At 44.7% G+C, this 144179-nt stretch overlaps 2 protein-coding genes across 2 annotated transcripts; both read right to left on the bottom strand.

Moving 5' to 3' along the window:
* Positions 1-7188: 7188 nt before the first annotated feature.
* GPR50 (G protein-coupled receptor 50) lies at positions 7189-75736 on the bottom strand. Its single transcript, XM_030576370.1, has 2 exons — positions 75562-75736; positions 7189-11935 (listed from the first exon to the last, which is right to left on the bottom strand). Exons 1-2 carry the CDS (start codon positions 75734-75736, stop codon positions 11070-11072), a joined length of 1041 nt encoding a protein of 346 aa, XP_030432230.1. The 3' UTR covers positions 7189-11069.
* Positions 75737-127054: 51318 nt separating this feature from the next.
* HMGB3 (high mobility group box 3) lies at positions 127055-132889 on the bottom strand. Its single transcript, XM_030575781.1, has 5 exons — positions 132786-132889; positions 129963-130119; positions 129385-129524; positions 128658-128832; positions 127055-128062 (listed from the first exon to the last, which is right to left on the bottom strand). Exons 2-5 carry the CDS (start codon positions 130110-130112, stop codon positions 127919-127921), a joined length of 609 nt encoding a protein of 202 aa, XP_030431641.1. The 5' UTR covers positions 130113-130119; positions 132786-132889; the 3' UTR covers positions 127055-127918.
* Between the last annotated feature and the right edge of the window lie 11290 nt (positions 132890-144179).

The following is a 144179-nucleotide window of genomic DNA, read 5'->3' on the forward strand; positions in this document are numbered from 1 at the left end:
TGGTGATTTTATCTGTCTTCATTCTCAAGCTCTTAGAGGGTTACATTTTCAAACTTTCTTCTGCAACCACAAGGCCTAGAAGCTTACATTTTATTTTAAAGGAAAGCTGATACAGTCACATAATAACATGACTCCAGGAGTTAGGGCTTTAAGAAAAACAAATACTGTCAAACTAGTGATAAAACTGCAAGAGTGGCAATACCAGGTACAGAACCCTGGTGGTTGCTTTTCCATATTCAGAAAGAAACCTTTTTTTTCTCCCCAATTTTTAAATACATGAAGAAAACCACAAAACAAGTGAGAATAAAAATTAAGCCTCTAGGAGGCTGCACCTTGTGTATATATCCTCTATAACAGGATGCATTTAGCTAAAAATAAAAGGGCTGCCTGTCTCTGTAGACATCGGAGGCCAGACATTGGTGAGGCCTCATCTGGAGTAGTGTGTCCAGTTTTGGGCCCCACACTACAAGAAGGATGTGGAAAAATTGGAAAGAGTCCAGCGGAGGGCAACAAAAATGATTAGGGGGCTGGAGCACATGACTTATGAGGAGAGGCCGAGGGAACTGGGATTGTTTAGTCTACAGAAGAAAAGAATGAGGGGGGGATTTGATAGCTGCTTTCAACTACCTGAAAGGGGGTTCCAAAGAGGATGGATCTAGACTGTTCTCAGTGGTACCTGATGACAGAACAAGGAGTAATGGTCCCAAGTTGCAGTAGGGGAGGTTTAGGTTGGATATTAGGAAAAACTTTTTCACTCAAAGGGTGGTGAAGTACTGGAATGGGTTACCTAGGGAGGTGGTGGAATCCCCTTCCTTAGAGGTTTTTAAGGTCAGGCTAGACAAAACCCTGGCTGGGATGATTTAGTTTGGAATTGGTCCTGCTTTGAGCAGGGGGTTGGACTAGATGACCTCCTGAGGTCCCTCCCAACCCTGATATTCTATCATTCTATGACTCTATAACAATATATAGCGAAACACAAACACTGACCACTCTTTGTAGCAAGTAATGCCAGGATTATTGAGGGCCCTGGTTGTAGCAAGACCAGTGCAGTTCTGCTGCACAAACACAGGATTGCAGGAACCTCAAAGGACTTGTGCACTTCCTGAACACTGTATAGAATAGCTTTCCACTAGCTTCTTGCATCTACTCATGAGGTGAAGACATTGGCTACAGGCCAGGGGAGACTGGTGGTTCCACCCCTACATTGAGCCATGAGCCACAGGGGGTTCTATCACCCTGCGATGCAGCAGCACAAAAGTGTGGCCTGGGAGGAAGAAGTCTCTCCGTTTACTCAGGCTATCTCCTGGAATGAGGATTTGCCTGGTGTCATTACAAATTCTCCACATGACTTTTCACAAGAGTAGGCTCACTAACCTCCATGTGTTGGCCAGATCCCAGCGCGGGTAATTCTATTCTCGCTAAATTTGCCCCTCTCCTTTCAATTGGAGAGGACTCTCTCTAATCCCTTTCCTAAAAAAACTGGTGTGCATTGCTTTGTATTGCAGCACCTCGGGAATGGAGGTTGTTCGTAACTCTAAACAAAATGTTAGGGTGATTCTTTCAAAAGTTTACAACTGAACAGTGACTTAATACAGGTTTAAAACTTTACTATGCAGAAGAAAAATGCTACTTTTAACCATTTTAATTTAAATGAAGCAAGCACAGGAACAGTTTTCTGACCTTGTCAAATCTTTTTTTTTTTAAACTTTCCCTTTATTTTTTTAGTAGTTTACATTTAACACAGCACTACTGTATGTGCTTTTCCTTTTTTTCCTCTGCTGCTGCCTGATTGCATAAATCCAGTTCAAAATGAGGTGTGTGGTTAACTGACCAGTTCATAACTCTGGGGTTCGTAACCCTGAGGTTCTACTGTATTTCTTATTTTAAAAAACAAATGTTAGTTTTTGCTACCTTTTTACTCCTCTTAGCACAGCAGCACTACCACATCTATGGGAGAGAGACTTTGAGTTTATGCTGGCTCCCATGTTAACAACATTGTTAACTAAGTTTCAACTGCAGGACCAAATTTGGCCTGTGTGTGTAACTGAGGTCAACATTTTAATACAATGGGAAAATAATCAGGGTGTAACTCCACTGAAGTCAATGGAATTACACCAGGGATTAATTTATCCTCAGTTGTGCTGCACAGGCATGAAGAGTTGACAGAGGTTAGTCTGCACAATCTTTATTACTGGCAGTCATGCATTTACCAGAGAGTCCAAGCTGGACTCTCAGAGCCCATGTCGAATCTGTAGGGCTGGTAGTTAAACAACAAAACTCCCATATATTTAATCTACCGTCACTGACACCCAGTAAACATGGATTCCCAGACACACAGCACAGCAAATAATGGTCCACAACTATTCATTTGTTCATTACGCAGGTTGTCTGGTCAGGGAATAAAAACAAGGCACCTGATCCACGTAACAAACATGGTGCACATTTCAAATTGTGTATCCAGTCGCAGCAGTCTCTTTTCACTTACTCAAGTCATCCATCCAGTTAGGGAACAGAAACAATACCGAGTGACGTTACCAGCCCAGCACAGACTGACGCTGTGAATATACTGAGTTATCTGCTTGCAAGTGATCTGCAAACCAAGAACCATCGGCTGAAGAAATGTATAAGGCATCTGAGGAAGTGGGTATTCACCCACGAAAGCTCATGCTCCAAAACGTCTGTTAGTCTATAAGGTGCCATAGGATTCTTTGCTGCTTTTACAGATCCAGACTAATACGGCTACCCTCTGATACTTAAGACATTCGAGACTTTCAGGAACTTTTGCAGACAGAAAAGAGTGCAGTTTGCTGGATAAATTATTCATTGTGAATTATTTGCTCAGCTCAACCGAGAGCGCAGTCCTCAAAATGCAGCTTATCCTGCCTCTCACATTTCACCTGTTAGCGACTTCCCGACTCCACTTACTCTAACCAGACCCTCCCTAGCTTAACTTCCCTTATAACTCACATGCCACCTAGTGACTCAGCTGTGAACTGCCAATGTTCATTTATTTAAAATGCTCACCGGAAACTATTTCCTAATAGCAGTGCTTTCTATGAATCAAAGACTCAATTTAATCTGAGAGTGTGCACAGAAGTTAATTTCCCCAACGGCCCACTTGGGAGTCTCAGTACTGCTATATAATTACAACAGTTCGACATTTGGGGCCAAATTTTCAAAGGTAAATGGAGTTGGTGCATCTACACCAATGGTTCCCAAAGTGGGGTTCGCAGAATGTTGCAGGGGGTTCACCAGAAAATTTTCACTAATGGCGGCCAGAGGACTCCGGGCATTGGAGGCAACAGGTGGGACCCGGTTGCAGGGCTGACAGCCCGAGCCCAAGGGAGAGTGGGGCCGGGCAGTTTGGGCTAGCAGCCCGAGCCCTGCCCCTGTCAGCGGGGGAGCCGGCAGCCTGCACCCCAGGGAGAGTGGGGCCGGATGCTGAACCAGACCTGGGATTTTATTTTTCTCCAGTGGTTCTGACCTTCCAAGAGCTATGCAGAGCAAAGCAAGTGCATCCATCACACTGAGGAAATTTAAACTTAAATCCCTGGAAATACTGATTTTTAGGAAGGGGTTCACGGGATTTCACAATTTAGTGAAAGGGGTTTTCAAGCTGTTAAAGTTTGGGAACCACTGATCTACACAAACATAGTGCCCGACTACCACCCCTTTTCCTCCAATTTCACCTACAAAGCCTTCCCTTAGACACAAAGGGCTGGAGTCACAAAAGATTCTAGGTTTCAGAGTAGCAGCCGTGTTAGTCTGTATCCGCAAAAAGAACAGGAGTACTGGTGGCACCTTAGAGATTAACAAATTTATTTCAGCATAAGCTTTCCTGAGCTACAGCTCACTTCTTCGGATGCATAGAACGGAACACACAGACAGGAGATATTATACATAGAGAGAACATGAAAAGGTGGAAGTATGCATACCCACAGGAAGAGTCTAATCAATTGAGATGAGCTATCGTCAGCAAGAGAAAAAAACTTTTGAAGTGATAATTGAGATGACCCATAGAAGGTGTGAGGAAAACTTAACATTAAGATTCTAGGTGGTTAAATCCCAGAATCAGGCCCTACTCAGGGGTCCAAAAGCCTCCCCTCAGCTGCTCCTGAACACTGTAGGCACCTAAAATCACTTTGTGCACCTAAATACTTCCAGTAGAAGATCCCTAGGCAGCCTGTGTCTCTGAGCGTATACACTGCAGCTCCACACCATACGGACACCTACCCCCAGCGCGATGCATGAACCGGGGGAAGATAGGCATCCCTCCAGCTACCTCACCTATGGCGCCTGATCCGGCAGCTGTGCTCAGACCTCATCGAGCAGGTCAGGCCACTATAGAACAGCTTACACCAAATGATGGCAGTGCGGGAAGACTCTTAGCCCTGTACTCACCTGGGATCTGGGAGACTTCCCCCCCACCCAGCTCCAGTCCCCCCTCCACTAAAACAGGAGAAGGATCTGAACTGGGATAATACCTCTCAAGAGAGCACCTGTACTGCTGAGCTATGGGATATTTCAATGGAGGGCACTCTCTGTCTCTCCTGTCACACAGCCAGAGTGGAACAGCTTCCATTTAAAAAAATCATAGGAGCAGGGCAGGAGGACTGGATCCTGGGCTCCCCACCGAGGTGCGCTAACCACCAGGCTACGGGAGAGACAGAGCACAGAAAGACAGGAGGACCCTACGTGACCATGTCCCATAACTCAGTGGTCAGAGCATGCACCTCAGGCAGAGGGGGAGCTTGGACTTAAGGTCTCTCATAGCCCAGGCGAGTACCCCACTGTGCTAAAAGTTATGAGGTAAGTCACCTTCCTCCTCCTTTCTTCCCCGCCCCCATCTTCTTGCAAAAACAGCCTAGACACCTAACACCAAGAGAGGGTGAGAATCCCAAGCAGAGGGAAGCACCTCCCTGCCATCTGGACTTAGGTGCCTAACTCTGAAGGAGGGGTGGGGCTTAGCACCCCCCACCCCCTTGGTATGGCATCCCCCCCTTGGCTAGCTTAGGCAAGAAGCCATCCAGCACACTGGGTTTTGAGAATACTCTCTCCTCCCATTCATTGTACAGAGAGCCTAGAAGCCAAATTAAGGCTTTAAGAATCGCAGCAATTTTCTAGGTGCCTAAAACTTAGGTGCGGTGAGACTGAACGTCGCCATGCCTTAGTTTCTTTGCGACTCTAACCCCCACTTAGCCAACCTGTACGTGCAAGGAATGAGCATGTATTTTTCTATATAAACTACTATCCTCACATTTGAAAGTTCGCCCCTTTGTGTTCCTCAGATACCTTCTTTAGCATGTTTTTCAAAACCTAACCTACGACAGGTGCAGGTAAGAATGATAAGTCCTCACATACAAATACAATCAAACGTGGTAACTTGCCGCTTGCCATTTTTCTGTGCTCGTTTTTAAGCAGGTTTCATTTTACTAGTCCAGATTGCTTCATTTTGCTTGAGGAGATATAGGTAATTATTTAGACCATAATTCATACCTGAAAGTAGGTTAACTGAGTGGTTCTTCAATAAGATGGAAGTATTCCTTGATTTCATTTAGGTTTACATTTGACGCATTTCATGCATATATTTTTAGGATGCACTGAAAGAATGTCCTTTAGTTTTTATTTTACAGAAGAGGAAAACTTAGTTATTCTTAAAGTTCTATTTCCTGAGTTTCAATAATGTCATTCACATTTTAGATTAACCATCAGGAATCCATGTATGCCCAGAGTATGATAGCACAAATACTGATACTCCCATTCATAAAATCTGAATAGTCCGTACATTTCAATTGAATGAACACAGAATCATAAAAACGCAGACCTGGAAGGGACCTCGATAGCTCATCCAGTCCACTCACCTGAACTCAAGCAGAACTAAGTATTATCTAAACCATCCCTGACAGGTGTTTGTCTAACCTGTTCTTAACACACACACCCCATAAGGTAGATTCCACAACTTCCCTAGGTAATTTGTTCCAGTGTTTATCTACCCTTACAGTTAGGAAGTTCTTCCAAATGTCTAACCTAAATCTCCCTTGCTGCAACTTAAGCCCATTACTTCTTGTCCTGTCCTCAGTGGATAATGAGAACAATTTATCATCCCATCTTTTATGTACGTGAAGACTGTTGTGTCCTTCCTGTCAGTCTTCTCTTCTCCAGACTAAAGAAACCCTTCCCCCACCAACCCAATCTTTCCCTGCAGGTCATGTTTTCTAGACCTTTAATCATTTGTGTTGCTCTCCTCTGGACTTTCTCCAATTTGTCCACATCTTTCCCCAAAGCGTGGCGCACAGAACTGGCCACAGTGGAAGAATTACTTCTGGTGTCTTGCCCACACACACTGCTGCTAATACATCCCATACAGAAACCATGAAATAATTTTAATTCAATAAAAGGAACAGCATTATTTTTAGAGATTTTAAGAGAAGTTAACATGCTTACAGACAGAAAAATCAGTTTACACTGATAATTTAATAATCCTGAAGTCCTTAACTATACAGGACTCCTGTGTAAGACCTTACTGGTGATTTAATAACCTAGTGTATGAATGCCTGTTTTCACATCCAGAAGTATCGTGAATATTCATTTACTGCATGGAGAACACACTGGTCTAAATCCCAACTCTGAAAAAATCTGTAAGTAGCACAATTTATAGTCTGCTTTTGCTATTTTAAAAAAGGGTTCCTCTGCACCATTGCAGCCATGTTGATAATTTTATAGAGCATCTCTCAGGAGAGGACAAGAAATGGGTAATAAAGAGATGTAGATGGTATCCCTCAATTGGATGGCTAAGGGACAAACGCACATGGCAAAGGGCCCTGGAGCCATCCCAGTCAATGGTAGTTCTGAGCAAGGGAGTTCTTTTTCCCCCCACTTATCAATGAAGCATTATTGCATAATGACTCCTATTCCCCAACATCCTCCTGTATTGAAGGTGGACTTGGACCATCATCAGGGATCCGAAGACACTCGCCAGATTTTTGGGTGTTCCAATTCCAGATTGGAATTTCACAGCCAAGGCTTATGTACGCCCTGGAAGAATTCAATTCCCACTTTTAACCAGTTGTACCTGCTCATACCGATCTCCTTTCTAGTCATAACCAAAAGCCAAGGAGTCATTTCAGATATTTATTACCAAAAAACGTATTTGCTAAAAAAGAAATACAATAAAACAATCCAATGCTATATTACAGTTTTGATAGATAAAGGGAATAAATAGTTTTCTTAATGAACAGCCAAATGGTGAAATGGAAACACCGTATAGATTTGTATGCAAATACCCCAACTACATTCTTATTAAACAGATTAAACAACATTCATTGGCATCATCAAATAACAAGAGATTCATCTCCCTTCATGGCAATAAATTCTCTCACTCATGGCTACTATGGCGATTTTAAAATTATGGCCCAAATTCAGTATTCAGAGACACCAGGGTTAATCCAGAGTAAATGGTTTATTACTGGTGTAAAGGAGATCCCAATATGACCTTCAAATTCCAAAGGTCAAGGCCAAATCGAACACTGGCATAGCTCCTTTTAAGCTGTGGGATCACTCTCAAAACCCCACTTTGGATTCCAACAGGGAAACAGACTTTTCCTCAGGATCCCCAATTTAAGATCCATTTCCCTTTTTTCCTGTAAACAAATGTTAACAAATAAGCTCCTGGTACCCAGTGAGCAATCTCTTCTAGACTGCCACAACCAGAAACTCAAACAAACAAGGAACTCCTTCTTGGGGCACTCTTAAAAAAATTTAGTATAAGAGTCAATCTATACTTCCAAGCAGCCTCGGCATCATGGCACCAGGTTCTCCCCTCAGAGCTGAACTCTCCATTTTTAACTTGCTTTATGTTGCAGACATCAACTTCAGGGCAGCTTGACTCAAGGTCCCAACCATGGCTGCTACCTCACCGTGGTCATTTACAGGCAGCCCTGACTTACACTGAGACACATAAAGTGCTTCTGAAATGATTGTAATACAGTAAAGTTTACATTTTGTAGGATACACGAAGCTCCTTTAAGGAACCCAATCCCACTCTTATGGGGCAGGATCGGGCCCTGTGTTCATAAGGTGCTGCCCAGGCGATTAAAGGACCTGCTTTTGCAGTGCAGAAGATACCTACCACGTCCCCATATGGCCCTGAGTACCTGCAGCTCTCATTGACCTTTCTGAGAGCGGAGGGTGCTCAAGGGCTGCAGCAAGAATATTGCACTGTCACATTGTCTAGTTCACGTCAGCAGTGATTGTCCTCCATGCCACCTCTAATTCCTGCAGCACAGGCTTGAAGTGCTGTTCCACAGAGGCAGTTCGGGCTCCATAACACAGTCCTGTTGCTACAGGACAAGATCAGATACTCCCAAGATTTGGCTGTTTGGGATGTCTTTGGTGTTACAAAGTTCTATTCTGACTCTGACTGGCTGTTACTTCTGATGCGTTTCAGATAAGACACAGTGCAAAATGCAAGCTTCAGAAGAAAGAAACACATGACCTTCACTGAACAGTCCATTAAAAAGATAAAGAATCCAGGAAATCAAATCTCAGTAGTGGGGCAGGGAGAATGAGAGACATTTGGTAAATTTTAAAGGATTCCATATGATTGTCTTAGTAAACCACATACGCTCCTTTTTAAGGATATTATTTGCAAATGTGATTCTAAACGAACAACTAATTGCAAACCAGTTGAAACTATAATCGCAGAACTTGCTGTACGAATACAACTTGAAGAATACACCCTGTGGTTACAAATTCCTTGGTGCTTTTTGCATCCAAGTTTGACTCAATGTTTTTTGTTTGCACGGAACAATGTAAATCCATTCAGATGGGTATTGTTTGCCACAAAAAGGACCAATTCCCACATCAGATACCCTTATTTGGCCATACTCTGCAGAACCAAAAGGCCAATTTTTAAAAACATGACTCAATTTAGCTCCTATTATGAGATAATTGTATCAAGCATTTAAAACACAATTATCATGTGAAGTTGCTGAGATGTTTGAGTCTGAAAATGTGCAGTAACCAATTGTCATATCCCCCTGTAAACACAATTTGTATTGCAATAAACCATGCCACATTTTTACACTGTATTGCTTATTTAGGAGATGTGCCATGTACATTTTTCGGGCTTAGTCTTTCAATGGACTTCTCCCAGCTCCTCCCTCCCACAGAATTCAGTGGGAGCAACTTTCAGTAACTCTCAGAAAGCATTCAGGGCCAGATATACAGAGGGAGTTAAGCATTTACAGACGCAGATGGGCAGCTAGTGGGATTTTCAGAAGGGCATAAGCAGGTTAAGCTCCATACTCCCATTAACATCAACGAGAATTAGGTGTTTAACCTGCTAAGCGCTTTGGAAATCCCACTAGGCACCCGTCTCCATCAGGTATCTAAATACCTTTGAAAAATCTCAGCCTTTGTGCCTCAGAGGATCAGCCCTGTGGGCCAAATCCTGCTCCCACTGACATTAATGGCAAAAAATACAGATTTCATTAATGCAGAATTGGGTCCTTTCTTTGACAAGAGACAGGGTCACATCCTTCTGTCTTTATTTATGTGACTAGTCCCATTGGGCTAAACTCTGCCACAAGGGACAGATTCTTCCCCCATCAATATCAACAGCGTAGCTCCCGTTGATTTCAACAGGAGCAGGCTCGGTGTCCCTATTACATCCATGTAAACTCAGCCTAATTCTACTAGCTTGAACTGAAGCTCGCCCTATAACTGACAGCAGAGTTTTGCCCTCTGATTTAATGGGACTGCCTGAGAGCAGGAGTAGTTCACTTTTTGTTCTGCTACCAGTTTTTTAAAAGCCCTCTCAAGAAGGAACTCAATTTGGTCTAAGGGTAAAAAAAAAAAGAAATTCACATTTACAGACAAAGCCCTGCACCAATTAAAGCAGCCTTAACTCTGCCCACTGTACAGATATTTTGCCTGTAACACAGACCTACACGATACTGTAGCGCATTGACAGCAACCACAAAGGGGCAGAGCTCAGGCTTTAACTGAGAATGTTCACACTCTTTTTCGGGGCGTGTAAATATTTTGACATAGGTTCCCCATTTACGTATTGTAACTCTGTGCAAGAGTAAAACAAAGAAAAACTCTCCACTTGCCTTTTCAATTGCATTCGTGTAATGCTGCACACGCGATGAAACAGGTTTGGGATGAACATTCCCTTTTCTTTCTGCCTTTGTCTGCAAGTGCAAATATTATTTTCACTGAACTCTCCTTTCTATTTATTTCCTAAAAGTCGGCATCTGAATTAAATGGCTGGGATTCTGCTACACTTTGTTACATTCACATGACAGGACATCGGAGAGATGTTTGGAATGAATGCAGGCCATTAGTGAATATTGTCTAAAATTTGAATTAGGCTCGGAACCTCTTTCTGCAATTAGATTAGGTCGCTTGTTGCATTCGTATTTACAGCCTGGAAAAGAAAGTGCAAGTGTACTCAACATCTATATAGATTCAATCAAAAAGAGTGCTTTTGCCTTGCCTTGCATCTCGTACTAGCTAGTTACTAAACCCTAAAGAGACAGTGGGAGCCATCATGCCCATATTATGTGGCCACTGACTAATCCTACTAACCTAAAAAGGTACAAGTTAGTCATGCAGTTTATAGCTCAGATCTTATATATTTGGTTCAGTGTTACTTAATGCTAAAAAAAGGATGGAATTAGAAAAAAAATTCAAAAAAGAGGGCTATTTTGCCCGGTCTCATAGTTTCAACTACAACTGCATCTACAGGTGCTTTGAATGCTTTGTTCCAACAGATTATTAGTACCTATTTGGCAAGTGCATCAAAGTCACCTAGGCACCTGGTGAAAAATGGCATAGGAAAAATAAAGTTAGTGGGTTCCATCCTGCAAATCTTTACTCAAAGCCTTACTTCTGCGAGTAAGGCACTCAGACGCCATGTGTAGAAACAGACCCAGTTCTTGGATGAGTAAATGCTGGTGGTATTGGGCCCCGTGATATCAGCTTTTAAATGTGCAGATAGAAAAACTTTTGCATACTATAGTATATACACAACTGTACCCCAGAATACATAGCATTGCTCTGATTCATAAGTGTATTTCAGCTTGGTTGTTGTTTGTTACAGCTGGGGAGGGCTTGCTTTTCAGTCCCTCTGTCGCACCTTTCGACACATCGGTGAACAGCAACCTCGGAGTCCACAGAGTCAGTAGTATTCTTTTGTACTCCTTTCGGAAATTCTGATTGAGAAGGCCGTATATCATAGCATTGAGACAGCTGTTAAAATAGGCCATGAAGTAACTCAGGACAAAGAGCCATTCTGGAATTTTTGGCACTACTTCCGAAGGATTAATAGAGACAGCAAGACCAATGAAGTTTAATGGCCCCCAGCACACTGCAAAGAGGACAAAAACCACAAACATGGTCAAAAAATTCCGAACATCAGCTGCTCTGAGCTTCTGCCTGGAGTCTTGTCTTACCCGGTGCTTGACTTGAATCACCAAAATCCAAATCCGTAGGTAACAGAATGACACTATAGACAGGGGGACTATAAAATGAACTACCACCACTGTTAGGGTGTACGATGTACTTACAGTCTGAGCAAAGGTGCAGGAATAAATCCGGGGATCATATCGCAGGGATCCAACAAAAAAGTTTGGCACAATTGCCACCACTGTCAGTATCCAGGTCAGGCAAAGATAGCAGCAGGTGTTCTTCAGGTTGAAGAGTTTATCGTACCAGAGGCTATGGCAGATGTAGCAGTATCTGTTGATTGCTATGACCGTGATGTTAAAAATGGACCCAATGACACTTAAGCCCATGAGGAACCCACTGACTTGGCAGTGAACATTTCCCAGTGTCCAGCCATTATGGAAAATGGCACTCAGGATGAGAGGATAAGGGTACACTGCTACTACCAGGTCTGCTACAGACAGACTGACCACAAAGATGTTACCTACAAAAAAGGAAGAGAGATTGTGACAGGTTAGTGTAGGTTTGTATATGTCTATAGCAAAACTACAAACTCCAGTTTGTTTTGTGAATGCCAGTTTGATTGTAAAATGGTTCTGGGCCTTCACCTTGGCCCTGTACCCTTCCCATCTTGAGCTGAAAACCTCAGGTGGTGTCCGGAGAAGTTTCTGCAGCCAGCGGAGGGCTAACAAAGGAAAGAGATCAAGGGTCATTAATCTGGATGTTCTTCCATTCAAATAGAAGCCCCTTAAGCACACAAGTTAGCCACTTCACAAAAAAACTAATTTTCCCAGATGGGCTTTTAACCAAGCAACAGATCACTTGATAAGACTCTTGATGCAGATAGGGGTGATCACCTGACAAAGGGGATTGCAACATTACAAAAAGAAGTCACTCCAGCATAGAGGGTGAGGAGCACACCAGGACCAGAGGCAGACAAGGAGGAATACTGGACCACTTGGAAAAGACATTGGCCAAAGGGCTCGTGGATTAGTGATGAAACAGACGGGGACTTGTGGGCAGGTTTTGTTGTTTTTTCTGGCTCTGTATAGCCCTTGTGCTAAGAGTAAAGTGTGCGTGTGTTTACCAATTCCTGGGCAGAGTCTGTGTGTCCCTTGCTTTCACTGCCACGGAGTCTGCAAAAGGGACAAACTACACCAGAGGGTCCACGGTTTCAGTGGAACTCTGGGAGAGTTCAATAGCTACTGGGGAGGCTTGGGAGAGCTGGTGTTTGTTTCACTCCCGGAGCTGGTGCTTGTACTGTGGGGTCCCCACTACCAAGAGGGCTATCAGACATGCCGTCTGCACCTGGAGTATGCCTGCTGGCCCAGAGCCAGAAACTAAAATCTGCCCAGCCCTAGCAAACCAAGAGTATATGGGACCCAAGGTCTGGGGCCAGTACATTAGCTTGGAGAAAGTTCACCAGGGAGAATTCTTTAGGATCGTAACAGAGACAACAGAGTTAGCATTGCATGCACGTAATGGGTGTCTTCAACAGAGCAGCTACGAATAAAAAAAGTAATAATCATAAATCACTAAACTCCTCCCTTTACAGTCAATAGTGAGAGAGATACGCTTCTGATCCTGAGAATTTTCCCATCAATATTCTCATCAGAAGGTTAATATTTTGTTTGTACAGAACCTAGCATAGTGGGGCCTCAGAGCTACTGTTCTACAAAGAATAATGAAAACAGACAGGCCATTCTCTCAGCTACCCCGGTGTAAATCCAGAGTAACTCCACTGAAGTTAATGGGGTTACACTGGATTTCCACTGAAAATAGAACTAATTAGCCCTACAATACATTGTTATTTGCCATTCATTCTGAACCCTCGGTATGATAAAAGAGCTCACTTTTCTGAGTTACAGGGAAATCTTCAAGCTCCCTCTATTTTCCTCCCCAGATAAAGGTTTCTAAGCCCACACAAGGGCTCTCCAATTCTAATCTCAAAAGATGTAACATACATCCCTGACAGCAGAGAACTTGGGAAGATATTAAATGCTAAGGTTAATGCTGTGCCAATCCCTGTCCCTCGTCTTCTGTGAATCTCTTGCAGCTGTAATGGGAAATGTTGTGAAAACTCACAAGAATCTAATCTTAGAAATTAAAAAAAAAAAGTGAATGCATGTTGGTTTACCTGCATGTTGGTTTTAAGTGACAAGGTGAAACCTACACCTGCTTATAGATTGAATTTTCCTCTTAAGAAGGGATCTTGCTTGGTTAAAAATATTTCCCTTTTTTATGCTTACTCTGGGGTGGAATCCAACAATTGCTTAGATACAGTATTTTCTTATGATCCCGGATTGCCGTTGCAATAACCTCCACTATGGGACATCAGCAGTGTTTGAAGCCAGGACCTTCAGAACAGACCTCTGCTGCTTGAGCAAGCATGCCACCAGCTTATGTGAACTAGAAACTACGGGGGGATGTGACCTACATTCTACAGGTCTGTTAGACAGTATTACATACGGTAAGGTACAAGTGAATTGAGATGAACCCTTCGTGTCATCTTCACATAGCTTGCTTGCCAGTTCAGAGTTCTTGAGGTTCAACTGGACTATTTTACTCAAGCTTCTCTCTGCCACGGTCTGGGTTGTACCTTCCTCCTGACTGAAACGTTATCCCTCTTTCTTCTGAAAATACTATGGTTCCAATTAATTCTTTGTCTTGCCGACATTGCTATCTATGCATTCTGTGAGAGTTGTAGAACCTATTCTGCAGAGCAGCCACTATAATGCAGCAGAGAGAGGAAGTTACTCTTAGCAACTGGTAGCACCTGTCCTGTGTGAAAGGTCTGCCTGCTGCCTTGACAATGGAAGCATTAACCACAAAGTAAATATACTGGTTTCTGGAAAAGGTTTGAAAAGAAAAGGCAGCAGAGGAGAGGTTGGAAGGCCTGAAGATAGGAACAAGAGCTCCAAAAAAAGGAGCTGCTTTTGGAGACTACCCCCTTTGGGTTTGATATGGGTTTGTCTAGACATGGGATTCTTCTGGAATAATTATTGCACTTTAAATCTGAATTACCTTTCAGGTGTAGACAATTCCTTAGACTCCAACACCAGTCGTCTTCTTCCTTTCAAAACAGGAGCACCTCCAGTGCCAGACTGGGTAGAGCGCAAAGCAGTGGTTAGTCAAGAATATGACCAAGTACAGGCTGAGTTCAGCAAGGGGACAAGAGGATGAAATGTCACATTAGGGCAAGGAGGAGGAAGAGGTGGGATTCACACTTTATCATGTGCTACAAGTTTAGGGGAAAATTGTAAGATGTAGAAGCAACAAAGGAAAGAAATAATTCCGTGAAGATAGAAAATGAGCAGAGAGTCAAAAATGCCAAACTTTTTGCAAGAAACTTTTCAAAATTATTTTTGACATTTCCCAAGAAATAAAGTTTCCCACTAAAATTGTTATAAAAACCCTCTGAGAAATTCTACCTTTGCTATTTAGTAAAAAAAATTAATTTCCAAGGAAACAAAATATTTGTAATAATTGAAAAGCCATTTTTCATTTTAAAAGTTGTGAGAATAGAAACAGTGAAAACACATTAAACCAAAAATAACTGGAAAATTACAGGGGTTCTTCTGTCTCCTCCATCCCCCCTCCCCCTTTTAAATTCCTCCTTAAAATCCACTTCTCCTACCAAGTCTCCCTGTATGCATCTCTCCTCGCTGACAAGGACCCCATGTTTTCTTAGATTTGAACCGTTTCCAATGTGGTGTATAAGTTGGACTGTAAACTCTTTGGGGCAAGCCCTCCTTTTTTGCTAAAGATGTAAAGCACTGTGTACACTTAGCATGAGGAAGAGGAGGAAAATGAAAACCCAGAATAAAATCCCATCATCGAGATCCCATCTCAGTCCACACTGCGGCTCAGACAGCAGCACATATTGTTCACTTTTCCAAATCTGGTACATTTTGAGATGGGGAAACCTCTGCTACCCAGCTTGTCACTCAAACTAGAGCAGTGTATTGCTACTTTGCATAACTCGCAAGAAACTGAGCTCGTGGCATCTGTGGATATTACATCTCAGATACGCAAGTTTGCTGTATATTCCATAGGGTAGGCTGGTGTTTGGCTTACTTCTCAAAATAGACTGGACTTGATGTCTTGGACAGACCTGTAGGAAAACGTGGGGCAGAGGGGCTAGGAAACTCTGACTTTCCAAGTGAACATCCCTTTGGTTCAGAGGGGTGAGCTATCTAAGGTTGTAGCCTCCCAACCTGGCAGATTGTTGATTCCAAAGATAACTTCTCAATGCTGGTTCTCCTGCCTTTGGCAGCAGGGATATGTTCAATCAGCAGCCAGTGTCACTGGTAGAGTTCTACAGAGGAGCAACCACAGAGGTGCCCACGGGGAGAGCCATGAAAAGGAGTTGATAATGTTGTTTAATCCTAGCTACCAATCAAATAGCTACTCATATAGCCAGACTGTGGAGTCAGCTAGGGACAGTGCACTTGGAAAAGCTACCTCCATGCTTCTACCTGTAAAACACAGGGAAGAACGCCAGCAGAGGGCATGCTTGACTATCATGGTCTGCACTTGCTACAGGCAGCATCTCAACCCATTGATTAGTTTCATAAATTCAAGTCCCACGGTCAATGTGACTATCAGAGTCTCTCAAGAAGTTTCAAGATAATTGAGCAAACTCTACGAAGATCTCTCTGTGCAGCGATGTGACATCCATCACCAGGCTTCCAGAGATCTACATTCAACTACAATCATTGGCTACAGTGTTGCTGCAAATGCTATAGGCTAACCCAAAATCATGCTACAGTTAGATGGCTGGCTTGGCTCATTTCTACTTTTAGTCCTAAGTCACCAGGACTGGCCAACAGTTCGTGTTAGGATGAAAGGGCAGCTCGATCCCACCCCACATCCTCATCTGAAAACAAGAACCCAGACTCAAGAATGGCTCATGGTGACTCAGAATCTGGAGTTTGGCTGTCAATACGGGTAATTTTTAAAGAAAAGTTATTAAAAGCCCATGTGAAGTGCTAACATCTTTGACCCATTATGCATAGGGCCTGCAAAGCCTCAACCTGTTCCTGCATCAAAATGAATGTTCCTGATAAACCTTTTCCAATTCCTGCTAATAATCACTTCTTGACTTCAAGATGCTGTGGAGTTCCTTGTGATTTAAAGTGACAATATTATTTCTCTGACCCCAAAACACCGAAACCTGGTTGTTGCCCAGAATCCTTATCTTTAAGCTCTCTAATCACAGCACCTGAGTGCAATGCCAAGTGCTTCAATGCTATCTACATTCCCTCTTGCTTGGTCAGTTTTTCTAACATAACGTATGACCCCCTACTACAATGTCCTTTTAAAACCATGTGCGTATTTTAGGTTCATCTAAGGATATTATTTACTTCTGCTTCTGTTGAGCTTCAGTGCAGTTTTTCTGCTGATTTCACACTTCATTTAGAGCCTTCTAAAATGAAGTCACCGATCCTGGCCCTCTGGTAGAATTAATTCTGTCATGTGCAGAAACATTCATGCTCTGGCTAACTCTCCATTGCATGGAAGCGGATGGTAGCCCTTCCCAGGACAGCCCTATTCAGTCTTGCTCTGCACCACCATATTGCCTCTTCTATGCTCTCCTGCATTGAGGAATTCCTCTTATCAGTTTACCATGAAAGTCAAGCTTTCATTTTCAATTGCTTTTCTGGCCTGGATGGCTGTAAATATTGCCTTCCAATTGTGCATTGAAGTAGCAGTGTTTTACTGAGTCTGCAGACAGATGGAAAACACCAGGCACCACCTGGAACCACCAGAACTGCGGGGGTTCTTCTGCATTGTTCAGGAGGGTGCTGGTGGGGAGGATGGCCCAGACAGGCCCCATCTTACCTCCTCCCCCCAGTACAGAAGTGTCTGGTTTGGCTGCCTCTGCACCTCTACACTAGGTATTGGAGTAGGTCATCAACTCCTTTCACATAGCACACCAAATCACCACCACCAATTAGTACCTTTTGCTCATTACCCAGGCAGTATACTGTACACCAGATAAATACAATAAAACTTAAGTTTATGAAATGTACGACATAAGAGACATGGCCCCTGCCCTGAAGAACTTAAAATATTTACATACAACACACAAGAGGTAACTGACAAGAGGAGGGGAAAAGGAGATCATAATAAAATCATGTGATTGCTGTGCATTCCAAAGCATCAGCTTCACTGCACAATGGGTATGTCACATCCTGTTTCATACCTTTAGCATCACTTAAGTAAACATAGAAGTAACAGAGATATTAGAAGCCAGGGAGAGACAAGTCACACTACCAGTGATCCTGCCAAAGAATTCGTGGCTGGGCTAGTACAGTCTGATCCAGACAGGGTGTCATGGCAGTTGGGATAACCCTCAGTCTAGATATCCCCTAGCTGAGATGGCATGTCAGCAGGCTTAACGCAAACCCACCAAAAGTCAAGAGAAAGACTTCCATTGACATCAGTGGGCTTTGAATCAGGCACCAAATCATTTTGCAGCCCCTGGAGAAGTGGTGGTACCAGGTTCTGAATTTTGCTTGTATCTGTTCACAAAATTGGGGTGGTTGAGTAAAAGGGGAATGAAATCAGAGAAAAAATTAGATGAAGATATGAAGTTCCTGGAAAGGGAGAAGGGTGAGTTATTTGATTGTGGTATATATTGGAATATACAAGAATGTTTGTTATTCAGATAGTGTTTTCTTTGTGCGTCACTATGAGCACCTGGGTGAGGAGAAGGAGAGATGGCTTTATTAGAAATAAGGTTTAAAATAATAAAGATATCCCATTTGTACTGAGCTAAAACCAGTCTTTCTCCTGCTTGCTCTTGCTCTCCGAAATCTCTGCTTTCATGCCTGCTGGAAAGCCCAGTGCCAAGAGGATGGATGTCAGAATCCTGAAAACAAGGTCAGACATTTTAACCCAAGCACCATTTCAGAAAAAGCAGCAAAGAGTCCTGTGGCACCTTATAGACTAACAGACGTTTTGGAGCATGAGCTTTTGTGGGTGAATACCCACTTCGTCAGATGCATCTGACGAAGTGGGTATTCACCCACAAAAGCTCATGCTCCAAAACGTCTGTTAGTCTATAAGGTGCCACAGGACTCTTTGCTGCTTTTACAGATCCAGACTAACACGGCTACCCCTCTGATATTTCAGAAAAACTAACCCTGAATTTATTTTTGGTGGGAAGTTGACAAGCTTAAATAGTTCTCACTGACTTTATGGAGGGTGTGAACTGGAAGTCCATTTCTAGTAGCAAAAAGGCCTTGAAATTTACTAATTATCAAAGGCAGAGTACTAGAAACTCCAGTAGCGTTACACAGACTTTAGAATCAGATTGATATTGTAGGATGGTTTTCTTAATAAATATAAGCAAAGGTTTTAAACCTGGGGCCTACATTTATGCTTTTTATATAAAAGTGGCTTGATTTTCAGAAGTGGTGAGCACCCACAAATTGAAGTCAGCTAAAAATCAGGACAATTAAGCTTAAAACATGCATTTAAAAATCTAGCTTTAGGCCACAGGCTTTGAAAGTTTGGGTCATCTTTTAAGTCATTAATATTTCTTCCATCAAGAAGAATGTATCTTGTACCTCCCAATGCACTGACAGCTTGGGGCTTTTCTACACACAAACTGGTACCAAAAACAACTAAACAGGTTGTTATTTTGGTGTAAGGCTGCATGTGGAACCTTATTTCAAGTTAAGGGTATCTTAGGATTTTTAGGCACTCTATGGGGGTGAGATTTCTAAAGTGCATTAATGTGCTGCACGCTAATTGGTCCATGCAAATCCTCTTGGTGTGTTTTTACAGTACTATGTTAAAATTCACTACGTAACCTTAAGTGCACACCAGCAGGGTCTACACAGACCAATTAATGTACTACATGTTAGCGCGCCTGAGAAATCCCACCCCCCCCAAGAGTGCATTACCTTACCATATAGACAAACTCTTATTTTGATTTAGTCTAAATATGATTCCTAATTCATTTGTAGTCAAAGATGCTCTTAATCTGAACTAAGTGTTCACACAGATTTGCAATAAAATAACAAAAGTGTGAATTAAACTTGGTGTAGTTATTTCAGTGCCTGTTTGATTATACTGAACAAGTAAGTCTGTACACACAGCACCTCCTCACCCCTACTCCCCATGCATCCTTGATGATTAAATTCCTTATTTTCCAAAAGGCTTCTCACATCTGCATTTTGTTAAGGACCCAGTCCTGCAACCCTTACTCAACCAAGTAGCCCCGGTGAAGTTAAGCCTTCCACCCTAATTTCTAAAGGAGCACTAATGATGTGAATGTAATTTTGCAGAAGCAAAAGGTAGAACCTCAGCTGGTGGAAATGGCTGTTGCTCCATTTGCGTCGACACCGCTACACCAGTTTACACCAGCTGAGGATCTGGGCCTTAAAATGCTTGTCACAAAGAGCTCTACAACACTTATGCAAGCAGCCCTACTGAGTCCAACAGGATTGCTCACATGAATAAGAACTTTTCATGCAAGAAGAAGGGGCCTTAAGCAGGATGGGGCCTCATGTGGTCAGGCACTCACTGAAGTCAATGGGCAGGATGCTGATTTCTTCCTTTCCCTATAGTAAATGAGATCAGAATCTAGCTCTATGAGGCTGCTCAGGAAAGCACAGGTGTGTAGGATGGGGCTGCCAGTCTGTACCGACTTCTGATTTATAAAGCTCCATTTAATATTAAAGGTAGCCTAGAGCTAACTATCACTCAGTTGTCAGTACAGAATCCTTTTACATTCCCCGCCACCCCCTTAAGCACTTTAGAATCCTGCCTGCAAATAATACATTTATACTTTCCTAGCAGGAACTTCTCACAAGTCACCATTACCTGCTGTTTCCCTCAAATTAGCCTCAGATGTATTTTGATCTCATGTAAGAGAAAGCACATATATGCGCATGCACAATCAAACACAATGGGAATGGAAATGCAAGTTTTAGGGTACAGACAGCATACCAGTAATTCATAGTTATATATTGGTTTTGATTGTCATCTAATATAAACAGAAGTTATTGCATTTCTTTATGCTAGAAATCCAAACAGCTATTAAAATTAGGGATAATACGAGGAGGGTAAAATACAAGCCACACTTCAGTTCTTTTAAAAGTTGCATGTTCTGCACATTGCAGTTTGGGTCCAGAGGCCCAATATGTGAAAGTCTTCTTCAGCAATCTGTCAGAATTCCTAAGGCTGCACCCGACTTCCGGACAAACATGCATCATTATCATCAGAGAATAAATGACCATCAAAATACAAATGAGCACTGTGTTTTCACGGTTCGTGATGGATTAATAGAAAATACTCGATGTTTGAGTTCTAACTGAGGAGCTTTCTCTTTTCCTTACAGTTACAGAGGCAGAAGTCATTGGCCACGAGTCCACATTTGGCCCTCTGGCTGCGTTTTAGCAATCCCTGATTTAAATGCTGGATGGGAAAAAAACTCACACCCACCCACTTAGGAGGAACTGCCATTCTCTAAACTGGCATTGTTTGATACACCTGAACAAGTCAGATGAAAGGCAAGTAATACTTTGTCCTTTTTTGTCCATACAAAGCTCTGCTTACACACACACAGACAGACAGAGCCTCCACATTCCTTCATCAAGGAAACTGAAATATAAAATTATGTTAGACTGAGTATAAAAACAAAAGAAAAAAAGATACAGATGTTGCAGAGATTCAAAAGGCAGAAGGGACCATTGTGATCAGTCTGACCTGACAGGCCAGAGAACTTTCCCAAAATAATTCCTAGAGCACATCTTTTAGAAAAACATCCAATCCTGATTTTAAAATGCTACCTGATGGAGAATCCACCACAACCCTTGGTAAATTGTTCCAATGATTAATAACTCTCACCGTTAAATTTGTGCCTTATTTCAAATCCAAATGGATCTAGCTACTTGCAGCCACTGGATCGTGTTATACCTTTTCTTGCTAGATTGAAGGCCCATTATTAGATATTTGTTCCCTAATCAAGTCATCCTTTAGCCTTCTCTTTGCTAAGCTAAACAGACTGAGCTCCTTGGGTCTGTAGATATAAGGCCTGCTTTTTCTAATCTAATTTTTTGTGGTTCTTCTTTGAACTCCCTCCAATTTATCAACACCTTTCTTGAATTCCGGGCACCAGAACTGGACACAGGATTCCCGCAGCAGCTGTACTGGTAATAACTACAGCGGTATAATAACCTCTCTAGTCCTTGTCCTGATTCCCATTCATGTGTCCCAGGATCACATTAGCTCTTTTGGACGAAGCAGCACACTGGGAGCTCATGTTTAGCTGATTATCCGCCGCAACCCCCAAAACTTTCGCAGTGTCGCTGCTTCCCAAGATAGAGTCTCCATCCTGTAAGTATGATCAACAGTCTTTGTACTCAAATGTATACATTTAGCCATACTAAAATGCATATTATCTCCATCTTGAAAGAAATGGTGGTGTTATCTACCAACAATTATATTCTTTCCACACACAGACCTGGCAGCAAACCTTGAAGCGTCCTACCTGATAGCTCTTATCACAGAAGTAGAAAAAGAAAAACACTGATAAACTACTGGCAACTTGTTAGACTGAGATCAAAATCATTTTTTTATTTCATTTTTTATCATAACCAGAACAACTAAAGATATCTCCCAGCAGGCACAAAAGTCTATGCTAGTAAAAACACACCAAGACACACAATGACAAAGCTAAAAGGTTTTGGGGGTGATTGATTTGACAAATCTCCTACTAATATCACATAATCAAAAGCATTTTAAACAATAAGCTTCCACTCTCAGATTTTACAGAAAAATAGAAACATGTTTGGAAGAACTATAAATTAGAGTTAAGGCTAAAAGAAAGAGGGAAATCTAAGGCTCAGCAAACAATTTCACCAGCCATCACTGTGAAGGAGGCTTATTATAACCTAATGCAAGGTTTTTAGCCTACCAAAGCATGTATAAGCTGCAAAAAGGAAACAAATTAAATATTTTCCCCAAGCAAACTATAAGGTCATAAAAGTTTTGTGCAGCACATGACAACAATCTCTTCATTAGCTTTGATATTCCCCCTCCCCCAATGTTTTTAACTGCCATTTGATGCATGTTCACTTGTATGTCACTGACCTCCATTCTACTGACATAACAGATCAGTTCTCTAAAGTAAAGGAAAAATCTTACAAATAGCTTCCAGAAAGCTACATTAGCTCTCCTCTTTCACATTCTACAGACACCACAGAGCACTAATACTCGGTGGTAGTAACTGTCAGCTACGATGTGCTGGGCTACTAAATACTAGTAAATACTATAGTATTATTTGGACCTCACCCTGCAAGCCCTTACTGTAATTAGGGCTGCCAGCCGGCCAGTTTTCAACTGGAATGCCTGGTCGAAAAAAAGGGATCCTGGCAGCTCCGGTCGGCATCACCGACTGGGCTACTAAAAGTCTGATTGGTGGCGCAGCAGGGGCCCGGGGCTAAGGCAGGCTCCCTGCCTGCCCTAGTTTGCCGGGCTCCCGGAAGCGGCTGCCAGGGCCTGGCAGCCCCTAGGCACATGGGCAGCCAGAGCAGGCTCCGCAGGTCCCATTGGCCAGGAACCACAGCCAAAGGGAGCTGTGGAGGCAACATCTGCAGGTGCGAGGCAGCGCACAGAGCCTCCCTGGCCACCCATGCACCTAGGGATTGCACTGCAGGTACCCGGTGGCTGCTTCCTGGGAGCCCTAATCCCTTCCGATACACCAACCTCCTGACCCCACCACAGATCCTGAACCCCAGACAGAGTCCTCACCTCCTTCCCCATACCCCAACCCCCTGCCCCAGTACGGAGCCCTCTCCTACACCCTGAACCCCTCATTTGTGGCCTGCACCCCCAGCCCAGAGACATATCCCCTACACCCCAATCCCCTGCCCCAGCTCAGAGCCCTCTTCTGCACCCCAAACTCCTCATCCATAGCCCTACCCCAGAGCCTGCACCCCAGAGTCCTCACCTCCCCCCGAACCCTAGCCCCCTGCCCCAGCCTGGATAAAGTGAGTGAGGGTGGAGGAGAGCGAGCGATGGAGGGAGGGGGGATGGAGTGAGCGGAGCAGGGCCTCGGAGAAGGGGTGGGGCAAGGGGCAGGGCAGGAGTATTCAGTTTTGTGCCATTAGAAAGTTGGCAACCCTAACTGTAGTATGTAGGGCTTGCATTATTGCCTCAGGCCTGGTCTACACTGAAAACTTCTACTGTCATAGCTATGTTGGTCATGATTTGAAAACAAAACAAACACACACACACACTCCCTCAGTGACAGAGCTCTAACCACAAAACCCCCAGAAGAGTGCTTCTATGTCGTTCAGGGACGTTGTGTTCCTACACTGGTAGAAAAACTCTATCAGTATACACTGCATCTACCATAGGGGGCTCCAGGGCCGGCTTTAGGCCAATTTCCCCAAATCGGGCCCTGTGCCTAAGAGGGCCTCGCGCCCCAAAGAAGAGCACCTAACTTTTTAATTTTTACTCACCCGGCAGCGGTCCAGCTCTTTGGCAGTGGGTCCTTCAGTGCAGCGGAAGACCCGCGGAGCAAGTGAAGGACCTGCCACCGAAGTGCCACCGAAAACCCGGACTGCCGCCGGGTATTTGAATTAGGCCCCGCACTTCCTAAAGCTGGCCCTGGGGGGCTCTGCCACATAGCTATGTCGACATAGGCTCCACAGTGTAGCTATTGCCTCAGTGGGGCTAACGATTCATTTGAACAACGATCACATGCTTGAGTAAGGGGGTTTTAGGAACAGTCCTTCCATAAAGGGACTAGGATCAATTTCATTATCACATACAAATAGAGTATTTTAAGGACACTGCTATAACATACGTGGTGCAACACCAAGCAAATTAAATAGAAGCAAGTGAAAAGCCTATGTAAGGCAGGTTAATTCCATATTCCACAAAAGCTCGTTCAGTACTCTAGCTGTGCATTTAAGAACTCAATTAAAAAAAAATCAATTCTCTGAGGTTATTTTTACATCAGGATTTAGGTTAGGATAAAGTGTAGTTTCACGTAGGCAATGTAAATGACCTGCCAAATGTTCCAGAATTCTGACTGTGCAGCGTAAAATGATATAGAGGTAATGAACGGACAGTAAAGAGGAGATCTCATAATGGTGTATGCATCTGTGGGAAGTAAGGTTAAAGGAAATGGAACTATCTGAATTCAAGGACACAGTGAAGGTCCTTCCAAATATGAAAGCTTAATGCTGATATTCCAGATTAATTCAACTTTTTCCTTTCCTGCAGTGAAGGGTCTTTGAGATATGTTGGAATAATTCAAAAGTCATTGAATGGCTGGGGTCAATAGGTGTTCTTCTATGGGTATGCTTTGAGATACCTACTGCTTCAGAGCTTTTCCCTCACTTTAATGACTATTCCTTAAAGACAGAGCTATCAATGCTGCTTCCTGCACCAAATGAATGCAGGCTTGGTCCCTGTCTAACTGAGCATGCCACTTCTGGAATGAAGTTGTACCATCAGAAAGCCTGCCATGCTAAGTCTGAATTTCTACCTGGGCTTTTGGGATGGCCATACATGTTGTCGCTTTTTCATGGTGACTGTTGTCATTATTAACTGTTCTCTCCAATATGTCAGAAACGGACTGGTTGCCAGACTGTTATTTAATACTAAATGTAATGATAAGGATTCAAGTAGTCTGGGTTTCTTATTTTCATGTTAAGGCCAGAAGGACCATTAGATCATGCAGGTTGACCTCCTACACGTACACAGAATTACTCCTGTGCTGAGCCCAATGACTCGTACTGAGGTAAAGTGTATCTTGCAGAAAGGCATCCAGTCTGGATCTGAACTCTCAAAAGTGAAAAACCCACCACTTTCGGTCAGAACAGTGTTTCTCAAACTGGGGTTCCTACTGGCCACGGTTCGCCGCTGCAGGCCAATGGGGGCTGCTGGAAGTGGCGGACAGTAAGTCCCTCAGCCTGCGCCGCTTCCAGCATCTCCCATTGGTCTAGACCAGCGAACCGCGGCAAGTGGGAGCCGCGATTGGCCGTACCTGCGGATGGGGCAAGTAAACAAACCAGCCTGGCCCACCAGGGGCCTTCCCTACACAACTGGAGACATTAGTTTGAGAAAAACTGGGTTAGTAGTTCACATTTTTATATTCACCCATCACTGATAATTATCCTTTTTGCATTTAAGGTTTAGACTTTTTTTTAATTTAAAATTTGCTAGTTTTCCTTTCAGTTGGCCAATTTTGTTTTACCCTCCATTCCCAGACAAGACTCTGACCAGTGCATTTTCCTTTCACGTGTTTTAGAATTTCTGGGCCTTAGCGTCTTCCATTCTCTGTACCGGGAAGTTCCCAATACTTCTATTTCTCTGGATTTCTGAGCTTATCCCTTGTTGCTGTGAAGTTTTTCCCTGATGCATTTATTGAAGTTGGATCTGCTAATGACTGAGGAAGAAGAAGAGGAGATTCTAATCTGGCTATCAGCATATTGTCCCGATCTGGCTGTTTTCTATATGTAAAGAAGTGCGAAGAGGCAGCTCTAGCCACATACCCTAGACACCTTGATTTAATTTCAAAATACATCAAGGACAACAATACAGTTTAAGATAAGCCATTACTACTAAGCCAGTCAATTTAACTCCAGTCCGCCTACATTGCCATTTTCCAATACCGGTGGGAAAAAGATGAGCTTGGCAACATATCCTGAATCTGATGGGCATTTCAGGGCATTTCAGAACAAGGATGGGAAAGAGCAAATTACTAAGCCAAGAAGCCCTCATGGCAGCCCTCTAACTTATATCTTGGGAGCTCCAGCCTGAGCATCTTTGCTGATCCCACTTGCAGTAGTAGGACAGAATTTGTAGTGTTCGAAAGCTGAAAAGATTCAACACAGATACCGTGCCTGAGATTGCTAGCTATGTTCTATGGGAATTTATCATGGGAGATCATCATAGAAGCAGGGAAGTTAACCTAGGTGCCCTGGCCAACTCAGATAGTTACGTGACCCACCTCTACTTCCCTGTAGTTTCAGCTGAATAGAGAGCTGAAAACCATTGTAGAGTGTTGCTGAGCACTTTTTAAACAGATGTCACGTTCCACCCTGGACCTTTCAGGGATGGGAGAGTGAAGCGATCATGCTTATATAGCTATAGACACACACTCAAATCCTACATTCATGCACTCCCATGCAACTCCAGGCACACTGATTACAGTTTGGTTTGTAAATTGCTTTGAAAGCCTTCTCAGTGAAAACGTGTGTATATAATAACTTACACTGATATTTGTCCGCATTCATTGTGCCCGCCTGCTATCACTATTTTCCACCTGGTATTATTCCGAAGTAATGTCTGAACTCAATTTAAGAGATGTAATAGTGCTCTTCTGCTATTGCTGCTGGTTAAAGTGCGTTTCTAGTCTGAAAAGTGACCATGTGCTGGTATCAGCTTCCTGCTGAACAGGTCTTTAACCAGTGTGAATTCAGAAACAGAGCTGAATTTGTAGGCAACTTTAGGGACAAAGATAATGCTTAACTGTTCCCGTTAGCTCAGCAGAGCAAACTAAAATAGGAAGCTGAATTCTCTCCCTTCTTGTGCATCTTTAAGAAACTTGTATCATAAAATTCCAGTGACAAGCCCAATCAACTACAGTCATAGAAATCCTCTGTAGGCAATGACTGTTGCAGTTGTAACCAAAGGCTTGATTTAACCTGCTGGGCCTATAATATTAGTGATGATTCTCTCCAGTCTAAGTTGTTTGCAGGGCTGGCAGTCAGAGATGGTGGGGTATCATTAACTTTACAAACCCCACACAGAACCTAAGTAGAAGAGAGCAAGAGAGAGGGAGGGAGAGCACCTTCCCCGCCCATAAGAAGCCAGGCTGATCACACTGCAGCACAGCTGCCAGAACTCCCAGCCACGGACACAAGCCCCCACAGCTGGGACCGATAAGGAAAACAAGCCCAGCTATAAAGGACAGAGAGCAGGAGAGAAGGGAAGGCAGAAGGGCCTAGGACAGCAGAGGTCCTATCCCAGGTTGTTTTCAAGTAACCAAATGGGAGACAAGACAGACTGTAAGCCCAGAGCTTATAGGCAGAATAATTATTTTATGTTACATAGATGGACTGGGCTACTCTGAGTTAAACAGAGGAGAGCCAGTTTGGCAAAAGTAGGCCACCCAAAAGGGACTGTGCACGGAACCCTCAACAAGGGGAAATATCTTTTTGCTTGTAAACTGAGCAGATTTTATATGGAAATCCTAGATACAAAAAAACAGAACCTCAGATGTCTTTATTACAGAGCTCCTTTGAATAGCGCAGCCATACTGTCATTGATTCTACACAGACTTTTATTGGTCCAAGAGAGATCATTGCAGAAAATAAATTTTTTGAGCAGAGCAACTAGTAATTTTGAGTTTGAGGCATTGTTCTGACTCTGATCTTAAAGACAGCTGGCTGGTAGGAGGAGCATTCGAAGTCCATAATTGGTGATCATTCATGGTTCCCAGCCTGAATGATAGACAATGGAAGCTTCAGCTGGATGTGAGAACAGGCAACTCTCTCACAAAGTTAGTATACATTTATCAGAATACTTTGTGTAGCATGCACTTCAAGCATTCATCCAAGCCTGCTTCTTTGCCATCATGTAACACATTAGTTGCTTTTGTCTTCCAATTGATACTATACTAATCAGATTCAACTTTCCTATTAACATACTTCGCAAGACACGAGTTTATTACTCTCACTCTTGAAGATACAAAGTAGTATTGGACAAGAGCAAATCTGTGGGAGGGTTGTGCTTTGGTCATAAGATTTAGAGGCCCCAGTTTAGGACAATACTGAAGAACACGTATTTAAGGGCTGTTCTGAATTGGGTCTTCAGTTATTAATGTGGCCTCAGGAAAGATATTTGCATTTGTCACCTTATAATGTCTGCATAAAATATGTCATGGTTGTATCTGACACTATGTCCAACAAGCACAAAGGGTTTGGTACCAAAACAAGACAGCCACCACATTTAAGCAGAATTTCTCTTTTAGATTAAAAGAAGTTAACATGTGAAATAAAATTACCAAGAGCTACAATGGGGGGAGATGGAGAGAAACAACAATTTCAGTGGAATTAGTTGAAAGAGAAAAAAAAGAGAGTGAGTTTTGTAGGATACTACTCCTGAGTCCAAGTATAGATGGTCGTGTACATCCCTGTCTGGCCTCTCTCCATGCTAAGAAGTTCCCGTGTTCCTATCATTCATGGCCATTATAAATAGAGCACACTGGACTTCTAGAACTCAGCTCACTGGTACCGGGAACTTCAGGAATTCCAGTTCTTCTAAAGCTAGTCTTAGAAATTGTTGGCTGTGGAGTGGGCATACATGTGCATTTTAGAGAGGATAACGTAACTGTAGTAGTGGTACAGACTGTTAACTATCTACTAGAAAAGGTTTTAGATAGAAGTCTTGCTTTATTCATTTTGAATATTGCAAATAAAGTCTATTCCTTGAGAGTTAGATTCTAATCTCAAGTATACTACTGTAAATCAGTAATAAACTCACTTCAGGATTTACTCTTGACACTAGAAAAATCAAGGTCTGCCCCATAAAACTGACAGGAAAATAGTGTTCAAGGGCTTGACCCTGCAAACATCTCATTCATTACAGTATTCCTTAATCATGCTTTTAAGCACAATTTACATGAGTGCCAAGTATCAGAGGGGTAGCCGTGTTAGTCTGGATCTGTAAAAGCAGCAAAGAATCCTGTGGCACCTTATATGCTCCAAAACGTCTGTTAGTCTATAAGGTGCCACAGGATTCTTTGCTGAATTTACATGAGTGACAGTGTCATGATCAGGCCCTGCAGAGAAGAATGTTGGCACAATATACATTGGAAATGAAGAAAGCCATCATGAAGAATGTTACCACACCTATTCACACAGTAACTCCTCTGGAATTGGACTCAATTCACATTCCACAAGCACATGAACATTTACCATTGCATTATATCTGAGTCACACTGCGTTTGTCTTGAATGTTAATCTAATTCAGAAATGTTAACATAAAAAAATCCTTCTTCATTTTAGCCACTTTAACACAACAGCATAATTTATGACTTCAAACACTGCATTGGGTAAGTGTTGTATAAAATAACTGGAAAGGAGGGGCCAGCAAGGGATCCTTGTCCTTCCTAGCCATATACCTCACCCCATCCCTCAGATTTTCTTCAGGGCTACTACTCTGGAGTTGTGCACTCAGGCTTCACGTTTGGCAGAGGAAGTGTGTACCACAGTCTCACGAGGTTTCTGCTCATTCAGATCCTACACCTGCGCCACCATGTCAAGGGTGCTATTCAGATGTCACTCAAACAGTCTGGGTTTTGACTGATCTATTTGGTGGCCACGTGAAGGCAACATTCTTCATGGCTTGGGAGCAGTTAGCCAGGCTGGGGCCAAAACATACCACATCCCAGTAAGCAGGTGCCTGAAGGAGGACTGCATAATAATTCCTTGGTGGAAATCTCAAAAGTCCTTGTGCCCCACCATTCTGGCTCCATTTTGGCATCTAACTTCTCTATAGACTGTAAAATATTCTAAACTCTGGAAGCTCATGCTTCTCTCCAGGCAAGGCAGAAACTGAGATACAGCTTCATGACCCTTAGCACTTCAAAAATGTTGAAATACACCTCTACCCTGATATAACGTGACCCGATATAAGGCGGGTCAACATACAAGGTGGTAAAGCTCTGACATGCTGCTCTGAGCAGCGTGTTAAGGGTGCCAGGCCAGGCTAGGGTGCCAAGGGGTTCGATAAGGGGCAGAGGGTCTTGGGGGCAGTCAGGGGTTCACACCCCCCCAGGGTCTGGGGGGCAGGAGCTGCGAGAGGGCACTTTTGGGGACCCCGCAGTCCCAGAGTGGGCTGGGGGATTAACATAACGCGGTCTCACCTACAATGCGGTGAGATTTTTTGTCTCCCAAGGACCGCGTTATATCAGGGTAGAGGTATAGTTTTGAAGTTACTGGTTTTTGGACCTCAGTTAGGGTCTCTCTCCCCCATAAATGTGCACATAGCTCCCCATTGATGTGACTGGGGAATAGGTTTACAACAAACAGATCAGTGTGTGTCACAATATTTATTTACTATGTTCTCTGTATCTATATTCCACATAATGGACATCTTGTCTGGCCAAAAGTGTACAACCTTGTGAGAGAAACAGTTCTGGCCCCAGTCACTAAGCAATGGAAGAGAAGGGTGTGGAAGACAGCATTAAAGAGAGAGAAAAGAAACCAAGTACTCATAAGGAAGTGGGGGTGGAGAAAGGACGCTAAGGCCCCATTTGACCACAAAGCCATCCTGAGCATGTAAAGGAGGGTCTGATTCTATGCAGAGCTCAGAAGAGTGGGTCTAAAATCACCCCAGCAACACTGGAGAACCCGAGGTGCTCAAGAGAATAATATTGCAACCCCATCTGCTGATGGTGCGACCCCATTTGGGGTGGCAATTCAGAGCTTGAGAACCATTGCTCTATTGCAGCATTTTTCAACCTTTTCTCATTTGTTGATCCCTAGAAAATTTCGAATTCAGGTGCAGAGCTCTTTGGAAATCTTAGACATAGTCCAGGTCCGTGGACCACAGATTGAAAACAACTGCTCTATTGTCACAGTAATAGAAAAAAAAACCACACATTCCATCTCAAACAAAACCAAAAACGGACAAAATCTTGAAGGAAAGCCCATTGATGCAGACCAAAGAAATGCAAATAACTTTGGATTGGCAGCCTATATTTGGAAAGCTTACCCAACTCTCACTTCTGGGGTTTTTAAGGTTGGGACAGGACTATTTTTTTTTTTTTTAAGTTTTATAATTACCACCAGGCGATGGCACTTTCAAGTGTTTTCTCAAACTTTTTCCACTATTTCCCTTTGTACTGTCATTAAACTTCCATCATCCAGGAAAAAAAAAATCAGAGATTTTTCTCCTCTTTTACACTTAAGCTACTTAACTTCTATACTTAAATACTTCAAAGTGTATCGTGCAGCTTTAGCCATGTGCCTCATCACAGACCATGCAGGCATGGAGCAAGTCTTCGAATACTAACCATTTGTTGATTTTAAGACCCAAATCCAGTGGGTGCTGTGTATGGAGGACTTTGCTTCCTCCTTCAGTGCATCTCAGATAGCACCATTTAGAGCTGGACCAGGAATAAAAGGGAATATTTCTAGATCATGAATTTTTGTTACTTACAACCCTAAATAATCTAACAACCCTTCTGTCCCACACCCCCCAAAAAAGTTTTACAAAACCATATTAATCCTAAACACGTTGATAGACCAGCTGAGTGAGCTAGAAGGTGAAGGTATGAATCCTCGTGTTATTTGTGTGTGAATTCTCCCCAGCCAGACAGAATGATGGGAGGGATATAAGATTAAATGAGTACTGCATTTTTATATTGTAGTGATTTTAGTGCTGTAAACTTTTGGGGATGTGCCTTCGTTTCCACTTCTCTCCAACAATAAGAGACAAGTAATGCTTCGTAAGGTTTTGATAAAAATCTCAGATTCTGCGTGAATGCTGAACGGCTACCTTCTTCTCCATCCTCCGTCCCTCTCCTCTACTCCCCATTTATGGAAAAGATAAACAGTCACACAAATAGTTTTGAGAAAGCCTTAAAAGTTTCTGAAAAAACTTTGGAATTTGTGTGAAGTTTTCAAATGCCTCTGGGCTGTCCGTCTCCAATCCGGTGATTAGTGGGGAGGAAGAGAGAGAATCGGTCTTGAATTTCTGATGCTGTTTCCTCCGTTTTTTGGGGTCCAAATCATAATTTGCATCTGTAGTTATCTGCACCCACAAAAAGAGGTTTCAGTTAGGCCATGCTGAAAATTTAGCCCTTTCTGAACTAAATTTAGTTTCTTTAATGCAGCAATTTCCTGTTTGTAAAAGAGATATTACTCAAGAGGCATCATAAAAATATTTTAGCTCCTTATTTCAGCCTCTCCCCAATTTATTCTTCCCTCCAACCCCCGGGTTCCCCCTTCAATTCCTTCTCTCAGATTAAAATTTACTGCAAGAGTGGTTGTTGGTTTATCAAAACTCCACATTTTAGTTTGTCAATGAAGTATTTCTGTTTCAGGGGACTAAAGTAACAGGAGTTTAATAATCTATCTTCCGTTGAGATGTTGTGGTGCCCAAGAAAACTGCAAAAGCAAACACAAAATGCTATATAGCAACTTCACCCTGAATCCTTAAGGATACTTTACAAATCACATACCATTGAAAAGAGGTGACAAAAGATGGGTTTGTTACTATAGGTTTTGAAAGACATTGGATTTCCAGCTTCGGCAAAGATCAAATCTGCATGCTATCAGTGCAGATAAAAAAAGCTCACACTTTGTAAAAGGCTCCAGGAGCAACCCACAAAGTGAGCAGCTAGGATCAGAGTGACAGGACATCTAAGACACAGGCTTAGCCTGACTTAAAGAGCTTTGCAGAAATAATGTCAGAAAAATCAACTTGGTGCAGTATCAGAAGCCAGTGAGAATGCTGATAAAAGCAGAATAGAGCCCAGCAAACATGCTTGGTGGGACCCTAAAGAAGGGCAATTAAACTAAGGGGTGTCGCCCTGAGCGGCAAGGCAGACACTGCTTTCCTGCAGAACACAGACATGTCAGCAATTGCGCCTGTTTATTCTGCCCAAGAAACAGCCCTGATGAGCTGGAGTACAGTGGGAAGGAACGGCATCTGAGTCAGATAGCGTCACCTACACAAAACCGCATGATGTTCTCCAATGACAACGGAGCATAACCGACCTAAGAACCTCGAAAAAAGTCATTGACTGGTGAAAAAGGTCAACTGGTTGCAGAACAGCTCTCACCCTGCCTCTGATGAGAGCTCCCCAGAGATAATACAATGTGAAACTCAGCAGGCGTGGCTACACGATGGGCACTGCAGCAGCACAGGTGCAGCACTGCCAGGAGCCCCGATGCTCTGGTAGCATCCATAGCACAGACGCTTCCTACATCAACAGAAGGGTTCCCCCCCCCCAATCAGTTTAGGCAATTCCCCTCCCTGAGAGGTGGTAATTAGGTCGGTGAAAGAATCCTTCCGTCGACTTAGCTGCATCTGCACCAGGAATTAGGTTGCCTTAACTACAGCCCTCGGGGGTGTGAATTTTTCACCACCATGAGGAATGTCACTCAGTCAATTTAAATTTTAAGCGTAGACCAGGGTGCAATCAGTGTGGCACCCAGGAGAAGCATGTTTGGCTGGGTGCATTACTTACTCCACCTTTGACTCTAGCTGATGTCAAAGCCGGGGATCTGAGTATAACAAGAACAGGGCACGTAACTTAATTGCTAATTAAGACTGCACCACAGAAGCACCTGAAGTAGGGTTGCTGTCCGAACCAAGAAATTCCAAGTCCTTCCTGAATCCAGCAACAAAACATTCTTCCCAATAAGAGCAATTACTTCTTCAATGCTAGTGATAAAGTGGAAACTCATGCCAAGCGCTGCCTTTTGATACTTAAGGTCCTTATTATGTATTCGGTAACAAACTGTGATGAGGCAGATTTATACTAACGACAAAGATCAGCTGTGAAAAAAAAATGTTGCACTTCATTAAAGCTCCATATGACTGTGACAAATTAAACAGGCCACTAAGACAGCAACACTAGCCAAAAAACCAAAATGCTAAACCAGAGGAAACCCATTAAAATGATGGGCCTGTTTTCCCTCCTTTCATATTTAGTTTCAAAATATCATGCAATCAAAGTGTGAAAAGAATCCAATTTCTTGTAAAAACAGACAAAGCTTTTAGTGCTGCAGTAATAAGAGCAACTCAAGAACCTTGTAAAGATTTAGATATAAAAAGGTAACCAGAAATACTCCGGAGTGTTTCCTAAAACTCTACAGATGTTCATCTTGGTATTAACTAGAGCACTCCAATATCAAAGTCGTAAATCTTATCAGATTGGGTTTCCCCTTCAGTTGGGGGGGAGGGGTAACGATGTGTTTAGAATTTGTACAGTAAGTATTGTCACTCTTGACTCCTCTATAGAGAAGACGAATAAGACTGTTATATATTAATGGAGGGTGAATCACATTTTATCAACATTGGAATTCCTGAAAGAAAAAGAACCATGTTCTTCCACACTGGTGAAGAATGGCCATTTCCATGGGGGGGGGGGTTAAGTGTAGTGTAAAGTAAGAGTATAAGTTACTGGCTATTGTGTCTTCCAGAAGTGCGCAGGATCACACGGTATGTCATTTTGAATTCTGTATCCCTTTGGAAATAAAGCACTGCAAGCCACCTTCACACTCAGCTGATCGGAGGCGGGTTCCACCCCTGCTCTGAGCACAGAGTATAAAGAGGCACATTCAACCTCTCTGTTGTGTGTGGGAGGAAGTACAGATGGTCATTAGCGCAAGAGACTAGAGGGAACAGGAGTTCTGGTTTCCAGTGAGGACTTTCACACTGGCTTGCTGCATGTCCTGGACCAAGTCACTTCCTCTCTGTACCGTTTCCCCTCTGGACAGTGTAGATAACACTTCCCTGCAGTTACTGACATTTGAAATCACTAGTATTAGTTGAAAGGTGGCACAGAAATACAATACAGCAGGAAATAGTCATTGCAGTCCCCAACCTGCCAATACTTATGCATGTGCTCACCTTTAGGCACACAAGTTGTTCCACTGAACTGAACCCTTGACACTGGAGAGTCAGTGCCAATGTCGAAGAGTTACTATCAACCTTAGGACACCATATAATTTGAGTAAAGGGAGCAATTTAACATAAATTTGCTTAACCATACTGTCCTGTGCTGGGATCCTTTCTAATACCCTGAATTAAGCAGGGTTTCGATGGAAGCCCTCCAAGGAGAGCAGAGATGTTGGTGTTGCAGGACCTAGTGCTGGAGAGTCAGTAGGCAGCGCTCTTCCCTTTTAGGATCGAACCAATATCCCCATCCAGGTGTCAGAGGCCATTTGTGCTGTGTTTTAAATGAGATGTAAAACGGAGTTCCTGACCACTTGGGGTCATTAGATACCCTTAGAGTGCTGCGGAGTGTGTCTACACTGCCACCAGGAGGTGTGCTGCAGCATATCTAGGTATACCTCAGCTAGCTTTGATCTAACTCACTCAGGTGCCAATAGCAGTCAAATTGCAGTAGCACAGGCTAGGCACCCAAGTAATTTTCTCAGGGTCCCAAACAGTCTTGTACAGCCCATGCTGCCACAACTTGACTGCTCTTGGTACTCCTGCTAGCTAGCTCAGGTATGTCTACACATGCTGCAATTACGCACCCTGACTGCAGTACAGACACACCTCAAGAGTAGAATTCTTAACCTTGGCACCAGGGCTAAGTCCGAACTTGCATAATTACATTCAGCATGCTTCTGTAGTTTTAAATGGATACAGAATTCTTCACTTCCTGTCCTAAACTCTTCTTCAGCTGTATGCTGTTGAGTAATGCCACATTTTACCCCCGAGGTGTCTGCATTTCTGCACTAGAAGAAAGGGATTCCTGTCTTCAGTTTGCAAAGTGCTTAGAGATCTTGCCATAAGAAACCATGCTATATGCATTTAAAAGTCAATTATTAGTCAAGCTACACAAGTGCATACTATTACCCTCGGCGAAGCGATAGCAGATATCCAAAGCTTTGAAGGTCAGCTTCTCAGAGGAGGAGGAATCAGTGATGTGGAGTTTGGGTATAGTCTAAGTGTTACGTGTTTAATTTATGCCAATCATGGAACAGAGACGATCACAAGCAGCATGCAGGGGATCCCCTCTTTAGGAATCTAAAATAAATGCTTGGTTCCCAGGGAGCAACTCTGCCTCAGGAACAGACTTTGCTATGTCTTGGTTTCCTGTTAAATTCTCCTGTTGCTCACACAACTCTAAGTGGATCTCACATAAGACCACACACACACAGCTTGTCTTACAATCATAGAACTGGAAGAGACCTCAAGAGGTCATTTTTAGTCCAGTCCCTGCACTCATGGCAGGACTGAGTACTTTCTAGACCATCCCTGACTGGTGTTTGTCTAACCTGCTCTTAAAAATCTCCAACAATGGAGATTCCACAAACTCCCTAAGTAATTTATTCCAGTACTTAACCACCATGACAGTTAGGAAGTTTTTCCTAATATCCAACCTAAACTGCCTTTCCTGCAATTTAAGCCCATTGCTTCTTTTCCTATCCTCAGAGGTTAATGAGAACAATTTACCTCCCTCCTCCTTGTACCAACCTTCTATGTACTTTAAAACTGTTACGTCCCCCCTCTCTCAGTCTTCTCTTCTCCAGACTAAACAAACCCAGTTTTTTCAATCTTCCCTCATAGCTCATGTTTTCTAGAACTTTAATAATTTCTGTTGCTCTTTTCTGGACTTTCTCCAGTTCATCCACATGTTTCCTGAAACGTAGTGCCCAGAACTGGACACAATACTCCAGTTGAGGCCTAATCAGTTTCGAGCAGAGCAGAAGAATATACTTCTGCTAATACATCCCAGAATGATGTTTGCTTTTTTTGCAACAATGCCACACTGTTGACTCATATTTAGCTTGTGATCCACTACGACTCCCAGATCCCTTTATGCGGTACTCCTTCCTAGGCAGTCATTTCCCATTTTGTATATGTGCAACTGATTGTGTTCCTTCTGAAGTGGAGTACTTTGCATTTGTCCTTATTGAATTTCATCCTATTTACTTAAAATTGATTTGGACAAACTGGAGAACTGGCCTGAATTTTAATCCTATCTTCCAAACCACTCGGAACTGCTCCCATCTCGGAATCATCCGCAAACTTTATAAGTGTGATCTCTATGCCATTATCTGAGGTTTCTGGGAATAAGCCTTTATGCTCTATGGCTGGAGCAACACCAAGGACCTTGAAGTGTTTTCTGACACAAATATACTGATTCTGCTTGTTCCACTTATTGGGCCTTTAATCAGTACTTTCCAGGCAATTCCCAGATTGCTTGGTCATCACGGGAGATAAGGTTTGCATGTTGTTACAGTAAATCCTACTTATTTCACAGCCTCACAGCCTGAAAGGCAACAACGTGGTGTGTATTGGCTGCTTCTGGATATTGGCATCATTTCAAACCATGCTGGTCTCCAAGAGGCCAATTCCAATAGTGTAGCCTCCTGAACCAGACCCCACTTTTGTTGATGCTGCAGCTTTGAAGAAGGATGGCAGTGCCTCCAGTTTCAGCATTGGGGTGTCGCTGCGCTAAATTTTCAGTGACTCTGCACCACTAAAACTGGCCGCTTGAGATTGCAAAGACTGAGCCCTGGGGCTCAGATGAGGTGGCACCTGCCAAAAAACAATGCACTGAGGACATGGCATAGAAAACTTGCCCGCCAAAGCATTTCCAAAGCAGCACACCTGGGTGCAAGCGGGAATTACTGCACCACAAACTTGCAGGAGAAACTGTGCCCAGCAGTGTCTTTACCAGGAGACCAGCCCACACTAGCTACTCTGCACTGACTCAGACCAGCCACATCACACACAGCACACCCATGGACAGACAGGAATTTGTGTTTGCTTGGAATTGTGGTTACCTCATGTGCCCAGTTTACACTGGAGAATGCTGAAGCTCTCAGGGAAGATGGAGTAAGGGGAGGAGGCAGAGACCCACATAGCTTGGGGACCCCAAAGCCCAACCAGATGCCCACATTTGGCTTCCTGGACAGGACTGATTCCTACTCCAGTTGCCAGAGGAGCAAGTCTGGCAATGTTAAAGATGAAATACGGATGTACCCTGAACCCTCACAAGGAGCTGTGAGGTCTCTGAAGAGGTAGATATCCAGGGGAGATGCAGACTCTAGGTTACAGCTATTCCCAGCAGATATCAGTCCAGGTGAATTTTGAAATAAAAGGGCATTTCAGAATTAATCCCAGCCCAACAAATCACTGGTACTCATCTGCTGTGTGCCTCCTGTTATAACGTTATTGAGATGGCATTAGAGAACAGGAAAACCAGTGGTAATATATGGCATTGCCGAGAGGTTCCTGTTGGCATCAAAGTCAGAGGTATTTTTCTTCACTAGCTCAGCTAATCCCTTGCCCTGGCATAGATCCTGCAAACACTTATTATCTATCCAACATAGTGCCTATTCCCCTCAGCAGTCCTGTTGAAGACAATGGGATTACTGAGGGTAGCAAGTACTATCCTTGGCAGTGTTTGCAGGATCCAGCCCTAAGTAAGTACCATTAACATAAAATGAGACTGAAAAAAGCAAGAAAGCGAACTGCAAGCCAGCCTGCCATGCAAACTGTAGAATCAGAATTCCTCCTGAATGAGAATTCAAGCTGATGCCAAGAAACAGGGTTCTCTCAATTACATGCACAGTAACAGCAGCACTTGGTTACAGGCATGAGATGTGGTAATTGACAATTATGACTGTATTCCCAGAAATACAGTCCCATGTGTTTTCACAGAGCAGACTGTTGCCAAAACAATAATTAAAACATGGATTTTAAGAGCATTTGAGGACAATATATCTAGTTTTGAAAGCAACAACCATTATACAGTTTTCAATTTGAGCAAAGGTGCCATAGAAAGCTGGCTGGATTACGTAAATCACTACCTTTGGGGGGAAAAGAGGCCAACGGCACTTGCTGGCATTCAAGATGAACAAGGCTTTGGCTGATTTGAATGACTGTGCTCGACTTAGTTTTATGAGTTGACAGTGCCCTGACAAACCCATTCTAACTCCCTCTCTCTAATAGAAATGAAATTCACCGATTCCAGAAGATGAACAGTGGCATGCCGTGACATTTTTAGGCAGGCATGCAATTCTACACATTCAAAATGGTGCCCTACTTGAGGCATGATTATGCACATACAGTGCCTGTGAAGTCACAATGTGTGAAGGGTGCCATTATGTTCTACAAAATAACATCTTACATGAGGATGTGGGGATCCGATGGAATTGTCCTGTGGGCACAGCCAATCCTGGGGCACACAATGCATGTCTTGTCTATACAGACAGCACGACGCTAACACTGAAGGCAAATTGCTCTCTAGATTTGCATTTTTATTAGCTCATCTAGCAAACAAGCAAGACATGAAAAACCAGTGATTTTAAAACTTAAATTGGGATGAATGGCAGAGTCTAGCATCTTGAGTCTTACCACCATCTTTCCATAGCCTCTTTTAAAAAGAGGTTGTTTGGTGCATTCCAGAGGCCAGTGTCAAAGATGTACCAAGAAAACAGTTGACGTGGACAAGGTCATTTGACCTGGTATAGCAACATATGCAATTCTTCTAGTCATGGTCTAACATGTGGCCCAAGAGCCTACCAGAATAAGAAGCCATGTTCCCCTGCAGAGCGGGGCCCTCAGTCAGCAGCTGCTGCTCTCCAGCCACCCAGCTCTGAAGGCAGCAGCACAGAAGTAAGGGTGGCAATACCGCGATCCCCCTAAATTAACCTTGTGCCCCCCTGCAACTCCCTTTTGGGTCAGGACCCCCAATTTGAGAAACACTGGCCTCTCCCATGAAATCTGTATAGTATAGGGTAAAAGCACACAAAAGACCAGATTCCACGGAGGGGAGAGACCAGATTTTCCAGTCCGTGATGCTTTTTTCATGGCCGTCTATTTGGTAGGGCCCTATTCATAATACTGCCCTTTAAGAGAGAGCCTATCAATTGTAATCTTTCAAAAAACTCTCTCTAAAACTTCAGGTGGCCAAAGACACCAACACCCTTTCCCTGACTGTGAGGAAAACGGCCCCAGATTAAAACTACTCACCTCCAGCTCCACCCATGCTAGCCAGAGATGGCGCTAGTGAGCAGAAGGAAGCATTCTGAAGGTAGAGCTCATGCTGTGGCCTTAATCTCCATTAGTCAAGATAGTGGGTAATCTTATTATTAGACTCAGCAGATATGCCTTTCCTCCCCTCCCCTCCTCACCCCCGTTCCCATCCCCTCATCCTCAACTGAAAGGAGACTCTTACCACCTCTCATGTGTGGACCCAGGTGTAGCAGCTGCCTACTTTTCTCCCCTCCAGGTTAGATTTTTGCAACCCACTCAACCTTGGACTGACCATCAAGCCCATCCAGAGACTGCAGCATGTCCAGTATTTACAGTGACCTGAGGCCAGGTAAGACTGACTGGCAAGAGCATGTCACACCAGTGCAGTGTGCACTGGCTGCTGATCCAGTTCTGAATCCATTTGATGGACTCGCGCCTTACCTTTAAAGCCCTCAGAGGGTTAGGGCCTAGTTATCTCAGGCACAGTCACTGTACCCATGGTTGCTGGGCTATATGCATTCCCATATATGGGGATGCTCTAGTGGTGGGATACGGGTTTGAATGGGCAGGGAGACAGGGTACTCACTGGAAGGCCCTTGGATGTAAAATTCACTACCATGCGAGGCCCAGCCTTGCCACCTTCAAGATCATGTAAGACTCGTGTCCCCATCAGACCAAGGCCCGATCCTGCTGTCACTGAAATGTGTGTCAAAAGTCCTACTGATTTCAGTGGGAGCAGGACTGGGCCCTCTGTAGTTCAGATTACTGATCTGAGCCAGACTTAATGGATATTAGCTACTCAGGTGCGAACTGCTCCCTCATAGGAGGCCCAAAGCTGTTCCCATTTTAGTCAATGTGCACTCTTCAAGGTGCAGTACATTTAGTTCCACAATGGGCAGCTTCGGGAGTCGGCACACACTGTAGTGTGCTTTGTCCACAAAGCGCTGCCATGAACCCAAACAGCAGGAATTTTGGAATAGGCCTTCCAGAATTAACACAGAGGCTGCAGGCTCTTGAAAACATCAGGTTTTGTGTCTTTGGGTACACGATACACAACATTTACCCCACAATAACTAGTTGTAGGAGACCCCGCCAAGCTGCCTCCCTTCACATCACCTTTCCTAGCCCTCGATGCCAGCAGCAATGCCACTGCAAACTGCAGAATCCTCGCCCCTTACACCTGGTTCAGCTGGCTCGCAGAATGAACCATCTACCCCTTCAACCAGGAGCAGCATGCTAGGCCCAGAGCTGACTCGGTGCCAGGTCAATTTCAGTTTTCCCACAGCAGAAACGACAAGCCTGGAACCATTTTAGTACCGGATGTGATCACATCAGTTAATTCAAATTCCCTTTGGAATGGGCTCCCGCTGCAACATGTCGGTGAGGAAGTCAGCTCAACTACTGACTGACTGGAGCCTACTCAGATGGTTTAAATAATGCTTATCATCAGGGAGCCTTGTCTTGGGTGAATAATCTTCCTATAAAGAATACCCAACTTTGACTGTCTATTCTCACTTGTGCTGTGGCATAATAAAATCCACGGAGCCTGTAATTTATCATGCTCAGGCACTACTGCCAGCAGCTCTATAAAATGGCATTACTCACTATAATTATAGGACTGTCTCTTCAGCTAAAAGGTTATTAAATTATCATTGTTATTGTCAGGATGAACAGGCCCCCCTTCAGTTGAAGAGCATCATATTCCCAATCTCATAGTTTAAGGGTCGCGTTGAGGTTTCCTTACGAACTCAGTAGTTTCAAATTGCATCAGCCTCAGAAATTGGTACGTTTTCATTTCTAGAGATTTATCCTAATTCAGTTGCATTATTTCTTCCAATAGGTAAGTGATAAAGAGGAATCACACTGGAATGGTGAAGGATCTTGCTATGAATGCTTTGAAGGCATTTCCTCTTCATTCTGAACTGAAGCCTTCATTTTAAATGGAAAAATTATTTGGAAAACACTGGTTCTGTTGCCATTATTTCAGGTCCAATGAAACATAGCTATGATTCAGTGTCAGTGGAAGATATTTTTTGTTTTATTTAAATTTTTTTCACTGGATGTGGCTCTTTTGCTTACATCAACATTTTAACAGCTCCAGCATCCATGTAAATAATGCTAGAATATCAAGTCAAGGCTTTGTTTTTGAACAAAGTTGTTCTTACATAGTTATGATTTATATTGGTCATGAAAGCATCCAACCCATTTGTCAACCCCTGGTCCAGAACTAAGAACTCAACAGCTCTCTGAGGGATACAAAGTAATGTGGCACAACACAAACCACACTCCAGCATCACCCAGATGACATTTAACCTAAAACAAAATATCAAAACAAATCTACTGAACACCAGTTGACCACAGGCCATGAGCCTTGTAGATTCTGCAGTTCACTGGACATACCATTGCTCACATACTCACTAGTATGTATATTTTGCTATTGACACTTGATAACTACGCATGCCCATACCTCAGAGAGGTACGCTATCACCTTGGTCTTGATGGGGGTGATACATCCTGCCTAGGGAAAAGAAACTTATCTTCTATAACAGAGTTTTACTGTGACACAGAAGAGCAGGAAATATGGAACTAGCATCCATGCTTATCATGTAAACCATCATCCCCTCAAAAAGAGATAAGCTAGACCAATTCTCTCCATTCTGGGGGATGCTGCGGAACATTCATAACATAAGAGCCCTTTCAAGAGCACAATCTAGAAACTCTTCACTGATATCTTCCCTCCCTCTCTTCTTCTTTCTTTCTTGTCCCTTGATCTCTTCTTCTCCCTTTACCTCTTATTCTTCCACCTTCTGCTCAGTTTTTTGTCTCATGCAAATCAATAAGATCTCATTCAACCAATCACTGCCTGATGTTCCAGTGAGCGGATGCTCACATTATTCTACAGTTTACCTAACTACTGCACATTTTGGTCCCCAATGAAACTCATTTGTTCCTTTCTGGCTCCCATCCATTGTTGCATGCACACATACTGAGTGAATTCTTCTTCAGTGGACATTGTCCAAGTGTATCTGTAAGATTACACATTGTTAAAGACTTTCCAAGTACTACTACGTATAATAAAATATTGAAATCTGAGAGCAGCCAAGTTTCATTACCATAAATATTTACCAAATGGCTTCATATAGTTGGGACACCTATTCTGTCCTTAGCTTACCTTATTATTAATTATTATTATTATTATTATTGTAAGTGTTGTAGCATACATTATAGTCACTCTCCTTTTTCTAGAGTCAACACCAGGAGAAAAGGTTGGGTGGGAGTTTTAGCCCCAAATTTCTTTGGTAAATGCTATGAGTTTTGCAGATTCTAAACTCCCTCTCCCCATTTTTATTTTGCAAGGTCATTTTATTTCTGTAGCTGACCATAGGACAAGCTGTTGGCAAACAAATTCACGTGAGGCCTGATCTGCACCACTGAGGTCAATGTGAGTTTTGTCATTGACTCAGCAGGTAGACGATCAGGCCCATTACTTTGATGTCTGAAAACCAGCTTCAAAGTATATATTTAATGTACTTCAGTAGTAGAATGTTTTTATGCAAAAAAAGTTTTATAATGAAAAGGGATAAAGAGCCCCAAATGTTGGACGATACTAAGAAACTGGAATCAGGTTACTTGTAGGGTTGCCAAGCGTCCGGTTTTCGACCAAAATGCTGAAGTCCACTAAAAGTCCAGCTGGTGGCACAGTAGAGCTAAGGCGGGCTCCCTGCCTGCCCTACCTCCACGTGGCTCCCAAAAGTGACCAACACGTTCAGGTCCTAAATGCATGGGTGGCATGCTATCCCTGTCCCATGCGCTGGCTCTGCAGCACCCATTAGCCAGGAACTGCAGCCAATGGGAGCTGCAGGGACAATGCTTGTGGGCGTGCACAGAGATCCCTGGCCCCTCCGCCTAGGAGCCCAATATGCTGGCTGCTTCCGGGAGTCGCCCAGAGCCAGGGCAGGCAGGGAGCCTGCCTTAGCCCTGTGGGACTGGGAGCTGCCTGAGGTAAGCACTGCCCAGAGTCCACACCCTGCACGTCTCCTGCACCCCAACCCCCTGCCCCAGCCTCCCCAACCCCCTGCCCCAGCCCAGTGTCCCCTCCCACACCCTGAACCCCTCATCTGTGACCACACTCAGGACCCAGACCCCCAACTGGAGCCCTCACCCCCTCCCACACCCCAAACTGCCCCATCCTGGTGAAAGTGAGGGTACAGGAAAGCGATCGATGGAGGAAGGGAAGATGGAGTGAGTGGGGGGCAGGGCCTTGGAGAAGGGGAGGGCAGGAGGCAGGACAAGGATGTTCAGTTTTGTGCGATTAGAAAGCTGGCAACCCTAGTCACTTGTGATATAGCTTTCAGATGTTTCCACTAGCTCTTAGGTAAGAATTCACTTGTATAACTTCCGCAATTTGTGAATTCAAACTGACATTTCTTTGAAAGATGTTACAGTAGGTCACAGCAAAGATCCAGAACCCTAAAGCAAAATTACTGCAACCTGTAACGTCTTGGACTAACTGCAGCAGTTGTACTAACTCCTGTAGTTGTGGGATTTTTTTTGTCAGCAACCGACGGTACATTTCAGGTTCCAGCTGGCTTGGCAAAAGGTCTTTGGAAAAGCAGGTAAACAGCGTCAGCATTTACTACATTTAGAAATAGTTTAAGAGGCTTGTTATATGCAGTACCTTAAAGAGACTATAAGGTGAATATAAATTGGGTCAGCCTGGGAGTAGCCATACCAGATGAGACCACTGGTCATCTAGACCTGTATCTCATCTCTAACTGTAGTCAGTACCACTTGCTTCAAAGGAAGACACAAGAGAACCAATAACATGCAACAGTGGAATAATCTGCCATACTGGAACATTTCTTCCAAACGTTAGGGTTGGTTTATGCCCTGAACAAAGATATATATAAAAAATACTATACTATACTTACAGTATATCCCTTATATTAAAATAAACACATTTAAAATAGCATCTGAAGGTGCATGAAAGCATATTGCTGATAAAGCAGACATATGTAACATGAATAAAGTACAGATAATATGTAGATAAGTTATTCTAGTAAGTGAAGTCATTTCTGAGCACCATTATATAGTGAACGTCTATAACCAGATAATCTCGTTAGAGGACTGATACAGGAAGCACACCCTTAACAGATGCTTTGTATCTAACTGGAAAGATAGCCTATGTCAAGAAAACAAATTATGGGAGTGCACAGTGGGCAAAATTTGATAAAGAAGAGATACTGCAGCTATTCTGAGCCTATGTTCTAAGAACCTAGTTTCCAGAGACAACTAGAAAAGAGTCATTAACTCATAAACCCTAAACTGTTGGTGAAAAATGCAACATTGGAGTACACAGGAATTATAAGCAGGGGCCTATCCCTCTCCAGAGATAAGTGTGCAACAGTAATGCACTATTAACTCAAAGATCCCCACGACAGAGTCCAGAATTACGCTTCACAGACAAGCTCCGCATGGGCTACAAGGCTCAATGGCCAAGAGCAGTAAAAGAGGGAGGGAGGACAACCATGTTAACCAGCTCAGATGCAGCTTTAGTCCTAATTCCATGAAATAATCATTTCTAGGCCATTCCAAATGTCTCTACTAGAAAGACTTTCTGTATCTTTTATACACAGACATGCCATTTGTTCAGTGTTGCCTACTTAATCCCAGTCCTGTAGTCATCTTACATGTAGGACTTCCAGCCATTTGACACACAACCACCTATGGGTTGGAGAAACTGTGGTCTAGTGAACAATACAAGGTGCCAAGTACCTGGAGACCTAGCTTCCTTCCAACCAGCCCTACGTAATACAGAAGAGATTTTGATGGAACAGTTTTCTGTCGAAAAAGGCAGCTTAGTTGAACTAGCAACATTTCACAGGAACATGTTGATTTCAACAACATTTTTGAAGGGTCTAAATGAATGGTTTTGACAAGGTAAAAATTTTGGATTTTTTTTCAACTTTGTATTATACTATTAATTTTCACATTTAATAATTAACCTACAGTCATTCAACGTTAACAAAACGATTTGACAGAACCTTTTGATCATTACAAATCACACACTTTTTTAAATTTTCATTTTGTGAGAAATGTCAGCATTTTGTTCGGATTCAGAATAAAAACTAATTCTGAAGCATTAGAACTTCCTATGGAATGGTTCCCACCCACCTTTACTCCTGACACCTAGGGCAAACTGTTTAACGTTTCTTTGCCTAAGGCTATGTCTAGACTGTGATAAAAAGCTCCAAGCACTGAGTGTCAGAGCCCAGGGCAGCTGTGGGATGGTCCAAAATATAGATGTTCGGGCTTGGGCTGGAGCCCAGCTCTGAGACCTCCCCCTGCCCTTTGCAGGATGTCAGAGCCCAGGGTCCAGCCCAAGCCCAAACATCTACACTGCAATCTTATAGCCTCTGAGTCTGAGTCAGCTGACGCAGGCCAGCCATGGCCATCCCATGAGTCCTTTACTGCAGTGTAGACAGTTTCCCCCTTTTACAGATGGAGAAGTACTAGAGTGATCCGACCTGTGTGACCTGTTTGGTCACTATGAAGAGATGAGGGGCCAAATGCCGCTTTCATTAGCAGGGTTCTGAATCCTGAGTGACTATGGATTTACACCCTTGTAAATGGAAGCAGCATTTGCCTCCTGGTGATTAACAGAGTAATTACTATTATTAGTTCTGAAACAGACTGAATTATAGGGCCTTAACAAAAAGAACAAGATCGTGGCTGCAGGCTGATTTGAACTGATGGATTTCTTCATGGCTTGACAGTTCCTTGCTTGTTTGGTATGCCCATCTCATTCATGTAGTATTGTATTGCTGGCTGATAGCTAAAACACTCAGTTTCATTGTAGACTGAAGCTTTTTGAAACATTTGTATGCAGAATGTGCACATGAATTATGCTAACTATCAATCAGTGCTTATTGATTTCTTTCTAAACTCTTAAGATAGATATTTGTGCATTATGGTGTTTGAAGAGTGTCTTTCTTTTTTACACAAGGTGCTGATTTAGACTCAGTAAGTGTGCCAAGCATTAGTAGCATGACTTTAGATGAGCTTGTCAATAAAGTATCCAGCCACATTATTTTAAACTACAATACATTTATTGGTCCAAATCCTACTGTCTTCTCAGTTTTTACTCAGCCAAAAACTCCCATTAGGCCCAATTCAGATCTCACTTGTATCACTGTAAAACTTCACTAAAGCTAATGCAATTATTCCAGTGTAAGACCCTTGCAAGGGGGATCAGGATCAGAATCAGAACCAGGGCCATTGTCCCTTCCCCTCCTCCACCCCAATAGTGGCACCTGAAAAAGGACCTCCACACTGCCCCACTGTCTTTTGCCTATTTCATGACAACACTGTCTTTGTTTTCTTGGTCTATGAAAAGTGAAATTCTCTCACTTTATTAGGTTTACTGCAGATTGAGTCTTAAAGAACCATGCAAGGTGGGGGGAGGAGGGGTCTTGAAAAATTTCCTGGGTACATCTCTGTCTAGAAGTGACTGCATCCAGTTTAACTACTGGCAATTCCAATAGTTTTCGCCATGGGACTCCCCATTGAAACCAATGAAAGTTTTGCTTACAGATGGGCAGAAGGATTGGGATGTGAGAAATGCACCACAACATTTATGCTCTGTATGTAGCTATGAAACAGACTGCATTTGATTTACCGGAGCTGCACATTTCTAAGAATTTCCCCAGCACACACACGCAGAGAATGCACTTCTCAATATTTGCTGCAGTCCTATACAGGTAGGCTTGGCCGAATTAAGTTGATGAGATCGACATATATTTTTAAGCATTTTTTTTCAATTTTATATCAATTTAAATGTTCACACAGTTGCCAGAAAAAAAGGACAATTATTTCATGACAGCAGATGTTGAGATTCAAAAAAATTTAAGCTTTATAACTAGTGCCCTACCAATTTCACAGCTGCAAAAAACATGTCACAGACCATGAAAGAAGCCCTTCCTCGTGAAATCTGACCTCTCCAAAATCAGCTGGGCTGGGGAGGGATAGGCCCCTTCCCCTGCACGGCTGTTATGGGGGGATATCAGACCCTCCTCCACAGGCAGCGCAGAAGGGAGGGTGGTACTCTGGGCTGCTCCTCCCTCCACCCCCCGCAGCCCTTGCCGGGGCTCAGGGCGCCCGAGGTTGGGGCTGCCGCTCCCTGCAGCTCCTGCACAGGATTGGGGCACCCTAGTGACAGGGCTTCCACTTGCTTGCTCTGGGAGCCCAGGCTCCAGCTGCTATCGCACCCCCCATGGCTCCTGCCAGGGCTAGGGGCACCAAGGCTCCAGGGTTTCCCCCCACCCACAGCTCCTGCCTGAGCCCCACCGCCACCCCCCATGGCTCCTGCCAGGGCTGGGAGCACCCAGGCTCCAGGGCTTCCCTGCCCCCCACAGCCACCCCCCATGGCTCCTGCCAAGGCTCAGGGCTCCTGCCCCAATAGCTCCTGGCCGGGCTCTGGGTTGCCTGGGCTCAGGGCTTCAGCACCCAAATTGGGGCACCCATTTTTCAAATTGTCCAGGGCCCCAGGGCACGGGCCCTATGCCCATGAGTTAATCCACCACTGGCCCTGACTAGCAGCTAAGAGCCCCCAGCTGGGGCACTCCCAGCAGCACTGGGGAGATTGGATCTATCTCCAACTGCAGGAAGCTCCGCAGCTGCTGCTGCCTTGGCTCTGAAGGCAGCATAGGAGTGAATATGGGAATCCTGCAACCCCCCTACAACAGCTTTGGGACAGACAGACACACACACACACACACACCCCGATCCCCTTCTGGAGTAGGACCCCCACGGTTACAACACCATGAAATTTCAAATGCAAACATCTGAAATTGTGAAATTGACCTATTCTGAGATCCTGTGGCCATGAAATTGATCAAAGTGAACCATGAATTTGGTAGGGCCCTTTTTATAACCATTAAAAACACAAATTCTCAACATCACATATCAGAAATATACAACGTAAATATCCTTAAATCAAACTCTAAGACGTTCTCAAGCAGCGTTTTTCTTACTTCTCTTATCTGTACATTTCAGTTATTAGCTGATGGAAATATTTTTTCAATGGGTTTGCGTGCTTATGATGAAATCGACTTTTCCTATATTTACTAATAGAAATGTAATCCTTCTGAGCCTATTTACTATGCTCTTTCTGGGAGATTTATGTTTTCACAATGATGTTGGTTTTCTTAATGTATTTTACAGTGACAGTCTGTATTTGGCTTTTTGTATAGAGACATTTCTAAAAGAAAGGTCATACTGATAACGTTTACATTACTTCCCTCACCACATGTCTGTCACCACACGCCACTGAAACCAAATGATTAACATGCATCTAAGTGAGAGCAGATGTTCTCTCAAATAGGGTCCTATTCTGTACACAAAAGTCTGCAAGGCAACAGAGTTGCTTCTGAGCCAACGGCATGCAAAATACTGATCTCTTAGCTTTTTACTTTGTACAGGAGGAAGCAACAGCACAAGACAATAGAGAATCAGGCCACTAGAGTTCAAATAGAGATTTATGGTTTTTCATTATTTTTCCTGTCCAAGGAAACTTTCTAAATTAGAACCTGGTTCAATAAATTACATAACTACATAAGAAATCATGGTGTGGATATACTCCTACAGACAGCAACAAAGTGTTACCCCCTATTTGTCAACATTACATGACTGATTAGCATCAAGGTATTAAACAGTGTGCAAGAGACAGTGAAATCAGGCATCCTAGCAGACAGACACCATCCTTATGATCCAGGTCACTGGCACATTTCCACTCCCTCAGAACAGCTGCATTCTGAGTGATACCTTTAACTTTTATGGAAACAGTTGGTACAACTCACCGGGCATCCAGACACTGTCCACCTGATTTTTAGTGAAGTTGCAGCTTTTGGAAGGATTTTAAAGATTCTGATTCACAGTTTGTTTTTTTTCAATCTATCATGTTTATTATGATTGCACTTGGATGCCAGCCAAGAATCGTGCCACCTCGTGCTAGGTGCTGTACAAACATATGAGACAGTCCCTGCCTTGAAGAGCTTAGAATCTAAATAGACAAGACAGAGACAGGACAGGGATACGTTCTGCTTGTATCCCGCTGTACATCCCTAATCTGTTCACCAATGCTTTCCAACTCAAGTTTTGTAGAACACAAAAGCCCTTAACTGGACACCATGGGCATGTCTACACTTCTCACTAAGCCCAAACCCTGCTTCCATCCATACACAAATAAGTCTGACTTGGATCAGCAAACCCTCGGGACCTGGGTCCTAGGACTCTGCTGGGGTAAGGGAGGATCAGAGCCCAAGTCCTGTGGCAACTCATGTCCAAGCCCTGTCATTTTGCAGTGTAGGGGCAGGTCAAGCCACTGTTCTAAATCAGAAGTTCTGCATAGTGCAGTATGGACTCGTTAGCACAGGCGTGAGACCCAGGTCCAGCAATTGTAAGCCCAGGTTTACAATGCAGTGTGGACATTCAAGCACACACTTGGAAACACCAAGCCCATGAGCCCAGGTCCCGCAGACCCGAGCTGAGAGAATAGTGTAGACATACTCCCAGGTTAGATTTGGTTTTCATGTCTCTTCTCAAGGCTAACTGAAGTGGAGTTCCAGAGAACATTATAAAACATTGAAGTCAATTTTTAGCATTTGCTTGAGGGATTTAAAGAAAAAAAAAGTAGTTTCAATTTTTTTTTGAAACCCTTTAAAGGAATTCTTGAGTGCAACCACTGCTAACATACCTGACGGATGAAGAAGATCATGTAAATTAACCAGTAACAGATACGAACGTAACAGAGAAAGCCATTACATATCCACCAGTTATTACAATTATGGTGTGGGTTACTTAAATGGATACCTAAAGTTTACAGAAAAGAAATAGAAAGGAGAAGACTAGAAGAGGAACAAATTAAAAAAAAGAAGAGTGGATTTTACATGCTGTTTAACCCTGACCATTGGCTTCACATTGCTCTCCAGACTGGAGTCACCTTGGTCCACCTGCCCCAGAGAGTGTCAGAGGAACCGGCGGTGGATTGGAAGGGTGACAATGGAGGCCATTCACAAGAGAATAATTAAGTGCAAGAACTCCTCACTTAGGAGATGCCAATCTTATAGCCAAGAGCAGGACATCTGCTTGAGATGTATTAAAAAACAGCCAAGCTTTTTAGGTAGAGATTTAATTAACCAATCCTTCCCTTAAATTATGACTGAAAGATTTACCAGTGAACAGATGTGAAAGCCAAAATCCACTCCCCACATGCTTAGAGAACACTGAAAATAGTGTACAGTCTTGTTAAAGAGATGGATCCTTGTTCCATTACCCAGCCTTTCTGAAGAGCCACTGGTCATCCCAAAACACCCACAAGTCCCCCACGCAATCCAGTCCACCAGGTACCTGTAAAGGATGAGCTGGGTTGTTAGATTGCCATTTTCTGGGATATTTTATAATGGCCACTTAAGATGGGGGGGGGGGGAAACAGATTTAGCTTAAGCTGGTGCAAGTCCAATGATTTAAGTTGCACCACCTCACACCAGCACTGAATACGCATTAGAGCCACTACTGAAACTGGTCACCAGCACAGTTTCATTGTACTTTATCCAGGTGCAATCCTGACCCTGTTGAAATCGACAGAGGGATCCTAAATGCATAATAAAAATTTCACTCTGTGCTCACACTCTTCACACTTTAAATCAAGTGCATTGCAAGGTTTGGTTAGTACATGTGGTCACATACTCACTTCTGGCAATACAGGTTGTAAGATGACCTCCTTGAAGAAGATGCACAATGAATATGTTGGATTAATCAGCAAAGCCCGTATATAAATAACTACATGCCAAGAGTTGTCTGTCTTTTAAAAATTTTATTCTTCTCAAAGTGACATTAATAATCAGTTTTCCTACATAATTACTCTGACAGAACCTGGATTTTCACTCGTAATGCCAAAAGTTTTTTTAAAATTCATTTTAGCTAGGTACATTTTTGTTTTCTATTTCTATAACTTTTTGCTATTTAACATAGATACATTTTAATAAAGGGCTCAGCTGCTTTAAAGTAGGCCATTTACTATTCAAGGACAGAACAGATGACAGAAGAGCTTTTGAAACCAACAACTTCTATGTCTTTGTTAAGTACATTTTACAACACCTTTAAGTTCTTTGCCAGGGATGCCTCACAGGTACTTTGAGCTTCAGGTTGTTTCTTACTTCTCAAGACACCGCCAACAGAGCCTTGTAGAGATATTATCAAATCAATGAAGTAGTTAAAGCATCACAGGCATTAGGAAGACACAGAATAAACGCAGTCTAAAAGACTTGACCTAAAGAATTGAAATAGGCTCTTCCTCGGAGGGTGCCCATTACTGAAATCAGAGAGTTAACATTTAGGCTGCCCTACCATATTTAAGTGGGTATTTCAGAAGTGGGAAGTTACTGGAATGATGCCTGATGAATTGTAAAATACTTGGTGTTACAAACAACGTAGGGAGAGTTAAGAAAGCCTGTGCTGAACTAAGAGGAGTTCTGTAATTCAGCCAGACCTCCAAAGCTTGGGGAATCATTTAATAAACAATTCTAACAGAGAGGACAATTTTTAAGAAATTAATACCATTTGAAATGGAAGTTACAGCAGCATGGATTGCCAACCTATCCTGTTCATACATCCTGCCACCAAAAATACACCAACGTCAGAGTATTAATACCCTTGTTATTAAAACAGTTCTGCACTACAGTACATTTGTGGCATCTGGACTCAACAGCAAACAAATACCTTGGCTGGCCTTTCTCTAGATGGTTGAGATATTTGAATCACTCAGATCTCTTTTACAACTGGCTATTTTTTCTTTACACCACCAATTAATTTAATACTCATGAAGGATGCCACCTGCATATTGCTGGAGAATGATGTCCTGTTTATCAGCAAATCCGGGGTAGCATAGTCAACAGCAGAGCAAATTACTGCACATTGCCTTGCAACAGTGTGCCTGTATTATCCACAGAGACCATCGCTAGAAGTTCAGGATACCAGGCCTACTCAGTCCTTCTGCTGGGACTGCCAACAGTGCCAGTTAGTGCCCACCATCATGGTGTTTTCCTTTGGCACGGACACCACATATTGAGGCTAGGGGTAATACCTGCTGTATTATTTGCCTGTATGTGAATGGCCAGACAAGTTCTGGTCTCAGCTATTATTAATATTGAGAGCCCATGGTCAGCGTCACTCCTGTGCAGAGAGCCAACACAAGGCACAATACAGACTGCCCCTAAAACATTCATGGCTTAGGTAGCGAGTAAGCCGCAGTGTAAGCATTGCGCTAGCCCTCTCTCCCAATACTATGCTTAACAGAAAGGACACCACAAGGTCTGAGCGGCAGAGCTTCCTACTCATCTTTCTATCTGCCTGACACCCAGCATGTCCCGCAGTAGGGACAGAAGGAGAGGTTGACCCAGCATGCACACAGTCAAAGAACCCAAGTGATCTCCAGAGAGCCATACAGATTGCGGGATTGCTGGGGAAAGCTCTATGATCACCTGCTTCTCACCCTCCCCTGGCAGAGACAAATCAGTGGGGTTGCTGGGGACCATACTGAAGAGGTGAAAACTTCCATCCTCTGGTTATTCTTTTACCCCAGCCAAAAGTCATTTGCACCACCAGAGGGGAGAACATTACCCAGAATTTGGCCTTTGGTCTTCAGGAATCACTGTAGCAAAACAAGTTGTTCTACCAGAGCATAAGTAACATGGTGCTGTAGAATCTGTACCTCTTCTTTCTGTTTGATGGATATTCCTCCCTCCCAACTACCCATATCAGAACCATAATGAAGATTATAAATTAACCATTATAGAACACAGCCACCCTGTAAGAACCGTATCAGAAAAATTAGTCACCTTCACAACAAGCCTTCTACAAATCATAAAGGTGAGGTATTGAATTTCTAATATAGGTGTGTTCTGGTTGGAAGATGTATTCCTGGCCTGTATTTCAGGATTATCCAGGCTCCCACATCATTGGCGCTGAAGATACAGACATCACATAACTAGACAGAGCAACTTGGCTCTCCTTCCAAGATACCCAGCACAGAATTTCAGAACAGTAATTTCACTGATTTATTATCACAAGTATGACTACCTACACAACTAAAGACATCAGCAATTTAAGAATCACTTTTGTCCAACAAAGTTTCACCTACTATTGTTACTGGAAAGACCATAATTTACAGAGAAAAATATACGTTTGTTTGGTGCATAGTCTGTGTTACACTTTTTTCTCCCACAGAGCAAGTTTCTAAATTCTTTCCATGCAGCAACAGAGCAATGAAGAACCTTATGGCAGATAGACGTACACATTCAAAAGCACAAAATTGTTTGGGGCTTCAAGGGCTAGGTTTTGGGCCTGAAACTACTTTAAACGTGTATAATTCACCTAGATTTCAACTTCCTGGCATCGACTTGCACTGAATTTTCACTCCCGATTGTTAACCTGTTGTTCTTCTTTTGCCATCTTAAATACCTCTCAGAAGACAGCTAGATGGCTGTGAAGTGGGTCATTTACCACTCCAAGGAAGGACAAAAAGCTTTGAATCAGATGTGTTTTGTGCTGCCTCTTTTCAAGACTAGCATGAGGCACCTATGATTCCATTAGAGCAGAGGCTCTCAAGCACTTTGAGCTCTTGGGGATATCTATGAGAGACAGTCATGCTGGCTCATTCCATTACATTTTCTTCCCTTTCCTTTCAGTTTTCATCATTCTCCAAGGGCCCATGTACAGCTTCTCTCATGTGAGACATACAAACCCATACGTACGCTAGACACCTGGCATTCACATGTTACACGGCCTTTTGTTTCATATGGGTATTTGCCAATCAGTGTGGCAGCTCGGTACTCCCATCGCACATTAAAAATACGAAACTAGGAGATAATCCAGTTCTGAATAGAATAAGGGAGCTGCGCACCATGCCTGAGTAGTCACTAGACCCTGCATATGTCAGCCTGCTATAGTAAATAATTTCCAAAGATGGGGATCATAGAATCATAGGATTGGAAGAGACCTGAGGAGGTCATCTAGTCCAATCACCTGCTCAAAGCAGGACCAACACCAACTAAATCATCCCAGCCAGGACTTTGTAAAGAGGGGCCTTAACAACCTCTAAGGATGGAGATTCCACCACCTCTCTAGGTAACCCATTCTAGTGCTTCACCACCCTCCTAGTGAAAAAGTGTTTCCTAATAGCCAACCTAGACCTCCCCCACTGCAACTTGAGAACGTTGCTTCTTTCTCTGTCATCTGCCACCATTGAAAACAGCCCAGCTCCATCCTCTTTGGAACCCCTCTTCAGGTAGTTGAAGGCTGCTATCAAATCCCTCCTTGCTCTTCTCTCCTGCAGACTAAATAACCCCAGTTCCCTCAGCCTCTCTCGTAAGTCATGCTCCCTCGTAAGGGATGCTCATCCGAGACCCTGGTATAAGTCCTGGAATGTTAAAATTGGGAGGTTCTTGAATCCTGGAATTTAAGTGTCATGACAGGATATCAGGCAAGTGACAGTGTCACAGAACATTCAGGGATTAAAGATCACCTCCGGCTGGAACTACACCCAGAAGTGAACAGTTGTGTATCCACCACACTGGCCCAGGAAGTGCGCAGGTCCACTCTGAACTGGTTGAAGCTTTCAGGTGGACTTCAGGCTAACCCTAAGCAGAATACACAAAGTCTGGAGATGGCAAGGGTGAGGATGATAGCTTCCAGGATCACATTAGATAGGAGCACCCTGACCAGCAGTAGATGGTGAAGGCGTCCTGGGCCAAGGAAATTTATTTGAGAAGCCAGGAGCAGCAATGGATGCAATAGAACATTCAAGGCTGCAAACCATTTTGATGAAAGGCAGGTTGAGTCAATTTATGTAAATTACCTCCACCCACTCCTTTAGTGAATCCCACCGCCTTACCCAGGTGGTGTCACAGCCCATTTATTTTCATCCAGATCTTTACCTAAACCAGGTACAAGGACAACAAAGAGACCAAAGTACCTGGATTAAAGATACAGCACTAGGTATGCAGAGCATATTGACAAAACTGCAACCCAACACATTCCTCAGTTTCCCTTGGAGCATCACAGCTCCAATGAATGAGATGAATGACAAAGCAGGACACCTGAAGGATGCCACATACAAGAACCTGCAGGGATGATGAGCAGTGACCTAGCACTGCCTTGCAAGCCCTAATAGACGGGAAGGCAGAAATCAGCCAACGAACCAATTCGCCACCTCACTGGCATCCATGCCGTGCATGGAGAGGGAGTCAAACACGGAAGCTGAGCTCTGCATTGCACAGCCGAGGGGAGAATCTTGCTTTGCGCATGTGGTCTCAGACAGAGAACACAGCAAGATTTAAGTAGGAACTTGGCTGTTGAGGGAAATTGCCCAGGAGAACTAGAATGTAGGCTGGTATAGCTATTACTCCACGTGGACGCTATTCGGGATAAAAGTGACCATTTCAGAGGGGTTACTCTGAAATAAAGTCACTTGTATTCTTAACTGAAGTGCCCAAATGGGGAGTTAGAGCTATGCTGGCACAGCTATGGTAGTATAAATTATACTGCTGTCGTTCTGCTGCTCACTTTCCCCACATACATAAACCTTGATTTAGAAGTTGCTGTGGATGTGCTTCTATTTACTGATTTAACAGAATAAGCCATTCCTACAATCCTTCCCTTACACAAGTCGCACCTACTGTAAACCACAGAAGCAGAGGAGACAGGGGCATGAGTAAGTACTATTCAGATGAGGGAGGTTTCACGAGATCAGATGGTAAACATGTTAAATGACACAGCTAAGAACCAAAGGGAGACCATCCAGCCTTGTGACAGAAACATCATTCAGAGCTCAGTGCTGGCTTTTGGACCGTTTTCAGATGCCGATTCCAGAACGTGCTGATTAGGGCACTGTGACCTACAGGAAATCTTCTTTTCCTCTGCTGTAAACGGGAGCAGATTAACGTTCTTGCTGCAGGGTTGTATCCAGACTGCCAGAACGGGAGCAGCTCTGCCACTGAATTACTTAACGTTTAGCATCCTGCCAATTCAGATCACACCCAATTACTTTAAAAGGAGTCAGCACATGATTAAAACCTTCCTTTGGGAAGCAAAGAGGCCAGGAATTGGAACAGGCTGATCAGAAACCCATAAAACAAAAAAAGGCGGCTCAGGGCTTCCAAATATAGAACTGCAAGATACTGCCAACTGTCTCCCCTCACTGGCACCTTTTCTTGGATCTGCTGAATCAACTGCTGTCCAGCTACATTTAGCAGCTCTGGAAATGGCACTTATCCGCCATCCTATCCTGCCTCGTTTCACTAGCTCAGTATCCTGTCTTCCAACAGTGGCCAGTGCCAGGTGCCCCAGAAGGAATGAACAGAACAGGCAATCATCAAGTGATCCAATCCCTGTTGCCCATTCCTAGCTTCTGGCAAATTATGACATTCAAATCATCACAATCCAGGTACCATCAAAGTACACCAATATTTGGAAATATTTGCTGGATGGTCTCTGAAATGGGAGGGAACTCTTCACCGCAGCGTTAACTCGAGTGTTTCTCCTAACCACTCTTCCCATGCAATCCATATAGAAAACCGTCTCACTCAATTTTTGTGGTGCATGCAAACTGGGCTACCTGGGTGAGTGAGTCAGAGCCCAGGTTCTGCTTCAGTGGCAAAGTGGGCTGGTTACTATCTTTAGTGAAGATACAGACTACGTCACTTGAGTGCTGCAAATCACTTTATCTTTGTGCCTCAGTTTCCTCATATGTAAAACTGAGACAATGATACTGACCTCCTTTGTAAAGTGCTTAGAGAACTACTGATGGAAAGTGCTATTTAAAGAACTAGATATTAATTATTATTATTATTATTATGAAGAACATTATTGAAATAGCCTGGGGAGAGGTGTCAAACCACCACCGAAGTCAGTTCTATTTGCTGCCCAGTTTTGTTGGTTCCTGGGACTCCAAACTCTTCACAAAAAGAAAAAGCTGCAATTGCCCTTGGTTATGTTAACAGATTGAGCCTTCGAAGGGAGGAAACACTCCCAGTTTCAAGAGACAGGTAAGGCTGAAGAGGTAGAAATGGCTACACACAAACAATCCATAAGATTAATGGTCTACCCTAAGAATTCCATGTGCTTTGGGAGGAATGTGTCTCTTGGTATATCAAGGAAGGCAGATATGTACAAAGGACAAGAGACTACTTGGGAGGTGGTGATCTGTACAAGGGAGGGTGGAGAGGACTGGAACTTTGTAAAGGGCTTGTTCGTTGCTTGTCTATTCCGGTTGGTTTTATGTATCAGTTTCAAACTTTTTAGAGATTATGTCCTCCAGGATCTCCTCTGCTTCACTCCCTTTACTTACAACCCCCACACTACTCTCAAAGGCCTTGTTCAGCCTAGGATTCAGGCTGATCTAGGTAGCCCCATATAATATCATCTGTGTTCCCTCTAAACTGTGTGGTCAGGCACCCGCCCAGGAGTTTCAAGTGCCGCACACTGGATTAGCAGAGCCACACACATCTGGCAGCATGTGTTCAGGTGCACCTCCCCACTGCTGTTTTGCAGCCATGTTGCTCCGCTGCAGCTGTTCCCGGGAGCCTCGTGCTGGCTGTGCAGAGTGGGGCGGTGGGAGGAAGTGCTGATGTCATAGTGCACCGGAACCCCATCTTCACAGAGCAAGGGAGAGGGGACAGGGCTCAGGACTCAGACCAAGAGAGAACCACTGAGGTCTGAACCAGCCTCCGGGAGGTGAGTGAGTGCTTTAAAGTGATAGCACACAGTCTCTCAGAAACTTCCCCAGTAGCCAGCACTCACACACAGTCTCTGTGCGTCACACACACTCAGTCTTTCACACTCACCTCCCAATACATACTTGTGTTATTTTTGTTACTTCTTGGTACTTTCTGTAATACACATTTATTCTCTGTAATTTCATTCTTTCAAAGCGTGTTATTTTAGTTTGTTGACTGGTCTGTGCATTTTATCAAATTTATTTCTCACTTACACTTAAATTTAATTCTTTGAGTAGTGAGTTCTAAAATGCCCAACCTGTCCTGGCTTGGAGTAATTATCCTGATAGGAACTTTTAAAAACTATATATTCTATCCAGGTTTTTTGTTTCTACTGGTGGCACACAGCCGCACATTACCTTGGTGCACATAACAAAATTTATTCTGTACATGGATGGAAAAAATTAGAGGGAACACTGAACATCACATCTCTAATTAAGGCCCATATCTCCTCCACTAGGAAAACCAAGATATTTTACAACATGTGAACTCCCAGTGTAGACAAGGCAAACTGTAGTGTGACCACCATGTAGCTGACAAAGATGCATCTAGGCTCTTAATTCAGTTTAGCACAATTGCTTTGTCTTGACTAGACTGTGATTGTGTTACCACATAAATCCTAGTTCAGACGAGGCCAGAGGGCGTTGTTCCCAGCAACCCTCCATCTGAGAGCACAACTCTCTCAGCAACCCATCTGAGCTGCTTCAGACACTGCCTTCTGGATCTCAGTGAAGAAAAGCAGATGGTGTTCTACCCCCTCCTATACCAGGGGTTACTTGCATGCTCTTTTCTCTTGGGGACCTCCCCTGCCAGCCAATGGAGAGAGAGAGGAGCTAAGAAATCAGGCTCAGACCCCTTCATGGCAGAGGGATGCGCAGACATTAAGGGACAGTGTATCAGTTCTCCCCCAAACTCAGCAGGCCATGCCTCACTTTCCTTAATCCCCCCACCTCATCAGAGTGGGCGTCCATCCACCCGTGATAGTATTTCCTTCCCTTTTCCAACAGATGCATTTATTGTTCAGACACAATATGCAGGTCAGCCAGATCCTGGACAGCAGGTATCCCCCGGCAGGTCTTTCACCTAGTTGGCGCAGCAAGCCCCACTTCTGTCAAGTCCTTTTCCCAACCCAGGGTCTACTGCAGGAGCCTCCCTACAGCTCTGACTTTTAAGTGAGCTGTTCGTTGGCCTTGTACGTCAAAAGCCAGGAGATATCCCAGTAGTCACGGCTGGGGCTAAAACCAATTTCTTTCAAGGATATCCCAGCCTATGAAGCACATGTTCCTGTAATCACTGTAACAGGCACATGGGCAAGTGACCACTTACCAATGGCCAGTAACAAGACAGCTATGTGTAACAGCAGCAAAGTGCACAAGTCACAGTAACTGCATCCCCAATTTGCAGGCATTCAAGTTGGCTAATATGGGATTTCAGAAATCTGGTTCTGTACCTCCACGCATGCACCAAGTTGTGAGAAACGTCACCGCCTCCTGCTTTAAAGCAGGCGACAATAGCTCAAGACAACCATCGTCACTTTATTTTCAAACAGAGATCACTGTTACTACCATCTCTCCAAAATGAAGAGAGTCCTTCCGCCCGAATCACTTGTCTATACATTCTCCTTTACAGCTATTCAATTCCCTTATAATCTACTTCCACCCTCACAATGTAAACTCCATTAATCCAAACTGAGAAGGGCACAGCTTGGAATTAGTCATTTTAATAGTACTCAAAAAAGGATTCCGGTTTCATTCATTTCAATAACCATCAGCTATATTATATATATATATATACACACACACACACACACATATAAAATAGAGCTTGGACAGTAATGTCTTTAGCCCAGATGATTCAACCTTGATTAGCCAAGACACTTAATTATTGAGAAGATATAAACATGTCTACCTAGGGATATATTTGCTAGACTTGCAGCTGGTCTATTCTCACATTAGAAGTTAGAGGGGAAGGTTTCTCATCTCTCTTGCTAGGCCAGATCGTAATCCCTGGTTACAAGATGTAGGTATATATGGATGCAGTATACTTTATATTAGTTTATATGCTCATTGTACAACAGAGCACTGAGCAGCTTAGAGGTAAAGGTTACCATGAAGGGAGATCTGAACCATGAATGAATGAACCAAAAACTGTTAGCTTCCCCACCTCCCATCTACCCTTCTTGAGTTTTCCTGATGATGTTCACCTCGAGATCACCCTGCTCATTTATTTAAGTTAAGATGTATTCATTCTCAAAGGCTTGTGTTCATCTGTGTTTAGCTCAACAATAATGGATTCTGTTAGCATGAGAATCATCTGCCCTCTAGCAAAAGGCAGAGCAGGAGATGTGGAAGGGGAGGGAATGCAATGAGGAAGACAGAGCCCAGACTTTCCAGCCACACCTGCCTAGGCTAAACACTATTGAATGCATTTTGTTTTCATGTTTCCCTTAAGCCACTGTAGCAGATCCCAGGAACTGGGCTCTGAAAAAGGAAACTGACTTAATTTGAAGTAAAACAATTAAATTTAGATATTAGCCACTGAGAAATTCAGTTGGAAAATGGAAGATTGGCTGACGGGTCTCAAGGTCCTGCCCAACCTCAACTTGTAACGTAGGCAGTGGAAGTAGAGGGCTCTGTGCAGCTTGGAGGCTGAGCCCTGACCACTGCATGTTGGCTTTAGGATACATGCTTGGCAATACCAGCAGATAAATAACTGGTATTTTCATGAAACATCGGCGGGTTCTCAAAAAAATTGTATTTACATTATTGCAACAACATTATTCAAATCCAAGAATGAATATTTTGAATGTTGTCTAATCTATTTTCCTTTAGACCAGCCAAGATCAACACCGGACTTTACTTGGAAAGTATTTCACCAGCCAGGGTGAAGTGCCACTGCTCCACAATCCCAGCCTCTCTCAACCCATGGGACCCTGAGAAGGAACCTTTCTGCTTTCTGCATTCTGCAGCGCCCCTTCCCCCTCACAAGGCCCTGCCATCTGGAGCCCCCCCACCCCTACCCCTTCCATCATTTTTCCTCCAGAGACTCACTGGCCACCTTGGCAGTTCCTCCTTACCAGCGCATAGTGGGCAGAGAGCCTCGTACTCCATGGCCTCATCCTTCTGCCATTGCCTGGCCTTGCTTATGGAACCACCCCCATCTCAAGGCCAGCAACCCTCCATCCCAGGGCTCTGGTGCTAACTGATGCTACCAGCTTCACTGCTGCTTCTTGGCCTGAGAGAGCCCAGAAGTGAAAGGTTGAGGGCCAGGTTGGGAGGTTAAACTCCTGGCAGAAAAGAAGTGAGGCCAGGAATGGTTCCGCGACTTGGGGGAAAGCTCAGATCCTCAGGGTGGAGACTGGAAGCTTTCAATAGCTCCCTAGCAGAGCTGCTGGAAGAATATGATGCAACAGTTTTCCCATCAGAAAATGCTGCTTAGTCAAACCTGAAGTGTTTTGCTGGAACATGTCAATTTTGATGAAATGTAATGGAAAAGTTCCAAAACAATTTGAGATGGAGAATTTTATTTTCCTTACTCATTTTGTTCTGACATATTCCGTCTAGATATTTCATATTTTAGAGCATCATGAAAACAAAATGGTTCAATAAGGCCATTTCAACGTTTTCCAAAATAGAAACATTGGGTTTTCCAATTCGGACCCCACAGCCTGAGTGTAAAGGTTATGTTCTACAGAACTAGGAAGAGATTTTTAAAGGATAGGAATTACCATACTAGCTCAGACCTGAAGCCTAACAGTGTCCAGAAGATGCTTCAGAAGAACGTGCAAGAATGGCACAGTAAGCAGACGTGTGATGATCTGATTTCCCCCCTACACATTCCCACAACTCTAATCTTTATCTCCAATAGTTAGAGATAGGCTTAAACTTTGAAAAAGAAGCTTTAGAGTAATGCCGTTTGCCTCTCTCTTCCCCTTTCTGCATAGTTCCCTATGCTTTTCCCCAGAGTGCATCTCCCTCAGGCAGCAACAAAAACTCTTCAAAATGCCATTTGTGCAATAGACTCAAGCAACATGCCCAAGCAGGGTGAATAATGCCAACATCCAGGTGACCCTGCAACAGAGGCCCCTTACATTTAGAAGCAGAGTTGCTTTCATTCTTGGAGGTTGTTCTGTAACCTCTCTTGGATCTATACTTAAGTAATATTTCCCACAGCAAATGTCACTCCCACCATTTTCCCTCCCACTCTGTGAAATACATTGAAAAAAAACCTCAAATAACATAGAACTGAAAGTCAATATAGCAGGAGAAATAGCTTCGCTTTATGGTTTGTTTCCTCCTAATTACTTTACCCAAGGATTACTCGGCTTGGATTCGCTAGAGTTAATTGGACTGAATGCACTACAAACCAAATACTAGATAACTCTGAGGTCAGAATTACTTAATCTGACTAACCCAGAGAAGCACATCTGCTTGACAGATCTGAACGTATGTCATTCGGTTAAGGCTCTGAAACTGAGCAGGCACTAGCCAATGCGTCCTTGTTATACACGCTTCTGGCCTTTTTCAGAGCCATTTAACACAGCTTGTTGGAAACCAGATTTGCCTGATTATGTTGTATCCAAGAGCAGGTATTGGCCCTGTTTTAGTAAACAAATCAAGAGCTCAAATAAAGATTTAAAGTGACAACTGTCTCAGTCTTCCTTCCCATGGCCCTTTTTGTGTCTGCGCACTGTCTCGGGCAAGGCGCAAATCGGCAAGGAACTCAGGACATCCTCTCAATGACTTCATTGGGAGCGGAGGGCAGCCAGCCAGCACCTATTGTGAGGTATCTTTGTAGGATCAGGGCCATAGACTGCAAGGTCTTGGGAGGAGAGGCTGTTCCTTCTTAGGTATCCATCAAGTACCCTGTCCACTGTGTATGCACTTAATGTAACTCTAGCTAAGATTTTAAACTTACCCCATTAAGATTAAATTTGTCATTCTTTCCATGACAATATCTTCAGAAATAAAATCCTCAAGGAAGCATTCAGGGACAAATACAGAGGCAATGAGCAAGGTGATATAAATTAGACTCCAAGAGTCTCCTATACAGTCTCCTACTAATGTTGGACAGCACCTAACACAAAGGTCTAGAGCTCAGAGTTGCCAACTTTCACCATTGGATTGTGAGTCTTGCAATATTTGGCATTTTTCTTAAAGCTCCAGCTGGTGGAATCATGTGATTCATAAGACTCCCAGCTCCCATAATAAAAGGGTTCCTAGTCATCATGGTTACAAAGAAAAACTTGAAAACATGAACCCTACAGGCTCAGAAACCAAAAGGCAACCTAAAAAAACCTCAATATTTCATGATTTTTAGACAGTCTCTTGATATTTGAGCATTTGGGGTCAGCGATACTACTTATCAAGTGATTCAATGAGCTGGAAAAGGAGCAGCCCCATCCTACTTTGATATATCCCTTCTTTCAGGTCCCACTCTGTGTGGTAGTTACATCCTCTGAGGCTCCTTTATAATTGATAGCAGGGCTGTAAGAAGGTCTCAAGGAGAATAAGTAAAACTAAACTAACCCAAGTTCAGGATCTATTTGAACTTTATCCTCCCCGCACCGTTATATGGCTGCGAAACATGGACACTACACCTTTCAGAGTGGGCAAAGCTGGAGGCTTTCCACACAAAATGCCAGCATCATATATTGGGCAGAAAGTGGAATGACTTCATCTATAACGCAGATGTTTATGGTCACTCCGGTCTACAGACAGCTGGGGCCATTGTCCACAGATGGTGCCTTATGCTTTTCGGACATGTCGTGAGAATGCCACAAGACGTTCTGGCGAACGCTGTTCTCCGGGTGCCTTGTAACATCTGGGATAAAATTCCACCAAGGGGTGGAGGTGGCCCAGAGGCAGAACCCCTATTACGTGGGTTTCTCAAGTCTGTTCCGATGTTGGACTCTCAGGCCGTCAAGCCCTTGCAACCACACAGGAATGAATCAAATGGCGAATGACTGCTACGGCTGACTGTTCGGCTAAGCTTTGAAGAAGAGAAACTCATCCTTACGCATCACCCCTAAGCCCAAGCTCTCCTTTCACATGTGGAACTTCATAATAAAACCCCAGCAGGCTAAGAGGAGAGATCATTTGCCAAAAAGGCTCTGCCTTCCTTAGGGGGACCATAAATGAAGTTGACACAGCGGAGGCGTGGATCTGGGATTCAGCACAAAGTTCATTCATGCGACAAACAGGATTTCAATTTGAAATGTTCAGTCCAAGCCCCTCAGAAGACAGCGCCTCAGTCATTCAAAACCAGATCAGCAGCTTTAAGGAGCTTTACTCTTGTATTTATACAAGATGAATTTATTTTCAGCCCATTGGACTCACTTTGCACCCTCCACAGAGAAACATGTGCATCACTAACAGGCCAGTTAATGGAATGGAACAGTTCATGGCTTTGCCGGGGCAGCCACCAAGTACTCATTCCCTCTCCAACAAGCCTAAAGCGTAGCCCAGCCCTCACTAGTAGCCCTTCATTGCCACAGCCCTGGGAAGGGACTAGCCATCACTGCTAGAATACAGAGAGACTAGGTTTGTTAAGAGAGGGTTTGCAGAGTAAGAGCTCTTGAGTGGGAAGGCCATCAGAATCCCTGGGGAGGAATCCAGAGAACAAAACTTTCCCAAGAGGTGTGAGTGGCCGGGTCATGGAAACAACAGCAGCACCTGTATTATGTTAGGGTGAAAAGAGCATGAAGTAATGACAAGTGGGAAGGAAAGGTCCATCAGTGGCCATTAGCCAACATGCTCAGGGATGCAACCCTATGCTCCGGGCATCCCTAAGCCTCTGAGTGCTGGAAACTGGGACTGGACGACAGGGGATGGATCACTCAGTTATTGCCTTGTTCTGTTCATTCCCTCTGACACACATGGAAGTGGCCATTGTCGGAGGACAGGACACTGGGCTAGATGGACCGCTGGTCTGACTCAGCATGGACAGTCTTCGGGAGAACAGTTCAGACAACAGGCACTTTTATAAATCAGGGACTCACTAACAGCACCCCATTTTATTGGCCCAGCCCCACAATTAGGAGGGAACACATTTCGAAAGACCCAAAACAAAAATGCCTTCAATTAGGTGTCACTGCAAGTCTGCAAGCTCAGGGGCCCTGTTTCAACACATGGGACATTCCCATGAAGAATTCTGGGATTTAACATATTAAAGGAAACTCTCTAGACACTGGAAGTAAATATCCAGACTGGGCAGCACCTGATGTCTGTTCAGAGGCCAACACGGGGACTCTCAAATCCCTCTTGTGGCTCGGAGGATTGGAGCAGTAATGCTCTACATAGGTTAGGTGGAAAGATGGGAAGCCCTGTTGCATTGCTGCAGGCAGGCAGGAAGAGGGAAACAAGATACGTTGGAAGGTTATGAAGAGTGACAAAGGTGAACAAGTCACGTGGAGGAAGAGGAGTCAAATCCAGAGTGAGAGAGAGGCAAGTTCCTTTATTCCACAAGGATCTGAACCCAGCGCAACACTGGAAATCATTTCAGTTTGGGAACAGACAGAGGACTAGGCTGGTTTGGCTATCCCTAGGGCATGATGTTTCACTCCTATGCACAATTTAGCAGCTGGCAAAGGGAAGCATTGTGGAGACAGGCAACCCTCTCAGACACACATTTTGTGTTGCTTTACTTGTTTAAAGAAACGTCCATTGTGATTTGTATTATGAATATTAGCCTCAAAAATTGAGAAGAATGCTTTGAGGAAAGGCATGTCCAAGCACCAAAGATAGCTAGGCATTGCTGAGTGCCTGGGATGAATACTTGGCATCTAACAGAAAACCAGAGCTCTCAGAAGGTGGGCTCAGCATACTAGGTTCTGTCTGCACACAAGTTGCACCACTTTATGCTGGCATAGTAATGCTCAGCTATATTGGAAAAAAAGCACTCTAGACCAGTATATATGAGGGGGAACAAGCTACATCAGTATAAAGCTGCCTTATACCAGTATTACTGCATATACAGTAAGGTTTGTTCCAGTGTAACTATCTAAAAATAGAACTCACACAATCCCATCCAAAATAATTATAATGATACAAAAGCTGAGTGCAAGCCAGGCCTTGGTAGGGCTGGGCTCAAGCCACAAAAGGTCAACAGGAACGGCCTCAGTGCTCCTGTTCAGACCTCGCTCTAGCAAAGGAAAGAGGACAAAGCAAAACAAGAATGATGGTGACCAACTTCTGGAAAGGATACGGAATCCAATTCTGCGTCTGCCCCTGGTAACCCAGGAAACGATCGGCTCACGGATCACACACAAAGTCATGGAAAGGCTGATATGGGATGCAGTTATTAATGAAGAAAAAGGTTTTATGGAAAATGGGTCTTGTCAAACAATTTTTTTTTTAAATGAGATTATAAGTTTGGTTGATTAAAAGGCAACTGTACTGACAAATATTTTTAGATTTCGGTAAAGCATTTGACTTAATCTTGCATGACATTCTGATAATGAAAAACTAGCACTACACAAAAGTCACCATGGCCCATATTAAATGGATTAAAAACTGGTTGAACTAGTTCACTTAACACCAATGATAATTTGACCCAATGAGGTTTTATTGACATTAAGACAGGCAGCCTCTTTTCATTCGGATGATGGTATGTGAGCCAGAATGAACAGCTTCACTCTCAGAGCATGGTGAGTTAGAAAAAATTAACCCTTAAGCACCTTTTTACCAGGAAACTAAGAGAATGCGATCTAGCATCACTGAGACACAGTAAAATGGAATCTCGTCGCCACTGTTATGGTCAATTTTCGTGCCAATGGATTTTTGTGCCATTCCCTTTTCTGGTAGGACAGAGAGGAATTATTGTGCCCAGATTAGAAAGTGAAAGTTCAAATACACATTTAGCCAAACATCATTCAGATGTCAGTGGGAGGGCATGTACTTTTGAGGAGGGTGGGTTTTTTTGTGCCAGATACTGCATAACTAAGGCATTCAGCTTCCCACCACACAAGGGGAAGATAACTAAGTGCAGAGAGAATGAAAGCCAGGGTGAAATGGACCAGTGCTTGACATTTCTTCTTATACCTTCATTTCAAACAAACATTCTGTAGTAAAGCATGAGCGATACATGTGAGGGGAAAAATCACATTTGCAATGGCCTGTAGCATTAGTGAGAGCTACAAACATAAATCATGGGGCGACGGCAGATGGCAATAGCACTAGACACAGAGTCCAACAAAGTTTCCCAAGAGTCTTCAGCTCCCTTCTAAAAATTTGCCTTCTGCCTCAGCAGATGCAAAGGGCGAGTGAGAATTACTCAGTAACCATGAAATTAAGCAAATTAAGATGCTGAATTAAAAAGAAATCCACCTACCAAAAAAGAAAAAACAGATTAATTGCTGTGTATAATAGCGATTTTTGTAACTATAAATACAGAAGAGGGGAGGGAGAATAAAACATGAATTTTCTAAAAAAGAGTCATAGGATAAACTATATTGATCAGCTCTTTGATGAGGTCACTAGTGTGTCAGGGGTCATGGTGAGCAGGTACAACGCTTAGAGTCAGCTCCTTTCATTGTCACACATGTATCTTTCAAACACCACTGGAAGAGGGCTCGATTGTCAGACTTCACTCCCCTGCATAGCGAAGCAGGTCCCTCTTTACTGCACAGACTGGGCAACTGCTGTTGGTACAAAAGCAGGAACTTCTCATCGACTGTACCTCACTGTGAGTGAGAACATAAGAACGGCCATACTGGGCCAGACCAGAAGTCCATCTGGCCCAGCATCCTGTCTTCCGACGGTGGCCAATGCCAGGTGCCCCAGAGGGAATGAACAGAACAGTAATCATCAAGTGATCCATCCCCCGTCGCCCATTCCCAGCTTCTGGCTAACAGAGGCTAGGGACACCATCCCTGCCCGTCCTGGCTACTAGCCATTGATGGACCTATCCTCCATGAACTTACCTAGTTAGTGGGCGGGCTGGAGCAGAGAGGGGCAGGCAGTGGGAAGCTGCCTCCCTAACTTGCTGTCCAGAGGAGCTGGCCAGGTGAAAAGGCAGGGAGTAAGCAGCTTCAGGAAATGGATGGAATATTTAACTAGGGGGAGGAATTGGGAATGAGTGACAGTTTGCCTCTGGTCTGCTCCTGGGGTGGTGCAGCTACACACTAGAACAAACTCAGAGCAGAGTGTAAATTATAATCTAGCTCATAGTGTGTTGGTCCAGTATAGGCTGGGTGTCAGCAACCTGAATATGAGTAGTCTGACCTAGTGGTTAGAGCCAGGGCCAGGAATCAGGAGACAGAGGCCAGGGTCAGAGCCTGAATCAGAAGTCAGACAAGGGAACAAAGCTGGGAGTAAGTCAGGCACAGAAGCAATTGCTGCAAGAGGCATAAGCATTGGTCAGCAAGCAACAACCTGCTGCTGCTGTGCTTACGGGTACGCCTGCTGGTTCCCCTCAGCCAATCAGGCAGTTCTGCTGGAGCTCACCTGTGTTCATTGGTCTGGCTGGAGTCTGAGCTAGCTAGTCCCTTCCTGACACTGGGTTATACGCTAGGATATCCCTAGGAGCTCCCCGATTGAGTGGTACTTCTTAGACCCAGTGCTCCCATCACCACATACAAGCAACTTCAGTGGAGACCTTGCTACTGAACTTACACCTACCAGAGCTTTTCAACAAATTCATAAATGTTCTGAGCAAAGCGGTCATCAGTGAGGTGGCAAAAGTTGGAACACAATACAAAACTACTCAAAATAGTTAAGTCCAAAGTAAACTGCGAACAGTTACAAAGGGATTTCATAAAACTGGGCAACAAAATAGCAGCTGAAATTCAATGTTGATAAATGTAAAGTAATGCACGTTGGAAAATCTAATCCCAGCTACGCACACAAAATGATGGATCTAAATTAGCTGTTACCACTCAAGGAAGATCTTGGAGTCATCATGATAATTCCAACATCTACTCAAAGTGCAGCAGCAGACTCATAGACTTTAAGGTCAGAAGGGACCATTATGATCATCTAGTCTGACCTCCTGCACAATGCAGGCCACAGAATCTCACCCATCCACTTCAATAACAAACCCCTAACCTATGTCTGAGTTACTGAAGTCCTCAAATTGTGGAAAGGGATAGATAATAAAACAGTAAATATCATAATGCCTCTATATAAACCCATAGCACACCCACATCTTGAATACTGCATGCAGATCTGGTCACCCCATCTCAAAAAAATACATTAGAACAGTACAGAGAAGGGCAAAAGTACAGAGAAGGGCAACAAAAATGATTAGGGCAAGGGAACAGCTTCCATATGAGGAGAGATTAAAAAGACTAGGACTGTTCATCTTGGAAAAGATGATGAAGGGGAGATACGATAGAGGTCTATAAAATCAAGAATGGTCTGGAGAAAGTGAATTAGGATAGTGTGATTTACCCCTTCACATAACACACAAACCAGGGTCACCCAATGAAATTAATGGGCAGCAAGTTTGAAACAAACAGAAGGAAGTATTTCTTGACACAACACACAGTCAAGTATGGTACTCCGTTGCCAAGGGATGTTGCAAAGGCCAAAAGTACAACTAGGGTTCAAAAAAGAATTAGATAAGTTCATGGAGGATAGGTCCATCCACAGCGGTTAGCCAAGATGGTCAGGGACGCAACCCCAAGCTGGGTGTCCCTAAATCTCTGACTGCTAGAAGCTGGGGCTGGATGACATCTGATGAATCACTCGAGAAATTGCCCTGGTCTATTCACTCCCTCTGAAGCATCTGGATGTTGGCCACTGTTGGAAGACAGGACATTGGGCTAGTGGGACCATTGGTCTGACCCATTAGGGCCACTCTTATGTTCTAATAATATATCTGGCATCCACCAAATTCAGTTCATAAGCCCTCTACCCTTAAGCCTAGCTCATTTGAACCCTACTCTTTCAATTAAACCCCAACTTTGAACATAAGTGAATACATTTGGGGGGGGTGGATCAGAGACCTGATCTTCCAGCCCCTAGTTAGGGCCAGATCCTACAAAACCCTAAATAAGTAAGGCTTATCCATACAAGTCTTTGCAGGATCAGGTTCTCAGTCCTTGCCAGGAACAACGGCTATTTAAATTGATGGGGAGGCTGTAAGAGTAAGGACTAAGTTAGGACTGCAGGACAGTGTCCCTGGTAACAAAGAAAATTGCTTATTGGCAATAAAATAGGAAAACATGCTCAGAAACTAAGACAGTGCGAATCCTGCATTAACAAAGATTCTGGCAGGGCAACAGTTAACAGGCTAACCACATTTTTGAGAACGCCTGGGAGATAAAGCAAGAAAAACAGATCTACAGTGCCTACCAGAAACTCATACCTTGTTCCTAGACAGCCAGAACTGTGTTTTCAAACCCCCACCACTCTTTTCGGCCCTCTCGCCATGTCGCAGTACTAAAGTGACATGCATTATTATATTTCTTCCTGCTTCTCGTTGCTAATAGAAACAATGGTTCAGCTATTTACAGTCTTGGGCCTGATTCTGCATTCTTATACATGCAAAGCTCCTAGGGATGCCACTGGAAGGTTTGGGTTTTCAAGGAACCCAGAATTAGGTCTATGCCCTGTTATTTTTTAGCAGTTCAAGAAAGGTGGAGATGTGTATTGCTGGAGCTTCAGCCTGGAGAACATGCTCCAATCGCAAAAGTTTTCGTCCACATTCAGCTCCAATGTTATTAAGCCAACATGATGTGCAAGAGAAATGTTTACAGAAACATGCCAGAGGCTGGTGTAACCATGTGTCACATTCTAAATATTCAGTTCATAACGATTAGAGGTCTCTGTTGTAGCTACAATGGGATCATCACCATGGAAATGACCACCCCGCACCTTAATGGGGCAGGGACGCTGACGTTGTCTGGATTTGCTGGAGGAAGGTAGCAGTGCTTTTGGGGCGTGGGGTGAGAAGGGAAGGTTGTCACAAGCTGCTGCAGAAAAGTGGGCGGGGGGTCAGCATGATGATGCTGACTCATCCCCTGGGAATGTAAGTGCAGAAGGCCGTAAGAGGGGCAAGCCCAGGCATTAGAAGGCTTTCTCCATGCAGCAGGCAAAGCAGCACCCACCCTCCCTCCCCTTAAGGTTTGCTTAGGACATGCTGTGGGCACCTGCTCCTTTCTAGGGGGGCTGGGAAGTAATTTTTCCCTCATCACCAGATTGTCCTAGGCGGAGTGAGGGGTTTTCACCTTCCCCACGAGTTTTCCGGGAGGACTTATTATGGTGAGGAGGGTAGGTTGCGTCACAACTTATTTTAAGTGTGGGGCGGGTGTCCAGTGCAGGTACTTCATAGGTAAAGCATCCAGCGGCTGGATAAATGGCTTGGAAAAGGACTTAAAAAGGTGTGGGTTAAAGAAACAGAACCGGTGGGGTGGTTCGGGGTCCTACGATTGGCACAGCAGGGAGCCAAGCCCCCTTTCTTATAGCCACTTTAACCCTCCAACGAGGCGGAGTGGATGGTAAGGTCCCAGCAATGGGACCTGGATGGGAAATGAAGGGGGGCTGGTGGAAGCCCCCATGTAATCACTGAATGAATATGGAGTTGCCTGCGCTGTACACTTATCTGTTGGGTACCCCCAGACATCTAATAATAAAGTTGTGGCCTGATTAAACCCATACGAAGTATCTCTTGTTCTTCTTACGAAATAGCCAGACAAAGTAGGGGCCAGGTTCTCCACTTATTCATACTGTGCTTATACCTGTTTGACTTCAAAGTTACTCCAGATTTATGCCACTCATTGCAAATGGGAGGAAGATCAGGCCCACTGACTACAACGGCAATAGTACCCATGAGGGAGTGCAGAACTTGTCCCCTGCAATCAGCTGCTGCTCCAAAGTTACATCCGTTGAGTCTATACTAGCCATATTCTGATTTCAGTTTATAAAAACAATTTAATAAAAACTTGAGAAGTTTAACGAAGATGTCATTTTCTTGGGATTTATTAAAGGTAGATCCCTCTGTCTTATTTTTAAGGCAGAGAATGAGCTACTGGGAATCATTAAGGTTTGGAAATATTCCCCATTATCATTTAGAATGTAAATATGAAGAAATAGGAGTTTTTTCACTGTTTTACCTCCATTTTCCTGAAAAGCACCACTTAAAATCTGAAATGCAATCAAGCAATTGAATTTCACATCATTCTAGTCAGAACACACAAGTTACTGATTATCAGGTTTTTATAAAAAGCATTCTCTATTGCTCCTTCCATGAACACGAATCAGAAGACCTAATTTTGAGATTTTGAAACCAAATTTAAGTCAACTGAATATTTAAACTCACATAAGCCTGGTGCAATGTTTTCATATAGACTGGATATCATTGGCCAGATGTTGTTTGCCGTTAAACTATTTTAATTCCAGAGTAACTTCACTGATTTGCATTCAGTTTCTACATATTTACACAGAGATCATGAGGGTAAAAAGTGTCCCCATGTTATGAATGACTTTGTTGAATACATTGCAAGTAGTGGAGACTTGATATCTAAAATATTTTACTAGCTGCAGATGGAGAGGTTGTTTCACTCCCTCTACAGAAACAGACCCAATGGCGCCCTCCATATCAAGATGTAGCTCAACAAATTTTATCATTTTTAAGAGCCCACTTCTACCCCAATATAACACTGTCCTCGGAAGCCAAAAGTTACCTAGTTATAGGGTAAAACCATATTATATCAAATTTGCTTTGATCCGCCGGAGTGCGCAGCCCCACTGTTTCGGAGCACTGCTTTACCGCGTTATATCTGAATTCGTGTTATATTGGGTCGCGTTATATCAGGGTAGAGGTGTACCGTGCTTAGAAATTACTAGATTGATAGTTTTCTTGTCATTTAAAAAAAGATAAAAAATGGTTTCAGTCACATAGCCTGAAAGCAGACATGTGTCAAGGAAGTAACATTTTAAAACCACTAGTACAGCTTTCAAATTATACATGGACAAGCAACTGAAAAAATCTTTACTCCCCATTTATCTGGTTATTACCAAATGCAGCAAAGATCAAGTTTGCTAAATGCACGTAAAGCAGGATCCGACCAGCAAGTGTTTACAATTGTCATGGGATCTCTTTCTTTTTCCTGATCCCTCTTGATTCTTTTGCACCCCAGCCTCCCGGATTGCATATGTTCATGCTCATGTGGAGACCAATCTTGCAGTTCTCTCTCAGGCAAGACTCCCATCCAAGTTAACGAGTGTTTTACCAAAATTACGGCTGCAGGACTGGGTCCTTTATTTGCAGCTATCCCTGGGAAACAGAAGGAAAAAACAGTTCCCAGACGTTTGAAGACAAAAAGTAACATGAGAAAGAAAAGCAAGTTTGTAACTCAGATGCAGCGCCGTTTCTTGCAAAGGGCACAGAACAGAGTCAGGCCTCCTGATTTTTCATTTCCCCCTCTGTCACAGACTAGCTGGGTTATATTGATCCCCCTGTCTCCTTTTCATCAGCTAGAAGCCTGAGATAGTTACAGGCAAACTCTTTGCAAGGCATCTTACAGAATACAGGTGAAAAATACTACCAGTGGCAAGTATTAGTATTAGGGCTCAATCCTGCTTCTTTTCCTCCTTCTGACTTTACTAGAAGCAGGATCAGGTCCTCATGTTAAAGACTAGAAACTTCAAGCTTGGCACATCAGAAGTCAGGGAAAGTAACCCATTGAGCTATGCCAACTTGGGAAATGCCCTGAAAGTTTGGTGAGATTGTATCTTAGTGAAATAATGTGGTTCTCAGGGACCTTAAGAGACTGCAGATGCAGAGTATTAATTAGAATAAAGAATCTGGACTAGTTTCGCTCCCCAATTAAAACCATAATCCCAAGGAAGAAGTTGATTATACCCTTCATTGTCATATTTTAGTTCTGCAGTTCCTCTAATTGCAGATAATCACCCTGCGGCTGGATGACAATGGGGCACAATTGCTGCTTTGTTTTGCTTTCCATTTTATTTTTAAATCCTAAGTGCCCCTCGCTGTGCAGCACCGAGGAATCCCGGAGCTGGTGGAGGGCTCTGGAGCAGAAGCCCGGTGGCGGTAACAGCTGGGAGCCGTCAGCCCCACGAATACAGCCCCAGTAAAAGCAAAGGGGAAAGAACTTGCAGCGCGAAGGGGCCTCTGGTAGCCAAACTCCTACCAGTTGCAAAGCGGAGCAGCCTCGGGCTTGGCGTGTGACGATTTCTCTTGCCCTTGGGACTCTCCTGCTGCCTGGGGGACGCAGGGTGGATCTGCAAGACGGGCAGCTCCCTTCGGCCAAGTGACCCCCTGGCCGAGTCCCGGCTCTGTCCGTGCAGGGGCGCAAATCACACTCCGGGCTCGGCACGGCTGAAGAGTTTGCAAAGTTGCAGTGCGCGTCTCCCGGGCTCCCCGCAGCTCCAGACTCTAAGCCGCCCGGCCGATGGCCAAGGGGCTCCGGGAGTATGCTTCCGACGCTTAGCCGGGGGAGAGGGGCCCGAGTGCCTTCTCCTGAGGCCCCATGACTGGAGGGGCAGCCCGGGGCGGAGATCGGAGTCGCCCCGGCCCCAGGCTAACCTGGCACCCAAAGGCGCAGCGCCGTGCGCCCCCAGCCCAGCCCCCGAGGAGGGAGCGACGCGGAACTCACCGGCGTTGCGGAGTTTTTTGTTCCTCAGCACGGACAGGATCACCAGCGCGTTGCCTACCAGGTCCCCCACGATGGTGAAGATGATCACCGCGGCCAGGGCGGTGGTGGCCCCGGCGGACGGGCGAGCCCCCGGGCTGCAGTCCGGGCAGCTCCCGTTGCCGTCCTGCAGCTCCATGCGCAGCGCTCCCAGGGGCGCCTGCCTCCTTCCCTAGCCCCCCAACTCAGGCTCCTCTCCCGGGAGCGGCGCTGCCTCTGACACCGCTCTCCATGCTGCCGGAGCCTCTCTGGCTGCCAGCCCCAGTCCCACCCCATCAGCCAGGAGCCATCACTCCCCGACATACACCCCCTGGCCCGCTCCCTGCGTGTCAGCCCCCCCCCCCGCCCCGAGGACAGAGATCCGGCGGCAGAGCGCTCAGCCAAATAAGGCGCCCCCCCCCCACCTCTCCAGAGCGCAGGGCGCGCCCCGCCTCGCCTCGGGCACCTGTTCCGCTCCGGGGCAGCGCTGAGCGGCCAGACCCCGCTCCCTGCTGGCCCCACTCCGCCCGGGGCGCTCGCACACCCACCTTTGTCAAGCCAAGCCAAGCCCGGCCCGTCTCCAGCCCAGCCCCGCCGCTCGGGGATCCTGCTGCGCCGTGTCCGCGCCCCTAGGGGAGTCGCCACTCTCCCCGTGCGCAACGGCGGGGCTCCCTGGCCATGCCCGGGGCTGACACCTGCCCCAGTGCCCGGGAGGGGGAGCGCTCACCGGCCACTCCCCCGTGCGCCTCCTCTGGGAATGGTGCGCTCCCAGCGGTGCGCGCTGGCCCTGCCCCGAGGCCCTACCCGGCCTGGGAAGGTGGGACACCCGGCTGGCCTCAAGCGGATTCAGAGCGCCCCGATTCTCCGCGTCCGCCCCCCCCCCAACAAGCCGGGGGGGGGGGATCCAAGAGCACCCATCAGCCTAGGACCGCTCACACGTGGGCCAGCCCGCAAAGAGCCGGAGAGACCTCAAGCGCGGGCCAGACGCTCCCAGGGCTGACGCCGCGGTGGGAGGAACGAGCTGGACTTTAAAACACCCACAGCCTTCGGGATCGGCCTGGACACCGAGGGAGCTCGCTTGTGCGTTCCCAGGCCTGGGGGGGAGGACCTAGCCGTCACCCCCGGCCGGAAATGAATTCGCAGCAAAGCAGAGAAGTGAATGGAGCCACTTTAGCTCCAAGCTGAGAACAGCTCAGCTTCCAAGCACTGTACAGCCGAGATCCCCAAACCATGCCCCGCCAAACTATTCCCGGTCACCTGCCCCAGGCTTTTCTCCTGGCTTCCAGCTGACAATTCTCATTAAAATCAGCGGGAAATATCTCTCTTCCAGGCAGGGACTCGGTGAGAGGCGAGTTCGCTTGTGCTCAGGCTTGGCTCTAGGGCGACCTTATCTTAACATGAACTTAATATAAAATCCATTACCATTGCTGGGGAGTGCCCCTAGGGACGTTGTGGGCTTGTGAACAGATGGGGAGATAACCCCGGGTAAGTGCGAATGGGAGGAGAGGCCGCCAAGACACGTGGTCTGCGAGGAAGTTGGAGGTCTCGGGTGTAGGACGCGCTGCTGGAACTTGGAAGTCGCAGAAAACTCCGCTATTCCGTGGGAACCTCCGCTGAAAAAAGGAAGTGTGGACAGTCGCAGCGTGTGGGAAAGCTGTCAGATGGCGCCACCATGCGGTCTCCTTTCGCAAGCGCAGTTCCATAAGGGCATCCTCTCGAGGACTGCGAAAGGGCATTTCCCATTTCTCTCTCAACTTTTTAATGCTGGTTCCAGACCTGGGTTGTGCCTTCTTTTGTTAGGCCTCGATCCTGAAATGAGCTGCACGTGGGCAGACCTTTGTGCTCGCAGGGCGCAACCCTGAAGTCAGCAGCAGCTCATTGTAGGACTGAGGTCCCTTACATGTGTTTACTTTGTCTTTCTAGTATAGGGCCACAGAATAAACTATAACCCCTAATGAAGTACCTCTCCATCATTTAAAGGAAATCATGGGTGATTTTTCAGAATCTCAGGTTCCTACAGTGACTTAATTTAAATTAACAGTGTAATTAACAAAAGAAGGTAAAATGTGCTCATTCCACAAAGGTTCCCCATTTCTCCACCCAGACTATGTGTTTGATTCACCAAGATGGAAAAGATTATATCCCATTGAGTCCACAGCCAGGGGGTGTGGGGGAGACACTTGACTCTGCAGACTGTTTGGGGGTGAGATTTTAAAACAAGAGGGCAATGGAGAGTAGTGCTTTTGTTTGCTATACAGACTGTAGCATTTGTACCTGAAATGCTAGTTGAAGATATTCCCCCACTCGTACCCAGGCACCGACCCAGCATCCAGGAGGCCTTTATTGGAATCTCCTGCTTGTTGCTAGAGCAGAGGTGCAGCAGCACTGCAGGTTCCAGATGTTGAGGAAACTTTAGCATACAGCAGCTACCATTATCTTCAGCGCAGTCTTGGGTAACCCAGCAGGTCCACATGTCTTACTGGCAGCCAGTTTACCCGGGTGCTCCAACTGGCTAGAAGCAGTTCAGTGGCACTCTCCCAGAATCCACAGTGCAAACAAAGCCCCAGTGTAATTTACCCACCTGCTTGTTCTCTCGCCAGGGACTGGGGGAGGAAAGCTGCCAGCTAGCTCCTCTCTCTTTAGCCATGTCTGCATCAGGAGATTCAGGCCCAGGGCTAGATTAAGGCATAGGCTCCATCAATAGGTTTGTGCCTAGGGCCCCAGTTTCTGGAGTCCTCTGAGACCATCAGTCTCTCAGTTTTCCCTTTTAAAAATAGATCTCTAGGCTTTAGAGTTGTGGCGATAACCTCAAAAACGGGACCTGAGTGTACACATCTGCCTGAGACTGCAGAGGGCCTGAAACAATTGCCCTGGGAAGGGTTAACTCTCTCATTCATCTCAATGGACTGCGAACACTGAATTCTGCTTACTTGGGTGCACTTCACACAGCACTTTTCATGGCTTTGCTGGGATGGTGTCAGAAAGAGCCCACCTGACAAAAGCGGCATGTGAGGACTGAGTCTTCCCTCCTGGGGGAGGAACCCCATCCTCCCTGAAGATAGGAGATGATGGCATGGGGCTGGATTTACTCTCCCCCCATAGGAATGAGGATGAGGCCCCTTACCAGTCCAGCAGAGACTGCCCAGACAAGAACTACCACTGCTTCCCATCCCCCAAGAGTCATTGAGTCATAGTGCATGACCACGGCATGGAGTAGTGAGAACAGAGCTAACAAGAGCTCTCATTTGGGGGTAGGGCTAGGTCCCAGATTACCTTAATCCAGACCTGCTCCAACTCCCTCTTTTTAACATAAGAACTGCCATACCGGGTCAGACCAAAGGTCCATCTAGCCCAGTATCCATCTACCGACAATGGCCAATGCCAGGTGCCCCAGAGGGAGTGAAGCTAACAGGCAATGATCAAGTGATCTCTCTCCTGCCATCCATCTCCATCCTCTGATGAACAGAGGCTAGGGACACCATTCCTTACCCATCCTGGCTAATAGCCATTTATGGACTTAGCCACCATGAATTTATCCAGTTCTCTTTTAAACATTGTTATAGTCCCAGCCTTCACAACCTCCTCAGATAAGGAGTTCTACAAGTTGACTGTGCGCTGTGTGAAGAAAACCCTTTCAAACAGTTTTTGGCTCTAATTAACTCATGAATTTATAGGAATTCAGCCCTTCCCTGGGTTTAGTCCTCAGTAAGATCAAGCATCTTGGACATGGTGGTAGAAAGGTGGTTTAAAAATAACGGTGTTGGTGTTTGATTGGCAGGGGAGGGAGGGAAAGACACTTCACTGAACAGGGGAGAGGAGCTTGGAGTCTTTCCAAACACCACCACCTCTCTCTTACAGAGCACTTTCATCCCTACATCTCACAGCACTTTACAGAGGAGGCCGGTATGATTACCTCACTTTACAGGCAGGGAAAATGAAGCAGAGGGAAATAGTGACTTGCCCGAGGTCACCCACCTAGGGGAGTTGGGGCTTGAAACCAGCCCTTCTGAATGCCAGACTAGTGGCTTATCTATTAGGCCACAGCACCTGGGGAAGAGCTCTTGTTTTTAAACCTATTTTACATGCTGATGTATGAAGAACTGGCACCAACAAGGGGGGGGGAGAAACTTATTCTACATGCCGTTGGGGAGACGTGTACATGAGCCCCACCTTACTTTCTATGCTGAGTTTCTTTCCACAGCACAAGTATAACTAAATGCACCTCCCCTTGAAGGTTCGGCCCCTGCTGGCATGGATCACTGCTTAGAGAGGGAGATACAATGGACAGCTGCGCAGAAAGCCAGCTTTTGCACACTGTCAAACCTTGAATACGGGGTAATCTGCTCTGAGTGCAAATCTGCAATTTCCATTTGTTACCGAAATATCGAGCTGCCTAGCTGAGAGCCAATAACAGCCTGACAGGGATAAGGAAAAATGCTTTATTCTGCAGAAGAAATGAGAGCCTTGTACCTTGGTACAAAAAACTCTGTTCCATACAAATTTCACAAGCCTTTTATGCACTTTTAGACAAAGACCCTTGCGTGTTACCAATCAAGTGTTAAGTGTCAAACCCGGCACTCTGTTTGAAGCAAGTTTTCTCTGCTTTGAGGCAGAAGAGAAAAGATAGTTCAAAAGTTCAGAGTACTGTGTACATGAGGCTTCTGCTTCCCCCGAATGGCCAAACAGTTAGTTGTTAGGAGGGTTACCAGTAACTTTCACACACTGAGATCCTGATTTCCACTGGTTAGTGTGCAGATGGCCTGTGATATACAGTAGATCAGACTAGATAATCAGGGTTCCTTCTGACCCTAAATGCCATGAGTCAGAGAAGAGGCACGTTTAGGCCTATTTACACTCATTTATATACATACCAAGCATATGAAAGCGCTCTGAGTCTCCACTGCCTCGGTCAGTCATTTACACCTGTGCAAGCCCCTGCTCCCACAGCTTCAACCTAGCTGAAGAGTCAATTGGATTGGCTGCTTGGGAATTCTCTCTCGGCAGCGGGATTCCCTGGATGGCAGAAGGCCAGCAGAGCATCTCTGAACTCCAACTGTTCCTGCTTGCTGGAGTGGTCCCTAGGGGCGTGGGACTCTATCAGAGCAGCCCAGGCCCCAGCCAATGCGAGTCACAAAGGTAGAAGGCAGAGAGACACTTTTGCTCACAGCATGGACTCAGCTCAGACATTGGGCCTTGAGTACTGCAGGCATGCAACACAGCACCAGAATGGAAAGGTAGCATTTTACAGCCCTATTGCACACAAGTTTGTACCCACACAAGCTGCAAGGCAGGAGAGAATCAGGCCCAAGGTCACTGCTCCCATTCCTGGGGCTGGTTCAGCACCTAGTCTTTATTCAGGTGAGTGATCCCTTTAAGTCAATGGGACTAGCAGTGTGAGTACAGCAAGCAAGATGTCAAAATCATAGCAGTGAGGCTTTCTAGTCCTTGAAACTGGTCCAGACCCCTGTCTGGAAGCTGCAGCTCCTTTACCCTACCTTGTGTTTAAACATGTCTTTCAAGTTAATGAACAACTGAACTGTCATAAACGGATAGTTAAGAGTTAATAGAACAGAAGTACTTCATATCTCTTTTGCCTGTAAAGGGTTAACAAGATCAGTGAGCCTGGCTGTCACCTGACCAGAGGACCAATCACCGGACAGGATACTTTCAAATCTTGAGGGAGGGAAGTTTTGCGTGTGCTGTTAGTTTTTGGTTATTGTTCACTCTGGGGGCTCAGAAGGACCCGACATGCAACCAGGTTTCTCTCCAATCTCTCTAATACAGGCTCTTATAAGTTCAGAATAGTGAGTACTAGGTAGGTAAGGCGAGTTAGGCCTATGTTTGTTTTCTTTATTTGCAAATGTGTATTTGGCTGAAAGGATTTTAATTTGTACTTGTATACTTAGGCTGGGAGGGTATTCCCAGCGTCTGTAGCTGAAAGACCCTGTACCTATTCCATTTTAAATTTACAAAGATAATTTTTACTGTTTCTCTCTCTTTAATTAAAAAAAGTTTCTTGTTTAAGAACCTGATTGTTTTTTTATTCTGGTGTGAGACCACAGGGGACAGGGTCTGGATTCACCAGGGAATTGGTGGGGAAGAAAGGAGGGAAGGGGGAGAGAGAGAGGCTAGTTTCTCTCTGTGTTAGAATTACTGTCTCTCTCAGGGAGAGTCTGGGAGGGGGAGAGAGAAGGAGCAGGGGGGAAGGTGCATTCTCGTCTCTGTTTAAGATTCAAGGAGTTTGAATCACAGTGATCTTCCAGGGTAACCCAGGGAGGGGAAGCCTGGGAGAGGCAACGGTGGGGGAAAGGGTTTAAACTTTCCTTGTGGTAAGATCCAGCGGGTCTGGGTCTTGGGGGTCCCTGGGCAAGGTTTGGGGGGGGACCAGAGTGTACCAGGCACTGCAAGTCCTGGTTGCTGGCAGCACTACAAGATCTAAGCTGGCAATTAAGCTTAGGGGGATTCATGCTGGTACCCCATCTTTTGGACGCTAAGGTTCAGAGTGGGGGATTATACCATGACATGAACAAAGCAAGATCGCTTCATAATTTAGACAGGCCTGACCTAAGTATCATCAGGGGATGGGAGGAAATGCAAGCAATGTTAGACAGCTTCTGTAATCATCAGCAGTTCATGCAGTCAGGCACAGAGTATGGGCTAGCGTATCAGAGCCTGAGAGGGAAAAAAGGATTCTATTCTGTTAGTGAAAGAGGACTGTTGGCTAGGGAGCTGGGGGCAAGAGAAGCTAAGGAAAGATAAAGATAATCAGATAAGTTTGCAAGAAGGGCACGCAGAGAACCAAATATGAAATGAAGCAAGGACAATCATCTTAACCAGGGCTACAAAAGAGCTGTTTTCATTAGCACTGAAATGAGCATTTTGCCGCCTTCTGCCACACAGGTTCAGATCCTGGATTGATGTGTATGGTCTATTACACTGGAACACTTTGAATTAAGGAATCTGGACAGGGCTTGCCTACATGAGGAAACTGACCAGCATAGAAAGGAATAATTTATTCTGAAATAAACCATTTTTATTCTACATGCTGTTGGAGAGATGGGTACACAAGCCATCCAGGAGAATCTGAAGAAATGAGGTTTTTTTCCCCCCACTAAAGTTTATGCCCAAATAAATGTTAGTCTTTAAAGGTGCCACCGCACTCCTTGTTTTTGTGGATACAGACTAACACGGCTACCTCCTGATACTGGACACCCAGGAGAGTTACACCAGCATAACCAGGGCAGAATAATTATGCCACTATAGCTATGCTGGTGAATTTCCCCAGGGAGACAAACCCTTAATTAAGATGTTTCCCATGGAACCAGTTTGTCCTAAGAACAACAAATGTCAGTTGATTGCTGCTTAATTAGGAGAGTATTAGTATGAATTCTACTTAACTAGACCGAGCTTCACCAGTTCCAAAGTAGCAAAGAGCGTTATACAGGTGTGAAGTTCTGGTCTGCTTAGTACAGAAGTTGCCATATAAAATATAAAGAAGAAATTCTGATAAAGTACAATGGACAGCATTTTTCTTCAGTAGACTATTTCACATAATTTTCAGACTCTTTTCTCCATTTCTTCACTGGACTAGTTAAGACAAGACAACTCTACTATACCAGGAAACAAAGGTGAAAAAAGAATTAGAGAGAGGCTTCAATCACTCCATTTAACATATGCTTTAGTGCAGAGGGAGAGTCACCGTGCATTTTAATTTATGTCACAGAATTTAGCCTTTCTGGTTACGGAAAACGAACATGGGAAACGTGTCAAGCTGCAGAGCTGCGTTGTGAGTCAATATGGACTGATATTGGCTTAATCTCCTCAGGCAGCTTCACAGAAACTTTCCATTTCCCTCACTCATCCTAGGGCTAAGGCAGGGGCTGCTCTAAATTATGCCAGCTGTGGAAACAACCTGCTCTAGGTTGTTACTCTGATTCTGGATCCCCAGAATACAAGGCACTCCAGTCACACCCCTGCCTGCCCTGGGATGCACCCCTCTGCTGAGAGGGGATGCTTGCAGGCAGGGCCAGCTCTGGCTTTTTTGCCGCCCCAAGCAAAAAAAAGGGAGGGGGGCACCGGAGCAGCAAAGCAGGGGGTGGGGGAAAATGGTACGGCTGGAGCGGCAAAGCTGGGGGCGGTGCAGCAGGCAAAGCAGGGGAACAAAATAAAACAAAAAACCTAAAGGGCAGCCAAAGCCAGGGGACTCCCTGTGCTGCAGGGTGTGCGCCCAGTCTAATGGGGGGGAAGGGGAGGGAGCAGGGGGGAGAGAGAGAAGGGGGGTGGCCAGCACTTCAGTGGAGTGCTCACCTCATGGCCCCGACCGTTGCGCCGCCTGCCGGGAGGGCTCCGCGCTGCTCCGGTCGGCTGGGAGGGAAGGATGCAGGCTGCCCTGCCGAGTTTTCTGCAGGATGCTCCTCTCCTCTGTGCCGCCGCCTCCTACAGGGTGGCCGGAGCAGCGAACAAAAAAAAAAAAAAAAAGCAGCCCTGCCGCCCTAGGATTGGCCAGAATGTCACCCGGCAGAATCTGACGCCTCCAAGCATGAGCTTGCTCAGCTAGTGCCTGGAGCCGGCCCTGCTTGCAGGGGTGGTATAGACTCCACAGTTTGGAACCACCTCAAGACAGCTCTAGGGAGGATGCGCTAAATTAGAGCTTCCCTGAAACTGCTCTAATTTAATCAACAGGGTATTTTGACCCCCAGAGCAGCCAGGAACCCCAAGACATAAAGAGAGTGTCCTCTGCCTCCGGGACCACACGTGTCCATGACAACATCTAAGCTAGAATCAGAATTCAGGAGCTCCTGCATACATAGACCAGGATGAGACAATGCTTCTCAGAAGTAACAAGCCAATTTGACTCTTGGAAGGGTAAATCAGTCCGATCTGAACTGTTAAAATTCTTGGCAAGAATTAACAAAAAAGTGTATATTAAAAAGGAAAAAAAACAATGAATATAATTCATTTAAACATCCAGACAGCTCTTGGAACAGTCCTTCAGAAGAGGCTGCTTAGGAAACTTCGGTTAAAAAAGGGTGAAGGAGAGACTGTTTCCACATAAAGGGACCAATGGGAGATTTCTAGCATAGCCACTAGCATGCAGCCAGTGGAGTTTTTAAACCATAGTGGCCATAATTTTCAAAAGTGACTAGTGATTTTGAACTCTTGACTCGGGGTGCCTTAAAGGGGCCCAATTTTCAGAGGGGGGTTGTTCAGCACTTTCTGAAAGATCAGAACCTTTTATAGGTTGTCAGGTTGGTCCGGCTAGTGAAGACAGGGGGCTGGACTCGATGACCTTTCGAGGTTCCTTCCAGTTCTAGGAGATAGGTATAATTATTTAAGTTGCGCTCCTAAGAATAGAGGCCCTCAAAAATCACTTTTGAGAACTTGGGTTAAGAGCAGGTCTAAACAACATGGAGTTCAAACGCCTGATGATTGTCCATTCCTGAGTGGTAAGTGCAGAATTGTTTAATCACATCCATACAGGACATAAAACTTAGCTGTCATTTCTGACAAGTTTACTGTTCTGAGAGCTGCTTCTTTTTAGCCTGGTGGATAAATTCAAGGCTAGTGTCAGTTGAATATCTAACATCAGGGTCTTTATCGGAACTGTAGTCTGGCATTACAGAGAAAAAGGTGAAGGATTTGGTCCCTAGTATTCATTGCTTTCCATCATGCGTCATCACCCTGTGCAAAGGTAAGCAGAGTGGGTGTAAGATGCTTCCATTCTGATCTGGAGGGGTTTTCCCAATCCCTTTGCACAAGTGCTCCCCCAGGAGCAAAGCAGAGGGCAGTCAAGCTTTATCAGTGTTGGATTTAACGTCTGGGAAAGATGCTGCTGGAGTTGTGCAGTTTGCACTGATGGCTAGACTGTGCAGGTCAGAAGTGAGTTAACCCTTTCCCTGCTGCTGCGTGGCACATGTGCATCTCAGCAACAATGTGCCACTAATTTCTCAGGCACTGGCTGGCAAGGCTGGAAATGTCCCCATTTCCCATCCATGCCCAGCACATCACTTAACTCAGCAAGGGTTAAGCCAGGTACACTGTAACAACTGAAATCCCTCATAAGTGAAAAATAGCTGAGGGGTTAATCAGCTGTCTCTCTGCCCGAGTCCTCCTTAAAATAGATTATTTTGTCTTTAGAGAGGCTTTAATACTTCTTAATGAATCACTTATAAAATGATGGATTTTTCTTCTTTACAGAGACAGGCTGATTACATTGACTCAGTTGAGGTAGACAAGACAATTAATTTTTGTCAAATATACAAAGATAATGATTGCTCTCCACAAACACCACCACACTTAATTCATCAGCTTTCAGGCCAATTTATTTTTTCCCTATAGCCAAGCCAGTTCAGTGAAAAATGACATCTATTTCCTTTAGTCTAATCTGGGGAGCTATTGGTGCTTGCCAAAATAATTAACGTTATCTTAAAGGCAAGAGGAGCAGATATTTCAGCACCTGATGATTGCGCTGGGGGCAAGGCCGGGGGGGGGGGGGGGGGGGGAAGAGAAATCAGTCTAAATTAGAGTCTAAGGCCATGGCTACACTTACAGCTGTACAGTGCTGGGAGTTACAGCTGCCTTCGTACAGCTGTGTAGGGAAAGCGCTGCAGTGTAGCCACATTTGCAGTGCTGTTGGGAGTGGTGCATTATGGGCAGCTATCTCAGCATTCAGTGTCAAACTAATCGGATATCGTTCTTTGATAGGATAACGAGCCTTGTGGATAAGGGAGAAGCGGTGGATGTGATATACCTAGACTTTAGTAAGGCATTTGATACAGTTTCGCATGATATTCTTATAGATAAGCTAGGAAAGTACAATTTAGATGGGGCTACTATAAGGTGGGTGCATAACTGGCTGGATAACCGTACTCAGAGAGTAGTTGTTAATGGCTCCCAATCCTGCTGGAAAGGTATAACAAGTGGGGTTCCGCAGGGGTCTGTTTTGGGACCGGTTCTGTTCAATATCTTCATCAACAATTTAGATGTTGGCATAGAAAGTACGCTTATTAAGTTTGCGGACAATACCAAACTGGGAGGGATTGCAACTGCTCTGGAGGACAGGGTCAAAATTCAAAATGATCTGGACAAATTGGAGAAATGGTCTGAGGTAAACAGGATGAAGTTCAATAAAGATAAATGCAAAGTGCTCCACTTAGGAAGGAACAATCAGTTTCACACATACAGAATGGGAAGAGACTGTCTAGGAAGGAGTATGGCAGAAAGAGATCTAGCGGTCATAGTGGACCACAAGCTTAATATGAGTCAACAGTGTGATACTGTTGCAAAAAAAGCAAACATGATTCTGGGATGCATTAACAGGTGTGTTGTAAACAAGACACGAGAAGTCATTCTTCCGCTTTACTCTGCGCTGGTTAGGCCTCAACTGGAGTATTGTGTCCAGTTCTGGGCACCGCATTTCAAGAAAGATGTGGAGAAATTGGAGAGGGTCCAGAGAAGAGCAACAAGAATGATTAAAGGTCTTGAGAACATGACCTATGAAGGAAGGCTGAAGGAATTGGGTTTGTTTAGTTTGGAAAAGAGAAGACTGAGAGGGGACATGATAGCAGTTTTCAGGTATCTAAAAGGGTGTCATCAGGAGGAGGGAGAAAACTTGTTCACCTTAGCCTCCAATGACAGAACAAGAAGCAATGGGCTTAAACTGCAGCAAGGGAGATTTAGGTTGGACATTAGGAAAAAGTTCCTGTCAGGGTAGTTAAACACTGGAATAGATTGCCTAGGGAAGTTGTGGAATCTCCATCGCTGGAGATATTTAAGAGTAGGTTAGATAAATGTCTATCAGGGATGGTCTAGACAGTATTTGGTCCTGCCATGAGGGCAGGGGACTGGACTCGATGACCTCTCGAGGTCCCTTCCAGTCCTAGAGTCTATGAGTCCCATGGGATCTTGCCCAGCTCTCCACTGTGTCTGGTGACCTAGCACACAGGGTCATGGAGCCCTGCAATGAGCCATGTTGCAATGCCACTCACTCAAATTTGGCCCAACTGCCCTACTGCCAGGTTGCAACACTGAACGGGGGAGGTGGGCCCAGCCTAGCAGAACAGGAGCCTCCACCGCCAGTTGAGTGCAGGGCAGGCTCGCTCTCCAGCCCACCACCAAGGATCCATTGTCTCCTCCACTGTGGCACTGTCTCCCTTTCCCCAGGGTCCCACAGTAGTCTCTGCTCTAACTTTGCATAGGAGCTCCCCTGGGCTTCAGGGGTGGAACAGGGAGGGTGGGACTCTACTGATGACATGATGTCACAAGGGAGCTAAGAACCCAGAACCAGCACAGAGGCTAAAGGCCTCACATGGATGGTGCAGGACTTCCTGTGGACATGAGGGGGAATCTGTCTATGGCTTCTGGGGACTGAAGAGCTACCCCACTCCATGAGTGGGCAACTCTTCCATAGTGAGGAGAAAGGAGGAGTTGGGGGCACCTCCAGAAAGGGGTGCTCACAAGCTATCCTGCCCCAAAAAACCCTTCCCTTGGGGGCTTTCATGGGAGGTGCAAGAAGGTCCATCTTTGCCAGGTGCCTGTGAGATAAACACCCTGTTGGAGACATGGGTGCCACCATAGTATTGACTAGCCACAGTTCTGGGGTAAGGTGACTCTAGGGAGTATAGAACTCTTGCTGATGGCCCAAAATACTACGGCCAACATCCTTGTATATGCAGCAATTCCTAGGCATCACCATGGGACTTTGCTGCCGCTTTATCTACATTTATTAGTGTTTGCCTTGATCAAACTGCAAAAGGAGATTCACCACCACCACCCGCCCAAAATTAAACTTCTCGGAATAGCAAGTAACCCACACAAAAACACCACACTAAATGTTTTATGAGACCGCAGCAAAGCAAACCTGCTCTTTGTCACACAGTACCACTGTTACAGCCCTGGCTGAGCTCCCCAGCTGGCCAGACTCCAGTCTGCTGTACTGGGCCCAAAAGGGCACTGTAATGGGGTCACACTTGCCTTTTACGAGTGCCTCCTGTCCGAGTGCCTGCACACACACACTCTGTTTGCGGTGGGTCTTCAGTGACTCAGCCCTCTGGCCTAGTCACACATTCTGTATGTAAAATAGAAACACCTTCCAAGGAAACAGTCCAACAGGAGCCTATCTCAGTACCCCTCAGTTGGCCCCTCTTTCCCTGTAGCCCTCCCTGGGCTCAGCCCCTTAATTAGTCCAGCAGTCCTTAAAACAGCCTCAGCCCTGGCATTGAGCCATAATCCAGGACTCCCTCCCTGGAGGCAATGTCCTCACCCTCTCTAGGCCTTTCAGGCCCCAGCTCTCCTCCTGGGCCACTCAAAGAGTTCAGTTCCCCTTTTGGGTGCATTAAAGTCCAGGCCAATTTTCCAGTTGGGGGAGGTAGGACGGGACACTCAGGCCCTCTAATCCAGCTCGCAGCACAGAGACCCTAAAAATAGCAGCCATCGGCCATATCCCTTTAACCAAAATTCATTGCTGCTATGATTCCCTGCAGCACAAACATGTTCTTCAACCTTACCTCAGGGCCTTGTCCTGGTTGAGCAAGAGCCACTAGCCCAGAGCTCCTTCTTACTGCCACTGCTCTGTCCAAGGCCCTGTATCTCAGCCAGCCAGCCACACTCCACCAATTCCTGCAAGGAACTGATCTCACACTAGCCCTGGGGCTCTTCTTATAATAGCCAGCTGGGACCTGATTGGCTGCTCCCTGCAGCCCCTTTCTGATTGGCTGTGCCACTCTAGGCAGCTTGGAAGACCCTCTCCACACCCATTTCTGGGGCAGGGTGTGACAAGGCCATGAGGCCTCCAGCAGAGGGCCTCAGGGCCTGGTCCACCTGCCAAAGGCATTCAGAAAACAGAGTAAAGTTTGCAGATCAATCTAGACATATCCAGCCTATCACAGACACACTGTGGAGATTTCCATAGCTGTTTAGGTGGTGTTTATTTCACTGAGAATACCCAGTTCCTTGCCATTATTCCAGTGGCCTCAGTCAGAGCAGATTGGAGCCAATCTCAATAGCCATTTCTACAAGACCCCAATCCATTTGCTAAAATGAAAGGGTTAATTAGTTTGTTCATTTTTAACCTGGCCTGTTGCTGACTTCCCTTGCCCGGTGTCAGGGCAGGTCCACTTGTCTCACAGTCTGGAATTAGAAAGTGACAGAGAGCTCATCTAAAAACATGGTTTTGCATGGCAAAACCAACCAACCCACAGTCAGGGAGGGGAAGGCTAGAGGTGTCGTTCTGTTTCATTTCTATCCCCCATTAAACATTGTGAAGGGCAGAATAGGTCTCACCTGGCCCTGGATAAGAGGGAGGGTCAGGATGTGGAGATGTCTCATCTGTTTGGATTGGATGCTGGGACTGTCTCTCACCAGGTGTTTCACAGGACCAAGCACAATGCAGCCGCCCATCTGAGGGAGGGCCACTAGTTGCTACTGTAAGACAAATCATTTTTAAAATGCACACCGAGATGAATGGCCCAGCACTAATGCCCTCGAAGAGAGCTCAGCAAGAAACAAGCAAAACCCACCGAACGCTTTCATACCCAGAAGCGCAGTACCATCAGACCAACCAGAGTCCTCATGTCTTGCCACCTCCCTTTTTCTATTTCCAGAGCATCAGCCTCATGTAGGGCTTTCAGTGACTGTCCAGAGAACAAATAACCAGAGGTGACTAGACACCAGCCAGTTCATTCAACTCAACATATTAATGCAGAAATCTTAAAAACAACACCCACTTTGTGTTTCTCATACTTTGAATATTAAATGACTGTAAACGTTGCCTAAGGAAGAAACATCAAACCACTTCCTTTGCTCAGAAGCTCCAAGATGTGTATGATTTTAAAAGATTTACTTTGATGCTGATTTACTGCCTTGAATCTTGGATTTTCTCATCTCAAGCTTGGGCAAATAACATGAATGAGATCTGAATTAGCCATCTTAAAAACAAATACACAGGATGACCTAGATTTACTTCACATCTTAAAAAGGAAGTGACAGCAGCTCTAATCCAAAAGTTACAAACTGACACTTGGGAATCTCAGCTCTGGCACATTTAGGGCAAAGTTGATTGCGATCAAATTTTTCTTTCCAAAAAAGCTTTTACTAATTGAAGGGTTTGTAAGATGATGACTGAATTATGCATATTATTTCTATGGGCCCATCTCAAAAAAGACAACTCTTTTAGTACATGGAGAGAGAGGGCCAAATTTTCTCCTGACATAGCTCCACTGACTTCATAGGCACTGTATTCACCCCTCCCTGGTCATATAAGTGGGGGAACAACTCACAATATTAATTAAACATGGTGTCTGGTCCATTGTTTGCAACTCAGAGTGCACACTACAAGCTGTACATACAAATCACACTATGAGCACAGAAGCAATGTAACAAAAATTCAAACAGAATCTTAAACATCAGGCCAAATCCTGATCCTATAAAAGTCAAAAGCAAAAATGCATCAACTTCGGTGGTTCCAAAGTCTGCTCCACTGTCCTCACACTTAATTAGTGCCTGATTCTGCTCTCCAAGTAGTTCCACTGAATTCAAGCAGAAGATGGAAACTTATATACACAGACCACCAAAGCTACTATACATATCAACATGCAAGGGAATCCTGTGAAGTTAAAATGCTGGCACCTTCACTCCAGGGAATAGGACATATGTATTTTTTCTATTGCCCCTCTGACAGGGTATGTCAAGTAGATGATTTTAGAGATCTGATTTTAGTGTGCTCATTTTGGAGCCCAAAATCCTTTTGGGGAGAGGGAGAGAGGACGCGCACACATGCACGCACATAAACCAGTCACATCAAGAGTGACCTGCATTGTGACAATTAAAAATAAGTGAAATTGTAAATCTCTTCCAAGGTCATGAAATACTTTAAAAATGGCCTTCTGTGACAAGTTCTCTGTCACACCCCTCTTCCAGAGCCCGCTGGCTGTCCCAATAAAGTGCAGAGAGGCTTTCAGTAATGCAGCACCCATGGCTTTATTTACACATACACAGTTCTCCCACCAACAGTGCTGCGCTATATACAAGGCTTACAGGGTTCATTCCTTCTTTTTCCTGCAATCAGCCCACAGCTCAGAATCTGACCTTTCCCTGGCTGACTTGTCCTCTGGCTCCCAGCCCTTATAACTGCTGGCTTGCCAGGCCCACAGGTGGAGCCAATCCCCAGGCCAGGCACCAGGTCTGTTTCACCAGCCCCAATCTATTTCCCTTGACTGGAACTGGCTGAAAAGGGGTAATTAGATGCTTTTGCATCAGCACCCTGCTACACCTTCCAATGAATCCCAAATGAGAGACCCTCCTCTTCCCTGAATGAGACTTGAAATCTCTGTACAATTGCCTAGAATATTTCTTGTATAGATTATCAATATAAACAAGCCAGGCTCACACTGAAGGAAAAAGACACAAATAATCAAGCTGGTGGGTTTTGTTGCTGAGTGCTTGGAATTCTCAGCTGCACAGGCAGCGCTCACTGAGGAAATGTTGCCATGTGTCAAGGCCTTTGAAACAGCCTGTTTACGTGTAGAAGAGGAGGGGGTAGCGGAAGGCACTTTAAACCAACTTCTGTAATCACTTAACCCAGTATGATTGCTGACAACAGAATAAAGTAGCTGTGTTTGCATGGAAGGTCTTCTGTCCACTTTGAAATGCTTGACACATCTGGTGACTAGTCTGAATCCTAGAAAAGTTTTAAGTGGTTTAATTATTTAGCAAAGAGGAACTTTCCCCTTACATTTCCTAATAACAGAGGAGTTACTTACAGCTCTGCTTGTTCAGCAGATGTTAACCGTACAATTCAGAGGCCTACTAAATAAAATAGTTGCTCACATGACAGGCTGCCTCCTTGGGGAGGAAGGCCCTCTTTGGCTTCAAGCTCTGCTTTTAATTAAAGCAAAAGAGGAAACTTTCTCAGCTGCATCACGAGACATCACCAGAGAATGTGCTGAAAAGCAGAATGTGAATTAAAGGGGCCACACACCAAACGTAAGAGTGTGATGACTGAGGGTACAGTCAATGCCTGTCCCTTTAAGGCTGAAACCTCCTAGGGGACATTTACAAAAAGAAGAGCACTTAGGGCTTGTCTACCCTTCAAATGTGACAGTGGCATAGGTGCGCTGCTGTAGCACTTCAGTGTACATACTACTTATGCGAACGGAAAGGATTCGCCCCATTGGTATAGGTAATCCACCTCCCCAATACTAGGGATTAGCTCAGTTTAACTATGTTGCAGTTATGCCAACTTAATTTTCTAGTCTAACCCAGGCCTTAATAGCTTTTCCAGTGGGATTTCTAATGTAGCTCCTTAGCCCCCAAACAATGCTTTCCACTCCTTTTCTTCAACTCTACTATTCACCTCACTCGTTCACTCTGTTCCTTGTGCCTTTCAACACATCATCTCCGAAGGAGACTCTAGGCCCAGTGTCAGCACTAACGTCACTTTCTAGCGAGTCAGTGCAAATTAGGCTGTGCTATTTTTCCAGATGCACCACTCACATGGACTCAACTTCCTCCTCCTTTTCGCTTGGTCCCATCATCCACTCACAACAGATCCAATCCTGCTTGAAGCCAGTGGGAGTTTTGCCACTGGAGTAGGATCTGAGCTATTGTTTCTGAGGTGATGGAATTGAGGGTGACATGCTGAGGCCCTAACTCTATTTCCGCTGTCTGTGCGTATGGTAGGGTTGCCAGCTTTCTTGTCTCACAAAACCGAACACCCCTGCCCCATACCCTGCCCTCCCCCTTCTCTGAGGCCCCGCCCCTGCCCCACCCCTTCTGAGGCGACACTCGCTGCATCCCCCCTCCCTCTGTCGCTCACTCACTTTCACCAGGCTAGGGCAGGGGTTGGGTTGTGGGAGGGGGGTGAGGGCTCCGGCTGGGGGTGTGAGCTCTGCGGTAGAGCCTGGCATGAGGGGTTTGGGGTGCAGCAAGGGGCTCAGAGCTGGGGCAGGGGGTTGAGGTGTGGGGAGGTGTAGGGCGCAGGCTCCAGGAGGAAGTTTGGGTGTGAGAGGGGACTCCGGCTGGGGCAGAGGGTTGGAGTGTGGGGGGGCAAGGGCTCTGGGTGGGGGTGTGGGCTCTGGGGGGGAGCCTGGCATGAGGGGCTTGGGGTGCAGGAGGGTGCTCAGGGCTGGGGCAGGGGATTGGAGTGTGGGTGGGGTGCAGGCTATTGGAGGGAGTTTGGGTACAGGACGGAACTCTGGGCTAGGGCCAGGGTGCGGGGGGGGGTTCAGGATGCGTGGTTCCAGTGGCTTTTACTGCAGCTCCCAGGAAGCATCTGCCAGGATCCTGCAGCCCCTAGGCGCATGAGCAGCCAGGAGGCTCTGCATGCTGCCCTCACGCCTGCAAGTGACACCTCCATAGCTCCCATTGGTCATGGTTCCCGGTCAACGGGAGCTACGGAGCTACAGAGCCAACCGGGCTTCCCTGGCTGCCCATGCGCGTAGGGGCCACAGGGAGCTGGTGGTCACTTCCAGGAGCTGCCCAGGGCCAGGGCAAGTAGGAAGCCTGCCTTAACCCCGGGGCCCCACTGTGCCGCCCACCAGACTTTTAGTGGCCCAGTCGGCAGTGCCGACTGGAGCAATCAGGGTCCCTTTTCGACCGAGCATTCCGGTCGAAAACCAGACACTTGGCAACTCTAGCTCCTGGAAGTCTCTTGACCCAGTGAGTGGGAGTACAGATTGAGGCCTACATTGCCCCAAGAGACCCTCCTTGGGGATACACCTCCACTGGGCAACACAGAGAACCGCTCTGTGGACTTTCTGAGGCAGAGAAAGGGCAGTAGAGAGAAGCAGGGTGAAGAGGGGTTTGCCTGTGGAAACGGGGGCAGGAAGGGATAACACTCAGAGGTGTATACCATATTTCTGGGTCTCCTTAGAGCCTAGCCCATGACAATGCAGGAACTATGTTGCCACGCTTGTAACAAGGTTTGGGTGTGACGAGGTTTGCCTGAGGAGTGGCTCTAAATCCACTGATTTTGGGTGAGGGGTATGCGGGCCCCAAAATGTGCAGGCTTCTAACTCCTCCCACCAGAGGAGCCCCTGTCTCTCCACAAACCTCTTCCATGAGGTTGGAAGTTCTAGGCCTGAGTTTGGCTCTCATAATTTGGCCCTAAATACTCTTACAGGGTTTGATCCTGAAGTTCAAACTCAGGTTAAACTCTTCCTGGAGTCAATGGGAGTTTTGCCTAAAGACTGCAGGATCGGGCCCAAACCTCTTGCGTTCCACAAGAGTTTCACCTTCTGCAGCCATAAAATCTGTCTTCTGTTCAGGATCTTTAAGCAATTTAGAGGGGGCTCATAGAATACATTAATACCATCTAACAGCTTAATTAATCCCCCAGAAGTTTTCCATCTGGATTTTATCTCTGACTGCCACAGCAGCACCAACAGGACTTGCCGGACAAAGATTTACATTCAGGATGTCCTTTATGCCCAATGTAGTCACTCATTTGCGTGCCAGTGAGGGATTTAGAGTTTCAGGTGGAAACGCTGGGGTTTCACATGGTTCTGAGCCAAAACTGGTGGATCCTGTCCCATCCAGCCTTGAGAGTTTGCGTTTCTTCAAAGTGAAATGTACATGGTGTAAATTTATGAGATGCAGAATTAAGGGTTTCATATGAATCCCCCATGACTCAAACCCACCCAGATTTGCACGGCTCTAATTAAATCTCCCTGTTGGGGACTCTCTACCTATACCTTTTAAAAGCTCAAATCCTAATCCCTCCCTTTTTTCTTTCTGTCCCTTGGTCTTTCTGATGGTGAAGGTTAAAACATTGCTCCAGACAGCGCTCTATAGGGGGGACCCTCCTCCTATTTCTGCTTTCCCTTGCCTCCCCTCTCTTCCTTTCCTCACAGAACAAAAATAAAACCACCAAAAAACAAAACAAAAACCCATGACTCTAGAATGAGCTCGTGACACCCAAGAGGTGGACTCTAACTCACTAGGAAATGTTTTGGCAGCCCAGGGGCTGATTTGTGACTCTTTTTTTGCAAACTTTACAAGCGCTTGGCAGTAAACATCTTGTTGTGAGCCCCCATGGCTCAGACAACACTGAAAGGACAGAGGGATTACACGTCTATTCAGAACATTGATCTCTTAATTAAGTAGCCCAGCTCAAGCAACGCCACTGCACTTGCATTAATGGAATCCCACTAGCTAGATTACATTTTATTTTCTTCTTATTATTGGAAATAGCACGAGAGCAGCCGGCAACTATTGGAGATGTTTCATCGTATAAAATGTATTGCTTTTGCCTGTCAATTATGAGAGAAGAGCTTTACAACCCTGAGCTCAGTAGGACTGAAAGCGTAATAGGTGTACATGAGAAGCGATTATGTTCCTAGTAGCAGACTTGCTTAAAAACCACTGATGGAAATGGATAGGTCAAGAGAGATAAATGATGACAAGGATGATGATCATCATGAATGGTACAGTCCTTCTAAACGCCGGAGATGCTGAGTACCTCCCGCGGTGGCCTTCCTTAACAAAATACAGCTCTCTGTAGCAACATTCAAAAGCTTTGTGCGGCACTTAAAGGAATGTAAGAATGTTAACAAAGGGGATCTAGCAAGTTTGCTTTTAAGCCGGGACTCTCTCCCTCCCCTCCCTCTGAACAATAGGACTGAAAAGGCTATGATATTATTAACCAGCAGTAACCCATGAAGTACTCACACTGGCGTTGTAATGTTAGCACTGCTTTCCTCTGGAAGCTACATATGCTAGAGGGCCACTAGAAACCAGCAGCTTGTCTGTTCGCCGACCAAGAACGCATCACCCCAATTTGGTGCTCCCTGCGCTGGCTCTAATACACTAAGTCCAAATCAAGGTCGCGGTACAGATTTTCCCAGCCCTGCATGATTTTGGGCCCAGCCTCTCTCTTCGTCACGACGACTTCACACAACAGCTTCACTCATCTGGGAAAATAAAGCTGTGGAGAGTGAGGGGAAGATTCACAGCTGCAGGAGACAGGACTTTCATAAGCACTAGAGCAAGCCTATGGCCAGATGAAATAAAAATGACCTCCATTCTCAGTGCATTCATAATTAAGACCCTGATTCAGCAAGGTACTTGAGCATATGCCCAGCTTTAAGCATGGAAGGGTCAGTGGGTAACATTTTCCAAAATGCTTAAGTGATTTGGGAGCCTAAGTCTCAGTTTCAAAAGCACCTAAAGCCCACTGAAAACTGAGGTGATTTAGGCTCCTTTATTACTTAGGTGCTTTTGAAAATTCTCCCTGATGTGCTTAAAGTTAGGCACATGTTCCAATAACTTGCTGATCCAGAGGCTAAATGCAAAACCCACCTCTTCCACTTAGAGGTCCTGCTATGAACCTCTCCTATCTCACAGAGGTGGAAGGGACCCTGAAAGGTCATTGAGTCCAGCCCCCTGCCTTCACTAGTGGGACCATGTGCTGATATTTGTCCCAGATCTCTAAGTAGCCCCCTCAGGGAATGAACTCATAATGCTGGGCTTAGTAGGCCAATGCTCAAACCACTGAGCTATCCCTCTCCCCCCCTCCCCATCAAACAGGTTGGCGTCACAACACACACTATATATACACATACACATATAATCTCAACTGGAATTTTAAATTTGCTCCTGCTCTCAAGGCTGGAAAAGAGTTTACTTTTCACTGAAGATGCTCCAATACCATGGTGATGGGTGATCTTACAAAAATCTAAATAGATTATACAGATAATTATTAGTAGTGATATGAGTATTTAACAGTAGTATTACGGAAGTTCCCTGTCAGGTTTACGGCTGCACTTGGGGTTGTGCTAGGAGCTGTCCAAAGAGAAAGAGGAACCCAAGGAGTTTAGTGACTTTCCCAGTAGGATCTTGGTAAGTAGAATGGTAAGTTGCGAATCATTCATAACTGCACCATAAAAGCAAGTCCCTATGATGATGCTGAGAGAAGAGAGAAGCTCTTGCAATACACTTGGTTTGGCTGGGATCCCCTCTGTGCCCAGCCCAGGGATTTATCTCCCAGGTTTTATCAAATATAATTTTATGTTTCCAGAATTTCTATCTGGCAGAAACTGAACCATTGGCTCACTCCTCCTGGCCTTAATCAGATTCATCAGAACCCCCTTGAGTAATTATTCCCCAGAGGAAAGGCTTTTCTCCTCTGTTTTGAAATGTCTGGTATCTCCGTTCATTATCCAAATGAGACAGAAAGTCAATGTCCACTTTTTCAAGTCTTCTGAGAACAATACAATCTTTTGTCTCACAAAAGGTGATTTTCATTTCTACTTTACCAGAATCAAGGAACGGATCTCAGGGATCGTTACAAGAGCACCCTTTTCTCTAGCTGATTGTTTTGTTGTTTTAAAGGTGCTTAGATGAAATATTCAAGCAGAGAGTATTTTTAATCCATGGCTCTTACTTTAAAGAAGCGGAGGACAATTAGAGCATCTGAACGGTTCTCTCGGGGCTTGTCTACACTACCGCTTAAGTTAATGTAACTTACGTCTTTCAAGGGTGTGAAAAAGCCACCCTCCTGAGAGACACAAGTTACATTAACCTGTCTACACCACAAAGTTGCAGCGCTGGTGAGGGGGTTACAGCGCTGCAACTTAGGAGGTGTACACACCTGCAGGGCACCACCAGCGCTGCAACTCCCTGTTTGCAGCGCTGGCCGTACACCCAGTTGAACCTCGGGTGTAGAGCTGGATCACCAGCACTGGTCATCAGGTGTAGACACTCACCAGCGTTTTTGTTGACCTCCGTGGAATAAGCAGGTATCCCAGCATACCTGAGGAAGCCTCTCTGGTAATCAAGCAAACTCCACTGCCCTGTGCTCACCTGACCCCTCCTTTAAATAACCCGGGAAATTTAAAAATCCCCTTCCTATTTGCTCAGCCAGGTGTGGAGTGCAATTAATCTATCAATCACTCAGCGACCATGCCTCCACGCACCAAATGAGCCCCAGCATGGACCAATGCAGAGCTGCAGGACCTCGTTAGTGTGTGGGGAGAAGAGGCTGTGCAAACACAGCTGCGCTCCAGAAGGAGAAATTATGATACGTATGGTCAGATATCGCAGTCCTTGATGAGAAGGGGCCATGAACGGGACGCCTTGCAGTGCAGAGTAAAAATTAAGGAGCTGAGGAGTGCGTACTGCAAAGCCCGTGAGGGAAATCGCCGCTCAGGAGCTGCCCCCACAACCTGCAGGTTTTACCAGGAGCTGGATGCCATACTTGGGTGTGACCCCACCGCGAATCCTAGGAGCACGATGGAGAGTTCAGAGCAGGGAGAAGTGGGGGATGGTGTAGAGGACGGAGACAGTGAGGCTACTGGCGTGGAGGGAGACACCCCGGAGTCCCAGGACACATGCAGCCAGGATCTCTTCTCCAGCCCGGAGGAGGCTAGTCAGTCGCAGCAGCTGGAAGCTGACGGTGAGGAGGAAGATGAGGATCGTGCTCGTGGTAAGTAGATTTCAGTGTTTTGGGAGAGGAGGATTTTGGTTATGGCTGCCTGCATGCATGCCTAAACGTGGAATAGCCCATTGATTTGATCTATCCTTCCCCGCGGTTTGCTCTGGTGTCCCCCGAACCCCCTCTCCAAGCAGGTATCCTTCCCCGCAGTTTGCTCTGGTGTTCCCCACCCCCCCTCCAAGCAGGCATCCAGCCCCGCGGTGTGCTGCCGTGTTCCCCAGCCACCCTCCAAGCAGGCATCCAGCCCCGCGGTTTGCTCTGGTGTCCCCCGAACCCCCTCTCCAAGCAGGTATCCTTCCCCGCGGTTTGCTCTGGTGTTCCCCACCCCCCCTCCAAGCAGGCATCCAGCCCCGCGGTGTGCTGCCGTGTTCCCCACCCCCCTCCAAGCAGGTATCCTTCCCCGCGGTTTGCTCTGGTGTCCCCCGAACCCCCTCTCCAAGCAGGTATCCTTCCCCGCAGTTTGCTCTGGTTTTCCCCACCCCCTCTCCAAGCAGGCATCCATCCCCGCGGTGTGCTGCCGTGTTCCCCACCCCCCCTCCAAGCAGGCATCCAGCCCCGCGGTGTGCTGCCGTGTTCCCCACCCCCCTCCAAGCAGGTATCCTTCCCCGCGGTTTGCTCTGGTGTCCCCCGAACCCCCTCTCCAAGCAGGTATCCTTCCCCGCGGTTTGCTCTGGTGTCCCCCGAACCCCCTCTCCAAGCAGGCATCCATCCCCGCGGTGTGCTGCCGTGTTCCCCACCCCCCCTCCAAGCAGGCATCCAGCCCCGCGGTTTGCTCTGGTGTCCCCCGAAGCCCCCTCCAAGCAGGTATCCTTCTTCACGGTGTGCTCCGGTGTTCCCCGAACCCCCTCTCCAAGCAGGTATCCTTCCCCGCGGTTTGCTCTGGTGTTCCCCCCCTAAGCAGGCATCCAGCCCCGCGGTGTGCTGCCGTGTTCCCCAGCCACCCTCCCAGCACGGAGGCAGCCACGTGGTGTGCAGGCATCCAGCACCGCGTTTCCAACCCCCCCCCCCCAGTATCAGGACGGGTTGAAAGCGGACCAAAAAAAAACCCCAACCCCCCAAGCACCTAGCTCACCACCTTCCTGTTCACTACTGTCCCTTCTTCAGGACACCAGCTACCCCCTGTACCCACTGCTGATAAACCCCAGCGACCCAGTGGTCAATTCCCACTCCCAAGGGGTAATTTTTGCTAAAAACACTCACCCCATTGCTCGCCATGACTTAGCTTGCTTGCCCTCTCTGTGTTATGTGAGGTATGTGAGAAGGATGCTACCTAAAGTCTCAAAAGTCCTTCAAAATTTGATAATAAACAATGATGCCTCTGTGTATTACATGTTTCTATCTCTCTGTTTTCTAGGGACCTTGACTACTGCAGCTGTATCACCGCCCTCACGTAGGTTGCAGAACTTGAGACGCAATCCTAGGAAATCAAAAGAGGAATTGATCAAGTCTGTTCTGAGCCACTACAACAGGGAAAGTAGGAAGACAGAGGAATGGAGAAGAAGTGTACAGGAGTGGAGAAAGACTGTACATGAATGGAGGCAAACAGAAAGCAGGAGAAAGGAATTGTGTAGGCAAACAGAAAGCAAGAGAAAGGAATTGTCTGCCAAAAAAACAACAAAGCAGCTGATAAGCCTCCTGTCTCGCCAAACTGAGTCTTTCGAGTCTCTTGTAGCCATGCAGACAAATATGTACCGTGCTAACCCACAGCCCTCCCAAAGCCCTCTTCCTTGTCACCCTGTATATTCACAAAACAACTTTCTCGAGCAGCCAATTCCTTATTATCCCCAGCTGCCCCCAACACCTATAAGATCACCTACTAGCCCTGATAACTATAATTCTTACCCTGTTCACTCCACCCCCATCATTCTGCAGCATAGTAATGCTGAAGTGCAACAGACAGTGAATATTGATCAAAATAGGACATAGTAAAACCTGTAAATGTACTGTCAACCACCCCTACCCCCTTGCATGTTTTGTACTGTATGTTGAATAAAGTTTTTTTTTTCTATTTCTTTCACTACATTTTATTGCTGCTGGAAGTGGTAAATAATACACAATGAGGTAGAGCAAAGCACATCAAATGCATCAAACATTACTACTGGCTCTCAGCATCAAATTGCTCCCTTAAAGCATCCCTAATCCTTGAAGCCCTTTCCTGGGCCTCCCTATTAGCCCTGCTCTCTGGCTGAGCAAACTCATTCTCCAGGCGTCTAACCTCGGAGGTCCATTCCTCACTGAATCTTTCACCCTTCCCTTCACAAATATTATGGAGGGTGCAGCACGCGGATATAACAGCGGTGATGCTGCTTTCCATCAAATCTAGCTTCCCATAAAGACACCTCCAGCGAGCTTTCAAACGGCCAAAAGCACACTCCACAGTCATTCTGCACCGGCTCAGCCTGTAGTTGAACCGGTCCTTGCTCCTGTCAAGCTTCCCTGTGTATGGTTTCATGAGCCATGGCATTAAGGGGTAAGCGGGGTCTCCAAGGATCACAGTGGGCATTTCCACGTCCCCTACTGTGATCTTGCGGTCTGGGAAAAAAGTCCCGGCCCTCAGCCTCCTGAACAGGGCACTGTTCCGAAATATGCGTGCATCATGCACCTTTCCAGGCCATCCTGAGTAAATGTCAGTGAAACGCCCACGGTGATCCACAAGCCCTTGCAGAACCACGGAGAAATACCCCTTGCGATTAACATACTCTGATGCCAGGTGGGGTGGTGACAGAATAGGAATATGAGTCCCATCTATTGCCCCTCCACAGTTAGGGAACCCCATTTCTGCAAAGCCATCTACAATGTCCTGCACGTTCCCAAGACACACGGTTCTTCTTAGCAGGGTGCGATTAATGGCCCTGCAAACTTGCATCAGCACCATTCCAACGGTGGACTTCCCCACTCCAAACTGGTTCGCCACCGATCGGAAACAGTCTGGAGTTGCCAGCTTCCAGATTGCAATAGCCACCTGCTTCTCCACTGGCAGGGCAGCTCTAAATCTCGTGTCCCTGCGCCGCAGGGTAGGGGCGAGCTCAGCACACAGTGCCATGAAAGTGGCTTTTCTCATCCGAAAGTTCTGCAGCCACTGCTCGTCATCCCAGGATTGCAGGACGATTTGATCCCACCACTGAGTGCTGGTTTCCTGAGCCCAAACGCGCCGGTCCAGGGAGCTGAGCACGTCTGTTACTGCCACAAGCAATTTACTGTCCTCACAGTGAGGCGATTCAATATCATCGTCTGACTCCTCACTGTCACTCTCACTCTCACTCACTTTTTGCAGGTGAAGGAATAGCTCCACTGCCAAGCGCGATATGCTGGCAACATTCATCAATAAGGTCGTCAGCTGCTCAGGATCCATTTTTAAAAAAATTCGCAGAAAAAGCGCTGTACAGTCACAATGCTGCCACACTGCTCCGCATGTGTAACAAAGCACCGCTGGGCGTTGGAACAGGAACAGGAAGCGGAAAGACACTCACACTTCCTTCCCCTTCCCACAAGCCACAGCGCCGATATGGGACGAGGTGCTCTGTGGGATAGCCGCCCACAATGCACCACTCCCAACAGCGCTGCAGCGTGGCCACATCTAACATCACTTGCAGCGCTGGTTGCTGTGAGTGTGGCCACTCTGCAGCACTGGCCCTATACAGCTGTACTAACACAGCTGTAACAACCAGCGCTGCAAAATTGCAGATGTAGACATACCCTAAGTGCTGTCCACACCACTGCTAAGTTGCCAGGAGACACACTCCTGCTGACTTAGCTTCTGCCTCTCGTTGAGGTGGAGTACTTATGCTGATGAGAGTGTGTCTCTTCACCAGACGCGCGTCAGCTGCACTGATGTTCACAATAGTGTAGACTAACCCTCAGTGTCCATTTTCCTAAAAGCCAACTAAGAAAGTAAATTTGGAGCTTTTAGGCCAGTTGATGTGACAAGTCAAGTTAAGAACATTTTTTAAAGGGAACAGGTAAATTTTAAAATCACCATGCAATTAAAAATCCTTTTGTGATTTTGACCAGCTTTCTCAGAAAAACTCTACTCTGGCATGAGATGTGAAATTTCAGGAGGATCATTTTTTGAGGGAGGAAGATAGCGGGGAAGTTAAAAATCAGGCTTACAATAGGAAGTTAGGTTCAAGTCTTAATTATGGAGCTGTGCGTTAATCCATAGAGAGAGATACAGTGAACGTTAAATTAAATGTAAATTCAACAGTAAGAGAATGAGAGAGTTGCTGACCATATCTTGGTATATATTTTATATAACAACTAGCAATCTATGAGCGATATGGGCGAGATGAGGTCACTATGAGAACCTTAACTTTGTATCCTTCAATATTTAACCTATATTAACTAGCAGACTGTAAGATCTTTGGGGCAGGGGCTGTCTCTGTTATATGCATGTGCTGTGCTTAGCACAGGGAGGCACTGATTGGTGCCTGCAGGAGCTACTGAAATAGAAAAAACTAAGAATACTGATAACATCACCATTGTTGTAGGCCTTGAATTCAATTTCCTTTTTAAAAAATAGAGACTGAAAAAGAAATGGTTACACTGACATTGGCTTTGATGTTGGCACATCACTGAGATGAATAAGGTTCTGGATAGTAGAGTTCACATGCAGTGAAATAAATGGAGTGAATGAGGAGTGAAGTCATGCCCTTGGACCTGTTTTTCTCTGGCTGGAGGCCTTTTCTGTAAGGGTGGATTAACAATTCTGCAGCACATCAACAGATGTGAGCACCAACCATAGAAAAAGGAGCCAGGCCTGATTGTTATCTCACCTGTCACAGGTGTAAAAATCATGAGTAACTCCACTGATGTCAATGGAGTTACAGTGGTGTAAAACTGGAGTGCAGCAGATGAGAATCAGGCCTGGCACTTTATTTTCATTTTCTGGAGGCTTTTGCTGCCTGTGTTTCAGTGAGGTCTTGCTCCAAAGAGTCTACAATCCAAACAGACTGGATGTGAGAGGAAGGAAGGATTATTATCCCCATTTTACAGATGAGGAATCGAGGCATAGAAAGAGTATGTCATTTTCCCAGTGACACACAGGAATTCTGCAGCAGAGCTAGGAAGTGAACTTAAATCCCCTAAGTCCCAGTCCAGTGTTTTATCCACCAACCCATCCTCCCTCTGGTACATGTATAGCATGACCTACTGCATAGGGTGCTGGGACTTTTACTGACCACTGTTGGGAAACACTCTGAGATCTATGTATAAGTGGTGCTACATTGGAGGGAAGTATTATTACGATTAGAATGAACTGGGAACTGTTCTATTTGAAAGCATGAATTTTTCAAAGAATACAGAGTTTAGGGAGACATCTCTGACCTGGCATTTTAATCAGCAGGACAAGGGCCTTGCCACTTTAGAGATAGTGATGCATCAATTAACACACAAAGGCTAATATGCCAGATAGCAAAGCTCCAAGCTTTAAAGTGGCATGCAAAAACAGTGACAACAAAGAGCCCTTTCTGATTGCAGAGGAGGAGTGGAATATATGTGCAGACTCAAAACAAGGATCAATGAACACATTCAAACAAGATATCTGAAAACAGCTCCTTCTCCTGTAACTGACTCGTCAGAGTTCAGAGTTCCATGTTTCCCCTACAATAGTGGATGGTGTCACAAAGATATAGAAAATTCCAGCAGAAAAAATACTTAAGTTAATAAAATTCAATAGCACAGAACACACAGCTCCAGAAAGGAACATTTTAAAGATCAAGTGTCTCTTGATTCTTGTACAGCCAGGAAAGCAAAGACAGACATTGTGCTCCCTGGAGCTCTTCCAATCACTACAGCATAACATATACCTGTTATTATCTCTGCCGCGAGATAGGGCCTAAGGGGTGCTCACCATGGTGTATCAAACCCCAGAATGGGGCATTTTTGTTTCAAGACAAAGACTATTAGAACTCTGAGCTCCATCACCGACGGTGTGTGACCGTATTTTGTTTTCAGAGCCTTCAAAAAACAGGGCTGCACCTAGGCCAGCACACTTCTAGCCTGTCTTTGAGCCCTTGATAGAGCTGAGATGTGTCTAAAGCATTAGGTCTATGAGATTAGTGAGCATTTAATAAACTCTACAGAGGGACATTATCCCTTTATTCCTCCGCTCACATTACTTACTTGACATTCGATTTTATTTTGTTTGCTTGATTTTCTGCAGATTGATGGCGCTGACTACTCAAGGCTTCTCTTTGTTCATTTATGATCTCTGACCAGGAGTGGGTCTCCTTGGGCTGTTCCTTGACAAGCGCGGTTACGGTGCCAGGGAGAAGGCACTTTTGTGCTTCTCTTGTGGCAGGCAAATCACTGTGCAAATTTTAAACAGCAAAATTATGAGTCATCTGGAGCTAAATTACATTATATTTCCTCTTCCTAGGCTGTACTGGAGGTGATTGTCAGGGGGTGTGTTGTATGTCCGACTTCAAAATGCAAAAATGGGGCTGTTTACCAATGATAAAAGCAACTGGATAGAGATTAGGCAGCTGTCCCAAGTGTAAACTCCAAGTGAAAGCTCCAGGTTATGACTCAGTTGAGATATGAAGTTGACAAATTACATAGAGCATAAGCTGAGTTTGCTCTATTTTGACTTACACAATAGTTTGGGGAATCATGGGAGAAAACAGGTGAGTTATTGTCTTCTCCAGTCTTAAACAAATGGAGACTTCAAACAAAATTGCATTGCTTAGAGATTCAGCGGGGAAAATATTTACCTCTCACACAGAGATAAATGTTATATTTTACAAGTCCTATAAAACCTTTTATGCTGAAAATCCCTCTCTGAATGATGAGGAGTTTTTCCCCTTGTGATCTTGAGCTATCCAATTTATTTATGGGGCAATGTGATCAGTTAGTGCCCCATTCTCTATAAAGGCAGGCGATGAAAAAAATCTTAAAGGGGCAAAGCTTCTAGGACTGATGGATGGATTCCTATGAGTATTTGCCCATGTCAGGCACCCTCACCTTCATTACCACTAAACGTTCTTAGATCTCAGTCAAGTGCACTCACCCTTTGGAAAAGTCTACGTGACATCTATTCAAAAGCAAAGACAATGTCCAGATGGCCGTAGTAGCCATTCTACCATGTCATTAATTAATGGGGACTGTAAACTTCTTGCTGAGCTACCAGCTAACTTTGTTGGAGGAGGGTCCCTTTCCTCCACGCTGCTTTTTCACATCAAGTTTATTTTGATGCACAGCATACAGAGGTGTAGTAACGATGTTTTGTAAGGTATCCCCCTGCATGATGGCAGGAAAGTGTCCTGGAAAAAATAGATTGAAGGTACTGGTTTGGTCCTTTAGAGAAATGGCTGGTCCTCTGGGTTATTCAGGGATGTAAGTGGCACATGATGCTGAAACATCAGAAATGGTTTCACCCCAAAAGCATTTCATTTAGAGCCTGATTCCACCACCCTTACCTATATTGAGTAGTACCTTCCAGCCTAAGGAAGAGCTAGCTCCTACACAGAGTTTTCCTTCCAGAGATCTCAAAGCGATTTACAAAGGAGATCATTATTGCGGCTTTCTGTAGATCTTTATACCCTCTTGGGTTACATGAAGGTGTTGCAAAGGGTATATTGGACAAAGGACGAGTGATTATTACTGGCATGTGAAATAATTTGCAAGAAAGGATGGTCTGTAGTTAAGGCGCTGGGCAGGGACTCAGGTGATCGGGGGTTCACTTTCCACCTCTGCCACAGACTCTGCATGGCCTTGGGCAAGTGTCTTTCTATGCTTCAGTTCCCTTGTCTGTAAAATGGGCCTACTGATGCTCGGCCTGTAGTGCGGATAAAGTCACTAGTGTTCCCGAGGTACAGAGATACCACTGTGATGGGCCCACAGAAGTACCTAGATTGAGAGGCTCAGCTGTATAAAACAAGAAAGATTCCATCCTTTGGAAAATAAGTTATTGCATCAGCCTCATTCTGGACAGAAGAACAGCAATCCCAGCCATTCCTTAAAGAGTTAGTCTGCAAGAGGCTTTATTTAGAGCCAGTCAAATCAGAAGCCTAGGATAAGTTATTGTATGGAGTAACCTTGAAGAGTAAGAAATTCAGTGAGTGCAAATGGAAGTCTTCTCTGGCTCCTTCTATAGAGGATTAAGCTGGGGAGGGATATGCAATGGCAGCAATGAATAGAGTGGTTCTTACAAAACGAATTGCTCCCTCCCATGAAACACACTCATGTCTACATTTTTAACCAACAAATAATACCATCTCTTTATTCTACTTTTTCCTACTGAGTGCAGCTTATGCCGCTGTTCTCCACAGCCTCTTCATTTTCTTACAGTGCCAGTTGTCTTCCAGTTAAGCAGTGGCTACACAACTGAAAGATAGCAGGCTAACAACACTCAGTCCCAGAGTCCTCTGCTGCAGTCTGTTAGAGTCACAGAGTTTAAGGCCAGAAGGGACCACTGGATGTACCATAAGATCCCTCCTGCCTGTCATTCCACCACCATCACCCAGTGCCTGCCAACTCATCCCAACGACAGGAATGAGACTGAAGTCAATGAAACCCTCAGGAGATTAGAGGATTATGGGCCACAGGCAGAGAAAAGGAAGGACCGAGGTGCACCAGCGCTCAGCGCCCCTGCAGTGGTATGGAATGGATTAAATGAGATGTACTAAGATGATGAAAGAGGCCCCGCCATCCTTTCATGCTAGGTGTAGGGCTATACTCCCCTCTCTGCTCACAGGAAGACAAGGGGCTGTCAGACCCTGCCAAAGGAGCACTGAGCCAGGAAGTGCCAGCTTCACAGCATGGTTCCCTGGATCCTTGATGAAGCCCTTCAGTGTGAGCTCTGCGGGGCCTGGGCTCTGTGGTTAAAGGGGAGAGAGCATGGAGACAGGATCAGAGGGAAGCAGCAGGCAGCCACTTTCCACAGCGTCATCCCCTCCAAACTCTAAGCAGCATTAACTATCACTTGGTCCCCCTTGGCTGTGCACAGCAGAGGTGGGAGGCAGACAATGGCTGCATGGCATGTGGGGTCTGAAGTCAGGCAAAACGGTGGGGAGCACAGCTCTGCCTCCTCTTCTCATCCAAGAGGGGGAGTTCCTCCTGCTCGCCCTGGCTTGGCGCTCACCCTCAGCTCTCCCTTCTTCTTGGCTGGAGCAGGGAGAGCTCTCCTCTTGTTGGAGTCTACTTTAGCTATTGGGGATTGCCCTGGAGGAAGGCAGCCCAGAGACATGAAGCCTCCATGGGTGTCCCAAGAGCCTCTAGTTCAGGGAGAAAATCCTCTGCCTGTTCCGCAAGGGAATCTCCCCCCTAAGCTGGAATGATGAGAAGAAAACTCTCCAAGAACTCCTGTACCGATTTTAAATCAAGCATTCATCTCAATGGGGGAACCTAGTGTGTGCAGTTCCAGGGTCCAGGTTTACTCTAATGCCATTTGCAAGAGCCGCAATGTAAACTACCTGAAAGGAAAGACAACCAGCAGAGACAGAGGAGGAGGCTGACAGCAACTAACGGAAACCCACACCATTTAGTTTATGTATTCCCCAAGAGAGAGGTTAAAACAGAAGTGACACTAATGCATCATGCTGCACTGTAACAGAACAGATCTGTGGCCCCCAATGTTGTTAAAGAATCAGCGATGACCTGCAGTACACACCAGCTACCTGAAGATGGCAAGAGAACACTGTGATTTATAATGCATGCAACTAACCATGTCTGAAAAATAAGGTACTCCCTACAAATAAGAGCAAGACTATATTTTCTTTGCAGCCTATGTAATGCCAGAGCAGAATTTAAATTGCAGTGTTTATGAAATGGGTCTGGGATTTTTTAGAATGCTGTCTGTCTCAAAGATTTTTTTTTTTTGGTCATATTACTGTACTGCAGCAGCCTTTGAACCCAAATGCAAAGACGGAGGAAGAAATTGCACTGCATCCAATGGCACCAGGGAGCCGTATAGCTAGTGTGTGCCTGTAATAATTTATCCTAAGCCTTCTAGTGGCATTTTATGTCTTTTTGCTGTAGAGCTATTACAGCTTTGATTACTCCATTTTTATATTTGTCAGCACAGCATATGGGCAAGATAATTTGTATTCAAAGTATTAAACTGGTAATGTAAATTATTAAAGACTCAATTCATAAAAGCATTACACACCATATGCAGATTCCTCCTCCAGAACCCTTCCATTTTTTGCAGATGTGGCTTTGTGCACTTTTTAAAGCAAAATTGGGACTTTCTGCAGTCCAACCACCCTTCACTTTATTCTCTATACCTAAATACCCACCCCTCTGCTACGCACAGTCACCTATATAGGTACCCAAGAATGAAAGACAGTTGTGTCAGATGATGATCTAGTGTGTCCCTCTCCCAACTCACTCCATGTACCACAGCGTTTTAACTACCATCTGTCCAAAACATTTATCCAAAATACCAGTACACCTGTAATCTGTCAGCTCAGCTCATGTTTAAGATTTTTAACAGATCAAAACCAAACATTTTCCACTTCTCCTGCACCTTGCTTGTTCATCTGTTTATCAATCTCTGAAGTCTAAATCTTTAACCACATCTGTAAAAGAAGGTATTAACACTAGAGTGGGGAGGAGTAGGAAGGAGGAATGCCAGGAGTTGCTGGGGGGTAGTGTATCCATTGTGGCATTTCTTTCTTGTCTTGCATTTTACACTTTGCACACACACAAAGATGGCAGCTAGTTGTTAGTTTAGTGATTAAGGCTGCATGTAAATTTGAGCTGTAAGTACCAGGCCAAAGCCTCTACTGACAAAGGACTGTGTGTATATTAGAATTTGCAGCAACTCTGAAAAAAACAATGTGGCGTCTGCTACTTACGTAGGGAAATTTGGCTTTTCGGATGAACCCCATGTAATAACAGGCAGATAATTCCAGTTGCTGTTTACCATATACACTATTGTTGTGTTGAGCAGATGCTGTCTTCTGTTTTTCTCATTACCAAGATTTACTGTCTTCTAAGCTTATTATTGACAGAGGCTTTAGCCTTTCTTTTGAGGATGAAGGCTAAGGGGAGCATGCAAGCTTCAACAGCTCATTTTCAAAGGTAACCCACAAAAGGCCTTTGGACTAACTAGATGCTCTGGGCTGTCATCTCCAAACCTGCATCTCATCTTCCTCAGACTAAAGGCTGCTCTGTCCTGAGCCTGAGCACACAGCACAACTCAGGGAGAGGGACAAAGTTGGCTGGCACATGCCACATCGGTCCTCCAGTGTGACCTGGAGCAGCCAAAGGGATGCTCGAGCTTGGGCCAAGAGTGGCCGTGGCCGAGGTTGCAGCCAGGGATCAGCTGTCTGTAGGGATCCTGGAACTACACCCCTTTCCCTAGCCAGGCCTTGGTGCTTGTGGTGTAGGAGGTATTAATGCCAGCTCTACACCACAGGGGCTTGCTGGCTATGCTACTTTCTCTGCCAGAGGTGCGTCTTAAAGTGGCCTCAGCACAGATGAGGATCAGGGCCCTAATGTTTAACATTATTGAGTCTGCTTAAAATTGTTTGAGTCCAGTAATCTTGACTCTTTTCATCATGTACAATAGCTTTGCTAGCTCCCATCGCAGCTCTCTGATAGGAGCGGTTATTAAAAGTATTGTCCTTTCACATCCTTACAACAGGCATTGTAAATAGGGGCCTGTGGTCCTGCCATGCACCTTTCCAGCATCTATCGTCTCAGGGATTTTTAAAAATCCATTACCAGGGCATTTATTGTGCGTTTTTAATACTCTTCCACTGCACATGACAATCAGAGCAGGAGAGATCTGGAACAGCTTCAGAAAAGATCTCCTTTCATAACCCATGCTTCGGTCCTTTGCCTCTTAGTAATACTAAGGTGGTCAGCTTTGCTGGAGTCCATTTCACAGAGGGGCAGGGATGGGGTGAGAAAAGACCCCAGCCTGTCTCCAACCTGAAGCAGGTAAAGTGAAGCAAGTGATGTATTCCCTCACCTGTGTGCAGAGGCTGAGGCAGTTCACCTCTCTGAATCCACAGTAATGAACTCAGGCCTCTGCAACTGCAGATAGTATCCACTCTCCCAAAGCCTAGCCCAAGATACGCACATCTGAACCTGGAGCCAGAACTGCCTTCCCCATTCCCCGTCCATGGAGCTGTCTAACTCAATCTCAAGGGAGGAGACTGGCAAAATGAGTTCCCCGTTTCCCTTCTCCCACTGAAATGCTATTGGTCAGCCCCACCTCGTGACCTCCCCATGGCACCTCACACAAATAAAAGGGCTGAGGTTGCCTCTTTGTGTCAGGAGAGCTGGGAAGGGTGCATTGGGTAAATAGAGATTGGAGAGAAAGAGTGACAGGCAGGAGGGAGTGGGTAGTTACTGTGTTATCTTGCATGGGACCCCAGTTAACTAAGAGCAGCATTGCTCTACCGTAAATCCTAGACTGCATATTTGGGGTCCCACCTATGGCCATCTTATCAAAAGCTCAGCTACTTCACTTTCGCTCACTTCTGTTTGTTGACAGAACCACTGTCTTCAGAGCCCAACATCTGAGCAACTACACGTGAGGTCTTTGGAGTTTAGTATCTACCTTCCTCGGTGCACACGTACATTTGGAGGAACAATATAGCACTCGAGGAAAAGCAAAGTGCAGAAAAACTGCAACATTTCGGTTCAGCTTTCTATTATTTTATTGTTGCAATATGCTTTTAACTCTGCATTTCTGAATAAAATGTCCCAGCCTTTAGACCTTAATAGTGTAAGTCTGCAGACACGAAAAGTACCAATTTTGTAATCCTGGAATATAGGCAGGATTTTACACTACCTACAAGGTTTCCCAAGTGTTATTTATTAACTGCTTTACATTCCTCTGCGTAAAATGTGTCCATCACTATATCCAACCCCTTGTATAGGCAATACAATGACCTCTAGATTAACCCTAGCATTGGGATAGAAGATCAGCCCTGCCCTGCCCCTTCAGGTGGTGAACAGATTCCATTGCACCAATAAGGAAAACAAAATGTCAGCATCCATTGAGAATGCCCCGTCTCCAGCCCCAACGTGTAGGGACAGCTGCGGACATCCCAGCCGATCACAACTACCAGGCAGGAGTATGAAGACAGAAGTCATCTCCTTCAGATAGTAAGACCCCAGACCATATGGGCTTAATAGATTAAAACCAACACCTTGAATGCACTCTAAGCCAGTGCAAGCAAGCTAAGGAGCACCGATGTAAAACACTGTCTCTGAGAGCAACCACAAGGCAAGCACTCAGCCACAGAACATTATGCGCTGAATTTCTGAATGGCCTTCGAGCGCAGCCCCCAAGCACAGCATGTTGCACTAATCCACTGCGGAGGTGACAGAGGCATGGAGACCTGATGAGATACACACCTGAATAGAATAAGTTCACAACCTTCTTGCTAAGCCAAGATTTAAGCAAAACTTACTGCTGCTACCCGGAACTCCAAAAGGAGCTGATGATCCAACAGAAACCTCCGACTGTGCTTGTTATTAACAAAGGGCAGTCAAATAAGCAGCTATCACTTTTTTTTCCCTTTCTTTCTTTTTTTGTGGCTTCAAACTTACTCCAGTTCTTTTCCTTTTAACATAAAGTGATTTTAATTTTCTCTTGCTCTGACGTCAGACTAGCTCCTGATTTCCTGACCCAATCAGCTGACAGCAGCTGTGTCAGGAAGCATGAAGAATACAATCCACTTTTGAAAAAAAAAATTATGCAAAATATTTTTTTAAAAATACATTTGGCTAAACTTTGTTAAGAATCCGGTATGATTTCTTACACTCCTTCAGACTTTAATAACTTGAAGATAATATTTCCATGCAAAAAAAAATATCCTGAGGGGAAAATGTGCATCTCCATCTGTATTACAGCAACTTCCCTGAGAAAACGAGCAGCACAGTTTGAAAACAAATGACAAAATAAAGCAATACAACAGCAACTGCTACTGTTGAAGACAGGATGCTAGACTAGATGGACCACTGGTCTTGTCCAGGATGGCCATATTTACATTTCTAATGGCAACTAATAGGTAGAACAGCAGCAACGAGGAATATTCAGACAAGTCAGGGTAACAAGGGCATCTTAGGAAGACGTACTGATGGCATAATTAAGTCACCCCCAAAGTAAACCATGTGGTGTGAATGGGTGGTCAACACCTCTCAAGTTTGGGTCCTGGGACTGCAGCTTCCACCTCAACTACTTATGGTCCTTCTACCCCAGTTACACCAATACCAGGCCACCAGGAAAGCACACAAACAAAACAATTTAAATCAAGGAAGCCAAAGATACAACTAAGCCATCCACAAACAAAACTATTGAAGTTTGATAATACTTATTTTGCTATAATGATAAAGGTTGAGGGGTGGAAATCATGCTGCTTTATCTTCGGGTGTACCTGACTTCATCCTAAATCAGTCATACTCAGATCTCAGTGGTTCAGGGGCCAAACTAGCAATCAACATTACCCAAAAGAGAGACAGTAGTGTGAATTCATTGTTTCATTTCCACTCTCTCTCTATATTATTCCCACAGCAAAATGACTGACCCAGTATTTGTTGATAACATGGTCAAAGCATCCTGACTGGTTAATAATTAAATCACACAGTGTTTTAATATAATGTGCTGCAAAGAGCCGCAGGAGACACAGTAAAGAGGCACTTGCAGCTCGCAAGCCTCAGTCTTTGTATAACTGTCCTAAGTCATATTGGAAATCATTCCACTTTCTACTGGAGCTGATTCCGGGGCAGCATACATATGTACTCCTGTACGGACTAGGTTGATTCAGAGACAGGAAACACACACAGCCCTACCTTTCTCTCTCAATGCTTGTAAGAGCCAATTCTTTTACTCCTTACTCTGCCATAGCTCCCAGAGAATCACTGAGAGGTTTGCGTAAGCAATGCCTGCCGGGTTTGGGCTGCAGCCACACATCTCCATTGCTACCTACAAACACTGGAGGGTGGAGAGCAAACACCCAGATGTACAAGATGCTTCTGCTCTAGCAATTCCTGAAAAAATGACCACACACGGTTCAATGGTGCCGGCTGCCAGGACCTTTTTGGCCCACAGATTTCTATCGACTATCTGCTTCAAACAATGTAGTGTGTTGCCGCTTGGAACATAGTGCAGGTACCTCACAAAGTCCTGTGCCAAGAGGACACCGCCGAGTGAGACTGGAAATTAGGAACGGGAATCAGCAGCGCATGAAGCGAGTGACAGTGCATGTGGCTGTGATGCAATGGGGAAGTTTTACTGCCGAAGGAGCAAGGATCTGAATGGGCTCTGGCAGGTGTGCATCATGTAACTGGTATGGAAGGCCCACAAATAGCTGAGGAAAGCGCTTCTGTCTCAGGATCCAAACCTGAAAGGTGCTGAGCACTCTGAACACCCAGCACCAGTGGGAATATAAACTGTGGTGGTGGGGTAGACGTTCGGCCTAGTGAGAGAGGGGGCTGGGAGCTGGAAAATGCCTGGATTCAACTCCATGGACTCAGTGGTTGAACAGCCCTGGGACCCAGCAAGTGAGGTGGAACATCAGATTGCAAGTGGCAACTGCAAGATGTTTTGCTGTAACATTTAGGAAGTGGTGTCAGTGGGTGATCCATGTGAGCAATGGCTCGTAGAAGTTCCAGCAATGAAATCTGCATATGGGAGCACTGCTGTATGATGTTAATGGCGAGATAGAAGGCTCCACATTGGTTATCCAGGCAGATGTTGGAGCTATGTGAGTGGTGTAAAGGAGATAGAGATGCCTCAGAAGGATAACTGATGAATGGAGCATAAACAGGGTGTGACATTAAGTCAATCAAAAATTTTCATTCCTTCCCCTTTTTTTTAAATTATTTTTTGCAGCAAAATAACCTCGGCCCTGCCCAAAAAAAATGAAAAAATGTTTCTTTCTAAATTTTCTGGGTTTTCCAGTGAAAAAACAAAAACCTGATTTTTGTTTGTTTGTTTTCAAAAACTGACAATAACAGAAACATTTTCAGTTTTCATTCTTGACTTGTTTTAATCAAAAAAAGTGGGGGAAATGAAACACTTCTTTCCAGTTTTTTCACAAAAAATAATATTGACCATTTTAATTCTACTGCTTATTTCCTCACATCTGACGGCTTGTGGAGGAGAGCTACACAGTCTAGCACTCTTAATTCAGTGGTAACAGGTTTTCTGAGGGGAAATTTCCCATAGTGTGTGACAAGGTGGGTGAGGTAATATCTTTTATTGGGTCAACTTCTGTTGGTGAGAGAGTGAAGCTTTCGAGCCACCCCCAGCTCTTCTTTGGCAGGGTTGTTTATTCACACAGAAGGTTCTCAGTACCAATTGTATTATCCCCGTATGCTCCCCTACAGGCACCTGTAACCTCCTTTGACCCCACCCCAGCTCCAGTCCTCCTCTAGTGCCCTACACTGCTCCATTGCTCCCAGGGTGCCTCTGTTCTGAAGCAAGGGCGCATTGTGGGCTCCCTACAGCACTGCTGATTTAGCACAAACAGTCTTAGCTCCCACACTCAGCTCACCCCAATTCCCCTCTCCACTGCCCAGCCACATACATCTCCGCCTAGGCCCCTCTGTGCAACAAGCCTCTTTCCCATCAGGCCACCTGCAGATGCCGTTCACTTCCTCCTATTTCCCCCGCCCCACTGTTCGACAGCTCCACTCAGCTGTGTCAGTTCATGTTTCATTAAAAAAAATTACATCAGAAGTTCAATTCTTTTTCTGACAGACCATTGTGCCGCAGTTCTGCCTCTGTAAAATGACAGTAATTGCACTAACTTTCTCCCACTCTTTGTCTGTACGGTCTATTTAGACTGTCAACTACTTGGGGTCCGGATTGCCTATTATGTGTATGCACAGCACCTAGCACAACAGGGCCCTACTGTTAGCTGGAGCCTCTAGGCATTACTGTAATATACATAAATAATGATAATTAAAGCATAACAAAGGGACTTTAATCCTGCTTTAAGAGAAAATCTCAACACAACCTTAATTATAGGGTCACCACCACGCTACAGTATAAATACCAGAGCACAGCAGGCAGGGTGAGGTGCTTTTGCAAATGTTACCCTAAGGGTACATCTGCACAGCAACAAAACAACAACAACAAAAAGCTGCAAGTCCCAGAGCTCAGGGCAACTGACTTGGGCTCACGCTACAGGGCTAAAAATAGCAGCGTATACGTTCCTGCTCAGGCTCTGTAACCTGGCGGCAGCGGATGAGTCTCAGAGCCCAAGCGGGAACATCTACACTGCTATTTTTAGCCCCAAAGCATGAGCCCATCAATTGACCCAGGCTCCGAGACTTGCTGCTGTGGCTTTTTGTGTTTTAGGTGTTTTTTTTCCAGTGCCTAAGTCCCATTTCCAAGAGACGTGGGCACTTAGGAGCTTAAGCATCAGTGAAAGTCAGTGGAACTTAGATTCCTAAGATGAAGTGTCTAAGTCAAGGGACTTAGGCTGCTAAGTCACTTTTAGGTGCTTTTGAAAGTTTGATCCCTAGTTTACACTACAAACTCAACATTGCAAGGGGAATTAGTTGCAACAGGTCTGATTGCAATTAAAACATGTTAGATAGTTTAGACAAAACCTTAATCACACTGCAGTGGCATAGGCCCTCAATTATATATTAGTTAGACTAATAAATACAATCCAGGGGGTTAACACGTTAGTGTCATTGGTAAAGGCCAGCCTACAAAGCAAAGTGGAATTATGTTTTATAACAGCGTTTGGGGAGGAACATGTTGTAGCTGCATTCTCCAACATGCTTGTTTTGTACAGTAGGTGGGCCTGTGAGTCATTAGCTAGCAATGGCCAGTCTCAAAACTGTTGCATCTCCAGTTAACTCACAAGGTGCTGAGCAAGGCTAACAAACGTATATTACAGCACACAGATGCTTATCTTCCCTCTACAGCCCCCTTCCCCCTGTTACAGCCACACATTTGAACGTGTTACAGAGAAACACTGATAGAAAACAGAAACTGACAACATTTCCGCTTCTGCCTCCATGATAAACAACAGGCTGATGGGCAGATACAATGGTGAAGAACCTGGACAAGAAGCTACTCCGGAAGCTTGGCCAGTAACACATCATGCCATCACCCAGGAGAACATAACTCAGGAGTGGCCTTCAGATTGTACATCCCTATAATAGTGGATCTTGGTGGATCATCATTTCACAGATGGGCTCATAGGACCATATTTCTACCCGATGTAAGCAAGTGCCATTCCACTTAAGGCCTGCGTTCGTTTACACCAGGTCTGAATTTGGTCCCTCAATCTCCAGAGTCTAGTCAGCAATCCAAATCCAACTGTCAGTGGCAAATATGCAAGCCCAGCTCTATAAGGTCCTTATGCTGTCTCCAAGCCTAAATTAGAAAGAACTAGGGGCCTAAATAGGTTATGTTCGTGGACCAAGAAGATAGAGTGCATTAATAATTTTTCTAAATTGTGCTCCCTGGGACCAGTTTTTTAAACAGCAAATGAAGGTGAGATGCTGGAGGGAGGTACATGCTTAACTATCTGGGGTCCATCTCACCAGAAAAGCAGCCTAGGTGAGGGACTGTGAATTGATTGCATGCTTAAAATTATGAAAAGTGACAATTCCTATTTGCATAATGCCTAGCATGAATGTGTAACATTTTCCCATGAAGCCTCAAATCAAGGACTGCAGTCAGCAGTGCTCTGTGAAACTCAGTGTCATAAAACCTGGGTTTATTTCTTAAGTTTTTAGAGGGTGGTCTTTTAATGTTTTGATTGTATTTTAATTGGGTTTTCATTACAATACAGAGAGCTTTGGCTGTGTGGGGGAGGGAGAGGTGTTTCATAAATAAAAATATTAATTAATCGTTACATAAGACATTCACAGAAAGCAATTCCCATCCCATTGTACTGTAATTTTTTGGTGAGCATAACCCATATAATGAATACAACGACGACAACAAAACCCAACAGACAAGCTAGCTAAACAGCAGGCTTCCAGATGTCCACCCAGCTCTCCCATCTCAGACTCTTAATCCTCTACTTAGTCTGAGCTCTAGCTGATTTCTGATGCATTCAGATTATCCAGCTAGCATAACTGCTAGCGAACATCCAAAAATTTTCACCCTTCTATCTCACATTTCACCTTGAAGGAACGGCACTCTATTGGGCTCAGAGCCTTCTTTATCAAGCCAATTAGCTTAACACAAAAGCAGTGAATAAGGCTCATTCACACAACGCTCAATGGCCTGTAAAATCCCCAATATTTCAAAATGGTCTCAGGCCAAATGCTGCTGTAAAAACTGTAACCGAGGCCTTAAGGAACCAAAGCGTTAGATTTTCTGACAGCATTAAAAATAAACTTAACATACCTACATTTGATGTGGAGATCTGGTCACGTAATGTAAAGAAAAAGTTCATGAACAGATCAGATATAATTTCTTTTCTAACATTTGAGGACCCAAGTTTGCAAGGAACAAAAGGAAATGATTAACGGGAAATATGCATAGTACAAAAGAGACTTTATAGTCCAAAAAGGGATGTCCATATTTAGAAACACTTGATTCCTGCCATCAGGGTTCTTTGCTTCTTCCTGTATGTGTGTCTCGGCCATGAGAGAAAGAGAAAGCCTGTGCATGTTCGTGTCACACACACAAAAACACAAATTACCTATCATCAGTTGATTTGCTTACTGATTAAAAGCAAAATGTTAAGATTTTAGGAGGCAAGCACAATTTTTATTTTTAAGAGTCCCGTTCTGCCAAATGCTTGCCCCTCCCCCACGAAGTCTCATCGACACCACTATAAGCTCAACTAAAGCCTTGTTTGTGGGGGGTGGGGGGGGGAGAACCCTGTTACAAAACATTAACTAACTCGTTTGAATTTGCATGATGTGAAAGTTCTGCCCTTAGTGTGGACAAGGACAATCACATTTAAAAACACATTCGTTGTTCGTGGTTATCTCAAGAAGGGATCTGAATATGAATCACAACTGATACATTTTTAAGCACCACCTTTCCTGGTCTAGATGCCAGGTTCTATTTACAAGGTGCTTCTTAAGGCATTTTCTAATACAATGCTTTTTTCCAGTCTAAACAGGACCCCAAAGAGATCTTGTATGATAGGGCTCTTATGTTGTAAGCACTGCATTTGGGATTTTGTGGCTAAAGCAGACCTCGTACTAAACTAGAATGTTTTTCCTAGAGTTTCTCATCTTTGCTACCAACAGTTCAAGTCCACATGCTCTTTGGAAAGCAAAAGAACGTAATGGGAGATGGAGAGGAGGAAAGGAAGAGAAACTTTGGGTAACTGGATTTAAAAGTGATCTACAAAGTGGGGGGAGTTGGTTTATGCCTTTGTTTGTTTCTTTAGGGCAATGTTTCCCAAACTTGGGATGCCGCTTGTTTAGGGAAAGCCCCTGGCGGGCCGAGACGGTTTGTTTACCTGCCGCATCTGCAGGTCCGGCCGATCGCGGCTCCCACTGGCCACAGTTCATTGCTCCAGGCCAATGGGAGCTGTTGGAAGCGGCTGCCAGTACGTCCCTCGGCCCGTGCCACTTCCAGCAGCTCCCATTGGCCTGGAGCAGTGAACTGCGGCCACTGGGAGCCACGATCGGCCGAACCTGCAGACACGGCAGGTAAACAAATCAGCCCGGCCCACCAGGGGCTTTCTCTGCACAAACGGCATTCCAAGTTTGGGAAACACTGCTTTAGGGCACCCAAAAGACTGAATAGTGGTTGTTGAAGGGTTTAGGGTTTTTTAACCTGCTTGTTTCACCTCCTTCAACCTATTAGGAATGCCAAGTTTGGTCTTCCTGGCTTTGCTGGAGAACTTTCTGGTGGTCTCAGGTGAGCACTCACACTTAGGCCTGGTCCACACTACAGCGTTAAATCGATTTAACGCTGTACCCGTCCACACTACAAGGCACTTAAAATCGATTTTAAGGGGTCTTAAAATCGATTTCTGTACTCCTGCTCAACGAGAGGAGTAACCCTAAAATCAATATTACTATATCGATTTAGGGTTAGTGTGGACGGAAATCGAAGTTATTGGTCCCATTCTTTTACTGAGCTACCCAGAGTGCACCGCTCCAGAAATCGATGGTAGCCTGGGACCATGGACGCACACCACCGAAGTAATGTGCCCTAGTGTGGACGCGTAAAATCAATTTTATAAAACCTGTTTTATAAAAACGATTTTATTAATTTCGATTTTACTCTGTAGTGTGGACATGGCCTTAAATTGAAAGCGGCGTGTATTCATCAGGTATTGTAGTTAGAGAGGTGTTAACAAAACCCAGAGCTTTTAACAGGGCACTGACCACTTGACTGGGAAACTGCAGAGCTGAGTTCTATTTTCTACTCTGCCAGGAATAAATCAAAATCTTTCTCTCTGAGATACCTTGTCCAGTCTCTTAATTCTTATATTGGCGTACTTCGATTAGTTCTCCAGTGACCATAAATTCTTGCAGGTTAGAGAAGGTTGCCTTTTTCCAATTAAAAAAAGAGTTTGTTTGTTTTTTAAATATAAACTTATATGTATTACATTTTTAAAAAAAACAGACCTTTGTAAATTCTAAAGAAGCAAGGTAAAGCCCAAGCATTTCTGCAGATCACCTCTAAGGCATTTTAGATTAGAAATACTATGTCTGGTCTGTCTTCTTTTGCTGGAAGACTATGGACTACTGGTGAGTTATCTAGATTGTGGCGTTGCAATGGAGCAAAACACCTGAGTAACAGTAAGGAGCAAGGGATATTTAGAAACTGCTTGATGATGTTTTGTGGGGGTTTGCAAATATATATTTTACACAAATTCCTGACAAACCTTTTGAGAGAAAAAGCTCTTTGTGAAAGATTTAAACACCCTTTGACCGAGAGCTGAGAAAGCTTCCACCAGTCACTGATACTTGTAACAAAATAAGCAGGAAGACAGAACTCTATATGCCTAAGATGAAAAGGAAATAAAATGCACCACACACACCTTTTTCCTTTAAAACTTTCTGGCTTCAAATCAAAAATCACAAAACTGGTCACAATTCACAAAAGGATGCAAATAATTGTTCTCTCTCTCTTTTGCAAGGCAGTCAGTCTTTCATAAATCATTCTCAAGAAATGTATGGTAGGCAGGCAAAAGCAATCAAATCTCTTTCCTTTTGTCAATTGCCTTTCATCACAAATGATCCCAAAGTACTTTACAACATTTCAGCTGTTCGTTTTTGTTAATTTTCTAAATTAACAGGAAGTAAATATTACATTTTGCAAGTAAAAAGTACTTATAAACAACACACTCTTAAAACCTGAAAGCCAAATCAAATTTGATTAAAAATAGAAGTGGGCTTACTATGATTAATTTCAATTCACACCCCTGAACTATTTGTGTTTTGGTGGAGGGATCCCTGTATATTATACATCATGTACCTTCTTATACAGGATCTTGGAAATTCTTCAGTCAATGCAGGTTTAGATAGGAATACAGCACTATCACAACAGTGCTTCCAAATCTATGAAAGATCCACACCAGAATTCAGAAGTGAATACTAAGCCTAAAATATGGTCAGAAAACCTTGATACGTAATGAGGAATGAGCGTTAGTTCAAAGCAATGGCCCTGCACACTGTTGAATGTCCTAAAAATGTCAGTGCCTGTGTTAAAGTTTCCCAGGCCCATCGCAAGGCTTAATTACTATTGTTCTGGCAATTCATGTTAGATTTGGTCAACCACACGAAATCACCCATGTCAGGGACACACTTACAAGAGGGTAGTCCCCACAATGTGGTTCAAACATTTCCACCTTGCAGTGCAGACGGGACGGATATTTGCTTTGATTGCTCCCACATGCACCGTGCTGTAGCCTCTAAAGAGCTAAACCTTGCTGTAGGACTGGGATTCTCAATCTCCAGAGTTCTTATCCTATTCCAAACAATGCACTCTGTGGCCTTGGCCAAGTCAATTACCTGCCTCTCTGCCTCAGCCTCAGCAGCCCATCTAAGAAAGAGGATAAGCCCTATTCAGCTACCTTGTAGGGCTGGTGAGGATATGCCATTCTCCTCAGGAATAAGAGAGGGACACCAGGGTGGAAACAAAACAGGAGAGAAGAATACTTACTACCTGGAAGACTGGGAGATGCAGCAAGCACCAGGTAGTTGCAGCTACTTGGGCTCTGCCAAACGTAAAGGGCCAGCCACTGAAAGGCATGCTGGGAAAAAAGTTCTTACAGGAGGACAACAGTGTCAAACAGAGTTCGTAAGACCAAGAAGCACCAGCATATTACATACATTATGAGGAATAGATGTTTGCAAAGCACTTTGAGCATACAGCTTAATCCTCACACATTAGTATGCAGAATGCCAAATTACAAACTTACTCTGAAAAAGAGGGACAAGGGTACTTCATAGGGCCTAAAAACTTCAGGTGAGGATGTTCATGACTTGGTCCCCTTTGCACTGCATGCTGGGATATGTTCAAGGAATAACTGTATTGGAACCAGGTCCCTGGAACAGTTTATTTTACAGTACAGTTGTAATTTATGGTTTGGTGTGCTGCCCTAATAAAAAGAGAAACATGTGACTTGCTAATTACTAGTGCCCATTCAATTACTTCCTCAGGGAGTTGGGTTTGGTTTCTGTCACTATGTCTACACTGGATCCCATCCAGGTATGCACTCCAGTGCCTAGCTCCTCCTGCTCCCAAGGACATACACCAGACCCTCACTAGAGCATGCATCTATATAGCACGAATTCGCATATAACACAGTCATGGCCCTGGAGCCCAAATTTAATTACTTTAAACTGCAATTAATTTTAACATGGTCCCTGCATTAACGCAGTACCGCGCATGGATCCCAAATCCTGTGTTCTAGCAAGGGTCTGGTGTACTTCTATTGTTAGCATGCTAGTTCAGAGCTAGTGTGGGACATCTCCACAAGTTGGAATTTCCATTTTCAGTGCAGACATACCCTGTGACTAATTAAAGGATCAGAGGGTAATTAAAAGGGGGCTTTGACAGAAGTGCAATACCAGAAGCCCAGCTCCACAATGATCCCAAGTCAACAGACAAGAAAGGCTGACCTATCATGCCCCAGAATCCCAAGGGTGTTCCTCTAGCCAAAAAAATCTTCCTGTGATAAGAGACACAACTTGCCTCACGAAGTGCTTAATCCAAACTGGTGTCCATTTACAATGTTAGTTTTTGTTTGTTTTAAATACTACCAAGAAATTAACTGTTCAAATGTAGCAGTTAGAGAAAACACATTGTTTTAAATATGCTGATATGTATGATAGGATTCCCAAAGTAGGGTCCCATTTTACCATGGAGCTGCAGTAGGGTCTACATTGTTTGCTCTTACATTGATTTCTCTTACATTGATTCAACATGTATTTGGGCTACAATTGTTAAGTAACTGGATTTTTAGGCCATTGATGAAAGTAGCAGCCCCATAGATGCATTGATACAAATACAACAGTGAGACTTTTTTTTTTTTAAATACAGGTTTTTGTGGAGACTGGCACTTGAAAGAATCACATGGTCTACTCTGCAGGCTATAACACTACCACTTTTTTTTTTTAATAGAAATTAAAAATATATTTATATCAGTTCATACAAAAAATAATCAGGTTTTCATCAAAAAACTTAAGTAAACCTTTCTGTCTTCAAGTATATCGTGACATCAGCTTAACATGCCTCATTGGGCCTTTATAATACAGATCTGGGTCTGATTTTCAGAGGTGCTGAGTACATGCCATTCCCAGTATAATTAAATGGAGTAGTGGGTGCTCGGTATTTTAAAAATCAGGGCTGCTACATTTGCATGATTCTTCCACATCAGTAGGGCCTGTCTGGTTAGTTCAGAGTACAACCTTGCGGTTAGTGTGTGGTTTCTGGAGAAGGATGTGTATTTTGCTAACAAGCTAGATTCAAGTCCTAAAGGCAGCTATCCTAAAATTCAAATAGAAACAAAAACAAATGTTCTTAGACCACCACTAAATAGTGGCACAGGACACTAATATGTACAGTTCTCCCAATGGCAAGGAACTCCTCTGTAATTTTTTGCCTAAAGCATTCAAGTGCTAGTGGTCACATCCCACTCTGAACACTTGTCTGTAAACATCTTTCTCCATCTGTGCCTTTAGATTGTAGGTCCTCTGAGGAAGGGACTTGATATGTCTGGCAATGATCTTCCACTGTGTACTACTAGATAAACTAGTCCCCTCGCTGGTTGAGCATTGTGCTCCTAAGTCTGCCCCTCTACAGTGGAGTGGAATGGATGTAACTGGAGGTCAGAATTTAATTCCATTTGATTCAGAAAGTTATCTTCCCCCTCGCCTAAGGTGCATTTGACCTTGATTTAAGGCTCTAACCACAGGGCAGATTAGAGGGATATCAACTTGAAAGTCACAATTTTCTGTCTATTTTACAGTTACTATTATCTACTTTTAACACTCAAGTACTATAACAGAAGTTAATGGAAAATATCCCATCTCTCTCCCCTGACCTTGTTCAGTCTAGTTTTGAAATCAATTTAAACAGTTGTAAGTTTTGAATTAAAAGTCACCCTAGTAACCAGGAAAGCAAAAGCACCTGTTTTAAAGAAAAAAAAAAACCCAAGCATTTCAAAATGTTTAGAACATACTATTTAAAAGAGAACTGGATAAATTCATGGAGGTTAAGTCCATTAATGGCTATTAGCCAGGATGGGTAAGGAATGGTTGCCCTAGCTTCTGTTTGTCAGAGGGAGGAAATGGGTGGCAGGAGAGAGATCACTTGATCATTGCCTGTTAGATTCACTCCTTCTAGGGCACCTGGCATTGGCCACTGTCGGTAGACAGATACTGGACTAGATGGACCTTTGGTCTGACCCAGTATGGCTGTTCTTATGTAAACGTGTGCTCTACCAGCCATTAGAGCTTCCTGCAGTTTCAAAAAAAAAAAAAAAAAAATTCAAGGTGATAGCACCTAAATGTAACAAAAGCCAATGGGAAAAAACATGTTATGTTCATTCACTCCATGCTATTTATCTGTACAGAAACTGTAAGAAGTATCATTACGACTGTAAAAAACACACCTGAAACATAGAAGTCTACTAAGTTGCAAGACCCTTATATAAGCAGTTCAGTTTTATATCATCTCAAAGCACAATATATCCTAGGACTTTGCAGGATGGTATTATGATTTGGAGTAGTTAGTAATGCATACGGCAAGACTGTAACCAACTGTGGCAACTCAGACTGAGTGTAGCTGAAACCATGTCTTATCTGGGCACTGCTTGGTAGTGTCAGCACTCAACTATTTTGGTTGCTCAGATGACTAAGCTGTTTGATTTACAATGAATTAATACGCAGACTTCCACAGGTAGTGACAGATACATTTCTACACTTAGTATGCCAAGTAAACAGCAAAAGGTATTACAGTTCCTGAAGGATACCCACCAGCACAATGTACATGTACCATCAATTGTGGATTTCCACTAGGAACTGTAATTTCCTTCCATCAAAAGGATCTTGGAATAGGAAAGGGGGTAGGGGAAGTGTACCTACTTTTTTGGTAATGCTCACATACTTAGAACTAAAAGTTAAGTTGCTTCCATGAGACAAGCCAGTTTAACCCCTCTTCTTCTGCATTAAATGTTTGCCTGCGCTTGAAATGCTAGTGGTACAGGTGCAGTGCTTCAATATAGACATTACCTCTGCCCAGGAGGGTTTCCCCACCAGGGTAGGTAATGCCTATCAGCAAGACCTCGCAACTACCTCAACGGAATTCCTCCATTAGCCTAGCACCATCTACAGGACGTGTCAGATCAAAACTAACTACACTGCTCAGGTGGTGTGGATCTCCCTCCCTCCCCCCCCTTCCACACCCTTGAGCAAAGTACCTGGTTCAACCTAGCTTTTAGCATAGCCCAGGTCTCAGTCACAATTCAGTCACTACAAGAGATTAAGTGATCCAACTGCAACTGAGGCTATTTAAAAAAAAAAAGTGGTGTTTATGAGACACGGCCACTTGCACTGTTCTATGAAGCATTTACTAGAATATTTACATTAACACAGCATTTTCTCGGTCAACCTGAGTGACATTTTATTCACATCACAAGCATTACACACTGTCTAAACTGTACACCTGCAATTTGGTTTGCATAAGCAATGCAAACAGGCTATAGCTGGGTATTTACCATAACTCATTATACTCTTGTAAACTTGCCACCTATGGTGATTTATGTTTCACCTCAATTAATGCAAAGATATTCCACTTCCATCTCTACAGTTGTGAAGTACACTCTCTGCTCTCCTCTGCGGACAGAGCAAAAAGGAACACAGATAGCAGGCAGCAAAAGGATGCTAGTTTTATTCTTTCAAAAATCATGCATTTTTGGTGCTCAGAAGAGTACCTCCAACTAATTTAAAGTAGTTACTTTCCTCTTTTATAAAAAGGACATCAAAATATCCCATGTGGAATGGTTCAGAGTCATGTGTCAGTGGACACAATATGTCTAGATATTCACAGAAGGGTAGTTACAGAACCTCAACCGACCTCCCCAGATCCAATTCACATACGTCGTTAAAGAAAGGCAAGTGTATTAGGTGCCTGTGCCACCACTTCTAGTTCAGCAGAGAAGCCAGGCGATTGTCTAGTATTTCTCCTGCCAACGAGCAGAACACTAGGAAAAAACCACAAGTCTGAAACAGTTTAACACAGGACAAAAAAGGCACATTTTAATATGTACAGCAATGCATTTGGGCTATAAATGTACCCAACACAACTGAAAAAAAAAGATCCAATTTAACGTATGCTTTTATAATTGTTCAATTGAATCAGCCTCATTCCTAGCCACCTACCTTTCTGCATCTCTGAATGCTGCTATATACACACACACAATTAGTCATGAATGTTCATTTAGGCTCCCATGTTCAAGTAATAAAATTCAAACTTGCATAGCATCTTACGCCACTCAGCCATAAACAGGTAAGATTGCATATTAGCTTGAGTAGCCATCTCTTTCAATTCAGCCAGTTTTAGCTAGCCACCATTTTTATCCTTGAGACAGAATGTTTCCTAAGTTACCCACCCTGAGGGATGCCACAAACTTCGAGATGAACTTTTTGCTGTTAAAGTACTTTTCAACCAGAAAATTTAGAATGTTGTCAAGAACAGTTTTAAAAACGTAATACTGTTTATTTTGCTTCAAAAAACATTTCAGCATTCTAAACATACAAAAAAACCAACATAACGTAGCAAATTTGTTTAAGTACAGAGTGTTTTTGAACTTCAATTGCTGCACTTGCTCTTCACTCCGGTGACAATGAAGAGAGGTCTACAGTTTCAGTTTAAAAAACTACCGCACTTAACTAAAAAAACCCATACACTTCTCATGCCAGCTGAACCCCCTTCCACAACTAAGAATGGCAGCAGAATGCTAATTTCACTATATACAGAAAGACAACTTTAAGCTAAATGGACGCCCACTGTAGTGTAAATAGATCTACCCTCACAGTGCATGCTTTGGGCCATGGCACCCTATGGAAGGTACAGCCGTCCAAAGTAATCACCCCTCCCTCAAGGCATCACAACTCTAAGCATGTACCACAAGAATTTGTCTAGTTTTTACAAACTATAGATATGTACAGTTTATAACCCAGGATTTTCTAGCCAATAACCATATAGTAACACCACCTTACAAATTAAAAAAAATGCTTGAAACATTTTTAAATGCTTTGTTACACCAACAGCAAAGTGCACAGAGTGAGGAGAACACTAGAGCGCCTTTCCATTTTAAAAATGTTTGGAAATATGTACAACTTTGATACAGTTTCAGGGTGCTCACTACACCCATGGCCACTTCATGTAAACCAGTTACAATTTCTAGAGCACTTTTAGAAACTACAATGCGATCAGAATCCGAATTTTGTAATTAAGCCTAATGAGGGCAACAGCACCATCTCAAATAAGAGGTGCTTCATTTATGGTGTTTCCCCTACTCTATGGTATTCACATCAGACAAATATCGTACAGTTTTATTCATCATCCTCATCTTCTTCATCCTCCTCTTCATCATCCTCATCCTCTTCATCTTCTTCCTCTACCTTTTTCCGAGCAGCTTTGGCTGCTGCACCCTTTGCACCATCAAACTTTCCTTTAGACTTGTAGTCTGCAACATCCTGCAAAGTCAAGAGGATGTCTTAATTTGCTGTATGTTTATTGCTTAGATGTAAGTGTACAGAGATACTAGCTTTCAGCAGCCTTCTCGCCAAAGGAAAGGCTGCTAGACCTCATCTACGGGCTTGTGGCTACCAAAGCGTACCTGAGTAGTCTAAGCATTAAGTTTGAATCCTGGGTTCATAAATTTAAAAAAAAAAGAACAAACAAGTTGTAAGAAACATTCACTTCCAGAAGTCAGAGATGTTTATGTAAATTTTATAGTGCTATTAAAAAAAGAAAAAAAAGAGACTGGTTTCTTCAGCAAAGCCAAAACTTCACTTCATAAGAGGTGGCGACAGGGATCTACCGTGTATCCCAGGGAGCAAGAAACTTGCCTGAAGTTTCCCAAAGGGTAAATTCAGCCATTATATGGAAGTTTAAGTGAACTATATATGTATCCAGCATACTATGTCTTGCTGCTAACCAGTCTCTAGATGTTACAGAAGCCATATAAACATGCCCCTGGGTAATATGGATCTCTTCATTAAAACTAAGTGTTTATGCCCATATCAGCTCTAACGTTACTAAGACGCTCAAGCTACAACCTAGCCTTACCTTTTCATATTTCTCCTTCAGTTTAGCTGCCTTATTATTGTAAGGCTGCTTTTCACCATCACTGAGGTTGTTCCACATTTCACCAAGTTTCTTTGCTACATCCCCAATAGATATGCCAGGATTTGTGGATTTGATCTTGGGACGGAATTCTGAACAGAACAGGAAGAAGCCAGACCTTGGAGAAAAGTTTCATATTAAAATGAGCATCTCAGAATCAAACTGAATATTAGAACTGGGAAAGCTTTCCAGCTCTTTCAACCATCAAGTCACCCAAATGATTCACAAGACTAGAGACTAACAGCTAGTATCTCTGAGGATGGGGAAGAAGCGTTTAAAAACAAAAAAGATATTTGGGTTTGCTTATGGACCCGGCTTGCAAAGCGTAAGTGTTGGAAAAATATGCAAGATTTTAAATTTGCATTATTTGAAGCAGAGTGTTTTGGATGCCAATTTATCACTTCCTTCCTCTTACTATTTTAGATTTAGTTGATAGAAGATATCAATTTTGCAACTGTCCAGCTATTTTAGTCACGTTACTTAGTGCTCCACAAATTGAGGATTTCAGCTGTCAGAAAGTTTATAAACTGGTATTAATAAACCTATTTCATGTTATCATATTCTAGCAGTGATTGGGTGTTCAATTTTCACCTAGAGAAAGCTACAACTGCAACAGCTAACATATGAATAGCTCAACTCAAAGTAACAGCATTGTGAGAAAGTTACTTACGGTGGCCGTTTTGGGGCATTAGGATCCTTCTTCTTCTTGCCACCCTTAGCTGGGCCATAATCCTTCATTTCCCGATCATACCGTACCTTGTCGGCTTTTGCCATTTCATCAAATTTGGACTTCTCTTTGCCTGACATGGTCTGAAAGAAGATACACAGTAGATGAGCACTCAAGTTAGTGAGTTTCCCTTTTCAGTTGGAGGTACGTACTGTGTCTTCACTGGACTGAGGCTACCTTAGAGGACAAGGGGTCGCATCAAAGCACAGTCCCAAATGGGAGTCTCAGCAAGGGCCAATAATTGAATTGGCCTAAAGCCTCCTCCTTCTATAGTTAGGCTATTAAAATAGCAGGAGGTGGCCTCTTGGTAGAGGTGTGCAGGAAAAGAAAGGACGCGTGTATGGTGGAGAGAGAAGTTTCCAATGCAGTCTAAACTTTCCCGATCCCTAGAAATCATGGACAAAATTAAGAATGGGATAGGGATTGAAAAGAAAGTCAATCTCCGATTTAAACAAGTGTCACAAGAAGTTACAATTCTAGAAAGACAGCTGTCACTTCAAGACAATAGTGAATTAAAGTACCTTCCACCTTTCTGAGCACTTCTTGGAAAACTCTGCAAAGTTGACTGGAACCTCTGGGTTCTTCTTCTTATGTTCCTCACGGCATGTCTGCACAAAGAAGGCATAAGCAGACATCTTGCCCTTAGGCTTCTTCGGGTCACCTTTAGCCATCTTGTCTCTGTAAGGAGGAGAAAAAGATAAATCACAGATATAAACTGTTCTACTAAGTAAACACTCAGGTTGAATATGGACAGAAGTGATGCTGCCTCAAGTAGTGTGTCATTATAGAGAGATTAAAATGTTTAATAATTTGTCTTAATTTTTTATAATTTTATTTATAAATATACATTTAAAATATTTGTTTGAGTTGGCTGCCACATTAGAGCTTGAACAGACTGCATAATGCCAGCCCAAGAGTTATTCCTTCAGGAGAGCTAGAGTTCACATGTAAGCAACTGTCACCCAACAGGAAAGGTTCCACTGATTTCCCCCTGGTATAAATGCAATAATTGTGGTTACAAAAGGTGTGCAAATAAGGGCCAGTTTCAAACACAATATCACCTGCCAACCTCTGCAAGACTAGAAGGATTTGCTTTTGCTCCACCAAGTGACCTGGTTTAGAGGTGTCACGGTCAGCGCAAGGATGTGATTAGCAAGTTACCAATGCTAACTTTTGGGTGGTGTTAAAAAAAAAATTTTAATTTTTCTAGCCTCCTGCAGTAATATTTTTCATGTGCAGCCTCTCAAAATTTTATTTTTTATTGGACTAATATTAATATTTAATTGTGCATCCTAATCCCACATGGGCAATAAAAGTGGATTTCCAGAATCATTTCCACCTCTGCCCCCCCATTCTGTAAAGTGCTACAGACAGACATTTTCATCTCCTCCAAACACCTTAAAAAAAAATTCGGAGGGGGCAGAGGAGAGAGAAATCCCGTTTCGGTCACATATTAAGAGGCAGCAAATCTGTTTGCAAAGTTTCAGATTAAAAGGCAGGGTTGTTTTATGTTTTTACTCCCCCTTCTTTGCTTCCCGCCATCTTCCACTCCCCCCTTTGCCAAGGTCACAGCAAAAATAGAGACACCCCCCCTTTTCGCATATTGCCCAGGGCAAGGGGCATTTGCGCTGCTGCGAATGGGGCCAGTGCAGCCTGGATGTGCCCAGCTCAGCAGCGCGCTCCTTTGCCTGAGACTCCAGTGGAAGGAGGGGAGAGAGGGAAAAAAAAAAAAAAAGACAGGTCACCAAGACACCAATAATTCATCTTCCATTTTGTGAAATGCTTCTTCATGAAAGAAAGTGCCCCTGAAATGAGCCCCTGTGCTGGCCTGGGGGTGGCCCCGGGCGGGGGGCACAGCCTGGCAGGGCTGGGGCAGAGTATGGGGCTCTCGCCCGTGCCATAGGAGTATCTATAGCCTTGCTGCTAGGCAGGGATATAGAGAAGTGGTTGCTGTTCTCCTCGCCCATAGCCGGCTCCATTCGCTAAAATGGCTTCTCTAAGGCAGTGAGGCTGCTATGCCTAACAAAGCCGCACAGCCCCCTCTGCCCAACTAACGCCTCTCCGCGGGGGCTCCCGGGCGCCCAGCCCCCCCCAAACCACCCCGCGCCCTAGAAAAACCTCTGCTCTGTCCTGCCTGGGGGGGCTGGGGGGCGTGGGGGCCGGGGCAAGGGCAGGAGAGGGGAGTTAAAGCGCCACCCCCCCCTCCTCCCATGTCCCTGCCTAGCGCAATACTCTGTATAACAAAGACTCCCGTGCAGCCATTACAGCCCAGGCTGCGCTCAGCCGCGCCGAGGGGGAAAAGTGCAAAAAGCCCCCAAACGACCCCCAGCCACCCCGCCAAGCACAAGGGGCGATAGGGAAAAAGGAACCGGGGCGAAAGCGAAAGGTCTGGGCGCTCTGCGGGGCTCCTGAGCGGAGATTTCCCCCGCCTAGATCCCCCCTCCCGATCGCTGTGCTGCTTACACGTCTTTCTTCCTTAGCCGGAGCTCTCAAGCGCCAGCCATGTTAATGCCCACAGCAGAGGGAAAGCGGCGCAAGAAAGAGGTGGCTTGGGGCTTCAGCCAGGGCACCGGGGCACGAAACCCACCTCGCCGGGCAGGGGAAGAGAAGCTAGAAGGGAAGCGAATAAATCGGGGGAGCGGGGCTAGCGGGATCGCGAGTAAAAAACTGTTTCGCCGGGGCACACGGGCGCAGCGCGCAGGGTTTATCCCTGTCAGATGCTAAAGCGACAGCCATATTAATGCAGAGTAGACAGCGGGCACAGCACTGCGCACGGCCGGCAACTTCCACCGCCGGCAGCCCCGCGGATCCCACCCGGGGCAGGGGCAGAGACGCGCCGCGCCGCGCCTTTTCCCAGTCACTTTAAGAGTGAAAAAATCCCTGCCCGGGCGGGGGAGCCCAGAGTTAGCCCCGGTGCAGTCCCTGCACCAGCCCCATCGCTCCGGGCAGCGCGACACGGGGAAACGCTCCACACTTCGCGCGCCTAGCGGGATACTCCGCGGAGTAGGGGCACCCCTGCGGGAGGGGGGACCCGGGAGAGAAGAGGGGATTTGGGGAGGGTGCTGAAGCCCTCTCCCCGGTAGCTCCCCAGCACAGCTGGAGCGGCACCCAGCAGCTGGACCCAGGAGCATTTCTTGCCGTGGGAACCGCGGAGCGGAGAGACGGGGGAAGGGGGAAAAGTTTTTTAATAAAGCAGGGGAGGGGGAAAGCCCGCGGAGAGGGAAGGGAGAGAGAAAAGGGAGCGGAGGAGGAAGAGAAAAGGGGGATCGGGCGCGGGGGGGAGGGGCGAGGGCAGCCGCCCCCCGAAAAGTTGCCCGTCGGAGCCGCGGCGGAGCCGAACGTACCTGTATTGTTCGCTAGTCTGGGCAGTAGCTGGAGCGCAGGGCACGACGCTGGGCTCAGCACTGCTCGGCTCAGCCTCGCGTTGGCTGCCTCCGAGAGCGGCCTGATTGGCTGCCGGGCTCCACCGTTTAAAAGAACCTCCTCGCCCCGCCATTGGAAGGGACGCTCATGAATATGAATCCCAGCCGGGCACCGATTGGCCGGCGCCGGCCCAGGTCATTCATTCAAAAGAACACCCGCCTGGGGAAGAGGAGCCGGCCGCTGGGGAAAAGTTTGCAGCAGCAGCAGCGAGGGGTACTGCCGCGGCTGGCCGGGCTAGCCCAGTCTCCGGGCCCACGCTTCTGCCTCGGCCGCATCTGCGGGACCATGCGCTCTGCTCCGCTCTCCTGTGCGCCTGGCCCCGCTCCGCTTACCCGGCATCTGTCCACAAGTCCAGGGGCTGTTTAAAGCGTGCTCGCACCGCCCGGGCAGCCCTGCTTTCGGTGCAGGTGTCAAATCCAGCCGCAGGGTCAGGACAATGCTAGGCAGCGAAAAAGCCGGAGCTGGCGGGCCTGGGGGTTAATCCGATCCTCAGTTAACTAAGGGGAAACCCAGCGTGGTTTCAGATAAATAATACTCACGTTGTGCGCTAAGGATCAATGACTCCATTCACTTCACGGAAGACGTGCCTTAATGAGTCTGCTCTCCTCCCTGCACAAAGCCTGAGATTGCTGCGTTCTAGGGGAATCGATATGGAGCGGATCAAAAGGGGGGTCTGGAAAGACAAGATTGCAGAGGCAAAACTCCATGGCAAAGGGGCTTTTCGTTGCAGTGAGATCTTTACCCGCCACCGCGTGAGTGAAATACGGCAACTGGTGGGTTTAACAGCTGGGAGGAGCTCATTCTTTATTTGGACACATACATTTTATACACGGAGCACACATTTGAAAATGAGATTGGACAGGAGAGAATAGCAAATTACTAAATGTGCTAGGAAAAAGAATTCAAAGGAGGAGAAAGATTCAAAAGGGAAGATGAGAGAAATGAAGAGAAGAAGAAATAGAGAGCAGAGGTAGGAACTGACAAATAAAAGAATAGGATAGTGGAGAGAAGAGAACAGAAAAGGCATTTCAAGGGACAGGATGGAAACAACTGGCCTATAGTAGTCATTTATTGGTAATTTCTGCCCCAAACCAGTAAAGGCCTGATTCTGATTTCAATGAGTCTATGTGCAGAAGAATTAGTTACTACCCACTGTAAACAGTAACAGAACTGGGGGTCCAGAATAAACTCTGATGGCACTCAATATAAATAATAGAGAAAGGAACTAAACAAAAAAAAGCCTATGAGTTTCATCTAAATTTTTCATATTACTTAGAAAAACAAACAAACAAAAAACAAAGAATCCAAAAACTAGAACTAGACCTGCTTCCACAGTTTGTTCTGTATAAAATATTCTGGGATTTAACTTTTATTATTGGAGCATGTTGTATTTTATGAAACATGTAGACAGCAACTTCCAGCTGAGCAATCTTAACACAGCTCTGTGACTCGGACAGGAAAAGTACCCCTTTTTTGGCTCACCTGAAAGAGTTTTCCTACAGAGTATCTGCCAAATGGTTAAACTGGGTACTAGTGGCCTACCGCAGGTTGGCTGGGTGAGAAAACAGATCTGTTATTTTAAGGCTGGAGCGGTATGACTCAGAAACCACTACATACAATACACTTAGAGTGGTTTTATGTGAGTGTCAAAATAAAAATAAATGATGGGATAGATGGATGGTCTTTGGGAATGGCCCTGTTTCCCCACTCTTTCCCCAACATCCCCTTTTAAAGATACAATAGAACCTCAGAGTTATGAACACCGGACTTATGAACTGGCCGGTCAACCACACACCTCATTTGGAACTGGAAGTATGCAAATACGCAGCAGCAGAGACAAAAAAAGCAAATACAGTACAGTACTGTGTTAAACAAACTACTAAAAAAAATTAAGGGAAAGTTTTAAAAAAAAAGATATTTGACAAGATAAGGAAACTTCCTGTGTTTCATTTAAAGATAGTTAAAAGTAGCATTTTTCTTCTGCATAGTAAAGCTTCAATTCTGTCAATGTTCAATTGTAAACATTTGAAAGAATAACTGTAACATTTTGTTCAGCATTATGAACATTTCAGAGTTACGAACAACCTCCGTTCTTGAGATGATCCTAACTCTGGGGTTCTACTGTAGTTTAACTGGTGTTATAAACAAGGACAATAGAAATCAGAGAATTTTAGCAAAATCTACACAGAATTTCTCTCAAAACCTGCTAAATTCCATTAAAGATTTTGGCCAAAATTCTGCTTTGATTTCTCATTCAATTTTGGCTTTAATTGGCCCATGCCCTATTTCTGTGTTTTAAAACCAAAGAGCATAAGTCAAGGGAAAAGAATCCATTCATAAATGTTAATGAGGCTACTCAAGTGACCATATTTTGGAGAAACCTCACAATATAAGGCAAACAGCACTATCACAGCAGAATCCCTGTCTAGCTGACAACACTATAAGCAGCACTTTCACCTATTGTTAAGGATAGGTACCGGCATCTCAAAACATTTTAATAATTAAAGTCTTGGTTATGACAACATGAAGCTGTGGGATTTGTGTTTTGAATTTTTATGCCACGCTTTATTCCCTTCCTCACTGCCACGTCCAGAACAGGCTGGAGTAATATGGAAGCAGCATGAGGAGGCCTTGCTGGGAGGGCACAACTAACTTCTCTGACATGACCTCTATAGCCAACCAAGGAGCAGCACTGATAATCTCCAAAGAGCCCATCCCATACCAAGGAAAGTTACCACCAGGGAAGAATCAGAGGCGAGCAAGTTTGTCCTAAAGACCCTGGGAAAACTTTAACAGCAGGTGTTTGGTGAGTTTGGGATTCCGGGGGGAGGGGGGATCTTGGCAGCAGAGAGTCGATGGGTTTTAGCACTTTGTCCTAGGGCTTGCATCAGGGTTATGAAAATAGCAGGCTTGTCTCCAACAGTAGAAGGATTAGGCAGGATTAGAGGGGAACTGGGTTGAGTGATCCTGGATGCAGATCACTGAGGCTGCAGATTACAGAGTACAGAAGGGTTACTCGCTGATCTCCTGCCCTTCCTCTGATACTGTATAGACATCCTGAGGCCTCTTCTCAACTAAATGAAAAGGTTAGGGTCCAGTTGTCTGCCAACCTATTGAGCCAACAGAAATCTGGGAACTGCCAGGTCCCAGACTTGGTTGGATCACACAACACCAGGACTTGGCATGCCCAACTCATTTGGCACATAATTGTAGATGCCAGCAAGTGGTTCACAGTAAAGTATAAATATCTATAAGGTAAGGAGAGAGGCATATGATTATACTGAAAATATGGCAAACCCAGGACTTTTCTAATAAACAGAGGCATCTGCTTGCCCTATGAATGGGTGAGGAAATCCTTGGAGGTGAAAAGCTCAACTACCTGATAAAACATTAGCAGATGCAACTCTATTAAGAGTATTGACAACAAAAAAGAGTTGGCATTTAGGGGTCTGTCTTCACTGCACAGACTGGTATCTGGATCTCATCACCTGGGATAGGCTAACCCAGGCGAGACTGTTTTGTATCCTCACTGTTTCTGCATTCGCACATATAGTCTCTGGGTGCATATCCCATGGTTCTTTGTGGTGAAACACTATACGATTCTTTCCCAGCCAGTTATGTCAACTTCAAGTGACTTGGAGGGAAGCGTGGGCAGGCCCTCCAACCCATACCTGCCCTGGTTAGGTAAGCTAGCCCAGGGTTAAAGGCTTATCTTAAAGATCCTACATACTCAAGTAAAGTATCAGAGAGGTAGCCGTGTTAGTCTGGATCTGTAAAAGCAGCAAAGAATCCTGTGGCACCTTATAGACTAACAGAAAGCTCATGCTCCAAAACGTCTGTTAGTCTGTAAGGTGCCACAGGATTCTTTGCTGCTTAAACTCAAGTAAAAGGATTTTCTGTGGTGGTGGACAGTGGGCAGTGAACACATATTTAAGAGTAGGAGGTTCAAAGACTCAGCTTTGTGCAACTCTGATCCTGTCGAGCAGAATTAGGCCAAAGCAGAGCACTTTTGAAACTCCCATCCTGAACTGTTAACTTTTTGATTCCTTCAGAGTGCAGAGTGATGCAGAAGTACTTGGAAACCGCCTTTAACAATAGCAGCAAATGAAGTGTTCATTGACCCTATTCATTTCAATAGCACGTTAACTCAAAAATTCAGTTACGGCAGTTTAGGGTGGGATTTTTCAAAAGCACTCAGCTCTGGCCTAACTGGGCTCCCATGGAAGTCAATGGACTCCTGAGTTAACATGTTAGTGCAATGAATTGAAACAATTAACACATCTCTTGCTGCTGCTGTTTAAGGCTGATTATAGGCAACCCAGTATCACCTCCCACTCTGAAGGCTTTCTTTGCAACTTCAATGCCTTAAAACATGTTTTTTAATTTGAAAGCTCTAATTCTGTAGAAAACAGAATTCCAAAGATCCATGTACAGGCTTTAATTTCTTGCAATATGTGGAAATTCCATACACACTGATTTGATGTCTGTGGTTTTGAGGCTGAATTCCAACCCAAGTAACTATAGTATCTCAGCCAGTGAGACTATTTCCACTTTAACCTATAAAACAAAAGAGTTATCTTAAATACATGCTGAAAACAGACAATGCAATTTGCAATGGTATTTAAAGAGCATGCCTGTCCCTGCAAGTTCAGAGAGCCAGAGGTTACTATGATCCTAATTTAACTCTATGCGAAACTTTATGTTGCACCAATTAAATATTAGTCCAACTGAATATATGACTCTGAGTCCCCTATTCTGATAGTTTTTGCAGTGACTGCAGGTCCCAATATATAAACACCTCTGCATTAGCCCCCTTTGCACTTAGGAGTAATTATTGTCAAATGTATTTAACGGGAGGGGGGGTGGAAAGGAATATATATACACACTTAAACAACAGGCAAATTAGGCAGCAGCTCAAACCCTTCCTCCAGCATAAATGCAGAGGTGGTGATGGGATAAGGGTAAACAGAAGCTGACACTTGTATTTATATATAGGTATAGGTTGATTTCACCATTTGTTTTTCTCTGCCACTTTCTCCCTAGTTATGTCTGATTTTTCTTTTGTTCTTTATTTAGTTCAGTTTCACATCCGCAGCATGGTTCTTTATCCATATACATTGTCCTGCTCCTGTCCTCCCCTCCCTCTTGGTTCCCCATCTCCCTCTTTCTCAAGCAGGCCCTTCTCCTGTGACTCTACAGCTTTCAGATTTCTTATGTCCCGCTATCCAGTTCCGCCTAGCACTTCCAGGAGTCATTGGAAGCTTCTGGTTCCAATATTCTATCCCTTCTTTTTATGGGACATTATCTAAAACATTCTGGATCAAAATCCTATGCTGGTGGAAATGGACGAAACTCCATTGAAGTCAGTAGAGCTCTGACCATTGACACTAGCAGAGAACTTGTCTCTCTGTTTGCTGTATGATCAAAAATTGAGAAAAGTACCATGTAACACACATTAAATAAATTTTAAATATCCATGCCATTTTTTACTACTTTAAATAATATGTAGACCCTTTAAGGAAAAGGGAGGATACAACCAGCAGAAATAACCTTTGCAATTTCCCATAGATTTATATTATGCTAGGATCTAGACCTAATGCAAGTCTAAAAGAGAAAACTAAAATATCAAGGTTTCCATGCATTTTAATTAGTATGGTAATCTAGACCATATTCAGTTCTAATAATAGTTCTTATGACCTAGCTACTATATCAGATCAAGGTTCATAATATTACAAGGAAATACATTGGTATCATCTGTCTGTACCCTATAGTATATTTCTTCTCTGTAAATTGTCTCAACGGGTCCTGTGTACTCTGTGGCATAACCTGAGTGTACATCTTTTACACCACAGGGAAGTACTATAATGCACACAACCAGCAACCCACAATGGAGCCATCTCAAAAGCTTTGTATAGATTAGCATCCAGAAATTCAGGTGTTTATAGGAAGGTTATCCAGACATTTGAACTAACAGATTAAGGTTCGTATTAGAAGCAGACTCAAAGAACAGATCCAAACCTAATGTAACTCTACTAGACATACAATAATACAATACCTGTACAGTAGTCCAGACCCTATGAGCAAATTGAAAATAATCCATAAATTAAATGTAAATAGTAGTCTACAAGTGATCCACAAAGCAGTAGTTCTCATCACGTCAGGGCCTGCCTAACCAGTAATTAATCACGATGGGAGTTGTGTAGACTGAGCTAAAGGTCAGCTATCACAGATCAATGTCATTCAGAAGTAAATTCTCCAATGAAAATAAATGATAAAGGGACTTTTGCAATTTAAAAAAGACTTGCAGATAAGATCACGTTTTTCCAAGTTATTGTATGAAACAATCCATACTATAAATACAACTGTGTTGAAGACTCCATGACAATACAGTTGACAACTTATTTGGTTACAAGACAGCTGTAGTTTGTAGTGTAGACAAAACCTGAAGTGTGCTCCCTAGCCATGCTAACGTCTGGGGCACCTAGTCTCTCCCTGTCAAATTAGAAACATTACATATGACAACAAATAACCAGTCATCAGTAGACCCACCATAGCATCCATGAACACTTCCCCCAAACACATAGCATATACTAATACTCTGTAGCATCAAGTTATCAGCCTTAAAGGATAAATAGGGAGAAGCCAGTCAGTAGGATAAATTACAGGAGATTTCAAAGTTAGTGGAAAGCCTGAACAAAGACAATTGGGTTCTAAGAGCTGGCTCCTGCCCCCAGTCATGTCAATGGAACTTTCTCATTGGGATTTCATTGGTTGATGGATCAATCCCCCTAAAAGTAACCAGGTTTAGACACGTTTGAGAGAATTCCAGAAGAAAGGCACTGGCTACGAAGAATGGCCAGTCTCCACTGGCTTTCAGTGGAAGTGTTTGGTAGGACTACTTAAATCATTAGGAACCACTTATAACTATGATAATGGACTAAACACCCTCTTTGCTGGTTTTGCTCCCACAGTTCACAGATGACTAGTGCTGAATACTGTATACAGGGAAATGACGAGAGTGCTCATGGCAGAAGTCTAGACCAGTAGTTCTCAGACTTGGGCCACCACTTGTTCAGGGAAAGCCCCTGGTGGGCCAGCCTGGTTTGTTTACTTGCCACGTCTGCAGGTTCGGTTGATAGCAGCTCCCACTGGCAGCAGTTCACCGCTCCAGGCCAACGGGGGCGGCAGGAAGGGTGGCCAGCACGTCCCTCAGCCCATGCCGCTTCCCGCAGCCCCCATTGGCCTGGAGCAGTGAACCACAGCCAGTGGGAGCCACGATTGGCCAAACCTGCGGATGCAGCAGGTAAACAAACGAGCTTGGCCCGCCAGGGGCTTTCCCTGGAACAAGTGATGGCCCTAGTTTGAGAACTACTGGTCTAGACGAGGATCTGATTAGCTGCAGTGTGTAACGTCAGCTACCTTTGATATCTCTAACCATGAAGTTTTGTTGGAATTTCCTCAGTAACTAACAAGAACGAACAGGATTGCTCTTGAAAGGTTCCATTGGGAGCGATCTTGGGAGATCCCAAAGGGTGGTTTGGGACAATTATTCTGTCCCCAAAGCTCTCTTCTATAGGATTTGGTATAATCACCTTTTCTGTTCAGCATTGATAACAGGCTGTTAGGAGAGTTAGTGAGGAACCATGGGCTGCAGTATGTTCAGTATGCCGAGGATACTCTACCACACTGGATCTGACTGGTGCAGAGGAACCAATAACCCAGAATCAGTGTGTGGATGGTGCTGAGTTGGCTCAGACTTAATTCAGATAAGACTGAAGTGGTATTAGGGGAAGCAATCAGAAGGGACAAAGGAAATAGCCACAGCTTTAGTTGGGGCAGTGCACCTGCCATTCACAGATCAGGTTTGATTCCTGGAGTTTCAATATAGGATCAGATGTTATTAGATGATCAAACAACAGTTGTACCCAGAAAGGTTCTTTTTTCCCCCTCCTTGAACATCTGGCCAGAAGAATGTGGCATTTTTCCTTTGGTGTAGACCTGGCTACCATCATCCACACCTTTGTCACTTCAAAACTGGACTGCTGTAATGCACTGCACATGGGGATTGCGCATTGGGATCACTTGGAGGTGTAAGCTAGTGCAGAAAGTGCATCATACAAGAAGCTGTAACACTGATGCCTCTGGGTGCTGCACTCTCTCATGAAAGATTTCTGGATGGAGTTCAAGGATCTATTCTTATCCCTGAAAGTTTGGAACCCATCACCTGAAGGACTGCCTCTCTCGCTGGGCCATACTGACATAGCTGAGATCACTGGAGGCCCTACAAGCTAGAGCAGGTGTTCTTCATGAGGAGACTTAACTCTGGGACTCTGTTCCTTTCTTGATTTGTTAACTTTCTGAGCACACTGAAAGACTTATCTTTCCTAGCGGGCATTTTAGGGCAGTTGCATGTCCGTCAGTGAGGGGACTGGAGCCTGTACGATGATTTAGCTGGGACCTCATGACATGTTTGAGTACAGTAGCTCTAGTTATTGTGGGAGACTTCATTAGAAACTTTGCAACTGGAAAAAATTGATGAGTTGGAGAACTGTAGATTTTTAATTGTGTGTTTTAAATATTGGGAGGGGCTTAGAGTTCTGCATAGAAAATAAGACAAAATATCCTTAATTAAATAATAAATGCTACCAATAAACTTTGCACATTTCTAAGGAATAAAGCATGGCCATTAGTATATTTTGCTCAGTGGTGCTGCTTCCCCCTACTTGATCATGGGTATGAGACAACACTTTTGCCTAAATGTGAAAATAAATTGTTAGATCAAATCACTCATTTCTTCTCCAAACTGTTATGTGTCCCCCTGGTGCTGAGATTATATCACAAACTAAATGGGGAGGGGACCCTTGTTAAAACACTGGAAGCACATTGCAGGGTGGGGCAGAGCTTCAACTGAGCTGGAAAGGAAGAGGAGAAAGGGAGCAAGGGGAAAAGGAAGTACTGAGAATAGGAATCACCAACTGTAGAGATTTGGAGGGGGGGTAATCCAGATTAGAGTATGATGTGTAATCCAGAGGAAACAAGCAGAGTTGGGATCAGGTTAGGATCCTGGTCAACAGTTAGAATTCTATTCCTTTTCTTTAAATGGTGTCACTCATTCACCACAGGCTACAATTCTTCAGAATTTGCATAAAATTGTTAGTAGTTGTCCAAGTCTTGTACATTCCATGATAGGCCTGTGTATAGGAACAGCACCTGGCTAAGAATGAGTGCTGCATCCCGGTCTACCACCAGATAACTGGGGCAAAAATGAATCAGTAGAATGGTCAAGAAGAGGGTAAGTCATAATGAATGCAGGATTGGGGCCTACACATACAGATGTATTTTTGGATATCATATTTTCATTATTTCTTTTCACAAAAACAACATTAGATACAACTGTGTACAATGACAATGTATTTAACATGAATGGCTGTCAAATATTTCCAATGTATTTTTTAAAAAAAGACAATGGGGTATTTAGAAATTTGGTCATTTAGCATACTAAGAGGAAGGCTCACAAGCCAGCAAGCCAAAATCTTTAGCCAGGTTCTTTGAATATTAATCTGATGGATCCTGAATAAGCAAAAAGTTACGTACTATGTAGTATGTTAACATTTTATTGTAACTTTGCCTTTAAAAAGGTTTTTTTTTAAAAATCTAGCGATTTTTCCCCACAGCTATGCACAATGATCACAGACAAAAATTCAGCAATGAGGAATGTTTTTCAACATTTTGCTTCCCTGGGAAATATATGTGATGTTATATGGAAATGACAAAATTATTTGGTCTCACTGTGAACATGGCAAACTTGGGCTGTAGCTCATCTCTTTCTCTCTTTTTCTGCCTCTCCATGAGCTCTTTTGTTTTCCACTGGGTTACATATACAACTGTCCTTGGTTGTCATATGCTGGACATTATTGTTATACCCTAGGATTTACTGCCAGCCACAAAATCAGCTGGCAAGGGGTTAAGAGGAGGGAGAGACCCAAAACTATCCATTTCATAGAATATCAGGGTTGGAAGGGACCTCAGGAGGTATCTAGCCCAACCCCCTGCTCAGAGCAGGACCAATCCCCAGACAGGAACTCTCACACTGGAACATCAACAGCTTCCCTTTTGGATACACCTTCATTGCCAAAAAACAAAACGTGTTCTTTTACAGCGTGATAACCAATGCACGCTATCTATCTCCTTGTAAAGTCCTAGAGAAGACAAGGGCCTGTAGGTTTTACCACAAGGTGGCTAGGCAATCTCAAGCCTGGATGGGAAGTATAGTGTTGACTTCACCTAGCTACATTGCAGCAAAAACTGCCTGTGCCTTTTCTTTTACAGCGAGATAGCTAGCACAATGAAACCCACCCACCACCATCTTTTTTGGGAAGGCAGACATAGCCTCTGGCTTTGTCTAAACTGGGAAAAGTGGTCAAGTTTAGGTCAACCATAGCTAGCTCATGTGACCTATCCTAAATTCAACCTTTTTTTTCCTTCTAAAGGCCTTGGGCTCTTATCCTTTAAGCCCAGGGTTGTCAAATTTCCAACCTATAGGTCAGATGCAGTTCAAGAAATTAAACTTCCAGCTCCTCTTTTTGTTACAACAATGTACTGTCTGTGATCCTTTCAGTGCTGCCCTCAGGCGTCTTTGGCAACAACCTGATCACTTTAAAAAAGGTGAACTTCTTCATTCAGCTCCATGGGTGATAACTTTGAAGCCCAATGATATATACAGGGCAGCAGACTGAGAACCTTTGTAGGATCACTCTGGATGCTAAAACCCAGGGTAAGATTTGGTGCAATTACTGCCCTGAATCAACATATTAAGAGGAAAATAGAGAGCTAGGACAGAGGAGATCCTACAGGTGAGGCCTAAGAATGGTGACTTTTGGAGCAGAAGTTTAGGCTGAGGTTTACATTATGTTATTGTTTCTGGGTTAACGAGGGGTTATGGGTGATGAGTTTTGACAGAGAACACAAACTCTGGTGTCCAAAGACTCAACTCGCTCACAATGACAACACTATTAACTAAATCACTGCAGAGCCAGGCCAAAAATACAAAACAGACCACACTGCACTTTTGTCAGTAAAACTTTTGTCAGTCAGGGATGTGAAAAAAACACCCCCCTGACCAACAAAAGTTTTACTGACAAAAAGCACCAGTGTGGACAGTGCTTTGTCCGCCACTCATTGGGGGTGGTTTTATTTTGCGGGCAGGAGAGCTCTCTTCTGCCAGCAAAGAGCATCTAAATGGAAGATCTTACAGCAGCAGTAAGATACACAGTGTAGACATAGTCTTTAACTATAATTCACTACTGCTATATTCC

This window comes from Gopherus evgoodei, chromosome 9, assembly GCF_007399415.2.
Source record: "Gopherus evgoodei ecotype Sinaloan lineage chromosome 9, rGopEvg1_v1.p, whole genome shotgun sequence".
Lineage (NCBI taxonomy): Eukaryota > Metazoa > Chordata > Testudines > Testudinidae > Gopherus > Gopherus evgoodei.

What these genes read in the sequence shown, in the direction of transcription:
- GPR50 (XM_030576370.1), bottom strand. Translation starts at nt 75,736, where the DNA reads ATGGAGCTGCAGGACGGCAACGGGAGCTGCCCGGACTGCAGCCCGGGG. An exon ending in CAAAAAACTCCGCAACGCCG is followed by an intron (nt 11,936 to 75,561) that starts GTGAGTTCCGCG and finishes CCTTTTTTGTAG; the next exon opens with GTAACATCTTTGTGGTCAGT.
- HMGB3 (XM_030575781.1), bottom strand. Translation starts at nt 130,112, where the DNA reads ATGGCTAAAGGTGACCCGAAGAAGCCTAAGGGCAAGATGTCTGCTTAT. An exon ending in AATGCCCCAAAACGGCCACC is followed by an intron (nt 128,833 to 129,384) that starts GTAAGTAACTTT and finishes CTTTTCTCCAAG; the next exon opens with GTCTGGCTTCTTCCTGTTCT. An exon ending in TGAAGGAGAAATATGAAAAG is followed by an intron (nt 128,063 to 128,657) that starts GTAAGGCTAGGT and finishes TTGACTTTGCAG; the next exon opens with GATGTTGCAGACTACAAGTC.